The sequence below is a fragment of the Pipistrellus hanaki genome (genome assembly GCF_964339955.1).
Source record: "Pipistrellus hanaki genome assembly, chromosome: X".
NCBI classification, from domain to species: domain Eukaryota; kingdom Metazoa; phylum Chordata; class Mammalia; order Chiroptera; family Vespertilionidae; genus Pipistrellus; species Pipistrellus hanaki.
The window spans coordinates 23,174,676-23,318,854 of NC_140524.1; the positions used below are offsets into that span (position 1 = coordinate 23,174,676).

Sequence of the window (144,179 nt, forward strand, 5' to 3'; positions counted from 1 at the left end):
GAGTGGAGACCTGAAGCCCTAGAGTCAAGCAGATCAGGATACATACACATGGAAGGGGAACACTCAATGGCTCTGTGACCTTGTGCATATCAGACTCTAAGTTTGTATGTTCTCTCAGTAAAATGAGGTTATTAGTAGGATCCTTGTAAGTAGCAAAGGACAAGATATACAGATGTATATCTATGTATATGTGTGTTATGTATGTATATGTTGTTGAACAATATTTAACTGAGTAAATTTGGATATCTAATTGCCTTTATTAATTCATGAATCTCCTTCCACCACCATTTATCCCCCATTTACCCTCTTCTACCTCCCCCCACCCCCTTCCCTCTGGTAGTTTTTGTGTGTGTTTGGTTTCTTTGTTTAATCCGTTTACTTTTTTCACCCAGCCCCACTGCTCACTCCCCTCTGATAGCTGTCAGTCGTTTCTCTGTATCTATGAGTCTGTCTATTTTGTTTTTTTATTTTGTTTCTTTATTTTTGTTCACAGATTGGTGCACTGATGGGGGTGTGGCCTGCGGGATTTGCCACTATGACAGCACACTGACCACCAGGGGAAGCCCCTATGTTGAGCGTCTGCCCCTGGTGGTCAGTGCTCGTCATAGTGACTAGTGACTGGTTGTTCCGGTCATTCCACCATTCAGTCACTGAACTTTATATATATATAAATTATATATATATAAAATATATATATTACAGATGATGTACCCCTGAAACCTACATAATTTTAGTAACCAATCACAAATAACCCCAATAAATTCAATTATAAAGCAAAGAATCAAAAATGGAACTCCCACTTGACCCAGTGACCCCACTTCTAGGCATATATCCCAAGAAACTAGAAATACCAATGAGAAAGACATATGCACCCCTATATTCATAGCAGCATAGTTATGAGAACTGTAAAAATCATTTATGTAAAGCACCTAGCATAGCACTTGCCACATAGTAGATGCTCCAGAAATAGTAGCAGTTATTAATTTTAGCATATATGAATGTGCTATTTAGTTTCTACTTCCTTAGTTTCTCTACCTTCCCTATGTATCATCAAGAAGCAACAACTCATAATGGAAATGTTACATTTGGGCTTTAAACTGAGATCTGAGTTCATCACTAACTAGAGTTATGACTTTGGACAATATCCTTAACCTCGGTGTGTCTCAGTTTCCTCATATGTCAAATGCAGATAATATCTCCATCACAGGTGAGGCTTGAATGAAAGAATGCAAAAGTGCCTAGCATGGTGCTTGCTTCAATAAATGATAATACCATTGTTATGCGTTCCACATTTTGGCCTTAAACAATTCTTTACTCTATCTTTCTGGCCTCTAAGACTTCTTACCCATTCCCTTATTGATGGATATATGGGCAGTTTCTAGGTTTGGGTTATTAGAAATATTGCTACTATAAACATGTTTTACATATCTTTCAGTGAACATATGAATGCATTTATATTTGGAATAGACTTTGAAGTTCATATCAGCACTTTTTTATTATCCTTTTAAGAAACATGTGTTTCACTGGGAAGTTGATTCAGAGAACTTCCGGTTATACATTCAGCCTGTGACACATGCAGACTCAGCTACCCACATTTGTTACTAAATTAGGCACCCAGCACTTCAAAACCTTGCTTCTAGCTTGCAGTTTTTTTCTGTTAACCCCTGTGGGACCACATATTTCTGTATTTTTTAAAATGTATTTTATTGATTTTTTACAGAGCGGAAGGGAGAGGGATAGTTAGAAACATTGATGAGAGAGAAACATAGATCAGCTGCCTCCTACACACCTCCTACTGGGCCCGCGCTCCCTGTATTTCATATGTCTTTTCCCCCATTGACCTCTGCCCAGCCATCCCCAACACCCATAACCAAAGTACATGCCCTTGAACGGAATCAAACCTGGGACCTTTCAGTCCGCAGGCTGACGCTCTATCCATTGAGCCAAACCAGTTAGGGCTATTTGAAATAAAGAGTGATAGTCCCGTGACTGTAAAGACACAGTACTATTTTCAATCTTGTCACATTGTATGACAACTTGGGGCTTTAAAAAAAAAACAACAAAAAAAAAAACTATATATTTTATTGATTTTTTACAGAGAGGAAGAGAGAGGGATAGAGAGCTAGAAACATCAATGAGATAGAAACATCGACCAGCCGCCTCCTGCATACCCCCTATCGGGGATGTGCCCGCAACCAATGTACATGCCCTTGACCGGAATCGAACCTGGGACCCTTCCGTCTGCAGGCCGACGCTCTATCCACTGAGCCAAACCGGTTTCGGCTAACTTGGGGCTTTTACTTGTTGTCTAAAATTTAAAACAGCAAAGAGAGTGCAACCTGCAAGACATAGTACTTTTTTCTTATTGTTAATCTTCACCCAAGGATAATTTTTCATTGACTTTTAGAAAGAGTGAAGGGGAGGGGGAAAGAAAGAGACTGAGAAACATCAATGTGAGAGAGGCACATCAGTTGGTTGCCTCCCACAGGCAGCCAGACCAGGGCCAGGATCGAACCTACAACCCAGGTACAGGCCCTTGACTAGGAATCAAACCTAAGACACTTCAGTGCATGGCTAATGCTCTAACCACTGAAAACCACTGGCCAGGGCAAGATATAATACCTTTGTTTGGTAAGTAAAAATGTGGTTCATATATGAAAAAATTTTTTTTTTTAAATAAATTTTTATTGTTCATATTATTACAAGTGTTCCTTTTCCGCCCCCTTCCCACCCCACCCTCTGCCCTTTCCCCAACCCCCATTGTCCTCATCCATAGGTGCACAGTTTATGTTCATTCTCTTCCCACATTCCCCTGTCCCCTTTTCCCCAAGAATCATCAGTTCACTCCCCTTCCATACCTCTGATTCTATTATATTCAACAGTTAATATTGTTCATCAGATTTTTTTTTTTAATTTCCTTGGTTTTTAGATTCACTTGTTGATAGTTACGTATTTGTTGTTCATATTTTTATCTTTATTTACTTTCTCTTCTGAAAGAACCCCCTTCAGCAATTCATATAATTCTGGTTTGGTGGTGATGAACTCCTTTAGCTTTTTTTTATTAGTGAAGCTCTTTATCTGACCTTCGATTCTGAGTGATAGCTTTGCTGGGTAGAGTATTTTTGGCTGTAGGTTCTTGCTATTCATCACCTTGAATATTTCTTGCCATTCCCGTCTGGCCTGCATGGTTTCTGTTGAGAAATCAGCTGACAATCGTATAGGTGCTCCTTTATAGGTAACCACCTGCTTAGCTCTTGCTGCTTTTAATATTCTCTCTTTGTCCTTTGCTCTTGGAATCTTAATTATGATTTGTCTTGGTGTGGTCCTCTTTGGATTCCTCTTATTTGGAGTTCTGTGTGCTTCCTGGACTTGTAAGTCCAATTCTTTCCCCAGGTGGGGGAAGTTTTCTGTCACTATTTCTTTCAGTATGTTTTCGATATCTTGCTCTCTCTCATCTTCTGGGACCCCCATGATTCTGATGTTGGATCGTTTGAAGTTGTCCCAGAGGTTTCTTACATTATCTTCAATTTTCTGGATTCTCTTGCCTTCTAGCTTCTGTGGAGGAGTGTCTTCTGGCTCTTTATGTTCCAAATCTTTGACTTGATTCTTGCGATCTTCCCTTCTGTTTTTAGGACTCTGTAGAATATTTTTTATTTCAGACAATGTATTCTTTATTTCTTGTTGATCCCTTAGCATTCCTTGTTGATCCCTTTTCATATCCTCATAGGTCTCATTTATTTTATCGGCCTTTTCTAGGAGTCTCTTGAAAAACCCTATAAGTGTGGTTTTGAACTCTATATCCAGTCGCTTTTTGTCCTCCATTTCTTTCCTTTGTGATCTATTTGGTTTAGGCATTTTCGCAGGCAGCTTTCCTGATGGGGCGGCGTTTCAGGGTGGAGCCTACAGCCTCGGCTTCCGTCAGCCCCGCCCTATGCGACTCCTGAGACTCAGGGTCCTTCAGTACTTGTTGCAAGCGCCTCTGAGAGAAAGGTGCCCTCGATTTTCGCCTGCTACCAAACAGTGTAAGCTCTCCCGCAATGGGCCCGAAACTGGGGTTCAGTTCAGTTGGAAGTGGAGTTGGAGGTGGCGTTCACAGCAGTCTGGAGCCCCAGTCTCCTTCCCGTCCGGGCAATCCCGCGGCACAGCCGACCGTCCCTTCTCTGGGGGCAGTGAGTGCGCCTCCGGGACCTCCTTTCTCCGCTACCCCGGGGTTCCGACTTACAGCCCAGCTCCCTATGGCTGAGCCTGAGTCCCCGGGGTCTGGCCCAGAACTGGGGTTCAGAGCAGTCGGGGGCCCAGCACAGTCGGAGTTTTATCTCCTTTCCGCTAGGGAACGCCCGCCAGGCACTCGGCCTCCCTCCTCTCCGGCTCCGTCCTCTCCGCGTGCGCCGCGTGTCTCCGTACCTTAGGCTTTTACAGCTCCTCCGTGCTTCCTTCTGGTTTTCTCCTTGCTTCTTGTTGTAGGATTTCCAGTCAGTCGACTTTCCTGTAGTTCTGGGTAATGTCCATTTTATATTTTAGTTGTATTTATTAAAATTGTTGTGTGCGGCTGCGGCTAGTTGCCTACCCGAGCAGCCATCTTGGATTCTCCCCCATATATGAAATATTTTATTAATATTTAGAGTCCTGGTGCACGACATTCATACATTGGGAGATGGCGAGGGGGGACAAATGCTAAATTGGCCAAGATGCTAGGAAAACAGACATAAATTTGGACTGGCCTGAGCCAAGTGGAATGGAATGTATAACCCCATACAATGGTATAGGACCAGGTGGAGTGTTTTCCACTGCTGCTGATGGCAGTTCTTAAACTGTGGTATCCCAATCTCTGATCACAATTTTCCTCATCTCCAGTTCTCTTTGTCCACCCTGCCTAAGATAATCATGCTTCAGACTTATGAGAAACCTCCAATTCTCCAGTCTACAACCCTGCTCCCGGCTTTCCTTACTTCCTAGTTCAGTTTGTATCCCACTCTAACAACTCTCTCACCAATTTGGGAAGACCTTTGGACCCATCTAATCGTGCTCAGCCACTCTGGCTCATATCCATAGCTTGTTTTTTATCCCTACCAGGCTACAGAGTACTGCTGGAGAAAAGTGCCACAGCTATGGAGATTGGTTCCTCTGTAGACTCACAGACCTAAAATACACCTCTATAATCCTTTACAAGTCCTTGGTAAATTTCTCCTTATTCCCTTCAGGAATGTTCTGAATATCTGTCCCCATTCAACTCCATCCTTCTCACTCTAGAAAGACTCAAGTCACTAACCTATGAAGAGGTGGAAGGAATTAGGCATGAACCACATCAATATCATTCTGTCCACATCTAAAGTATCTCCAGGCCCAGATACTTGCTGTATCCATTTTATCACTCCAGTTTTCTCCTCAACAAACTCACTGCAGCCTATCTTCTGTACCCATCATTATACCAAACAGCTCTAACAAAGAACACCATTGTTTGGTATATTGGCAAATCCAATGGACACTGTTTATGGCCTTACACAACTGTTCTTTGTATTGCATTTGGTACTAATTATCACTTTGTTCTCAAATGTATTTCTTTGGCTTCTGGACACCAGTCTCCTAATTCTTCTACTTCCATATTTCTTCTTGCTTTCTCTCTCAAAGTTTACAGTTACCCTTCTCTGGTATAAAAATTCAATAAAACCACATCCAATATAATGATCAAAGTCAGGAAATTAACACTGATGTAACAGTATTAAATAATATAGGACCCTTATTTAAATCTCACCAATAATCTCATTAATGTTATTTCCCTGGACCAGGATCAAATCCAGGAGTACATGTTGCATTCCCTTACATCTCCTTCATTCTGGAACACTTTCTCAGTCTTTGTCTGTCATGACCTTGATATTTTTGAAGGGCACTGCCAGTTTGTTCTGTAGAATTTTCCTAAATTTTTGTGTCTTGAGTCATATTTCAGGCATTCCATCTTGGGCCATAAATACAACAGTAGTAATGGGGTGTCCTTCACAGAGCTTAATATCAGGAGACACATGCTATTGATTTGCCTCACTATTGATATTAATTTGGATTAATTAAGGCAGTGTCTGCCATGCTTCTTCACACAAAGATAAGATTTTTCCCTTTGTAATTAGTAAGGAAAATGAGGAATGATACTTTGAGACTATGTAAATATTTTATCCATCAAAATTTAGCATCCATTGATGATTCTTCATTGAAATAACTTTTACTGGATGTTTGTCTAATATCAGTTTTCCATTATCATCAATCCTTCTTAATTTGTTAATTGAAAAGTCACTGTAATAAAGAGCTTTCCCTTCTTCCTTTTCAGTTTTATTAAATTATTTACATGGACTCAGGGATTCCAATGTTATCATAGGTAATGAACCATTAGTAGCAGTTATTGCTTTGCTGCTCAAATTGCCCAAGATTTGACTATTGGGAGTCCCTCTATGTTGGCTCTTATGTCTTTTTTTTATCTCTCCCCATCATTCTTTGAACACTTCCTTAATTTCTGGCACCACAAGATACTCTAGGCTCATCTTTTTTGTTGTTTTTATAGGTTATGTTTCTTTTTATTTTAAATCTTTATTGCTGAGAGTATTACAGATGCTCCCAGTGTCCCACTACACCCAGTTGCTGCCCTGCCCCAGGTCTTCACCACCTTATTGTCTGTGTCCATAAGTAATGCATCTCCTATATAATATAAGGCTAATATGCAAATTGTCCCTATGGGCAGGAGTTTGACTGGGAGTTAGATGTGTGATGATCACCAGAAGGCAGCACAGAACATGGCAGACATCGGTGACACTGTGCTCGCAGCAGGTGGCAGTGGAGGTGCTATCAGCCCTGATGGGCCCTAATAAGAGCTGGACTGCAGCAGGATGGTGGAGCAGGTGAGAGGGTGGTGCAAGGCCAAGGCAGGTGCAAGTGGGGGCCCACAATCATCCCACCGGTCGCCCCACAGACAGTGACTAGTGACAACGGTGTGAGTGAGGCCGGCAAGCAGGTGGCACCAGGCCAAGGTGGGTGTAAGCAGAGACCCCAATCACCCCACAGATCAGCCCTGATTGCCAGCAGGCCTAGGGACCCTACCCATGCACACATTGTGCACTGGACCTCTAGTATGCATATAAGATTTCTGGTTAATCTCTTCCCAACCCCCTCCTTCCCTCTGAGATTTGTCAGTCTCTTCCATGTTTTAATACCTCCAATTCTATTTTATTCATTTATTTTGATTCTTAAAGAATACTCTTCAATATTTCATGTAATACTGGTAGATTTACCTATTCTGGACATTCCATATGAATGGAATCATACAATATGTAGTCTTTTATAACTGGCTTCTTTCACTTAGGATAATGTTTTCAAGCTTCATCAATGCTGTAGTGCATATCAGTACTTCATTCCTTTTTTCTGGCAAAATAATATTCCATTGTGTGAATATGTCATATTTTACTTATGGTTTGGTGGTGATGAATTCCTTTAGATTTTTCTTATCTATAAAGTTCATCTCACTTTCAATTCTTTTTAAAAATACATATTTTTATTAATTTTAGACAGGAGGGGAGAGTGAGACAGAGATAGAAACATCAATATTGAGAGAGAACCATTGATAGACTGCCTTCTACATGCCTCCTACTTGGGATTGAGTCTGCAACCTGGGAATGTGTCTTGACCATGAATTGAACCATGGTTCACAGGTTAATGCTCAACCACTGAGTCACACCCAGACTGAATGACCTTCAATTCTAAATGATAGCTTTGCTGGGTAGAGTGATCTTACTTGTAGGTCCTTGCTATTAATCCCTCAATATTTTAAAATATATATATATTTTATTGATTTTTCACAGAGAGGAAGGGAGAGGGATAGATAGCAAGAAACATTGATGAGAGACAATCATCGACCAGCTGCCTCCTGCACACCCTTTACCGGGGATGTGCCTGCAACCAATGTACGTGCCCTTGACCGGAATTGAACCTGGGACCCTTCTGTCCAAAGACCGACGCTCTATCCATTGAGCCAAACTGGTTTCAGCTTCATCCCTCAATATTTCTTGCCACTCCCTTCTGGTTTGCAAAGTTTCTGTTGAGAAACCAGCTGACAATTGTATAAGTATTCCCTTGTAGGTAATTAACTGATTTTCTCTTGCTGCTTTTAAAATTCTCTCTTTGGCTGAAACCGGTTTGGCTCAGTGGAAAGGTCCCAGGTTTGATTCCGGTCAAGGGCATGTACCTTGGTTGTGGGCACATCCCCAGTAGGGGGTGTGCAGGAGGCAGCTGATTGATGTTTCTCTCTCATCAATGTTTCTAACTATCTCTCTCCCTCTCTGTAAAAAATCAAAAAAATATAAAAAAAAAAATCTCTCTTTGTCTTTAACCCTTGACATTTTAATTGTGATGTGTCTTGGCATGGGACTCTTTGGGTTCCTCTTGTTTGGGACTATCTTTGCTTCCTGGATGTTTAAGTCTATTTCTTTCACCAGATAGGGGAAATTTTTGTCATTATTTATTCAAATAGGTTTTCTTTTTCTTTTTTTTTTTTTTTAAATAAATCTTTATTGTTCATATTATTACAAATGTTCCTCATTTTTTTTCTCCCTCCATTGCTCCCCTCCACCAGGTTCCCACCCCACCCTCTGCCCTTTCCCCATCCCTCATTGTCCTCATCCATAGGTGCAGTTTGGGTTCAGTCTCTTCCCACACCCCCTACTCTCCTTTTCCCCAAGAATCGTCAGTTCACTCGCCTTCCATACCTCTAATTCTATTATATTCACCAGTTAATATTGTTCATCAGATTTTTTAAATTCCCTTGGTTTTTAGATTCACTTGTTGATAGTTACATATTTGTTGTTCATAATTTTTATCTTTATTTTCTTTCTCTTCTGAAAGAACCGCCTTCAGCAATTCATATAATTCTGGTTTGGTGGTGATGAACTCCTTACCTTTTTTTTTTATTAGTAAAGCTCTTTATATGTCCTTCGATTCTGAGTGATATCTTTGTTGGGTAGATTATTTTTGGCTGTAGATTCTTGCTATTCATCACTTTGAATATTTCTTGCCATTCCCGTCTGGCCTGCATGGTTTCTGTTGAGAAATCAGCTGACAATCATATGGGTGCTCCTTTATAGGTAACTACCTGTTTCTCTCTTGCTGCTTTTAATATTCTCTCTTTGTCTTTTGCTCTTGGAATTTTAATTATGATGTGTCTTGGTGTGGTCCTCTTTGGATTCCTTTTTTTTTTGGGGGGGGGGGGGGTTCTGTGAGCTTCCTGGACTTGTAGGTCTAATTCTTTCATGAGGTGGGGGAAGTTTTCTGTCACTATTTCTTTCAGTATGTTTTTGGTATCTTGCTCTCTCTCTTCTTCTGGGACCCCCATAATTCTGATGTTGGTTCACTTGAAGTTGTCCCAGAGGTTTCTTACATTATCTTCAACTTTCTGGATTCTCTTGTCTTCTTGCTTCTGCAGAGGAGTATCTTCTGGCTCTTTATGTTCCAAGTCTTTGATTCTTGTGATCTTCCGTTCTGTTTTTAGGACTCTGTATAACATTTTTTATTTCAGACAATGTATTCTTTATTTCTTGTTGATCCCTTATTATTTCTTGTTGATCCCTTATTATTTCTAGTTGATCCCTTTTCATATCCTCATAGGTCTCGTTTATTTTATCGGCCTTTTCTAGGAAATTCTTGAAAAACCTTATAAGCATGGTTTTGAACTCTATATCCAGTTGCTTTTTGTCCTCCATTTCTTTCATTTGTGACCTGTTTCCTTGTCTCAGCATTTTTGTAGCTTCCCTGAGTTGGTAGCCTTAAAAGTCTCTGTGTTCAGCTTGGATGGGGCAGAGTTTCAGGGTGGAGCCTACAGCCTTGGCTTCCGTCAGCCACGCCCTATGAGGCTCCTGAGTCTCAGTATTCCTCAGGGTCCTTCAGTACTCCTTGCAAGCACCTCTGAGAGTAAGGTGCCCTCGAGTTTTGCGCGCTACCAAACAGTCTAGGCTCTCTCCCAATGAGCCCAGAACTGGGGTTCAGTTCAGTTGGAAGTGGGGTTGGAAGTAGGGTTCAGAGCAGTCTGGAGCTTTTGTCTCCTTCCAGCTAGGGCAATCCAGTGGCACAGTCAACCGTCTATTCTCTGCGCACAATGTGCGCGCCTCTGGGACTTCCTTTCGCCGCTCCCCTGGGTTTCTGCCTTACAGCGCAGGCTCCCTCTGTATGAGCCTGGGTCCCCAGGGTCTGGCCTAGAACTGGGGTTCAGTGCAGTTGGAACTGGGGCTCATCACAGTCCAGAGCTTTTGTCTCCTTCCTGCTTGGGCAATCTAGCAGTAGAGTCAACAGTTCGTCCTCTAGGCGCAATGTGCGCGCCTCCGGGGACTCTGCCTTTCACTGCTCCCCTGAGATTCTGCCTAACAGCCCAGGCTCCCTCTGTATAAGCCTGGGTCCTCAGGGTCTGGCCTAGAACTGGGGTTCAGTGCTGTTGGAGCTGGGGTTCAGCACAGTCCAAAGCTTTTATCTCCTTCCCGCTAGGGAATGCCAGCCAGGCACTCAGCCTCCCCCTCCTCTCCAGCTCCATTCTCTCTGCGCGCACAATGTGTCTCCGTACCTTAGCCTTTTACAGCTCCTCTGATTTTCCTTCTGGTTTTCTCTTTCCTTCTTGTAGAATTTCCAGTCAGTCGACTTTCCTGTAGTTCTGGGTAATGTCCATTTTGTATTTTATTGAAATTGTTGTGTGAGGCTGCAGTTAGGTGTTACCTATGCTGCCATCTTGGATTCTCACTCTCAAATAGGTTTTCAATATCTTGCTCTCTCTCTCTTTCCTCCTTCTGGCACCCTCATATTGTTAATGTTGGTACACTTGAAGTTTTTCCAGAGGCTCCTTACACTATCATCATATTTTTGGATTCTTTTTTCTTTTTGCTCTTCTGATTGGGTGTTTTTTGCTTCCTCATAGTCCAAATCAATGAATTCATTCTCTGAATCCTCTATTCTACTGTTGAATCCCTGTAAATTATTCTTTTTTAAAACTGAATTCAGAGAGGAAGGGAAAGGGAGATAGAAACATCAATTATGAGAGAGAATCATTCATCAGCTGCCTCCTGCAAAACCCCACACTGGGAATTGAGTCCACAACCCAGGCATGTGCCCTAACCAGGAACTGAATTGTGACCTCCTGGTACATAGGTAGATGCTCAACCACTGAGCCACTCCAGCCAAGCATGTAAATTATTCTTTATTTCAGTTAGCATATGCTTAATTTGACTGGTCCTTTTTCATTCCTTTGACATTCTCACTAAGATCATTGAAAGTCTCATAAAGTCCCTTGAAACTCTCATTTAGATTGTTTTGAACTCTGTATCCAGTAGTTTGCTTGTTTCCATTTCTTTCATTTGTGATGTTTCTTTGTTTCTGCTCTATGTATTAGATAGAGCTGCTATGTCTCCTGGAATTGGTAGAGTGGCTTTGTGTAGTATGTGTCCTGAAGGGTCCAGTTGTTCAGCCTTCCCAGTCTCCTGAGCTGGGCACTCCAGGTGTACCCCTGTGTGGGCTGTGTGCCCATTCTTGTTTTGTTGAGCCTTGATTTCTATTGATGTCACTGAGAGGAATTGATCTCCAAGCCAATTGGCTGTGAGAACCAGATGCAACTACAATAAAAGAGCTGCTGTGCAGGAGACACCATATGGAGCAGGACTTGCTTCAGTGGGGCTTTGGTGCTCACTGAGTCTGCCCCTTGAGTGTGTTGCTTGTGGATATGTAGAGTTGTAATCTGGTATTGTGTAAAGATGTCCATGGGGTACACTGGCTCTGGGGCCTCCTGGGAGGTGCAAAGTCAGCCACTGTCTGGGGTCACCTGGCACAAGCTACAGAGAGATCTGCAGATGGCTGCTACTTGTATAGAGCTTAGAAGTGCCCAGGCAAGGCTGAGCAGTGAATCAAGGCAGGTTGGTGCTAATGCTAGGTCTTGGGCCTTTTTTATTGATAGGTTTGGGGCACACTGATGCCAGCTGCTGCTTGTTTGAGAGATTTTAGGAAATTCTGAGCCATGACAGGCCATTCAGATGGAAAAGCCACTTCAAATAGCTCGGGTAGGATTGTCAATTGGAAGGGGCAGGATCTTAAAGAATCACCAAGGCAGAGTGAACAGTGTGGGCCAAGCTTATGGAAACTCAGATATGGCTTCCAGTCAGCTTTGTGATGGGGGCGGTCCCAGCACAGGAATAATGACCCCTTTATTCCTGTGAGCAACTTTATCTGTGAGCAACTTTATCTGTGAGAAAGTTTCCCTTGTATTCCTGCCTCAATGCCAGACAATCCAGTTCCTCCCCATATTTCCCAGATCTCCCAAAGCCACCTCCCAGCACTGGAGCTCAAAGAAAGCTGAACCATGTAAGTTTGTGCACTAGTCCTTTAATAAGAACTGCCTGGGTCTCCAACAGCCACTGTACCACTCAGCCACAATCCCTGCTGATTTTTGCAGCCTGAAGTTATACAAACTTCTCTTCCCAGTTCTGGAACCCTGAGCTGGTGGTCTGGTATGGGGCTGGAACCCATTGCTTCTTATAGGAGTTCTCTGCAGCCAAGATATCACTCCCACTTTAAAAAAAAAAAATGCCACACGTGGGTATTGGACCAGCCTGTTTTTTGCCTCCCCCCCTCCTCCCAATCTCAGTGTGCTCTATTCTTTATTTCTCTAGTTGTAGGACTTCCATTCAGCCAGATTTCAGGTGGTTCTGAATGATGGTTGCTCTATATTTTAGTTAATTTTGATGTGGGTGCAGGAGATGGAGAGTACCAGCATTAACCTACACTGTCATGTTGGCTCTCTCTTTAGGCTCATCTTGTACTTTCACTGCCCTAGCCTTGGAATCTTCAATTTTCCTAAATAGCCCTAGTTCCTTTAATTGGTAACTGGTATTAGTAACCAAGCTCTGGGCACTAGGTTATAACATTTAGTTCATAATGGTAAAAATCAAGTGTCTTATAAGCTTTTAAAGAGTACTTATGGAGATGGAGTCTGAGCACTGTGGCAGCCACCCTCTTCTTAAAAGGAGCTCCCTGAGGGAGCATCTGGCTTGATTCTAGTCCTTCTGTAGAGGAACCTAGAGTCACCAGGATGTGCTGAGCTGCTGTTTCACCCAGATGGGGCTTGCCCTACTATGGGAGTCACTTCCGGTTGGGCAAATCCTGGCAGCTTTCTCAGAGTGGGGAATGGAGGATGGCTCTCAACCCTGGAGGAGACTGGGGCTCATTATGAGGCAAAGGTCAGCTTTTCCCTCCATTGCTTCCTATATTTTCAATAAGCTCAACAGTAAACTATCTTACAGTTCAGTCTCACAATATTGGGAAAGTTGTAATTAAACACAAGGAGCTCAAGTTCCTTTAGATTAATTTTGTAAATCAAGTATGACTCAATCAGGATAGTGACATATTCATGTTCCTGTGTAGGGGCTAACAATGTGACTGTTAACAAAATGACTTCTAAAGATTTTACCCTGAGGTCATGGTTCGATTCCTAGTCAGGATACATACCCGGGGTTTCAGGATTGATCTCCAGTAGGTGGGGTGCAGGAGGTAGCCAATCAATGATTCTCTCTCATCATTTATATTTCTGTCTCTCTCCCTTCCTATCTGAAACAATAAAAATATATTTAAAATATTTCATTATTGAGTTTAATATAGCTCTGTTGCTTGATAACTATAGCACACACTACAGATTTTAACATCCTGATGATTTAGCAAGACCTTCTCTGTTCATAATATGTTATTGCCTCAGGATTATCATACACCAAGTAGTTACAGGTAGGTCCATATATTTGTGTACCATTTACTAATAAGGTGCTTCACTTACCTTCATTCTGATACTTTTGGTTACTATAGTAAATGAAACAGAACCATTTGGTCTTTCAACAGGTTGTCTCTGCTCTCCATTCACGTTTGTCTAAAGGTCCTTGTTATAAATTAGATATCGAGTTGTGTTGTCCAATATACTAGCAAATGACTTCATGAAAGTGAACTGCTACTCATAGTGGAAAATACAATAGGACTGAGTAAATCTAGTTGCAGTTTTAACCTTAAGATGATTTCAAACAAAACCTCAGGAACATGTGTTTGCTTCTATCTCCTGCTTTCAAATCTGTGGAAATTTAAGTAGGAATAGCAAACACTTAAATTGCATTTTTTGAAGATTGAAGGTTTGTGGCAACCCTTTGTTGAACAAGTCTATTGGCAATTATTGCAATATTTCAAATGTTTTAATTATTATCATATTTGTTATGGTGATCAATCAGCAGCCATCAATATCAAGGCAAGACCCTACACCAGAAAAAGAATTATGAGTCACTAAAGTCTCAGATGATGGTTTGCATTTTTAGCAATAATGTATTTTTAAGTTAAGGTATGTACATTGTCTTTTTGGACATAATACTTTTGCACACTTAATAAACTACAATATAGTATAAACATATTCAATGGGAAACAAAAACTTCATGTCACTTGCTTTATTGTGATATTTACTTTATTGTAGTGGTCTGTAACCAAACCCTCAATATCTCTGTGGTATACCTGTATTGTGATTGTATTTTTAAAACATATATATGAAATGATATGGTGTTTTAGATTTGCTTCAAAATATCCCATAATGTGTGGGGAAGGTATAGGTAGAGAAGATTTCTTGATAATTCTTAAAGCTGATTGATGTATTCATAGTAAGAACATTCTTCAAGGAGAATTATTGGACTTTTAAGAAATGTGCACAAAACTTTGACTCGTGAATTTTTGTTTATTTATCATGAAATAATCAGACAAGGGCAGAAAGCTATATGTATAAGAATGTTCATCTTAGCATTATTTCTTTTTAGACATTTATCACCCATGCATTCTGTAAGAAAATCAATGTTACTTTAACAAAATGAAATAGGAATCTCAGATGGATAAGAACATGAGATACAAACAAAATAAAATGGTGGCAGCTGAAGGGTGAAAACAGCTCAAAGGCCACTTTCCTATTTGTGGTGCACTTCAGTGGAATAGTTTTTGAATGAGAAATGAGAGAGTTCTAACGAGGCCACCTGATCCAAATATAGTTTATACTCTTCTCCAGATGTGATACCTTAGTGAAATATCCTGATTACTCCCTAATATTTACTCCTGTTCCCTGAGTTGAACATTTTTTGGTCTTCTTTAGTAAAAGCTGCTGTTTCTGATGTTGTGTTTACTTTAAAAAATAATTCAACATTATAAAAAAGTTGCAAGGATCCTACAAAAGACTTGTATTCCTTCACCAAAATTCACCAACTTGTCACATTTTGCCTCATTGTAGCTACACACTTTTTCTGAACCAGTTAAAATGCAGACATAACACTTTGTATTTTCTAAGAACAAAGACATTCTCTATATACCAGTAACTACAATGATAAAAAATGGTAATTAACATTGACACAATAGTATCATCTAATATGCAAACCAAATTTAAATTTGGTTAGTAGTCTTCCATATGTCCTTCATAGCAAGAATACTTTATTTTTCTGAACCAGTATCCAATTCAAGATGGATATGGTTCAGAAAAAGTGTGTAGCTTTTGTCCATTATTTTTAGTTGTCATGTCTCTTTAGTTACCTTTAGTCTGAAACAGTTCTTTAGCCTTTCTTTGTGTTTTAAGATACAGACTTTTTTGAATGTTACAGGCCAGTTGTTTTGTGGCATAGTCTTTAATCTGGGGTTCTCTGCGTTTCTTCATGATTAGATAACAGCTGTTTGCAATAGCAAAATAATAGCAAAAACAAACCCTGCAAACAGCTTAACTGTCTAGTGATAGGAAAATGGTTGAAGAAACTATAGTACAACCACAAAATGGACCATTATGCAACCAATAAGAATGAATACAATTTAGTTGTATGAGACATTTAATGTAATTTACATATATGCATAGAAATCTTTGAAGAGTTTACAAAAAATATGATGGCCTACAGTTAAGATTAAGGGATACCTTAATCAATAAAGAAATTTAAAAAAATAAAATTAAGGGAGATTTAAAATCTTTACTAATATGGATTTTGTAATTTTGGTATATGAGTGTCAATTCCGTGAATAATCCTATATAATAAAGAGGCAATATGCAAACTGACCCTCACAAGATGGCTGCCTACGACAAGGCCGGCAGAGGGGTTAGTGAGGGATGACTAAATGACTGAATAAGCAGGCTGTGTGTGGTGACCAGACCAGCAGGGGGGTTAGTGAGGCGTGACCAGGCCAGCAGGGGGGGCAGTTGGGGGCAACCAGGCCGGCAGGGGGGGCAGTTGGGGGCAACCAGGCTGGCAGGGGGGTTAGTGAGGGGTGACCAGGCTGGCAGGGGGGGCAGTTGGGGACAACCAGGCTGGCAGGGAGGGGCATTGAGGGCAACCAGGCCGGCAGAGGGGGCAGTAGGGGTGACCAGGCTGGCAGAGGGGGACAGCTGGGGGCAACCAGTCAGTAGTGGGGGCAGTAAGAGGCAACCAGGCTGGTGGGGGTGCAGTTAGGGGCAACCAGGCCAGCGGGGCGGGGGGGAAGTTGGGGGTAATTAGTTTGGCAGGGGGGCACTAAAGGGCAACTAGGTCTGCAGAGGGGGGCAGTTAGGGGTAACCAGGCCAGCAGGGGGGACAGTAAGGTGTGACCAGGCAGGCAGGCAGGTGAGTGATTAGAAGCCAGCGGTCCAGGATTGTGAGAGGGATGTCCAATTGCTGGTTTAGGCCCGATTCTGACAGTCAGACATCTCCCAAGGGGTCCTGGATTGGAGAGACCCCAGAGTAGGCTGGGCTGAGGGGACTCCCCCCCACCCCGACCCCCAGTGCATGAATTTCATGCAGCACGCCTTTAGTGAAAATATAAAAAACTTTTAATAGTGACAGGATAGTTTTGTTTTTATATGTGAAGGAACACTGTGTGGGAAAGGAAATGTTTATTACTTTCCTGTTTTAAAAAGGAATAAAAAGCAGTTATCTACCACAAATCAGATAATTTCACTTAAATCACTTTATCTCATTTGTCCTTTAAGAAAATCCAGTGGGCCCTAACCAGTTTGACTCAGTGGATAGAGCATCAGCCTGTGGACTGAAGGGTCCCAGGTTCGATTTTGGTTAAGGGCATGTACCTTGGTTGTGGGCACATCCCCAGTAGGGAGTGTGCAGGAGGCAGCTGATTGATGTTTCTCTCTCATCAATGTTTCTTTTTTTATACAATTTTTTTTAACATTTCTTTATTGATTTCAGAGAGGAAGGGAGAGGGATAGAGAGATAGAAACATCAATGATGAGAGAGAATCATTGATCGGCTGCATTCTGCACGGGGCCCCCTACTGGGGATCAAGCCCACAACCCAGGCATGTGCCCTTGGCCAGAATCAAACCTGGGACCTTTCAGTCTGCAGACGGATGCTCTATCCACTGAGCCAAACCAGCCAGGGTTCTCATCAATGTTTCTAACTCTCGATGCCTCTCCCCTCCTCTCTGTAAAAAACAAAAAATAAAATGTATTTTTAAAAAAGAAAACCCAGTGGTTTAAGAGATATTATCCTCATTTTGACAGATGGTGTTGGTGCTGAGGCTGAGATTTGGAAAGTATCGTGCTTAGTTACTGCTTACTAGTGGCAAAACTAGGCTTCAAACCCAGATCTTAGACCACAAATCCTTACTTTCCACATCTCACATTGCTCCTATGTGGCCCCTTTTCAGCTATCTTCTGCCCGACTCCATGTGGATATGGGGCTTGGAATTTTGACTACAATTTCCCAGCTTTTGGTCTCACCATCTTACCTCTGATTATTATACATTTTATAAGTAGGCAAATGCCTTATTTTTTTCTACTAAAGAATAATTATACGTGCGTGTGTGTGTGTGTGTATATATATATATATCGATATATATATAATCAAAATGTGTGTGTGTGTGTGTGTGTGTGTGAAAATGTGTTACACACACATACACATTTTGCTTTCTGATGTACTAGTACTTAAAAGCTTTGAGTTGTATTTTTCACAAGCAAGTTGGTTAATCAACTTTATTACCTCCTGACACCATGGCCTCAACTTCCTACTTCTCCCCTCTCCCTACCAGCCTTTTAGCTTCCTGGTGCATACAGTTCAGCCCCCCTAATACCTGAGGGTCTTTGCCAAGGAAAGACCAGATTTTGCACGAATTCCTATTAAGTCTTTGCTAGTGGGTTGGGGTTAGGTAGAATGTTTGTGTAGGGTCCCAGTTGATTGAAAGACTTTTCAATCTTGGTCCTGTCATCTGATGTGCTTCTTATATTCTTGGGTCATTTGCAAAAGCAGATTAACAGAGGACTATGTGATGGTGCCTGGACTGTCGGGGACCTTAGAGTCTAGAAGTCAAATAAGATAAGAACTAAAAAGAAACCACTGGTTTTAGCAATAATCACTGGTGATCATTGCTGTAGGGGTTTTAGTGTACTTGAGTGAAGTAGAACAGTATAGATAGAAGTGATTCGACTTTTAAGGAAATTATGAAACAGAATAAAACTATAAGAGAACACAGGAACAAGGTACAGTGTATCAGGGGATAAATATGTTTCCTCTTTTAATCCTTAAAAGTCTATGTGTGGAGTACTACAATACTTTAACCTGCATTTTAAAGATGAGATAATGAAAGTGGAAAGATTCAGTAACTTAGTCAAGGTTACATGTAATCCGAACCAAGGCCATCAAAATCTAGAATCTATATGTTTACATATTTTTCCTATTTATATCTTTAAATTTATCTTTATTGTTGAAAGTATTACAGATGTCCTTTGTCCCCCCTTCCCCCATTGACCCTCTCCACCCCACCCCTGCCCCATATGCTTATGTTTTAATAGTTTCTCAGTATATTGGGAAGGACAAGTAAAAAGGATTGAAGATTGATGTGGAGAACTTGAGACTAAACACCAATGTGTGTAGCAGCATCAGTCTGCACTGTTGTGGTTTCCTTTAGCAGGTCATCTTCCCCACATGTAAGTGTGGGGTGAACTCTGGGCACAGGGGAGGTAAGAGGGTGGAAGAATTAACAGAAGTGGGAAGTTGAGGCCAGTTCTATCAAGAGGTAATGGAGGTGATTAGTCATCTTATCCAAACTGAATCATTAAGGAAGTGAGTCCAAGCCCTGGCTGGTGTGACTCAGTTGGTTGAATGTTATCCCATGTACAGAAGGGTGGCTGATTCTATTCCTGGGCACATATCCAGGTTGCAGGCTCGACCCCTGGTCAGGGTGCTGAGATCTATGTTTCTCTCTCACATTGCTGTCTTTCTCCTTTCTCTCTCTCTCTAAAATAAATAAAAACATATTTAAAAAAGAGAAAGCGAGGCCAAGAACTGCTCAATAAATAAAATGAAGGGACTAAGAGTCTGATAAACATGGGTACAGAGTGAAAGAAGTTAGGAATCTGGGCAAAAGTTAAAAAGTCAGAGAAAGATAAATATCACATGGTCACACTCATTTGTGGATTATAATGAACAACATAAACCAATGAACAAAAACAGATCCAGAGACAGAGAAGCATTGATCAGATGCTCAAACCTCAGAGGGAAGATAGGGGAGGGTGGGGATAAGGGGGAGAGATCAACCAAAGGACTTGTATGCCTGCATATAAGCATAAGAAATGGATGCAGACAACAGGGGATGAAGGTGAGGGCAGGATGGGGGTGTGTGTGGAAGAACAAGGGGCAAGGATACATTTGTAATACCTTAATAAATAAAGGGGGGAAAAAAGAAAGAAAATCAAACAGTAGAATCTAAACTAGCTTATCAGTAATAATAGAGAATGGATCCAAAAGACAGAATAATAGATGCTGAGGAACTCAGCAAGTAAATGCAGATATCAAAGCAGACCAATTGTAGAACTACCGACTGATGGTGTCATCAACAAATAGACAAAATTCAGGATAAAATTCAGGTCAGGACAATTTAGTTTGAGATACAGGCTTGGATAGCCAGCAGTTTGGATAAAAATGTCTAGGAAACTTAGCATGGAGCTTCAGTGGGAAGAGCAGACTGTGGATAGGGTTTGGAGCTCTCCTAGGACACACATGAGACAGCTGTGGCAGATCATTGTAACAAGTGAGAAAAATACAAGGTGGCAAAGACCAGAACACTGTGGAATACTTCTATCAGGGTAAGGATAAGAGTCAGGAAAGGAGTGTTCTTGAAAGAGTGGTACAGATAAGGGAAAATAAGGCAAGAGAGTTTGGCGGGGGGTGAGGGGGAATGAAAGGGAAAAAAAATATATCTAACTGTTTCAAGCTTTTTGTCAATCTTTTAAGGAAGTGGCCTACAAACAGCTGGCTGCATTTCCAAGTTTCATGGAATGGAGTGATCCCAGTTACTAAATGCTATAAAGGCTGCTAAATCTTCTCTCTCCTACCCGGCCTTTTCCCAAGGGAAAGAGTATCTGCTAAGGCTTTTTCCTAAGCAGCATGTTTTCCTTGAACCCTTTCCCTGCCCTCAGCCTCCAACCCCAGCATATTGGATAGCCTCCCTAAGCTGTTTGGGGACACAGGATAGGCTGAAATGCTTAAGAACAACTCTTCTAAGGGAGGTCCGAAGAGACAGTTGTATTTAAAGATAATGCCAAAATTCCAGCTCTCTGATTTGCAAACTTTCAAGAAATTGTTTATCTTGTGTGTTTGCTCTCTATCCAAGAACATGAGATGAAGACTCAGAGAATTATTGCTTCCTGGTAATACTAAATCAATACTAAATATAGAACATTAGCCTATTAGGCTTAAGGATCAGGACTATTTGTAAATAAGCCTGTGTTAAATGGTCTGGCTAACCATTGAAATGAAAATACCAGCAGACTCCAGGACCCCTACTGTTTGAAATTACAAAAAGAACTCTAATGAAGTCATCCTGTTTTGTTGCTCCTCCTTAAAGATCTAATTATTTCATAAGTATATGAAAAAAGAATGGAAGAAAACATGATTAAAGATTGAGTTACTGGTATAACATTAAAGATTGTTATTTTTTTTAAATATATATATATTATTGATTTTTTACAGAGAGGAAGAGAGAGGGGTAGAGAGCTAGAAACATCGATGAGAGAGAAACATCGACCAGCTGCCTCCTGCACACCTCCTACCGGGGATGTGCCCGCAACCAATGTACATGCCCTTGACCGGAATTGAACCTGGGACCTTTCAGTCTGCAGACCGACGCTCTATCCACTGAGCCAAACTGGTTTTGGCTAAAGATTATTTTTGTAATGTTATACATCTGACAACTTTTCAAAAAAAAAATAGTTGTTTGCCTAATGTTATAAACACCTAATTAGCACCAAATGTGATTTTGAGAATTAGAAAAAAACTAATTTCCATGTGGCATCAATTCACCCTTGACTACATTCAATTTATTCTTTAAAAATATTTTTATTTATTTCAGAAAGGAAGAGAAAGGGAGAGTGAGATGGAAACATCAATAATGAGAATCATTGACTGGCTGTCTCCTGCATACCCCCTACTGGGGATCCAGCAAAGGGGGTATGTGCCCTGACCAGGAATCAAACCATGATCTCCTTGTTCATAGGTCAACACTCAACCACTGAGCCATACCCAGCCAAGCAGTTTATTCTTTATTTAGAAACTTATGTTGATTGACCAGTATAATTGACTATTAGTCACTTTGTCAACAATTTATGCATTCATTGGTTGCTTCTTTGTTTAAAAAAAAAATATATATATATATATAAAATTGATTTTTTACAGAGAGGAAGAGAAAGGGATAGAGAGTTAGAAACATCGATGAGAGAGAATCATAGACCAGCTGCCTCCTGCACACCCCCCATTGGGGATGTGCCCGCAACCAAAGTATATGCTCTTGACCAGAATCGAACCTGGGACCTTTCAGTCCACAGGCTAACGCTCTATTCACTGAGCCAAACCAGTTTTGGCACAAATATATTTTTAAAAAAAGATGTAGCTGTGTTTGAGTGTTGACCTATAAAACTGGAGGTCACCATTTGATTCCTGGTCAGGGCACATGCCCAGGTTATGGGCTCAATCCCCTGTGTGGGGCATGCAGAAGGCAGCTGATAAATGATTCTCTCTCATCACTGATGTTTCTATCTCTGTCTCCATATCCCTCTCAATTTTAAAAATGTAATAAAATAAAATAAAATAATTTTTGAAAAAATATGGATTTGGGTTTTCTCTTACAAAGACAAACTGGCCATTTGCTGGCCATAGAATTCTCCAAGAAATTCTACCAGATTTATGCTTTTGAATGTCCTCAGCAATTGCTGATGACTGCAGCTGAAAACCAAAACAAAGCAAACCACCAAACAAAGAAACAAACACAACAACCCAGTTGTCAATAGTTTCAATCAGCTAAAGAAAACCACATACATCGCTTCTCCATAATTTTATAGTGGTAATTAAAATGAAACTAAATAATGGATTTTACACACACACACACACACACACACACACACACGCATGTGTGTGCAAAGTGCTATCAGGTAACATTTTCAGAAAAGCACACCATCAAATAGTTCCATCATTAATCAGAACACATTGCTTGATATTCCCCTCCCCCCCTTTGAGTAGGAAGGCAGGTTGGGAATTGTGTGTATGGAATGAGCATATTCCACTAATTAAAACTTTTGATTTCTGACCTGGATATAATCAACTCAATATATGAGCACTGTACTAGAAGCAAGCTGTCTATGGTAAAGGGAGTAAATTTAAATCTATAAAGTGAAATCCCTACATGACAAAGATATTAATCCTGTACCCTTATTAACAATCTGATTAACTATATTAGGAATTTTGGTTTATTTTCAAAATCACTTTTTAACTAAGTTGTAGAGGATGTGATTTAGGTCATGGTATCTGAATCATATAATAAAAAGAGAACTAAAATGTAATGCAGTTCTATTGTACTTGAAAGATTGCTGTCTCTCCATGATAAAACCTTTTATGTTGTGAAACTTTGAACTAAACTCAAATTTAATAAAGCAAGACTAAAAGGAACACAATACTATTGCTATTACAAATAAGGTTCATTATACCATTTCACAAAAAAGACATACATACAAACTTGAAAGTCATAACTCATTTATTGAATGAATAGTATATGCAATACCAATAAAAGGAAGCTAGTTCTACAAACTACAATTTTGAAAATAAAGCCAATATAATAGGAACAAAATATACATAACAAGCGAGGAATGTTTGATTTTGACCCCTAATGCATTCCTTATCTTTACAACTAACCTAAATGTCTGTTAGAACAAAACTATATACCTTGGTCTAACTTGAGCGCTTTTTTTTTTTTTAAAAAAAGCAACATTCTGGAAGAACACTTTTCTTTTGCTTTGAGATATTTAAGATTCACACATTTGTTCAAGTACATAGATTCTGATTCAACAGTAGATCTATATAGCTTGTTATTCTCTTAATATCTTGAGTAGCATGTACTCCTGAGCAAGTACTATCTGAAATTCTAAAATTGCTGACTTTTGAAATAAAATGTATCAGTTGTGGGTTTTTAATAAATTGAGATGAAAGTAAAATTCACTCCCCCCCTCATCCCAGGAACAAAGAGCTCTTATTAAAGTATAGAAACTCAGGTCTATCTTTCTACTCTAAAGAACATTTCTTACTAACATTTCTGGTAAGGCAATAAATGCTCCAGAATAATCTTCAATATACGCTTGCAAAGATTACACTGTTTAATATCAATAACAAAAACAAAACAAAAATAGGGGGGGGAAAAGAGAAAAGGAAAAAAGAAAAGTTGCTTTAAAATTTCAAGCTAAAATATGCGTAAAAACACAGTCATGGCAGTATTTTCTGAAACGATGTAAATGTTATATACTTATCAAATAATGTCATGCTTATTAAAAGTACAGTTAAGGACTTAAGAGATGAACAGTAAATACAATGCTGAGGTCCATTTTTCTAAATATTCATACCACAATGTACTACCCAGAAGATGATGATGCTACTTGGGAACATAAGTACTGTACAATTTTTACATTGTAAGGCACTTTTACTCAGCATGTGACAAATATGGATAGAAAATAAAAATATCGGAGGTTTACAATCAAAGTTGATTTTTTCATGTGACTTCAATTTACATTTCAACTTTTAATGAAAGACTATTTAGCCAATCACACCACAGTGAGAAAAATAGGTAGCCAGCCACTTACCTAGCCAACCAAAAGGTAAAGTGCTATTCTGGTTGCTAGTGGCAGAGAAAGGGTTGAACAAACCCATACAAAGTCATACACTGGATTACATAACAAATCCATCAACTAACAACTATAGTATTTGAAGTCCATTACATGATTATTGACTGGCCATTATTACCCCTGGCACCTTCCATTTTTCCTAAAAACATCATTACAGTAGTTGTCCAAAAATGAAGGTGCTCTATTGTCTCACGGGTAAATCGATGGCATACAATGTAAAAAGGATCTAGACACAGTGATTCAAAGATTTAAAATAATGGGTTTCAAGCTGCTGTAAGGAAATAAAGTACAGATCCCTTTGGGAAAAGTCACATAGCTTGGTAAACAAACATCTTGATCTGTCGTTGCACTTCAAGTCATGGTGAATTTTGTAAATTCATCACATACATACAAAAAATCCAATGGCATATTTAGAGCAAGAAGAGCAAAACATATAGGGAGAGCAACCCACTACTAAAGCTAGTTTCCTTCTAAAAATAATAAAAAATGGTTAAAATAAAGCAATCATCGAGTCCCTTGATTTAAGTAAATGTGTGAATACACACTTGACAAATGTGTCTTTAAGGGACTAGCAGTTAAAAAAATCAGTCATTAAGCACAGTGTAATTTTCCACCTGTTATATCTTAAAAATGGTTTCCCATAAGATACAAAAATCTTGATGCACAGTCATGTTAACATGATTTCTTCTTGTTTGCTAATTTGCTTTAATGTGGTAGGTTGACTAATCATTCAGAAATCCCTACCCTTGATAATGAGGTGTTATGGTAATATTAGGCAGATCACAACTAAAGTTTTTGGTTTTGCCATAAAGAAATATATAAATGTGCTTCAGAAGATAAATGGAAGAAAGTATCACTAGCTAGAAATGCCAGTGTGAAAATCCTTTCTAAAAGGCTGGATTCTTAGGCTTTGAGAAACAATCCTGATGATCCATAAAACAACACCGAGCCCTACTAAGAGGAAAAGTAGGGCACAAAAGCCAATTTAATAGATAAGCAAAGCACTGAATGAAAACATTAAAAAATATTAAATAAAGTTTCTAACATAGTGGTCACAAAATTAAAAAAATAAATACTGTTTTATGCAAAGACTGTTTTTTACTCCTAGAGCACATGAGACCTCCTTACATACTTTGGGCCAATATATGAAGTGTTCCACACAACACGGCACTTGAGAGGAATGGGTTTCAGACATGGTGGCTAAAAGTCCTTAGTGAGTGGTAACCCTTTAAATCTTAAAGAGGTTTAATTTGTTGTTGCCAAATGTTAGTTTAAACTTGAAAGGATCCAATAATTTTGCTAGAAGCTCTTTATATAACATGATAAAAGAAGAGGTTTACTGTCAAGAGGATTTTGGCATAAGCACTGGAGCTCATAGCTTATAATCACCAGTTGCTTGAGTCCATGCTGGTCAGTGAGAACAACTTTACAGGAACCAAATGAAATGCTTTAGCACACTTCTTGGAAGAAATATTTAGTAGTTGCTGTCAAAGCCAAGAGAAAAAGAAAGTTCTCTTCATTTCTAGCCTTCATTACTTGAGTGTGAAAAAAAATTCACAAATTCCCATGTGTTGCGACCAGAGGCGTGTTTGCACTGTAAGGTGAAATTTGCTTATGCTTACCCTTGAGTATGAATCCACTAAACAAACTCAGACTTCTAAACAGAACTTTGTTCAGTACAGAAATATAGCTTACTTCATTGCAATATCTGCTTTAACTGTTGACACTATACACAGGGTTAATAGTGTTTCAATTGCTTCCCAGAAACTGCAAACTACAGCTATGTAATATCGACATGTCAAACTCTGCCATCTAATGAAGGCGGCTCATAAAACAAACAAGACATTTTTAGACAGTTCAATGAAGGATCTAAGAGTTGGGCAGTAAAAAGTTACAAACCCTTTTTGATTTTAGAAAACAGTGAAAAGAGAATAGTAGTTATGGATGTCTTATTCATTCCCAGTTTTCTAACTCTGTCCCATGAACCTGTTTAAAAGATGATAAAAAAATGTAAAATATGATGCTTGAGGGGAACACAATAAATATAATGTTATTGAGGAGGGAGGATATTTTACTGATTTGACATTACAATTACATTTATTGATAAAGCAGATAGCTTGTTTTTACTGTTACAAAATCCGCTAGTTTAAAAAACTATGCAAGCTCACACAGTCCTCAGCATTCTAGTGACATGCTCAATTAAACATAATAGCATTAAAAAAATCATACCGCACACCATTATTTCAACATGTTTTTATCAATGTGTATTGTATTCTGACAATAGATCCGATATAATTAACTTTCATACCTAGTTTCCATTAAGTTGCTGCTGAGTTAGTCGTTGCTGATCAATTTCTAATCTTCCCCGGCTTTTACTCTCTCGTTCCTCATCTTCTTCATCTCTTTCATCATTTCCACTATGATTTTTACAATATAGTCTACAATGATGAAAAAAAAAAAAAAAATCTAAATGTTTTGCTTCTGTTCATGAGAATATATTTATTTCATTAGTGGATGAGGTTGGTGCCCATTTAAAATACGGGTTTCCTCATTCACCCTTAAAAACACTTCACAATTAGTTACATACAGGTCCATTTCTATCTAAAGCAGTGGTTCTCAACTTTTTTTTTTTTATAATATTGCTTAAATATATATATATATATATATATATATATATATATATATATATATATATATAAAATTGATTTTTTACAGAGAGGAAGGGAAAGATATAGAGCTAGAAACGTTGATGAGAGAGAAACATCGACCAGCTGCCTCTTGCACACCCCCCACCGGGGATGCACCCGCAACCAAGGTACATGCCCTTGACCGGAATTGAACCCGGGACCTTTCAGTCCGCAGGCTGACACTCTACCACTGAGCCAAACCGGTTTCGGCTGTTCTCAACCTTTTTAATGCTTTAATACAGTTCCTCACATTGTGGTGACCCCCAACCATAAAATTATTTTCGTTGCTACTTCCTAACTATAATTTTGCTAGTGTTATGAATTGTAATGTAAATATCTGTTTTCTGATGGTCTTAGGTGACCCTGCTAGCGGTTCTGAACCTGTGGGTCGTGACCTACAGGTTGAGAGCCGCTGCTGCAGAGCCTGCAGCGGTTCCTTGATGGGGGCCAATGGGGGCCGGGCCGGTTGGCTGGCTGAGGTAAGGGGCTGTGGGAGGCTGAGGGCGGGCAACTGGGGTCCCCAATGGGCTGGCTGGCCGCTGCAGTGTATGTTCATAGTGACTGGCCATTCTGAGTGTTCCACTGTTCCGGCTGCTTGGCTTTTATATATATATAGATTGCTTTCTGTTCAAGATCTCATGTGACAATTTTATTCAAACTCTTCAAATGCCTTTTCATTAGTGTCCTGGTCTTCATTAGAATAACTTTATGAATCACCAGACAGTTTTCCAGGAACTGCATTTGGTTATGTCTCTCTTAATCTAGACTGGTTCCTCAAAAAAATTTCCCCCATGCTACTCTTTTGAGAAGCGTTAGACACCTTGTCAGCTATACTACATTCTGGATTTGTCTGATCGTGGTACTGTTATTTGGTATTCCTTCACACCATATTTCCTATCAATTGGAAATAAAGCCCAAGGGCTTGGTTAGCTTTAGGTTCAATTTTTTTGTATGCAACCCTACATACTTCAGGAGGCATGTAATTTCAGAATGTTCCATTTTAGTGATGCTATTTAATAATTTGGTTAAGGTGTTGGTGACAGCCAGAGTGATCCATTGTAAAGATAGGTTTTCCCCTTTAAAATTAGTAAATAATCTCTGGAGTGATACTTTGACATCATGTAGTTTCAACAATCTTTTATTTGGACTCAGAAGACACAGTATAATTGAAATTCATTGTGTGTGTTTTTTATGAAGATAGCAATGCAGGCGATTTTGGACCAGGGTTTAGCCACTTTAATATATATGTACCAATATATTTATTTATAGCTAACCAACCCTACTATAATCAAAGGACGGGCTGATCTGAGTTCAGTTTTAGATAAATTATAATATGTGCTGCATAACAATGCTTAGGTCTATGACAGACCACATATAGGAAGGTGCTTCCATAAGATTATAATGTAGCTGAAAAATTCCTATTGCCTAGTGATATCATAGCCACCATAACATCATAATGCAACACGTTCTTCACGTTTGTGGCGATAATAGTGTAAACAAATTTACTGTACTGCCAATTGCATAAAGATCTATATTATAAAAACCCAGTGGCCCTAATGCCATAACAACCAAAGATTGGTGCGGGTGGGTGGTGCTGCAAGCGTGGCGGGGAGAATGTAGGTGGGTGAGGCCACGCAATTTCACGCGCTGGGCTTCTAGTATAGCACATAATTATGTACAGTACTTAACAACTGATAATAATAAAGGACTATGTTACTGGTTTTTGTATTTACTATACTGTACTTTTTATTGTTAAGTTAGAGTGTACTCTTTCCACTTATTAAAAGAAAGTTTGCTGTAAAATAGTATGTTGTATTATGCAGGCAGCAGCCTCATACATCTCATGTTTACAGTGTCTTTTGATTGCATCCTTTTCTCTTGTGCTTGTTTTAATCTTGTGTTGTTTTATAGAGTAACATGCTGTACATGCTTGTAGCCTAGGAGCAACATGCCATAACATACAACCCAGGTGTGTAGTACACTATACCATCTAGGTTTGTATAAATGAAGTCTATAATTTTTGTACAAGATGAAATTGCCTAGTCACCCATTTTTCAGAACACATTCACATCCTTAGGTTGCGCATAACTGTACACAAGATGAGAAGATAGAATAATTCTTAAAAAATGTTCAGTGGATGCCCTCTTGTGGTCAGCAATGGATAAAAGATGATCATTTAGGAATTCATCAGCAACAAATGATCTAGAACTGAGTTTAACATGAGAAGTTTCTAACGTGTACATAGAATAAAAGGTTGTGGGGGAACAACAATAACAACTGGCTTCTGTCCTAGTTTTGCTCATTACTCTTTTATTTTCAAAACTAGAGGTCCATGCATGAATGGGGTGTGGGAGGAAGGTCTCTCAGCCTGGCCAGCACCTTCTCCAATCTAGGATCCCTCAGGGGATGTCCGACTCCTGGCAGTTGGATATCCCTCTTGCAATCCAGGACCACTCGCTTGCCTGCCTGCCTGATCACCCCTAACCATCTTTATGTGCCGGCCTGATGCCCCTAATTGCTCCCTTGCTAGCCTGATTACCACTAAATTCTCCCCTGCCAGCCTGATTGCCCCCTAACTGCTCCCCTACCAGCCTGATGTCCCTTAACTGCTCCCCTACCGGCTTGATGCCCCTAATTGCTCCCTTGCTAGCTTGATCACCCACTACATTCTCCCGTTAGCCTGACTGCCCCATAATTGCCTCTGCCTGCCAGCCTGATCGCTCCATAACTGCTACCCTGCTGGCCTGATCCCCCTAACTGAGCTCCCCTGCTGGCCTGATCACCCCTAACTGCCTCTGTCTGCCAGCCTGATCGCCCCCTAACTGCTCCTCTGCCAGCCTGATCGCCCCCTAACTGCTCCCTTGCCAGCCTGATCACCCATAAACGCCTATGCCTTAGCCCCTAACACCATGGCTTTGTCTGGAAGGAGGTCTAAAAGATGTCTGGTCTAATTAGCATATTAAACTGTTATTAGTATAGACTTTTTCAAAGAACCATGGAAAATTTATACTCTTCAAACACTGAACATTGGGACTCATGAGTTCAAATATCAAGAGTGAGATTCCTACATACTGCAGCTATGAAGTATCTTCCCCAAAATATAACCCGAATATAATTAAACCTCTGAACCAACTTACAGTTTATGGGAAATATGGAGGGGAAGAGAAATGAGGTACAGTGGTGCCTCGCATAACGAACGCCCCGCACAGCGAACTTTGGACAGGTTTTTCATGAAACCATCGGCCAAAAAGCAGAAAATGGATGAAGATGTGCAAGATTCGGTAGACTCTACTTAGTCTGTCTTAAAATTTAAAAAATGTGTTTTTTTTTAAAAAAAATTGTTTTTAGATGTATCTAAATAAAAATATGTCATCTTAGCATATTTTTTTATGTCATCTTAGCATATTTTATGCTACAGAACGAATTATTTTTTTTAACATGTATTGTTATGGGAAAACGCGTTTCACATAACGAACTTTTCGCATAACAAGCTTACTCCTGGAACGAATTAAGTTCATTGTGTGAGGCACCACTGTAATGGCCTCATTAAAAAAGCAAATAGAGCCCAACTGCCCATGGTTCAATGGCTGAGCATTGACCTATGAACTAGGAAGTCACAGGTTAATTCCCGGTAAGGGCACATGCCCGGGTTACGGGTTTGATCCCCAGTGTGGGTTGTACAGGAGGCAGCCAATCAATGATATTCCCTCTTCATTGATATTTCTCTCCCTCCCACTTCCTCTCTGAAATCAATAAAAAATATATATATATTTTTAAAAAGCAAACAGAAAAATCTAGAATGTAAGACTTTTAGAGGACAACTTATTGAGGTTCTTCAACAAGTAGGGGCAAAAATTGACATGAAGCAGAGATTTCTCTAAATTGAGAGACTCAAGAGACACATCCATCAAATGCAATGTATGTATTGAGATTTGAGCAAAGCAAATCTAAAAAGATACTTTTATGACAATTGGAGAAATGTGATCTGAATATATGATATGATGCGAAGAACTTATTTTAAAAAGTATGACAATGGCATAGTGATTAAGTAAGGAACACCCATATTTTAAAGAGATGCATATTGAAGTATGTAGGGATAAAATGATAAACTCTGGGATTCTGCTTTAATATACCCCATATCAGCTGTTGCCAACCTTTCGGACCTCATGGACCACCTGTGGTTCGTGGGCTACTGGTTGGCAACTGCTGACCTACATAATATGTTTTAATCTGGGTATATTAAAGCACAGATGAAATAATTATGATAACAACTTAGTGCCCCTGAGATAGAGAATTATATAGTATAAAATATTCAGAAGTATACAAAATAAAGTATACTTTTGAATATTTTTATAATAGAGTTTTATCTAAAAGGATAAGCCCTTTGTTATTAAAACAAAGTTTAATCTTTTTGTGCGATTACTTTTTCACTCAAGTACTATTTTCCATGGGCCCATTACATGTCCTTCACCGGTCTAGATATCAAGGCCACAGCTGTCGATTGGTCAAACAAGATAACTGCTGTTACAGAACTTACTTTTTTACGGTGGGAGATTGACATTTAAAAAAATACATATTTAAATAGTTAAGAATAAAGATAATAAAATAGGATTAAAAACAATCATTACTTGTGAGGAAGCATGGGACTTGGTTGGCAAGTTTGTAAAGAGGAATCTTCGAAAGGTCGGAGGCCCCTAGGGGAACCTGGCCAAAAGTGGCAGACCCTGCCTTGACTTTTCCAAACAAGCCTGAGCCTCTGGTGTTTTACTGGAATCTTTATGTTTAGACTCCAGACGTTCTTGCTTAAAGGACACTGCAGATGTATGTGTTTTCTCAAAGATATTTACCCTGCTAATAGCATCTAGAAGTTAATTTTAGTTCAAGCTGTTGCTACAGTAAAAGCCTAAGGAGGCAGGTGAACGGGGATGTCTGTTTCTTTAACCAGGCTGTCCCTTAGCCCTCCATTTCACAGAAATGTGTGTCAGAGTAATTATTCATCCGTCACTCAGGGTCTGCTGGTTAGCCCCGGCAACTATATTATTTTCCCTTGCCTTTTAAATATGAATATATTCAGGATCCAGAAAAGGCTGGTTAAAACAAGCTACATAGAATGAAGACACTTCATTCAGAAATATTCCTCCTTGTATTTCCCATTTTCCTACGCTTCTTTCCCTAAAGTACTATATACATATGGACTATCATTTGAACTCAATGGTCTCTATGATAAAATAATCTGGAATCCACATTATAAGCAGATTTTAGAAATAAATTTAAATATAAAAAAATAAAAAAGAGCCATTCAAATCATCATGGATCCTAATGCAAATATTTTTGTTTAGAGATGGTCTCTGCAACATGGTTTTCTAATAGTTAAAAAGTAAAAACTACATAAATGTCTATAAGAAAAGAGTTGATTAAACAATCTGATATATCAATGCAATGGAATATCATGCAACCATTAAAATAGTGATGTAAAACTAATGTCACAGAAAAAAATGTCATGGAGATAGTAAGTGAAAAAGAGATTTTATAAAACAGTATAATAAAATCTTTTTTTAAAATAAATATACACATATTTATGATCACACAAATGTCTGAAGAAAGTATTCCAAGATTTAAAATTGTTATTTCTGGTGATAGAATTAAAGTTGACATTAAATGTTTCTCCTTACCTATATTTTTCATTTCTTCCCCAAAACAAAAACAGATAACTCTTATAATAAAAAATGCCTAAATAAAATTAAAATTTAAACATACAAATTCTCCATATATTGGATTTTAGATGCTTAAATGGGTCTGTTATTTTAAAATATTAAAGGCTACTTTAAATAATTATGTATTACTCATAAAACTATTCAAATACCACAGTATAAAAGAGAATATAAAATTGCCTCTTCACCTCCATCCCTCTGCAATGAATGAGAGGTAACAAATTTGTTTACTGAATAAACAAATTTTTCTATGTATATGAAAATATACACATATATTGTACACACCTACAACTTATTTCCCCCCTTACTCTATCACAGAAATACCTCTTCACAATTCTATGCATAGAGCTACTTCATTTCTTAACTGCTGCACAGTATTCCACTAAATGCATGAACTAAAATTTATTAAGTCTCCTAATGAACATTCTGGTTTATTTAGCTATTGAGGATAAAAGATTAACAAAAAATCTTTTCCCATTCTGCATGAAAATTTCACCTTTGGTTAACTCTCTGCCTCTGTTCCACTGGCAACTTTAAAGAAATGGATGGGTGTCAATTATTTTACTAAGCTATGTTACCCTCAAATTGGTAGACTCTATCTTCATTGGAAGAATTATAAATATTCTGATAAGAAGCTATCTTTGGTTCTCTTTATGATATAACCTGAAAATTACCTATGCCTATATAACTTATAAGAGGCACTGGCTATGATGGGGTATGAAGCTTTTAAGCCAAGGTGGTGGATCCCATGCCCACTCCCTGTGGATCAGGTCTTTTTTTTTTTTTTTTTTTAAATAGCTGCCATTATTATTTTTTTAAAATATATTTTATTGATTTTTCACAGAAAGGAAGAGAGTCAGAAACACTGATGAAAGAAAATCACCAATCAGCTGCCTCTTGCACACCCCCTCATGGGGATGTGACCACAACCAAGGTACATGCCCTTGACCGGAATAGAACCTGGGACCTTTCAGGCTGATGCTCTATCCACTGAGCCAAACCGGTTTTGGCTGGATCAGGTTTTATTAGTCCTGAGCTGTACTGCTATTCTGACTACTGCAAGGACTCCCACAGAAGTGGAATATTTGATGCTACCCTGCTGGTATGCTACAGTTCCTGTCTTGAGTAGATTGACGCCACCTATGGTAACCTGGTCAGTCCTTAATATAGCTGATTCTAAAATGCTCTAGTGGATATGGCAGTAATCATTAACAATAATACAATGACACTCTTGCACATTTATCTTTGTACTATATTGTCTGTTCATTTCCCTGAGAAAAATCCCTACAAATAGTCTAGTAGCAAATGCATTATTTCAAGGTTTGGTCTCCAATGATAAACTGCTCTCCTAAAAAGTTGTATCAATTTACTTTCTACCTGAACACCCCTTGAGAATGCCTGGGTCTCTAGAACCTAGCTAACATTAGCTAATATGAATTCTACTAATCTTTGCCCATCTGATAAGCAAAAATTGCTAAGACCTTGTTTTAATTTGCATTACCTTAATTACTAATAAGGTGAACAGTTTTTCACACGCTTATAACCAACTCATGGCTATTTCTTTTACATTTCTAACTAGTTATTATTGCAATTGTTTTTAAAAATTTGCCTCATTTGCATTAGCCTTACTGAGGAATTAAGTTTAATAAATTCAGAATTGATTCCTTTGTATTTTCTTGTAGATAATGGCATCAAAAACACCGACAGCTTTTCTCCTTCACAATATTTATTATACATTTTCCTTCCTATTGCTATATTGGCTTAACCCTCCAGAAGAACACTGAAAACAACGTTGGGAGTTGGCACCTTGTCTTATTCCTGATCTGAATGAAAGTATGATAGTATAGTGGTTCTCAATTAGAGATGAACATGAAAATCACATGGGGAGTCATAAAAATACATAGTTTGGGTCTCTGCCTACTGAATTTAAGTCTTTGAGGATGGGGTCCAGGCAAATAACATTTCTAAAGAGGGCCCTATCCTCCCCCAGGTGATTCTGAGGCTCAACCATGAATAAGGACCATTGTCCCTTTAACACTAAATAAGCTAGTTGCTGTTGTTTTCTCATAAACACTCTATTAAGATTCCTAGCTTATCAAGAGCACTCTTGTTAACTTTAAAATTTATGGACATTAAATGGTAGCAAATGTCCTTTCACTATCTATAAGGAGGTGATAAGATTTTTCTTTATTAATTATAATGGACCACATTAATATACTGCCTAATTTTGAACAGTCTTTAAATTGTGAGAATACAGCACTTGATTTTATAATATTTTACTTAGGATTTTGGTATATATATTTATAAAATTAGACGGGTCTATAGTTTCTGTTTTGTTTTAAATGTTATTTTTGTCAATTTTGGTGCCACAATTATGCAAGTTTCACAGAATGAACCAAGAGGTTTTCCATCTTTTGCTCTGTGCCAGGTGGACCTCTTTAAATAATACTGGAATTACTTGTTCCATAAAGGCTTTATAAAACTCACTTGAAAATCATCTGTGTCTTTATTATTAAACAAGGTTTTGCAAATTTTATAATACAGCATTGGCACCTCATGCAGAAACTCAAATGACACGGTGATTGCTTATGTAAATTGTTTTGTACACAGAAGAGTAGGCCCCGAGTCACTGGTTCATTGCATACTGAGAATGTGAGAGTAAGGAAATGCTTTATAATTTGCACAGGCAAATAAAATTCAGGGATCCCTACCAACTTATTCCCCATTCAATTAAATACATGGAACCATTATAGATGCACATTGATAACACTAGCCCCGTGGCAGGCAAACTGCGGCTAGCGAGCCACATGCGGCTCTTTGGCCCCTTGAGTGTGGCTCTTCCACAAAATACCATGGCCTGGGCAAGTCTATAAGAAGTGGCATTAGAAGAAGTTTAAGTTTAAAAAATTTGGCTCTCAAAAGAAATTTCAATCGTCGTACTGTTGATATTTTGGCTCTGTTGACTAATGAGTTTGCCGACCACTGCACTAGCCCAATGCAGCACATGGAAGACCCATAAAAAAGAGGGTAGCTTATAATCTCAAACTGCCGAAGTTTACTCTTCCATCATTCTTTTATGAGTATCTTTTGATTTGTATCTTCATAACCCTATCCTATTCTAAGCTCCCAACAATTGTCACCTGGACCCTCAGCAGTAGCCTCCTAACTCACCTCCCCATTTGTATTCTTGCTTCTGTATCACTCTCTGCCTACAACACTTTCCCAACACCTCCATATTCATTTTCACCCTTCATATCTCAGCTCAAGCACTGTGTCTTAAGGAAATTCCTAAACACTCTACCACTATGAGCTAGGTTAGGTCCTCTTTGTTATGTGTTCTCATAGTGCTTGGTAATGTACCCTTTAAAGTACTTATGTAGTTTGTAATTGTATACTTAGCATGTAGCCACTGAATTAATATGTCTCTCTCACTAGACTGTAAGCTTCATGAAGGCACAATCCATATCTATTTTGATCACTTTTGTAAGCTCAAATCCTGGTACAATGGCTGGCACATAGTAATCATAATAAAAACAAGTTGAATGAATGCTAATTCAGGGATGTATAGTTAGAGGAAAATGCTATTTGCAGTACTCATTTCTTATATAGAGTCCTCAGTATTCTATACTTTGCTAAATACCACGTAAAATAGTGATTAGGCCGAAACTGGTTTGGCTCAGTGGATAGAGCATTGGCCTGTGGACTGAAAGGTCCCGGGTTTGAGTCTGGTGAAGGGCATGTATCTTGCTTGCGGGCACATCCCCAGTAGGGGGTGTGCAGGAGGCAGCTGATTGATGTTTCTCTCTCATCGATGTTTCTAACTCTCTATCCTTCTCCCTTCCTCTCTGTAAAAAACCAATAAAATATATTTAAAAAAAATAAAAATAAAAATAAAATAATGATTAAGTAAACTAAATGCCATCTGTTTAAGGGCAGTTACTTACTGACAATGGAAAATGAACAATTGTTCTCTTACTTGTAAATTCCTCGTGACATATTTTCAATGTATTTAGCTTTGTCTTGTACTCCACAGTGGTAATGGTAAGTCTTAACACAGGCTTTTATTTCACATCCAATAGTAGCACCGGGCTGACTGCAAAGTGTACATTTCTGTTTAAGGGAAGAGAAAGAATAATCATAAGCAGTATTTCCAAGTCTATGCAATCTCATTTTTTTTCTATTTTAGCCATATTTCAGCCAAACATTCCAGCTAACAAAGAAATCAGCCAATTTTCTATTAAAAAGTAATGCACTGAACTTATTATATAGCAATATATCAAATAATGCAGTAATTTCAACCATACTTTGATAGACTTTCTAATATTAAGTCATCCCGTTAGAGATATGACATACAAACATAAATTAGACACTTCTTAATACTGCCAAACACAAAAAGAATGGTATTCTATATTTTAGTGGTCGGCTCCTTTTCTTCCCTGAGATCAGCTCCTTTCCTATTATGGAATGAGAAGACAGGGAAGCAATTCCCCCAGAAAGGAATTGCTAACAAGTAGGCAAAAGCGCAGAGACTGGAGACTGAAGGGGCTGAAATCTTTTCAAGACCTCGATCTGGCCTAGATCACATTTGCCTCAAGAATGTTAGAGATTAGGGGACTCTTTCCCTCTCCACACGTGGGAGTCTATACTTGTTCTTCAATAAATTTCCACCTTTGCTATATATATAAAAAAAAGAATGTTAGAGATTAAAAGGTGACTAATGGCAAAAGGATGTCACAGTCAAAGAAATTTGAGAAATGTTAGTTTTAAACAGATTGTTTCTGGAAGGACTTCTCACAATGTTTTCTCCAGGAAGGAGGGTATAGTAAACAGTTCACAAGTTTACTGAACTCCAGATACTCTCTTATTTTTGGAGGGCTAGGGAAGCATCTTGATGGGCTAATTTCCATTGGAGCACACTTGGTGAAATGCTAGGTTATTGCTTGCACTAATATTCAACAGTGCAGAGGTAAATAAGGTGATCAAAAGAACTGAATTGTTATCCCAGTCACCTATTTAGACTTTAGCTATATGACACAACAACACTGCTATGCATGATATGATTAAATGATTCCCCCTTTTTTAGCCTATACATTCTGTTTTAAAGGAGTTTCATTTTTAAAAGTGTAATTGAAGTATAAACTGAAATGGATTTAAATGGAAGAGAGAACATCAACAGTCTTCACACCTTCAAAAGTGTGGATTAAACTTCAAAAGTGTAATTCCCCAAACAAATGGTCATTCCTAATGGATTTAGACAAAGATCATCAATGTTTGAAACCACTAGGTGAAAGACTGAAAAGGAATTTCAAAACGGAGGGATCAGACTCACTGCCTGAATCCAAAGATCAGACATTATGAGTTGTCTGATATGATAAAATATGGACGATATAGTACCACCTGTAAAGTATTCTTATCCCCCAAAATGCTGAAACTGAGTCTAATCAAGACTTTACATCTAACTTCATTTTAAAAGAAAATCTGGCGAATAGAGACACAAGTTAAATGGCATCATGAAAAAGCAAACAGACAAATAAAAGCATGTGGGATAATCTACAAGACAATCAATTAAGTTTCTTCAACAAGTCAATGGCATACAACAAAACCAAACCAGAAACAACAAAGACAGGGAGGAGGGTGTGCCCTGGATCACTGAAGGAATATATAAAAACCACATGTAATGTATGAGACTCCTTTGGGTTCTCATTAACACAAATGAACTTTAAAAAGATTTTTTGAGACAACTAGGTATTAAATGACACTGAGGACTCATTGTTAATTTATAAAGAATAATGACATTGTGGTTAGGTAAGAAAATGTCCAACTTTTAAGAGATACATACTGAAATATGTAGAGGTGAAATGATATCAAGTCTCAGCTCTGCTTTGAAATACTTCAAGCAACAAGATTAAAAGGCATAGATGAAACGAGTGCCGCAAATTCTTGATAACTGATGAGTCAAGGTGATGGACAGACGTGTGTTACTAATCTTTCTAATTTTGATATGTTTGAAAATTTTCACAATTAAAAATATTTCAAAAATTAAAGTCATTTCTAGAGGTAATTGCTGTCTTAAAGAAGAGATTTTTGCATTCCATTGATATTTTATAATATTCATAAACTGTAAAGTAATGATGAATAAAGATGCCGATATTTCCTAATGTTATTTATTAGTAATTCAGTATGCTTAAAAACATGAGACTTAGGCACATTTTAAAGAAAACTTTAAAGCTTTGATAAACATTTTAAGAAACATACTATGTACGTGAACTTTAACTTAAACAGAAGGCTCTGAAAAAACTCTTTTCCTTTTATAAAAAAAAGGAAGAATAACAACATGAGGCGGTTCTCAATGCTCTATTGGGGTTTTGGAATTTTTCTTTAGGCAAGCTTAAACAATATTAACATTTTAAACTTAATAAGTAGCATTACATTCACCTCATTTTTTTTATTAAGACTCTCAAATACCCTGAAATATAAATCTCATAATTCTATTAAGTAATGAAGTTACATAGAAAAAGGAATAAGATTCAGTAACATCAGCATCCTTTATTATATTACAAATAAGTCAAATAGATACTGTGCTTTAACATATGGACTACTTTATATTAATTTTTTTATGGCTGGATAAATTTGGAAGTGTTCTAAATTTAAAGCAGAGCATCAGAAGAGAAAGGTTGCATAGAATATAAAACCACAGACCATTCTCTTTCCTCGCTTAATCTCCTGTAGAACAGTTTTAATATCAAAATCTCCAAATTCTGCTCTTGATGTTGTTGTGAGCTGGACTGTGCCAGAAGAAAATAACTAGAAGAAAAAATGCAAGAACATTTAATATTCAAAATAAAAAAAATTCAAAATCCTTTTTAGAAAAAGATTAAACATAATAAGAAATAGATGTGTTACATTACTTCAATGTCCTGAGAAAGAGAGTTTTCCTTAATAATCAATTATTGATTCAAATATTTTTAATAAATTACTGTCTGCTTGAAATATAACCAAAAATAAAAAGAATGAAATAAAACCAATGTTGCCAGTATGGAGCCAAGTTCAAATACTTCATTAAACAATGTAGATTTCAACAGTGTCACGCTGTCATCTCAACTGTTACATTTCCACAAAGTTTTAAGAAATAGTTTAAATTGGCAAATTTCATCTATAGATGCATATCAGTATTACCTGGGGATCTCTTTCCCCCAAACATGTTTGGGATCTACTCCAGAGATACATATTTTGGAATAAACTCCCTAGGTAAATTTAATATGCATGTCAAGTTAAGAACATCTGGTATAAATAATACATATTTTAGAACCTAATCATAAATGGGATAAATAATTCAACACAATCTATCTAAATAATAAACATTTATGTATATTTATATTTCAGACCTATAACTAAGGATGCAACGATAAGATACAGTTCTTATGCACAAAGAATTTAAGTGTCTATAGCTGCAATATAGTGTATAAAATACAATAAGAGGCATTTACTTGGTTATAGTGGAGACTGAACATATCTTTTATAACAAGTTTATAAAGTTGAAAGCTTGAGTTTTTAGTCAATTATAGATTATCTAGAATATGGTAAGTATAATCAGAATTGATTTAAATCCTACTAAATTATAGAAGCTACATATTTTTTAAAATCTGAGTTATGAAGATGTGGGACTCTAGGATATCCTATAAAATAAAACCCTAATATGCAAATTGACCAAACGGCAGAATGACCAGTCGCTATGATGCACACTGACCACCAAGGGGCAGACGCTCAATGCAGGAGCTGCTCCCTGGTGGTCAGTGTGCTCCCATAGGGGGAGCGTTGCTCAGCCAGAAGTCGGGCTCGCTGCTCTTTAGCTCAGCGGCGATGGCAGGGAAAGGGCCTAAATCGGCAGGTGGACATCTCCCGAGGGGTCCCAAACTGTGAGAGGGTGCAGGCTGAGTTGAGTGACCCCCCATCTAGTACTATTAATAATTATAAAATACTAATGCTGGGGGGAAAGTACCATAGTTGGTTACTAGCTAAATGCTTTTCAAAAAACTTGGGTTTAAAAGCATATAAAATGAACTATGCTTACCATACACTTATAATGTGCTGCTGCCTTCTTGGCATTAAATATATGCAGCTTTCCTCTTGCTTCATTTTCTTCCTCCCCTACATGACAAAATCCACATTTAGGCCTGGTGTCACTAGGGCTGCTTCTGTGTGGAGACCTATCTCTCTGCAAATATAAAAGAAAAAGAAACATTTTTTAAAATCCACAAAAGTATGCTATTAGTAACCTCAAGCTTAGTTAACATTGCAAATAATGATTTTTTTTCTATAAACACAATTTAAATGAAATATTCATAGTGCAACAAAAAGTAAGAATAAAGCATTTTTCTACTTACATAGGAACTACTTTCCATTTCATCCGTTCCATGAGAGCTTGTGGACCTGGTATCTTCAGACAGCCCTTTAAAATTAGTTTTTCGTGGCCTTCCTTTGCGACTTTTCTTTTTACTTTTAGGTGATGAGGGCTCCAGTTCATGTTCATTAAAACTTTCTTCTAAATCAGCTATTTAAAAATGAACAAAAACTTTACATGGACCAACATTAAAATGAGCATTAGTTCATGAGCATTAGATCATAGGTTTCGCCTTAGAATAAAACTGCCTTTGGAAATAAGGAGAAATGATTTGTGATATGTTAATACAGCAACTTAAAGTTTCATATAAATGTAAAAAATCAAACAAAAATACTTTTATTACAATTGAAAATTATTTAATTGAACATAATTCTATAAAAATTGGTTTTGTGATCTTTTCTACATAATTCAGTAAACATCTATAAACTCTAATAAATTAATTTTTAGAATTAGCTCATTTTCTTGACCATAGGTTTCAGAGTCTTACCTTACACTGTTGGTGAAATCAGAACACTTTACCTAGAAAATAAACTTAGAACAATTTGGAAAACTAAATGAACATAAAGTAGGTATATCTGTGCTGTATAATATAGTAACTGCTAGCAACATGAGACTTTTTAAAATTTAAGTCGTTTATAATTAAGAAGAATTTAACCTTCAGTTTCTCAACTGCCTTGATGACATTTCAAGTGTGTACTAGTCACATGCGGCAAGGTGTGTCTCTAATGGACATTACAGACAATGTTTCTATCAGACAATGTTTCTATCACAGAAAAGTCTACTGAACAGTACTGCTCTAGACAGCTAGTTCTGTAAACTATCATGAAAATGAAATGATCAAATTTAACAAGGAAGTCATCTACAAATGAACTAACTTATCAAGTAATTAAACAAATATTAATATTAAGTATAAAAGGAATTTCTAACATAAGCAATAGAAAAGCTATGCTACTGCTGAAACCGGTTTGGCTCAATGGATAGAGTGTCGGCTTGGGGACTGAAAGGTCCCGGGTTCGATTCTGGTCAAGGGCATGTACCTTGGTTGCAGGCATATCCCCAGTAGAGGGTGTGCAAGAGGCAGCTGATCGATGACTCTCATTGATGTTTCTAACTCTCTATCTCTCTCCCTTCCTCTCTGTACAAAATCAATAAAATATACTTTAAAAAAAAGAAAAAAGAAAAGCTATGCTAGAGAAACCAAGATGGTGGCATAGATAAACAACTAAACTACCACCTCGCATAACAATTTCAAAACTACAACTAAAAGAAAAAACGTCTATCACCCAGAACTACAGGAAAGCTGGCTGAGTGGAAGTTCTACAACTAGAAGAAAAGATAAAAGAGCACAAGCATTGTAAAGCTGAGGTACGAAGGCACGCAAATCGGGCTGGTGGCGGGCGACTGGGCACACTGCTTTTTTCCAACCTGAAGGGAGACAAGCTCCCGATTACTCTGAAATCCAGTTTCTGGGGAGACCCGGGGGACCCAGACACCTACGGGGAAAAGTTGGACTGTTGGCCATCAGGTCGGAAAGTGAGAGTGACTTTCTTCCAGAGGTGCGCCCAGCAATCATTGTTTACTGCACTGGAGCACGGGATGTGGAGACTAGGAAACAGGGAAAGGCAGAGATGGCTGACTGGCAGTCATTGCTTTTTGCCACGCCCTAGCCTAGTGACTCCCTGAGACCCCGCCCCATACAATCTACAAACCCATCCAAGTTCCACATAGCGGCATTTGCATATAAATGGCCTTCCCTATCACAGCTTAACCAAACAATCTGCAGCTCTAGTCTGAGCTCTAAAACCTCCAAACCCCAAGCAAAGAAGAGAAAACTGTAGTTCTTGCTGTAGCTCCTGTTGGGTGGCCTCAGACAGTAGCTGACCTGCACCCCATTGGAGATCCAGAAAGTAGTGTATCTAGTGGTTTGTGTGAGATGACACCAGATTTCAACTACTCTCATAAGGGACACATTCAAGAGGCAGACTCAGTGAGCACCAAAGCCCCACTGGAACAAGTCCTGCCCCATAAACATGTCTCCAGCACAGAAATTCCTCCATTATAGACACAGCGGGTCCTTACAGCCAATTGCCCTGGAGGTCAATTCCTCCCAGTGACACCAACAACAATCAAGACTTAATTGCAACAAGGGTGAACACACAGTCCACAAAGGGGTGCACCAAGAGTGTCCATATCAGGAAACTGGGAGGCTGACCTATTGAACCATATAGGACACCCATGCCCACAAAGCTACCCTACCAACTCAGGGAAGCATCGAAAATGCCGAGAAAAGGAAAAAGAACTCAAACAAAAGAAATAGAGGAGAACAAAAGACTGGATATAGAGTTCAAAACCACAGTTATAAGGTTTTTCAAGAATTTCCTAGAAAAGGCTGATAAATTTAACGAGACCTTTGAGGATATGAAAAAGGACCAACTAGAAATTAAACATACACTGTCTGAAATAAAAAATATTATACACAGACCCAACAGCAGACTAGAAGAATGGAAGAATCAAGTCAAAGATTTGGAATACAAAGAGGCAAAGGACACTCTTCCGGAAAAGCAAGAAGAGAAGAGAATCCAGAAAGTTGAAGATAGTGTAAGAAGCCTCTGGGACAACTTCAAACGTACCAACATCAGAATTATGGGGGTGCCAGAAGAAGAGAGAGAGCAAGATACTGAAAACCTATTTGAAGAAATAATGGCAGAAAACTTCCCCACCTGGTGAAAGAAATAGACTTACAAGTCCAGGAAGTGCACAGAACCCCAAACAAAAGGAATCCAAAGAGGACCACACCAAGACACATCATAATTAAAATGCCAAGGGCAAAAGTCAAAGAGAGAATCTTACAAGCAGCAAGATAAAAACAGTTACCTACAAGGGAGCACCCGTATGATTATGAGCTGATTTCTCAACAGAAACTATGCAGGCCAGAGGGGAGAGGCAAGAAATATTTAAAGTGATAAATAACAAGAACCTACAACCAAGATTACTCTACCCAGCAAAGTTATCATTCAGAATTGAAGGTCAGATAAAAAGCTTCCCAGATCAGAAAAAGCTAAAGGAGTACATCACCACCAAACCAATGTTACATAAAATGCTAAAAGGTGCTCTTTAAAAAGGGGGGGGGGGGGGAAGAAAAAAGTAAAGATAAAAATTATGAACAACAAATACATATCTACCAACAAGTGAATCTAAAATTCAAGTGAATTCAAAATCTGAGGAACAGAATAAACTGGTGAATATAATAGAATCAGGGGCATAAAATGGGAGGGGATTGCTAATTCTCAGGGGGAAAGGTGTGTTTGTGTGGGGGGTATGGGAAGAGACTAGACAAAAATCATATACCTATGAATGAGGATTGGGGGGGGGAGGTAAGGGCAGAGGGTGGGGTGGGGACTGGGTGGAGGGGAACTATGGGTGGGGGGGAGAAGAAACAATTGTAATAATCTGAACAATAAAGATTTATTAAAAAAAAAAAAAAAGTTAAAAGAAGTCCTGCAGGCAGAAATAAAATTTTCCCAGATACAAATAATGAACTATGCCAAGAAATGGAAAACACCAAAGATAGTAAATGCATAGGAAAAAATATAATAGAAGTTTCTTATTATTTAAATACTAGAGGCCCGGTACATGAAATTCGTGCATGGGGTTGTATGTTCCTTATCCCAGCCTGCACCCGCTCCTATCTGCCGATATACCACTGTACCTAATTTTTGGTACTTTGCCTAGACCTATTTTCTACAATGTCTCCAAAGTCCCATCTTATTCTAACCCCTTGTTTGCATGTAATTAACATTTTTCTATATCATGTTGATTTTTTTCTCTTTAATGCTCAGGAGCCCAGGTATAGGGACAGTTAGGTTCAGGACCTCAAGTCTGGTAAGTTTAAAGTCCTATATAATAAAAAGCTAATATGCAAATCGTTATCACACCCTCATGTCATCACACCATAACTGCTCAGACACTCAGGCTGGGGAGAGTGGAATGGGGACCAGCAAGGCTCCAGCCCAGGAGAGGGACAACCCACCTACTCTAGGGTACCAGGTGCCAGCAGCTGGGTTTGTGGCCCAGGAGAGGAACAAGCTGCCTGGCCTGTGGTCCTAGGCGCCAGCAGCTGCACCTTTGCCTGTGGCCCAGGAGAGGGACAAGCCGCACACTCTGTGGTCCCAGGTGCCTGTGACTGGCCAGAGGGAGGGAAGTCCAGGTCCCAGGTGTGGGGTGAGGCAGAGGCAGTTAGGGGCGATCAGGCAGGCAGGCAGGCAGAGGTGGTTAGGGGTGATCAGGCAAGCAGCAGGCAGAGGAGTTAAGGGCAATCAGACAAGGAGGCAGAGGGTTAAGGGTGATCAGTCAAGCAGGCAGGCCAGTGAGTGGTTAGGAGCCAGTGGTCCCAGATTGCGAGAGGGTGCAGGCTGGGCTGAGGGAACACCCACCCACCCCCCGCCCCGTACATGAATTTCATGCACCGGGCCACTGGTAGGAATATAATCTAGCACAATCTTTCTAGAAAGCAGTATGGGAACTTAAAAAGATTGAATCCTTTGACCCAGTGATTTTACTTTTGGGAACTTATCCTTAAAAATATATATTATTGAAAATGCAAGTACAAAGCTAGTCGCAGAACCTTTGTTTAAAATTTTCACGGTTACTTACTGGTTTTCATTATAAAAGATCTGCCTAAAAGTAAAAAAATCTTCCTTTCCACCTTCCAATTCCACCTGTTCTGCACTTCCAACTGACACCGTAGCTTTCTTGCTTCCCTTTTTTCCTTACAAACTCCCTGCCTCCCTCTTAAGGTAACAGTTAACTGCTTCCTTTCTCAGTCTCAAGGGTTGAGAGCCTGGTATTGAATCCTGTATCTATTATAGACTGTGTGTCCTTAAATGTGAAATCTACCTCAGAAGATTCCTGAATTAAATTAGTAGTTCATGTAAAGTACTTAATTCAGAACAGTGTCTGGTATATAGAATGCTATAAATAAATGTCAGCTACTATTTTATCTGTGTGTGCAAATAAATTTTAAAAGGATGTACAGCCCTAGCTGGTTTGGTTCAGAGGATAGAGCGATGGACTACAGACTGAAGGGTCCCGGATTCAATTCCTGGTCAGGGCACATGTCCGGGTTTTGGGGCTTGGTCCCCAGTAGGAGGCGTGCAGGAGGCAGCCGATCAATGATTCTCTCATCATTGCTATTTCTACCTCTTTCTTTCTCTCTGAAATCAATAAAAATCTAGTTTAAAAAATTTTAAAAAGGATGTACAGACAAATGGCATTCTAAGAATATTGTTCTGTATCTTGCCTTTTTCCACCTCAAATATGAATTAGAATACATCAGTTATGCTATGCATTATGCATGCTTTATCTCATTTGAGCCTCACAACAACCCCATGAGGTTGTATCAGTCACCACATCCATCCCCTACTTTATAGATAAGGAAATAAATTCAGAGAAGTTAAATAATTTTGCCCAAGGTCACAAAGCTAAGGAATAGCAGAGTGGGGACAAATATGTATTATTGAGTTACTAGATGCTGTTAAAGTGGTAATACCCATTGCCATGGAAATACACATTTCAAGTTAGAAAAAGAATAGTTACATATGCTTAGGTATGCACAGAATTGCTCTAAAAGGATATTATAAGAATCTGATAGTAGTGGCTGATTTTAACAAAGGAATTTGGAATCTGAGATGCAAGGGCAAGGATGGGGGAAATACTTATAGTGTATACTCTTGTACTGCTGATTTTTGCACACTGTTCCTATACCCATTCAAACGAATTAATTTGATAAAAAATAAAACCTTACCTTGCATTCACAGCTGCAAACTCTAAAAATCCAGGTTGATAAGGAAGGTGACAAAATATTGTCCTCCTTCTATGTCACACCAATCGCTCCCAATCTTTATGAGCACAGCCCCTAGATGTCTGTCACTTCAGAATAGCCAGGTTAGCCTTCTGATTGCCCGTATGAGGCACAGGAGTGACCAATTTACCAGGAAACCAACTCTCCTCCTAGTATTATAAAATCCCATCTGTCCCTTTACCAATTCATTTCTCCTTCCTAATCAGTATTTTGCCCATCTTCTACCTTCCTGGTTTAAGCTGTATATCCCTCTCTATCCTAAATTCTCACATCAGTTAAGAGTATGAAGTAGAAAGAACCCTTGGACAGAAAGTTTGAAAACTGCCACTTATTGTATCTTAACTTGGTAAAGTTACTTTACATTCTCAGGGCAAAGACTTGCAGTATATCAAATGGCAATAATTATTAACACCTTCCTGAAAAGGCTGCTTTAAGACAATGTTTGTGAAAAAAATGCTTTGTAAACTATAAAATTCTATTCAACTGTTAATTATTATTCTTGGTATATGTCGAGTAGATTGTAAGCTCTTTGTCCACAGGGACTACTTTTCTAAATTCCCCAATGTGCCCACACCTAGCAGGCACTAAATAAATGTTTGTTGGATTTTTTTTTTAATAGAAAACATTGCCAAACATTAAGGGTGGGGTAAGGATCACCACCTCTGCTTTGAATCTTCAGGGTTCCTACAAAAGGAAGACTGAGGTCACTTGCCCTGTCTTCTCCAGTGGAAATGTGATGTGCATTTGCTCTGCATTCTCTATGTCACCAGTAAACTCTGAATTCTGCTTTTTCAGTAAAGATATCACATAAATCATATACTCTCCTGGGATTCATTCCGTCAGAAGTGGGATGGTTTACATGTTTAGATATAAAAGATGTCCTTTTCTGTCTTCAGCTGGCACCCTCCAGTCAGCCCGTTTGCCTTCCTGTGGGAAAACCCCACCACAGGGGCTAAGGAGCAGTTCACCTGGATCAGACTGCCAAAAGGGTTCAAGAACTCTCCAAGATTTTTTAGTGGAGCACTTGCAGCAGATTTGTCCAAATTTCCAGGATAGGACATGGGGTGCATTCTACTCCAACATATAGCCTACTCCATGCGAGCTCAGTGTTGGGAAGGAACACAAACCCTTCTAAGACTCTTAACTGAAACAGGTTACTGAGTGTCCAAAACAAAGGCTCAAATCTGTCAGAGGGAAGTCAAATACATAGGTTTCCAAATTACCCAAGGGAAATGAAGACTAGGGACTAAAAGAAAACAGGCAGTATGTGCCATACCAGTTCCCAGGACCCAGTGACAGATTCGGGAATTCCTAGGGGCAGCAGGGTTCTGTTGAAGTTGGATCACAGGATTCTCAGATCTATTGTAGCTAAGCCCCTCTATGAAGCTTTAAAAGGAGAGGAAAAGGTACCCATTAACTGGAGTTTGAACAGGAAAAGCCTTCGCCACCATAAAGACAAAGCTCATTGAGGTGCCAGCCCTAGGGCTCCCAGATCTGATATGGGACTTGAACCTTTTCATTCACGAGAACAACAGGGTAGCCCCAGGAGTTCTGACTCAGGAGTTGGGACCGTGGCAAAGGCCAGTAGCCTACCTCTCCAAACAGATTGACCTGGTTGCCTTCGGGTGGCCCCCATGCCTCAGGACCCTTGCAGCCATGACCTTATTAGTCAAAGAGGCAGACAAACTCACTCTGGGAACATAACTTAGATGCTAAAGTGTCTCATGCTGTTGTCACCTTAACATTGGCTGACTCATGTTCAGATGACTCAATATCAAGGGCTCCTATGTGAAAATCCATGAATAAGATTAGAGACAGTAAGAACTCTTAATCCTGCCACTTTCCTACCCATCGCAGAGGGAACCCCTGAGCATGACTGTCTAGAAGTCCTAAAGGAGGTTTACTCCAACCAGCCAGATCTAACAGATAGGCCTCTATAGAATCCAGACTTAGTATTGTTCAAGGACAGCAGTAGCTTCCTAGAAGGAAAAAGACGAGCCAAGTATGCAGTGGTATCAAACTTTGAGATAATAGAGGCACAGGCCCTGCCTGAAAGATGGTCAGCACAGAGGGCAGGACTTTGGGCCCTAGTCAGAGTCTTAAATCTCAGTAAGGATAAGGGCACCAACATCTACACTGACTTGCACTATGCCTTCGCTACCCTGCATATCCAAGGGGCCATATACAAGGAAAGGGGCCTCCTGGTGGCTGGAGGAAAAGGAATAAAAAATCAGAATGAGATCTTGACGTTACTAGACGCAGTCTGGGAGCCCAAGGAAGTAGTAGTCATCCATTGTAGAGGACACCCAAAAGGAAAAGACTCCGTGTCAGAAGGGAACCATCCCGCAGACACAGCGGCAAGGCTAGCTGCTAAGGTGCCATCTTGGATCATGCTGGTTCCTGAATTACCTGAATCTCCAAAATATACCTCTCAAGAAGAATGGGCCGAAACCGGTTTGGCTCAGTGGAAAGGTCCCAGGTTCGATTCTGGTCAAGGGCATGTACATTGGTTGCGGGCACATCCCCAGTAGGGGGTGTGCAAGAGGCAGCTGGTCGATGTTTCTCTCTCATTGACGTTTCTAGCTCTCTATCTCTCTCCCTTCCTCTCTGTAAAAAATCAATAAAATATATATTAAAAAAAAAAAAAAGAAGAAGAATGGGCTCAATGAGAAGGGGGTAAAAGGATGAAGGAAGGTTGGTGGATATTCCTAGATCATAGGGCCTATGTTCCAGAACAGTTAGCTCATAGAGTAGTCCTCCAAAAGCATGAACTTACCTATTTAGGGAAGAGGGCTCTAGAAGCCTCGTTAAGGAGATACTATCTAACTGCCGTCTCCCCTCCTTATGCACCTCAGTCTCTCAGCACTGCCTCCTCTGTGCACAGAACAATGCAAGTCAGGGTCCTGTAGGACCAATAGGAATTTAGCGCTTTGGGCACGCTCCCTTTGAAGATCTAGAGGTAGACTTTACAGAAATAGGGCCTAGTAGAGGAAATAAATATATTTTAGTTTTTGCCTGCACCTTTTCAGGCTGGGTTGAGGCATTACCCTCACGGAGAAGGCGAGAGATGTCACTGAGGAGTTACTGAAGGACATAATTCCGTGATATGGAACGCCATTAACCACAGAGTCAGCTAATGGCTCAGCTTTTATAGCTGAGGTGGTATAGCAGGTAGCTAAGGCTTTAGGAATTAAGTGGAAGTTACATACATCCTACAGGCCCCAGAGTTCAGTGAAAATAGAACGCATGAACCAGACTCTGAAGCAGGCTATGGGTAAGCTAAGCCCGGAGATGAATTTACCCTAGACAGATATCTTACCACATGTGCTCCTGTGAGTGTGCTGGGCCCCGAGAACCAGGGTAGGGTTTTATCCATTTGAAATTCTATATGGCAGACCCCCTTCCTTAATTCGGCCAAAGGGAACTTAGAAATTCAGAAAGAGCTACAAGGACTTGGGAAAACTATCCTTGAAGTCCACAGATGGGTTACTGATCGATTGCCCATCTTTCTAGGAACAGCTGTGCACCCTCACAAGCCTGGGGACCAGGTTTGGGTAACAGATTGGAAAAAGGAACCCCCTAAAGCCAACTTGGAAGGGACCCTATCCAGTCATACTAACCACCCCCTCAGCTCTCAAAGTCACAGGACTGAACACCTGGATCCACCACTACCGGGTTAAAGCAGCCCACCAGCTGGACAATCAGCATCCAGAGTGGAAGATATCCTCTGACCTGAACTAACCCCTGCAGAGCATCTTCAAGAAGACGGTGGATCCAGCTGACCAACCTGAATCTCCTTATGCCCTTCTATCTGAATACTGTTTTTGTGTTTTGTTGTTTTTTTTCCCAAACAGTTTTATTCTTTCTTCATACAAGTGTCGCCAGAACCCCAGACTGGTATTGGGAGAACCTCTCTGCCCTTGTTACTCTGATGACCCCCTTGGGGAAGATGGGGAAGACTCGGGATACTGAACCCCCTTTTTCGTTGCGCCCCCCCCCCCTTCAGCAGTACGTAGTTAGAGTGGTCGTCAACCTTATCCCCAATTTCTAAGTTTTTTTTGTAATCCCCAACACTAAGAATAGCTTGTGTAACAAGAAGGGGGAATGAAAAGGAAAATGGGGGGGGGGGGGCGGACTTGCAATTAGTTCAGTATCTCATTAAAACTGTAGTCTTACTTCCCCATTCTGACTTGGGCGGAGCTGCAGAGCCTAACCCCAGGGCCCCGCCACAGCTGACTTGGGAAGAGCTGCGGGGACCCTCAGAGGCCTGCTACAGGAGAAAATACATAGGTCAGAGCCTCCCAGAAGTTCAATTCAGGCTTTGGATCCGGAATTCCCCTGGACTAGCAGATCTGTGAAATAAAAGTTTCACTTTCTTCCCTCAGAGTGCTGGCTAATCGTTCTCCCATGCATTCTGCCACAACAAATAATCACCTGAGGATATTTTTCCATTGATTTTTAGAGGTAGTGGAAGGTAGGGGGAGAGACACAGAGAGAGAAACATCCATGTGAGAGAGATACATTGATTGGTTGCCTACTATAGGAGCCCTGACTGGGACCAGGGATTGAGCCTGCAACTGAAGTACGTGCTCTTGACCAGAAGGAAAACCGAGACCCTTAAGTCTGCAAGCCAATGCTCTATCCACTGAGTGAAGCTGGCTAGGGTTGTAATATTTCTAAATTGTAAAATTATGCTTCAAGTTCTACAATTTAAGTATAAACACAATGTGTATAAAAGTACACAAAACTCAAAATTCGAATCAATTGTATCACAAATTCGAATTGTAGTAATCCTGCCAGTTACATTAAAAGAAAATTCATTTTGAAAAGTATGAATTTAGATAGTTCTCATTAATATGTTTCTCAAAGCAAAAAGTGGTCAAAATTATTCAACTTTACATAGCCTGCAGTGACTTTTCTCCACCACTAGATGGTATTATCAGCTTCAGAAATCTAAAGAATAAAAGGGGAGATGTCTAAATCATTGCTGCCATCCTCAAATTTCCTGCCTCAATATGCTCATATACTTGTATCCATCAGGTCATAAGTCTCAATCCTTGGCTTGCCATATATGGTCACTACAATCTTAAATAGAATAAAATAAATACACTGTTAAAATCTGAAGTAGAAGGTGGGAAAGCTTACTCTTAACTTTTCACAAAAGGTTTTAAATTCAATTATAGAACTAAGTAAGAAAGAAAACTGAAGAAAAACACTATAAAGGTTGCTCTCGCCGGTTTGGCTCAGTGGATAGGAAGGACATCAGCCTGTGGACTGAAGGGTCCTGGATTTGATTCCGATCAAGGGCATGTGCCCCGGTTGCAGGCTCCATCCCCAGTAGGCGAAGTGCAGGAGGCAGCCAATCAATGATTCTCTCTCATCATTGATGTTTCTATTTCTCTTCCTCTCCCTTCTCTCTGAAATCAATAAAAATATATTTAAAACAAAACACTATAAAGGTTTATCAGTTGCACTTTAGCACTTCAAAAAGTTTACTATTACTTTTCTAATCTGTTTATCTTAAAAAACAAGTTTTTGCTAATGACTGTATTTTTAACCAGCACTTTTACTTTTAAAAAAATATTTTATTGATTTCAGAGAAGGGAGAGAAAGAGAAACATCAATGATGAGACAATCATTGACCAGCTGCCTCCTGCACGCCCCCTATTGGGGATCTAGCCTGCAACCCAAGCATGTGCCCTTGACCAGAATTGAACCCGGGACCCTTAAGTCCACAGGCCAATGCTCTATCCACAGAGCCAAACCGGGGAGGGCTAGCCAGTACTTTTAAAGTATTTGGACTAATCTGGAGTCCAGAGTAGAAGCAATACTATTGTAGTTTGTATTATGAAATCACGTTCTAAGAGATCAAAAAAGACCACAAATTTTAATATCCTAATACTGATAATTAGGTAATTATTTTCTTTAAAAAATATATTTTTATTGATTTCAGAAAGGAAGGGAGAGGGAGGGAGAGAGAGAGAGAAACATCAATGATAAGAGAGAATCATTTGTCGGCTGTCTCCTGGTCACCTCACACAGGGGATCAAGCCTGCAACCCAGACATATTCCCTGACCAGGAACCCAACCCGTGACCTCTTGGTGCGTATGCTCAACCACTGAGCCACGCCAGCTGGGCTAGGTAATTCTTTATAAAAGAAACAACTTCCTAAAACAACAGGCTCAAACCATTCTAATTCTAAGCAACACATTCTAGGAAGCTTAAAAAAAACTTTAAAGATCATTAATCTAAATTGAAGGATAGAACAATATCAGATGAAATCTGAGCCTTTTTATATTACACATAAAAGTGTCAAAACCACCTGTTTGAAAAAGTTTAAAACAAGTGAGGATTCGATTTGAGAACTTTCCCATACCTTTTAAAAACTTTACATAAAAATGATTAACCTAGTTTTGTATAAATTTAAATGAAAGTACAACTTGGCTAACTTTACATAAAAATGATTAACCTGGCTTTGTATAAATTTAAATGAAAAGAAACTATAAAATAATTTTAGGTTTACATTTAAAACTTGATTAGTTCTTATGAACATGTCTGCATTAAAATAAACAAGTACTACAATGTAAATAAAAAATTAACAGACAGCCTGGTGATGACAAATGTACTAGTATCCCAAGTTCACATTTCTGTATTAGACAGCAGGCCAATTATTAACTCTATAATCCACTAAAACATTTATATAAACACAGAAATCCTGAACCATTAGCAACATTTGATTAACTCTTTAAAAACCTTAAAGATAGTTTTTTTTTTAATTCAGATCTTTTTCACTATTGTACATTAATTTTCTTAATTCTGCAAAATGTATTCAATATTGAGGTACATCCAACGGTAAAAGTTAAGATAGGATAATTTACTCATTATTTCACTCAAATTTCTTCTTGAAATTGATAATTGACTGAATGACGTACCTTCAGAGTTATGTGCAGTTTTCTTGTGTTTCCTGCAATAAACCCTATAAAAATGAAGATATTAAAAATTGTCAAGTAAACAAACTAAACTCATTTTTCAAATCTAAAAAGTGAGGGACACACTTTACCCCAATTACAAGCTAGATTCCAAAAATCTTATTATTAAACTTTCTATGCCATTTCGCTAAGCATTAAATTATTTACCAAAAACACTCTTTACAATTAAATTATTTGAAATGGGAAATTGTTTTTACAAAAGCCTAAAGAAAGTATGACTGTTAAAAAAATTTAAAGAGAAGTTGAATAATTACATGTAAATTCCTTGTGAAGGTTTTTCTCGTATTTGAGCTTTATCATGCAATGCACAGTGGTAGTGGTATGTCCTGTGGCAAGTTTTCACATCACAACCAATTGTTGCTCCAGGACAATGGCACAAAGAACACATCTACAGGAAAACAATAAAATATTAGTGTGTGACTTTGCTAAGGCAATGATATCAGGTTAGAGGCATATTAATCTCTGTCAAGGAAAACAAATTGGTTAATGAAAAGTTGTGTAATTTAATGCTATTTTTTTGGGGTTCGTGCCAAGAAGTAATTCGAATACAATTCTACTGGGGATGCTTTTTCCCCCCATGTTAAACAATAACAAAATTAATGGAATATTATTAATGTCTATTGTTTCACTGTGGTAAAGAGAAATTTTGAAATGTTACAAATAAGGTATGTAAACTGTATAGAATTAAGAACTTTTCACAGTCCAGATCTTCCTAGAAATGTATAACTGGTGAAAATGCCTCATACCAGAAAAATTTTTCCTTTATATTTCCACATAATCAATGAGAATCTCCAGGAAAAAACAACCATCACATACTATTTGGGAATCTGGTAGAATAAATTTTAAGTGAGGGAAGGAAGGAAGATAAAAAGAACTAGGTAGATTCTAAATACCTTAAATTCTAAAAACATTTTGTGATGTAACCTGTTACTTACCTCTTGCATTATGAATTCAGACAAATAGATAAAAGAACAGACTCTATCAACATATTTTACTATAACTTACCTTATGATTTTATTGAATAATTCATATTGTTTAACTAGCTCATGATGTAAAATTAGGAAAAATTATTTTTAAAAAGTAGCATAACAACTACATAACAATGATTGTTAGTGGTTTAACATATCACAATGTATTGTGCAGAATGGTCTTTTAATGAGGCTATCTTCTAAGCCATAAATGCCATGCTAAAATAAACTCATAATAAGATAAATCTTAAAAATTGCTCATTTGTTTTTAAATGGCTAGACACCTCATTCAAAACTGTTCTTATTCCTCTTTATTCATTTTAACATAAAGAACATTTACCATCCTAATTTTAGATTACTTGGCCCTAAAGCAATTTTACTTACCAAGAGGCTAATATAGATTCCAATAAATTTTCTTATATTGCTCTAAGCAAGTCAAACACTCAAATTCTTTTTCAAGCTATCATTCAAAAAACACTCAGAAACATTCTCAATACAGGTACTTCCAAGAAAACATGAGGGCCAATGTCAATTATTAATACTAGTGAAATACTCCACTTCCTTAAATAAATATAGAAACGTCAAAGTATTAATGTAAAAAGAAATACTATGCCAAATTACCAAACAGGAAATGTTGTTAAATACTTTTAGATGGCTTATAAATTCTTGAGAAGGTAGAATATTTGTACTGAAGCTTAATTATAAGGTTCTATTATTTTAGTAAGTTACATTTCCTTTTTTAAAATATATTTTTATTGATCTCAGAGAGGAAAGGAGAGGGAGAGATAGATAGGAACATCAATGATGAGAGAGAATCATTGATGGGCTGCCTCCTGCATGTCCCCTACTGGGGATCAAGCCTGCAACCCAGGCATGTTCCCTGACCAGGAATCAAACTGTGACCTCCTGATTTATAGATCAGTGCTCAAACATCGAGGCATGCTAGTGGGGCAAGTAAATTACATTGCTAATCAAAACACACAGACTTATTATAGAAATTTTGGAAAACACACAAAAAATTAAAAATCACTCATACTCACCAATCAGAGATGCTATTTAAGTGTTGAATGCTTATGTGAAAGTATTTTCCATGTAATTTTGTATGTACCATTTTGCGACCTGTTTTTTTTCTTTTTTTGCAACCTGTCTTTTTAACTTAATAAATCGAACATTACCCCATTTCATTCAAAACTCTACTGCAAATAATTCATCTTAAAATTATATCTAAAATGGGTTTGCATAAGTACATTTTGAAAATATTTATTAAATTCAATTAGCAGGTAAAAATGAAAGGAGAGATATTAAAAACTAGAGGCCCCATGCACAAAAATAGTGCAAGGGGCTTGGCCCCCAACATTGTAGCAGCTGCCTGGGCCTCGGCCCCCACTGCTGCGGCTTTGTCCAGAAGGTCATCCAGAAGGACATCAGTTCTAATTAGCATATTACACTTTTATAGCAAATATTATACTGGGATCTGGATTAAAAATGGCGACAGAGTAGAAGGATGCTGCACAGACATGCTCCCAGGAACAAGCTGGAATTGCAACTGAAATATGGAAAGGCTTTTTGAATAATCAATGGAAAACTCACAGGAGAGCCCTGATACCCAAGGACTGAAGGTGGAGACACAAAAGGGCTGGCCCGGCACCCACAAATGGCAACTGAAGTCCCAGAGAGATATCTCAGATATGGGGATTGCACTGAGAACTCTGGGATCTAATCCCAAAGCTGGGTTCCTCAGCAGAGAACACCAAACTGAGGAGGGTACCCACATAACATCTAGCTGTGAAAAGCAGTAGGGTGCTGTCTGCCAGAGAGTGGCAGCTGAAAGTTCAGGCACCCTCTTACGGTGCCAACACACAAAAATTCCCAGTGTAGCCACCCACCTTGTGCTCTTTCAGAGGGAGGGTGAAGTGGACGATAGCTGTGAGAGCAGACCCCAAGACTAGGACTTGGGGGATAGCACTCAGAAGGCAGACACCCTAAGTTTCTTGGGCTGAGTCATTCCCTCACACAACACAGGACATCTTTCCCATGCAGACATTTGCCTTGCCTGGGGGGAAGGCAGTCAACACACCCTATTGGAAAACACCTTGCCCAGAGACCACTTAAGAGATTAAAAGTTAACAATTAGCCTCCAGGCAGAAGCAACTGCCCCACCTTGTTGAAAAAACTCTCATCACACCTGAGGACGATTGCCTGGGGGCAATTCAAGTTGGAATCCTATTAGTCTGTAGGCAGAGGTGGTCTCTGGAGGCTTTGAGTCTTAGCCTGATCCAATTAGTCAGAAACGGCCTTTAACACTGTTCTGCACTAGAGATTGAGAGGTGTAGAGGATCTAGCTAAAACATAGTCACAAACCCAAAGGAGACAGCCAAAATGAGGAAACAAAGAAACAACCCCCAAATGAAAGAAGTAGAGAATAATCCAGAAGAGATAAATGAAGCAGAGATAAGAAATTTATCTGAAACAGAGTTCAGAGTAATAATGTTAAAAATGCTCAACAGTATGAAAAAAGATATAGTAACTATGAATAAAGAACAGTCTGAGATAAAGAATGACATAACACAAATAAAGAACACATTGTAAGGAATACACAGCAGATTAGGGGAAGCTGAGGATTGAATCAGTGAATTAGAAGACAGAGTTGAAAATATCACTCAATTAGAGAACCAAAAAGAAAAAAACAATTAGAAAACAGGAGGACAGCTTAAGGGATCTGTGGGACAATGTGAAATATAACAATATTAGAATAGTAGGTATACCAGAAGAGGCAGAAATGGAGAAAGGAATAGAGAAGGTGAAAAAATAATGGCAGAAAACTTCCCTGACCTAGTAAAGGAAATAGTCACCTGAGTTCAGAGGCACAGAGAACCCCAAACAAGAAGAACCCAAACAGACCCATGACCAGAGATATCATAATTAAAATGACAAAAATTAAAGACAGAGAGAATATTAAAGGCAGCAAGAGCGAAGAAAACTGTTACCTACAAAGGAATTTCCAAAGGCTGACACCTGATTTCTCATCAGAAAATCTACAGGCCAGAAGGGAATGGCATGATATATTCAAGGTAATGGAAAGCAAGGATCTGAGACCAAGATTACTATATCCAGAAAGGCTATCATTCAAAATAGACGGTCAAATAAAGAGCTTCCCAGTTAAAGAAAAAAAAAAAAAAAAGGCTAATGAAGTTCCTCTGCCCAAAGTATAACCAGTGAACTACAGCAACTTAAGACTGATCTTTTTTTTTTTTTTTTGACTGAGAAAAAGATTGCCGCTTTTGTCAATTTCTCTCAAAGAAGAAAAGAGGAAAACATATCAATAAAAATGTTTTCAGGGAGTGAAAATTCTTTTCAAGTTTAGGAGCAGGAATTTTCCTCAATTAGAATTTATAGGATCTATTTTATACAACACTCATAAATAAACAAATACCTTCTTGCATATGAAATTCTGACAAGGTACTAACAATATAGCAAAAAGTATCCACAAAAAAACTAAATGTAAACTTTAAATCTGCTTGTGTACCCATGAATACAAAATGGGAACATAATTATTACCCATTAGTCTACTATGTTATATTCCAACATCTGAAATAATTTCCCCCCTGAACTCCTATAGGACTTAAGATACAGTATTCATTTTGGCTCTTATACTTTACTTCCACAGATAGCTTATTATCTTTATAAGTATATAGATTTCATCCATTAATTATATCTAGACCAATTTTTTAGAAGACTAATAACCTTATAAAATAGTTAATTTTAAGCTTACTCTGTTATTGAAGGTTTTAATATCTTCAGGCAAATTTTTTCTCATTCATGTTTCTAACACCTGCAGATTTGGCAAAATTATCTTTAGGTATGCCTACAAATATTTAAACAGTCTAATTTAGGATTTGGAGAAGAACCATCAGTTGAAGGGGCAGAGAATAAGTAGAGGCAAGAATATTTGTGGGGAAAGATTAGCTCTGTTAATAAACAAGGGAGATAAAGATGTTGAGAAACCAGACATGTGGAACATTATAGAAAATACAGAAAAAGGACTTCATTTGGAAAATAGGAAAATGGGACCCCCACCACAGCAAGGCACCAGTTGGTGGAACCTGAGTAATATTATCCTGTATTCCACTTTACAGAAAACATTTGCCCTCCAATTTGATATAGTCCCTGCCAAGCCCTCAGCAGAATGATTGTTGGTTGCCATTTAATGTCATGCTTGCACTTTACTCAATGCTCTCTCCAATGTTGGAAAAGGAAAGTTAACCTGACAGAAACATGTTTTTCAAGAACAATGGTGGACTCCTTCCTTCCTGAGAAAAGGTCTGACCCATATACCTAATATTTGCTGAGGGCTAATTTCCTGTCTCCAATATAGGTATTTCAATTCTTAGCTTACTCTGCTTGTATCCTTTTAAATTCTTAATTTAAATAGAGGTAAAAATTTATTTGTTGAATATTTTTGTTTCACTTTTACTCCTCTATTCATTCAGTTTGCTATCTAGTATACCTAGTAAACCTCAGTAATCAATTACCTCTTCCAAAATGGGGAGAATGTAAGAAAAGGTCCCTTTCTATTTCAGATGTTTAAATGTCATCTTTATATTATGGTTAGAAGCAATACTATCTTTATTTTAAAATAAAATTATATATATTTAAATTATGCAATATGATGGTTAATCTTCACCTGAGGATATTTTCCCATTGATTTTTAAAGAGAGTGGAAGGGAGGGGGAGAGACACACAGAGAGAAGCATAGATGCGAGAGAGACACATCAATTGGTTGCCTCCCACATGTGCCTGGAACCAGAGCAGGGTTTGAGCCTACAACCAAGGTATGTGCTCTTGACCGAAATCAAACCCGGGACTCTTTAGTCCAAGGGCTGACACTCTCTCCACTGATCCAAACTGGCTAGGGCACAACATGATGTTTTAATATACATATACAGAGTTGAAATGATTACTACAGTCAAGCTAATTAATATTCGTTTCTTTATATAGCTACCATTTTTTGGTGCATGTAGTGAAAGCACCAGAAAATCTACTCTCAGCAAATTTCTAGTATATAATATAGTATTATTAACTATTGTCATCATGCTCTACATGAAAACTCTAGACTTATTCATCTTCCATAATAGCAACTTTATGGCTCTTGACCAACATCTCCCTATGTTCCTTATCTTCCCGCCCCTGGTAAACACTGTTCTGTTGTCTGAGAAGCTACACTATGTTAAGACTAAAGGCCCAATGCACAAAGTTCATGCAAGAATGGACCTTCCTCCCCCTGACTGCTGGCACCGCCTTCACTCCGGCCGGAGTCGCCATTTTGCTCAGGCCCAGAGCCGCCTTTCCACTTTCCCATGCTGCCCAGAGGCCTGGAGCAACTGGGGCGGTGTGGAACGCCTGCATCGTTGCCATGATGACAACACAAATGTCCCACCCTGCCCCTGGCCACCTGCATATGTAAATTAACCCACCATCTTTGTTGGTTTAATTTGCATACTCACTCCTGATTGGCTGGTAGGCATCACAAAGGTATAGTCAATTTGCATCTTACTCTTTTATTAGTGTAGATTAGGTTGTGGCACATAAGGAGAGTCTCAAGAAGCTGAAATACTCATGAAAGAGGAACTAAGTCACGCATGAGAAGAGATAACAGAAACTGAAAGGACCATGACTTAGCTAAAGTCCCACAGGGGCCAGAGACTGGGACATACCTGCTCCTCAGTCAATTGAACCAGGCCAGGATTGAAAGTCAGTTTGCAAAAGGAAGAAGTCTTAAGGAATTAAAGGAAAAATACGGCTTTCTCAGTAGCTACGGAAAACCCAACTAAGACCATAGATAGATATAAATAAAGTCAAATTAAAATAAGATTTATTCTAGAATAGGGAAAAAGGCTCTTGGGGAATAGCTGAAATCTGATGGCTAGAGTCAAGGGAGAGAGGGCTCTCTAAGACTTAGCTTTGCCCTGTTTAATTGCTATCTATGACATACATCAGTAACTGACTACATTGTATAATATAGTCATAATATAGATATAAATTCTCACAGCTAAGTAATTACTACTCTCAAGACACTTGTTCCAAGAAAGTGGCTACAAATGTTCAGAGAATGTTCTTGAATCTGAAGGCTAAGAAAAAATACCCAAAAGTGCTTGGAGTTGGAAAGAGGGTATATAGGATATTTTTATAGGAAATGAGACAAAAAGTGAGAGCAGTTAACCTTACACTGGTGTTTGTTTTAATAAAAGAGGCACAGTGTAGTTGGGGCAAGTTTTCAGAGCTGCCTAAAAAATGCTCTTAACTCCAGGTTTATTGCTTTATTTATAGTAATACCTCACATATCCAACACAGAAAACAGAGTAAGTTCTGAATTATCTAGTTAACTGACAGGTATCCCATTTATTTGTTAAAATTTTCTAAAAGTAATACCATTTCATGAGAGGGTAGACCATGATCTTATAACCATTTCTGGTTTATCATTATAGCTATAATATATAACAATTAAGTCTAAATATAAAGCTAGAAAGCAAAAATAAAATCTGAAAGCTATCAAAGTCATTGGAAAGTGACAAACCTGATAGATTAGGACCTTAAATTCCAAGTGCTTCTAAAATAGAGAACTTCTAAAAATTACTTATTTTATTAGAGTAACAGACTAAATCCAAGCAGTTACTGAAAAAATAATTTCAAAAGTCTTTTGGAAATTGGAGGGCAATGAACTAAGTCTATCAAGTTCTTTCTTAAACTAGTCTCCTGACCTTGCTCTGAATATCACTACTCCTACTCCATCCATATTTATGAATCATCATTGACGAGAAGTATAAATTCCCTTATTGGAACTTTCCAAGTTTCTTTTTTCATCTGAAAGATTCAGACAGACTTTTTCTGAGCTCAGATCATTAGGTTTAGGTTCTTCTAAAGTGTTTAAGTCTTTCATGCTAAAATGTATGCTAAACTGTCATGCTATTGCTATACATCACTTGTGAAGAACCCCAAATATACATTCATGCTTGATTAAGAACCAAGTTACCCCCTAAAACCAGACATGGACTATTTTTTATTATTGGTTTGCATTCTCCTCCATTAGCATAAATAAATTAGAATTTTATAGTGAAATAAATTGACAGTATTCCAAATTACAAAGAAGTATTAAATGAAGGCAAAGAAAAACATATTTCAATTTTTAAAAAAATGTAACTGATTCAGTAATAGTCAAAGACCTGATTTTCTCCATCATTGGACTTGAAGTTTCTCTTTGGCCTTACATTCATTCTACTTAATTACTTCCAAAGTAAAGCAAAGTTGAGTTTAATATAAATGATGTAAAATAAGAGCTTTTTAAAAAAATTCATATTTATATGAATACATTCGTGATTCATGTACACTTAGTTACAAAGAAAATTTCCCCTGCAAAATATCTTAAGGTGGAGTTATGCAAACCCGATCCAGACCACCACCTGTTTTTATTAAGTTTTATCAGAACACAGACATGCTCATTTTTTGTGTGTATTGTCTGTGCCTGTGACGGAGACCATATGGCTGGCAAAGCCTTAAATATTTATCTGATCCTTTACACAAAGTTTGCCAACCCCTGTCCCAAGGCAATGGTCCATGCCCAAGAGTGTTCATTAAAAGTCACTTGGAACCTTTTGCAAAAGATACCTGCCGGTAATCCCCAATCTCCCCTTTCTGATTTCATAGTTGGCTAGGTACTACTTTTGGTTAGTTACACTATTAGTCACCTTCTGCTCCTTTGTATGCAGTCAGCAGTGTTAGCATTTTTATACTGTGGGTGCTCCATTTTGTCTTTCATTAATGCTGAATGAGCCACACACTGTAAATAGCATTGCCATTCAATACTTACTTAATACTTTAACCACTTCCTCCTCCTTAAAACTCTTTCTCCCTTTGACTTCTACAGCATCACTTTCCCAGTGGAATACATTTCAAATGTCACTTTCTATGAAGCCTCTGCCTTCTCAGGGAGAATTAATAATGGCCCTCTGTCCCAACTCTTCTGTGGCATTCTTCAGATACTTCTAAAGCTAAACTATATTCATTCATGGTTGCAACCAAAGTGTTTCCATTTGTGCATGATACAAAGTAGACACTCGATTAAGTATCTAACAAATGAACAGCTACATGAATTTTAGACTCTAGATTAGTGGTGTCAAACTCAGAGAAGGGGCCAAAATCTAAAATCCAGCCTAAATCGCGGGCCGAATGGTTTACTGAACAGTCATAAACTGACAATGTCATAAACTGACAGCGGAGTGCAGTGATGACAGCGCGGTGCGGGCCAAATTGCAAGGCCTGGCGGGATGGATTTGGCCCGCGGGCCTTGTGTTTGACACATGTGCTCTAGATGCAGGTCTTGACAAATAATATAATGCCTATGTAAACAAAAATAAGACCATACTGGGTGAGTGAAAGTTTTAGAAACAAACAAACAAACAAACAACTCCTGTTTGAAGCATAGACAGCTCTCTACCATCCTGAACAAATAAACAACCTGATTTTCCCCTCTAGATTTCTCTCCTTCCTTTTCAAACTGCTGGAGCTGCAAACAACACTAAAACAGATTAACCAAAACAGGAATTTTAGGCTATACCCTTACTTCCCTGGTCAATTTACACCTAGCTCATTATTAAGGCTTCACACTATTATCCAATTGAAGCTCTCTCTTTCAAATTCAACCAACAATTAATAAGTGGCCATTATTTTTTAGAACACTATTGAGAACAACTGAGGCATCAAGCACTGTGCTAAGTGTTCCATGCATTATCCTCACTTAATCCTATGCTAAGCAAGCAGAATAGTCTCTACTCCCCCAGAGTTCACGTAAGAGTGGGGAAGAAAGGCTTGAGAACATGTAACAGATACAGTGCAGTGTTAAACTTTATGACAGAGGTAAAGGCTCAGTAGGACTCAAAAACAGATAAAACTGATCTAGAAGACTAGTAAGATCAGCACATACACAGCAGTAGAGACAAGCAGAGGATGATTGGGAAACTGAGAGGAGAGGGAATGAGTTAAGGAATGGAAAAGGTGAGTTAGGTATGACTTCTGAAGAGTCAGGCCTCTGGATACTGTTTTCTATGTAGTAAGGAATTGGGAAGATATTTACTGAGAGTGACATTAGGTTTTTAAAGTAGAGATCAAATAGCTGAAACTGGTTTGGCTTAGTGGATAGAGCATTGGCCTGCGGACTGAAAGGTCCCAGGTTCGATTTCGGTCAAGGGCATGTACCTTGTTGCGGGCATATCCCCAGTAGGGGGTATGCAAGAGGCAGCTGATGACTCTCTCTCATCGATGTTTCTGACTCTCTGTCCCTCTCTCTTCCTCTCTGTAAAAAATCAATAAAATATATATATTTTTTAAAAAGATCCACAGTTAAAGTAGAGATCAAATATTACCAATAGTATGTTGGAAGGATGAGAAGAGGAAGACTGCATTTAGGAGGCGATTAAAAAAGAAAACAGAGACAACCCAGAAATAGAACCAAGTGACTGACGTGGAAGTATAAAGAGTTGAAGGTAAAGAATTCAGAAAGAGAATCAGGTTTCAGTGTGGGGAGTTAAATGAATATTGGTTTAAACAGGTTGAGTTTAAGATGCTTGCATTATAACTATGTACACAAGACAAATATGCGGCCATTATATTTCATTCTCCACAGTGACTACTATATATCACTTATCTCTTGAAAAATAATGCATTATCTTTCCCCATCCCCTCCAAACCAGCTGAAATGCATTTTTAATATTTAAAGACCCTGCCCTGGCCAGTTTGGCTCAGTGGATAGAGCGACTGTGGATTGAAGGGTCCCAGGTTTGATTCCAGTCAAGGGCACATATCTTGGTTTCAGGCTCCTCCCGGGCCCTGGCCCTGGTCGGTGCTGGTGCAGGAGGCAACCAATTGATGTGCTTGCTTCTCTCACATTGATGTTTCTCTCTGCCTTTGCCTCTCTCTTTCACTCTCTCTAAAAATCAATGGAAAAATATCCTCAGGTGAGGATTAAAAAAAAAAAAGTTAAAGACCTTGCAATCATCCCACATTACTCAATTCCAATCCACTACTGCCAGTCTCAGTGACCCATTCTAATATACCTAATCTGTTTCCTGGACTCATCCCTTTTTCTTAACCTTGCTATCTCTAGGAAGCAGTCTTAACTACCTAAATAGGTAAGAATCCTCACCCACAGAAAAATTTAAAAAGTGTATACTATAAATTGTCATATATGCAGATTCATGACATGTCCAATATCTAGATTATAAACTCTTGAAAATCATACTTTTTCCCTGGGGTGCAAAGCACTCCATTGGTACTGAGTAAATAACAAAGTAGTGAGATGCAGGAGGCAACTGATCTATGTTTCTCTCTCATCAATGTTTCTATCTCTCTGTCTTTTTATTTTCAGGGGCTACAAAAAATATCTTGAGGATAACACAGAATCAGAATATTCTTATACAGTATATATATACAGGATTTTTGTCCTAAAAACAGCAAGTTAATGCTAATAACAGAATATATTAACATGAATCTGATTATGTCCTAAATGAGGTACTATGTCCATCTCTGTTAGAAAAGCTCTAATCATTTTAATTTATTTTTTAAAATATATTTTATTGATTTTTTTACAGAGAGGAAGGGATAGGGATGGAGAGCTAGAAACATCAATGAGAGAAAATCATCGACCAGCTGCCTCCTGCACACCTCCTACCAGGGATGTTCCCACAACCAAGGTACATGCCCTTGACCGGAATCGAACCTGAGACCTTTCAGTTGACAGGCCAACGCTCTATCCACTGAGCCAAACCGGTTTTGGCTAATCATGACATTTTTAAATGTGATTTTTTGTTAGGTAGCTTAAGATGCAGTCTAGTATAATCTAATGATTAAGATAACTGGCCCTGGATTCAAATTCCAGCTCTGCCATTTACTAGCTATATAACCACTGTCAGGTTACTTAATTTCTTGAAGCCTCAGTTTCCTCACCTGTAAAGTGAGAATAAATACCTTCCTGTCTCACAGTATGATTATGAGATTAAGTGGGATCATGTATTTAAAGTATTTATCCCAGTCCCTAACACATATTTAGTGTTCAATAAATGTTAGCTGTTTCTACTACTGAAAAAAAAACAACAGGAAAATATTCAGAGGATTTCTTAATACATGTGAGTAAAATTTAGTTTGAAAAGGAGAAAGTTTAGGAGTGACCTGAGGATAGTCATGAGATACATGAGGAATTTTTCATTTAAAAACAAAATGTTTTTATTGATTTTTTAGAGAGACAGAGAGGGAAGGAGGGGGAGAGAAACATTGATGAGAGAGAACATAGATCAATTGCCTCCTGCACTCCCACTACTGGGCATGGAACCTGCAACCTAGGCATGTTCCCTGACCAGGAATCAATCCAGTAACCTCTTGGTACATGGGACAACATTCAACCAACTGAGTCACACTGACCGGGTGAGAATTTTTTATTTTTAATAAAAAACAAATAGTTACTTGAATGGAAAAAGACCTAGCATCAATGGCTTTATATTAAGCAAGATAGTTCAGCTGAAGTGGCTCAGTGGTTGAGCACTGACCTATGACCAGGAAGTTAGTTTAATTCCAGTCAGGGCACATGCCTGGGTTGAGGGCTTGATCCCCAATGGTGGGCCTGCAGAAGGCAGCTGATCAATGATTCTCTCACATTATTGTCTCTCTCTCTCTCTCTCTCTCTCTCTCTCTCTCTCTCTCTCTCTCTCTCTCTCTTTCTCTCCTTTAATCTCTAAAATCAATAAAAATATTTTTTAAACAATTAAGCAAGATATTTGAGTTATACAGAAGGATGAATTTCTCGACTCTGAAATGTTATATAATACTGCTCCTGTTTCAGATTCCTTGGGTAGAATTACAATTTCTTGATATATTTAAGAATAGGACAGACAAAAATCTTATGTTGGATGGCTTCTAGTAGTCTTGCCTAGGAGTAAGGAAGGAGAATGAAATGGCCTTTTGAACTCCTTTTGTTCCTAGAGTCTGTGACATATCTGACCAAGGTACCAATTAGAACAGTAACTATCTGATGTAGATACTCTTAATGATTTCACCACCAACTTTATCCAGAAAGAGTATATTCTTCAAATATACTGCTTTCAAGTGTCTCCTTACACAAAATGAAAATAGTGGTAACTCATAATTTTACTTGGAAATTTGCATTTCTTGGCTAGATGGTTGGAGAATAAGAGTAGGTGGTACAGATGTGGTGTCTCCATAAGGCTTCAACAGGAACTGGAAACCATTCTGGAAAAATGTAGTTAAAGGTGATGTAAAAAGAGATGAATACATTCTTGTGGAACGGTTTTTCCTCCCCTGATCTTGTGGCAAACATGAAAACCTTGGAAATTTGCCTTTGGCAGCATGAACATAGAAACCACATACCCATACCTCCCGCTCTACTGCAACCTCCCATCCTCTAAAGACTGACCCATCTGACCACCTAGATACACTTTCACAGCAAACCCAAACCTCTTCTTTCCATACATTTCTTTGGGGCAAGTGAGCATCTCTGGAGCCAACACCAAATATAGACTAGAACCTTCTTGAAAGCACTCAGGGACCAGCACTCCTGTTTTCAATTATTTTCAATGAGTATTCATGACCTACTTTTCACCTAGAAATCTAGATAAACAGGAGCCAGGACAAACATGCTCACAGGATAAAATGCTTTAAAAACTCAATTAGGGATGCTGATTATCTAGTTTATATGTAGCTTATCTACCTATACGAAGCTCTTCACTTTTCTCTCCCTTCCTATTTGATTTATGGCCCTTTTATTACTTAGACAAATCTACAAAGGACAAAGTAAAGAAAAAACCTAAAATGTGATGTTTTGGTTACTCAATAATACTTCATATAAAATGATATAATGGAAGGAGCAAAACTAAAGGCTAAAAGATTTCAAAATAAATTCAATGTTAAACATATAAATGCTACTCTAGTCCTATCCCCTACGTAAGTTATTTAAATTTTGACATTTTGGGAGGAAGGAAGGAAAGGAGCAAAATTACATACTCGGGCTCCAAAGTTCCCGCCTTCTGCCATTTTTCTTCAATGCCAGATGCCCACAGCCTCAACATGGCTTCAAAACACCTTTGCTGCCGAAACCGGTTTGGCTCAGTGGATAAAGTGTTGGCCTGCGGACTAAAAGGTCCCAGGTTCGATTCTGGTCAAGGGCACCCTCAGTAGGGGGTGTGCAAGGGGCAGCTGATCAATGTTTCTCTCTCATCGATGTTTCTAACTCTATCCCTCTCCCTTCCTCTCCGTGAAAAATCAATAAAATATATATTTTTTTAAAAAACACCTTTGCAAAGGTAACTGTATATTTAATAGCATTTTTTGTTATGCAACATCACTGTTTAGTAAGCAGTGATACAGTATTATCTGTTTACCACAGGTGAAAAGACAAATAATTTAATGACTTATCTAAAGTTACATAATGTATCAGCAGATTTATTTAAAAACTAGACTCTATGACTTCCCAGCCCAGCATGCTTTTCATTAGCCTATGATAATATTAGCAGGATCGTATTATTTAAAATTAATAGCTAGAATAGTGGCTACTATTTATCAAGCCCTAACCATATGCTTAGTCCTATATAGTCTCTCTCTTAATTCTCACATTATCCCTGTGAAAAAAGTACAAGTACTGTGTTATCTTCTTTTGGCAGGTGCTGAAAACATGGTGTAGAGAAGTAAATAATTTGCCCAGGGTCAATCAGCTAATATGTGACAAAGCTGAGATTCAAATCCAAAACTTTTACTATAGTTTGTGGTCTTTATCTCCAATATTGTTCCACTCCCTAGACCAAGGAATATGTTATATATAACTCACTACACTTGAGGAGGGGGGAATCAACTCCATACACTATACTCGCGAGCCACATGCAGCTCTTTATCCCCTTGAGTGTGGCTCTTCCACAAAATACCAAGGCCTGGGAAAGTCTACTTTGAAGAAGTGTCATTAGAAAAAGTTTAAGTTTAAAAAATTTGGCTCTCAAAAGAAATTTCAATTGTACTATTGATATTTGGCTCTGTTGACTAATGAATTTGCCAACCACTGCACTATACCATTAAAAATTAATCAAGCCCTAACCAGTTTGGCTCAGTAGATAGAGCGTTGGCCTGTGGACTAAAGGGTCCTAGGTTCTATTCCAGTTAAGGGCATGTACCTTGGCTGCAGGCACATCCTCAGTAGGAGGTGTGCAGGAGGTAACTGATCGATGTTTATCTTTCATCGATGTTTCTAAGTCTCTTTCCCCCTCCCTTCCTCTCTATAAAAAAATCAATAAAATATTTAAAAAATTAATCAAAACAACTTATAATAGTGAAACCTGTATAAAGTTCTGATGCTTTCCTTACACACAGTCCAAATAGATTAAATCTCCATTGAATTTACCAATACTGCCATATGTATGCTGCTGCTTCATGTAAAACTAGGCATTGCATCTATATATATAAAAGCCTAAGCGACTGTTATGACCAGATGACCAGCCGGTAGCTATGACATGCACTGATCACCAGGAGGTAGAAGCTCAACATGGGAGCTGCCCCCTGGTGGTCAGTGTGCTCCCACAGCCAACTTCCCGTGGCCAGCCAACCTCCTGTGGTCCCTCCCTCTGGCTGGCCAACCCTGATCGCCAGCCAGGCTGAGGGACCCCACATATGCACAAATTCATGCAACGGGCTTCTAGTTTGTTAATATTGTAACAGTAGCCAAAACCAGTTTGACTCAGTGGATAGAGTGTCGGCCTGCAGACTGGAAGGTCCCGGGTTCCATTCCGATCAAGGGCATGTACCTTAGTTGTGGGCACATCCCTGGTAGGGGGTGTGCAGGAGGCAGCTGGTCGATGTTTCTCTCTCATTGACGTTTCTAGCTCTCTATCCCTCTCCCTTCCTCTCTATAAAAAACCAATAAAAAATATATTTTAAAAAAAATATTGTAACAGTAGGGACCAAAACTGCTCCTACTCTAACTAGAGCATAGCATGTCACGTGACAAAAAAATTATAACAAGTCCGTATGTGGAAGCATTTTCCAGGCATTTCGTAGTGCCAAGGAATAAATAATGAGCTGATAAGGCTTACAGTATACCCATGATCAAGTAAATAGTATTCTTTCTTTGTATCTGAATTTGATTTTGAGGATGAGGAAATAAAAACATGCTATTCTGGTACTCAAGTCAGTAAGCCACAGTAACATGAAATCTAAAGCCACATTTAAAAAAATAAAAATCACATTAAAATGGAGCATTCTATTGGTATCTACAGTTTTGGGGATGAGGAAGATAAACATTTTCAGTTAAGATCTCATTACAAGAAAAACAAACTTCTAAATTTCCATCTATGCCAGTACTGATTCTAGGGTTTGAGACTATCTTAAAGCAAATCTCAAATGTTGTCCTTGAACTTCTTCATATTGTATTTCCTAATACTACAAGATTGACTACTTTTCAAAACAAATTATTCCTGATCATCAAAATGATAGCCTCTACTTCCCATCAGATTCTTTTTTTTTTTTTTTAATATATTTTATTGATTTTTTTTTACAGAGAGGAAGGGAGAGGGACAGAGAGCTAGAAATATTAATGAGAGAGAGAAACATCAACCAGCTGCCTCTTGCACACCCCCTACTGGGGATGTGCCTGCAACCAACGTACATGCCCTTGACTGGAATCGAACCTGGGACCCTTCAGTCCGCAGACCGACGCTCTATCCGCTGAGCCAAACCAGTTTCGACTCCCATCAGATTCTTTGTGAAATGAGATTACTTAGTTCCTAAGAGCACAGATATATGTTCTGTCAAACCCATCCTATCTAATAAAGAGGGAATATGCTAATTTACCCTCACACCATTGCAAAGATGGCAGTGCCCACAGCCAATAAGGAGTAAATATGCTAATTGTCTGCCCTGCCCTAAAATATGGCAGCACCCACAGCCAATAAGGAGGGAATATGATAATTTGACTGCCCCATCCTCAAAGATGGTAGTGCCCACAGTCACAAGATGGCAGCACCCAGTCCCCTCAGCCCCACCAGGGCAGCAGGCATGAGGTTACCTCCAGAGTCCCCCAGTCCCCTCAGCCTTCTAGTTGCCCAGGGCTGGCCAGAGGTTGCAGGCAAGCCTCGATGTTGGCTGCCCAGCTGCCCAGGGCCACCCAAGGCTCAGGTAACCAGGGCTGGCCAAGGCTTGCGCTGCTGGCAGTGGCAGCAGCAGAGGTGTGATGGAGGCGTTGCCTTCCCCTGATAGCTGGGTCGCCTCCTGTCCCTGAGGGCTCCCAAACTGTGAGAAGGGGCAGACGGGGTTGAGGGACACCACCCCCCCACTGCCAGTTCTAGTGCACATGCACTGGGTCTCTAGTCTTTAAAATAATGAAACACTTCATAGTGAAGCTACTAGAGGTGCATTTACAGATGCAATTTCAATAAGGAGCTCACATGAGAAAAAAAATCAAATGAAAAGAAACTATTTTAATGCAAACCGTAATGTATCATAAATGTATCAACTGAAATGACACTACTTTTCCAATAGAATAATACAGTATCTTGCCAATCTGGTTACTGGTAGTGAAGAGTTATAGGAATATTATTCTATCATAGCTTCAGAAAAACTGTAAAACTCACCAAAAGTGATCCAGAGTCATAAATATTGGGTTATATACCTGAATCACAGTTCAATACTTTGTTCAGAAACTGCTAACATTTTTCTGTTGAAAGAATACTATCATCTTCATTTGTAATTATAATTACTTTATGAAAGGTGAAAACACATCAAAATTTAATTGTGAAAATACACTCAAATGAAAACTTTAACACACGATACATTCAAATTAAGCAAACTGCTTGTTTTCTAAGTCAATACAGTCTCCAAGAAGATTTTAATTATTTTTAAAAGAAAAAATGAGCCCAAGCCTGTTTTGCTCAGTGGATAGAATGCCTGTATGTGGGCTGAAAGGTCCCAGGTTCGATTCTGGTCAAGGGCACATGCCCAGGTTTCAGGCTCGATCCCCAGTAGGGGGCATGCAGGAGGCAGCTGATCAATGATCCTCACTCATCATTGATGTTTCTTTCTCTCTCCCTTCCTCTCTGAAATCAACAAAAATACATTAAAAAAAGAAAAAATGAATATTGATTCACTCCTTTTTTTACATTTGCTATTTTTAATTAAATTTATTAGGTGACAGTGTTTAATAACATTATATAATTTCAAGTGATCCACTCCCTTTTTTTGTTAATTGGTAAGTAAGTTAAACCCAGTCTTGAAATTTGCTGGTTTGGGGAGAAAAAAAGACTGCAATTTAAAATTATATTCAGTTAATAAGGTAATGCACTTTAAAATAAGCAATTTCTTTCCTAATGAGCTTAAAATAAATTTTATTCTCAAGAAGCAGAAATACCAACTTACCAGCTTTGTGCCTCTTTTAATTTCCTTTTGGACATCTTCAATAGAAAATCCACCAAGACTCTCATTATCAGAGTGTGATGATACCAAAGCAGATGAAAAGAGCTATAAATTACATTAAAAAAAATTAAGGTTCATACATAAAGAAATTACAGTGAAACAGTGAATAAGATGTTAAACTTAAAAGGAAATATTCTTAAAAATTTAACTGAGTTTTTCTTCTTTCTTTTTTTAGAATTCAGGACTATTCATTAATATTCTTATGGTTTCAAGTCTCTCAGTTGCTGCTGGTATACTTACCATGCACTTATGGTGTGCTGCCACCTTCTGGTTTTCAGATATTAGTAACTGTCCACATTCCTTGTCTCTATTTGACTTACAAAAGCCACATTTGCGCTGTCTTGTAGGCCCCTTTTTCTGTTCAACTGAGCTTGACATGATTTTTAAGTTGCCTTTAGAATGCCACTTTATAAGCCCCAAGAAATGCTAGAGAATAAGAAGGGCAACAAAATGGTTAATTTCATTTAAAATCAGTGTACACATAGTCAGGTAAGTTGTTTAATGTCTTAATTAAGTTCTAATATATGCATTTTAAATGGCTTTTTAGTGATTTTAGACAAATCACTATTAAAACTTAAGATGCCTCCATAATGAACAAATATGTAATTATGTATAGCCTAATGAAGTAATTCAAAAAAATCAAACTGCTCCCAAATTAGGGGATATGTGAATTAGAACTATTTCTGCATGGATAAGTAAAAAAATGTACAATGTGTGATATTAAATTCATCATCTGCTGACATAATTAATGCAACATATTTTTCATGTATAGGCAGGTGCTCCTTCAAGGAAACAAAAAATTATATATCTAAGAGAAGAGCAAAAACTACAACTACACAATGCCCAGAATGAACAGAATTCTATAACTGTATAATTCCTTAAAGTTTACATATTGGTAAACAAAAAAAGAAATAAATGTAATTAATGATGATTTTGGAACACTTATTTTAACTTGAATTACATTCAAGTTAAAAAATCATGTATGTGTCTGTAATAAGTTAATTTTTGCTATTGTATTCCATTTTTAAGTAAAGAAAAAAAATAGGCTTATAGCAGTATATTCAAAAATATAAACTTTAGGAATTAGTTATTTATAAAAATAATTGTATTATCTAACTCAGATTTACTCCAAAAGTCTGCTTATTAAAGTTACAAACTAAAAGTAGCATTCTAAATACAATAAATTTCACATTTACTTAGTAATATTGTATAGTTAGGAAAATATTTCTGAATGAGTCTTAAACTCAGTCAAACTATAATTATAGGTAGGATAGTCAAACAAAAAAGGGAAGAAAAGCTCTAACATATAAGTTTCAGATTTAGATCATCAAGCTCAACACATATTCTTCAGAATGTAAATGTAAAATCAGTTACTTGATTTGTATAGTTTTTCCAAATCAGCAGAACTAAGCAGTTCAGGAACCAGGTTGCCACAAAATAAATCACAATGAATAAAATCTCAAATTTTGGTCTTAAAATTTACTATATTTTTCAAATTTTGACATATTTTAATATTTTCATAATATCGTACTATGTTGAAAAATAGACTCATTAACTCAACATTGTAGCTTTCTGAGATGCACTTATTCACCAAGAACAGTAACACTGGATGTCAGCAAGGTAGTAGCTACAAACCATTTAGCACTTGACAATATAAAAATGCAGATACTTGGTCAAAATTTCAAGTGAACCCACAAAGAAAGAGTTCTTATCAATTTATATCTAGATTTTTCTTTTTAACAAAACTTCAAAGGCCCTGAAGGTCTCTGTGTTGATGAGTTTAACAAACTTTTAATGCCAATTTTAAATACCTTGGTCTTCTAAATGGCATAGAATGGTACTGTATTCACAGCACTGGTTATAAACTGTGAAACTGTTTGAAAATAGGCAGCAAATACTTTTAAGATTAAAGGGGGGAAAAGAACATAACAAAGAAACAAAAGAAACAAAAGGGGAAGTGTGTTTGCATTTGATCAGGCAAATATGTGTTCAGTTGCTTTATCAAGAATATAGCTGCCAAAATCTTTAGAATTAACTATGTAAAACACCAAATTAATAAATAGCATCAAAATTTGCTATTTCTGTTCTAAAATAGTTTTTTTTCCCTACTATGCAATAGCAGGCACTATGAAACCACTGTAATATATTCAGCGTTTCTCCCGCTCATCCTTGGCCATTTGAAAGGATGGCACATTGTGAATCTAATTTGTACAGACATCATTAATGTGTAATTTCTGTACAAAGCTAGCTAGCATAGGATATAAAATCGGCTTAAGATAAAGAAAATTCCTAACGTAGAAAATCACTTTTTATTCTTGAAATTAATTCTGAAAATGGTACCCTCAAAATTTTATCCATATTGCATTCTGCCTCTTTCAATTTATAAACAGGTAAATTTCTCATCCTAATTTTGAGAACCTGCTTTTCTGGCTATCAAAAACCCCCAAATCCAAGAGAAGATATGTAGTACATTTTATTTTGCATTCAAAGATATTTTAGTGTATTTTTTCTGTAATCGGTATAAATATAATTTGTAAAATGAACAGAAACACACAAAAGTCACAAAACCAATAAAAACTTTCCCCAATGTACAATGACTGAATGGATTTTTCCACTAAAATTCAAATAATGCATCTGTGCACATCTTGCTAATTTTTTTCAGCCTCCTTATAAAACATGAAGTGGAGATCATCATGGAAACAATGAGTCCTAGCAAAAAATATCTTTATCATAAAAATGCAGATTTTTACCTAATGCTGTCACATTTGTGGTCTTCCAGTTAAGGAGAATAAGGGCATTCCAAGGACCAATATTAAGGGGTTCATAATAATCCACACGGCTATATGGCATTTTAATTTTAGTTTAAAATGTTTTTCAGGGCATGCAAAGATCAAAGTTTGATGCCTTCACCCAACAATGAAACCTTTTCCATTAAAGAAACATAACATTATAGGCAATGTTACAAAGCAGAAATAAAGAAGCAATGATAATAGCGGTGAAAAACAATTTAAATGTCTGAAAAACATAAAAGCACGATTAGTTAAGCTGAAACAACCGATGCATTTCTGATTTTCCAAGATGCTGTGAAACACCAAGGTAGAAATAAACTGAAACATCAAGGAGAGCATTCAAGAGCTTACTGGAGAGCACATTCAATGACTGGTATCTGGAAAGACCATTTTCACAGAAAAACAAACAAACAAAAACTGCAGTACCAGAAGATCAAACAATTCTACATGCAAGCCGGTTGAAATATACAGATCAAAATACATAAATGCGATCCCCACAAAAGCAGCATTTATGTCAGGAAAGTTACAGTGAAGAGAAATAAACGAATAAGAAATGAACCGGAAGGGCACCTGAATTTGGTTGCACGATATTACATGCTTCGCACTGCTTCTTGCGGTTATTCAAAAGGAAACTGAAGGAATTTTCCAGTTGTTTCAAACCCAAGGGTAGAGAAAGAATGTGATCTGTATGAATAAGACCTGATATTAAGTCCATAAGCCGATGAAAAGGAAGGGTTTTTCAATTACTAAAGGATTTTTCAACTTCCACACAGAATATCGAAACGACCACATTTCAAAAGAACGCCGTGCTGTTTGTGCATATAATAAAGGATAATACCCATAACGTACCGGATCCTCTCCGTTATTTATTCAATACACACTAGACTCCGAGATCTCCCTCGAATCTAGCGCTAGATAAACTCGCAAAACTATCTTCCTCTAAAGCACTTGAGCAGGTTCCTTTCTGTCGTCAAGTCGGGGTCCCCTAACTGTCCTTTTCCAATCCATCCGAATCCGGGAAAATATCATCCCACCACTTTCCTTAACCCTCCTCCCCTAGGAGTTCGCCCTCTAAGTCTTGCTTTCACATCTGTTTCACCCCTAATCCCCCCCCCCACCCCGGAGTTTTTCCTCTTTCTGCTAAGGCTAACCTTCTGGTCATCCTAACAATTCTTCCTCTTACTCTTCCCAAACTGGGAGTCTCCCTCCTTCCCAAATATGTACTAAGCAAAAGGCAAAGACTAGAAATACCCAGTATTTTTCCTCCCGAAATGTTGCGCTCCCTCCCCCGAAGTCTAGGCTGAAGCCTCACCTCTCCCTTAGCTTCTCTAAATTACTTTTCTCGGCAGCCTCCGAGCCCAGCGCCTTCAATGAGCGGCGCTTCTGGGGTCCCCGACAATAAAGCGAGACCACCAAGAGTCCCCCTTAACAACGGGCAGGGGCGGCGGCCTGGCTACCGCCATCCTCCTTGTCTTCTCCCGCCAGGCGTAGAATGGGGGGCCCCGGGGTGCTGTGGGGACTCACCGGCGGGGCCCAGAGGCGAACGGCGGGGGAGAAGCGCCAATGAGGGGGAAGAGAAAGAAGTCGGTCTCGGTTCTCCAGCAGCGCCTCAGAGCGGGGCTCTGTCGCCGGAGGTTGTTTCCTTTCATTCGAGGAGACCAGCTCGCAGAGTGCCCTTACGTCGCTCCCCCCGGCACGCAACGACTCAAAGGGCGTTAGACGCCCGAACGCGCCGCGGCTTCTGATTGGCTGGAGTGAAGGGACAACTGAAGCCGCAGGACCACGGCGCATGTGCAGACACCGCCCCCAGTGAGGAGCTGGGCAACAGGCCCCGCCTCCTGCTCGCGCGCGCGTACCTTCTATTCTCCGGTCCATCGCTCAGCCAAGTGTTTGGGGGCAGGAGCCGACGAGACAGAGAAAGAGATTCAAAGCCGTAACTGTGGGTTTGGGGGAAAAGAAGCAGGGTTAGGACCAGAAACCATTGGGCAGGGACCCTCGGTAACCAGTTTTCAACGGTGATTCATCTGGGTAGGCCTTATCCCTTGCACTTGTTCGCCGAGGCCTTTTCACATCCATTCTTTCATTGTACTCTCATGGCATCACTTTGAGGTCCTTCGTCCTCTCGTTTTACTGCCAGGAAAGACTGAGAAGCTGGTAGCGGAGTCTGCCTCAATTTCAATCCTTGGGTGAATCGTTTTAATCTCTGGACCTTAATTTTCTGTCTTTAAAATGGGGATAAAGAATACTATCTAACGGGTTTATTGTGAGGAAGAAATGAAATAATGCAAGTGTGCATGAACGTCCCTGGCATATAATAGGCCCTCTATAAATGCTGACATTATCATAATCAGAAAAGATAAGTGATTTTTTCTCTTATAACTCACACGGGTAAATCAGGCATTTAAACGAACACTTACCTCTTTGATGTATGAAGAAAGGATGCTTGGGTTTGAATCCCAGCTCCCCCACTCTAGCTCTAGGACCTCGATCGGGGTGCATTTCTTCTCTCTCCCTCAATTTCACCAAGTCTAAATCTCCTAGGGTTGTAATGAGAAATTAGAGAAATGAGTTAATATATGTAAATTGCATAGAATAATACTTGGGCATACAGTATGCTCTATATATGGGTCAGCTTATATTATTTTCTACTTGGCTCACTAGTGCAAGCCGGCGGTTTAAGCGGGGTGGGGTTGCAGGGGAGATGGCCTAACAAACAAATGAAACTTTAAAGATGCTTTTAAGTAGCTACTTTTCCTTACAGGAGGGGAGGAAGTGGCTTTCCACTGCTTTGATACAATGTTGTTTCATTCTTCATATTTTCCCCTGCAATGTCAGCCTTAAGGAAACAATAAACACATTGGAGTAACATTGTATCCCATACAAGCAAGTAACCATATTAGCAGTCATTTAACTGCATGGTACCCTTACCCCCTTCACTCAGGCCCTGTACCATGAAAGGGGGTGGCTTGAAATTTACCAAGACTCAGAATGTGTATCCAAACATCTACAATATGTATATTTGAAAACAGGTCCTTGAGTATAATTTTCCACCAGCTTTATATACTTAACTGATGTCAAAATGAGACTGATGATTGTGTCAGTAACAAAATGCAGTGCCTATCCACTATGTGTTTTTTTTTAGATTTTTCCCAAGACTCCCACATTTTGCTATCTTTTATTCATTCCATCATCCATGCATTCATTTCAACAAAATTTGATTCAATAAACATCTGCAAAACTAATTTCCAAACACAAGAGAGACATAGATTGACTCCTGACCTTGAGCTCATGGTCTATAAAGGCAGACAGAAAAACAAATACACAGTATGATGTGATAAATGTTATATTAGGGGTATGTGCCTGGTATAGACACATCCTCAGCCTATTATGTACAAAGCACTATGCTAAGGTACACCACAACAGTGAATAAGTCACAGCCTTTGTCCTCTCCTCTTTACAGCCTAACAAGGAAAAGACAAATAGCTGTCATAGGAGATGGACTGTGGTAAGTGCCTTAAAAGTTGGAAACCCCAACTTTTTTTAGTTTCAGGCCCCAAGTCTGGTAGCCAGTTCCAATTAGCACAACTGATAAATGCAGCCTGTTATTTCAAGGGCTACAGAAAGGAGTCAGATTGTGATAAGAGGCTCTTAACAGTGCCTGAGGATATAGCATAGGATCTCCTAATCTCTTATTGATCTACCACTACGCTCCCACCAACACTCTTCCTGCCTTTTCTTCAAGCTCTAGATACCATTTACTGTACCTCATTCTCAGCAAAGGCCTAACTTCCTGACTGAGTAGGGCCTTCTGAGCTAAGCAATATCTTCTACACCCATCCTTTTTTTGCTTCCTTCAAGACTCACAGAAAGAATTGTCCTTTTGATTTTTAAAGCTAAAGCTGTGGTTTTAATCACATCTCTTCTGTGCTCTGGAAGAACTGATTTCCTACTTATTCCTTGCTCCAGCAGCATCAATTGCCTGGGTCTCATTTGCTTTTAAACACATAGGATTCCTCTACCTTCACTGCCAGACTGTGTTTTTTGCTTTTAATTGCTCTCTGATCACTCATTCAGCGGGCATTTGCAGATATTTTTTTTGTATGCCAGGTATTATGCCAGACATTGGGGATTTGGAAAGGAATAAGACAGTTCCTGCCTTCAAGGAAATCTCAGTCTGAGGAAGAGAATCAGGTATTTCTAAGGAGGAAGAAAACAGAATTTCAGAACAATAGGTAAAATGCTATAATAGAATTATGTACCACAAAGATTGATGAATTTGTCCAGAAGAGGAGGAGATACATCCCTAGAGAGGAAATGCTTTGAGTTGGGTCTTGCAGGACAGGCCCAGGCCCCACAAAATCTAGATTTCATCTCTACCTTTGCACAACATTTCTCTACCTTCATTCTTTTTCCCCCTTTCTTTTCTGCCTTCATTCTTGACATCTCTGTTGCACTTTTTAGCTATATCCTTCTTAAACTTTCACCTACCTCAGTTCCCAAGGACTCTAACCTGGCTCTCAGGTTGCTATTTTAGTCTCTTGTAGGTTTACCTTCTCACTTTATAATACTGGCTTTGCCCTAGAAGAGTCTTAGACCTTCGGGTGGTCTATTGTTATTCCACCCCAGGGGTTCTTAAACTGTGAAAGTGAGAATTACTTGAGGAGCTTGTTAAACATACAGATTTTTGCAGTCCCCTCCCCCAGTTTGAAGGTCTAGATATAGGAATCTGTCTTCTCAAACTGCCTAGCTATTCTGATTCAGACTGTTGAGGGCCACACATTAAGAAGCTGCTCTCGGTTTGGCTCAGTGGATAGAGTGTCAGTCTGCGGACTGAAAAGTCCCAGGTTTGATCCCTGTCAAGGGCATGTACCTTGGTTGTGGGCACATCCCTGGTAGGGGATGTGCAGGAGGCAGCTGGTCAATGTTTCTCTCTCTATCCCTCTCTCTTCCTCTCTATAAAAAATCAATAAAATATATTTTTTTAAAAAAGAAAAAGAAACTGCTCTCAAGCACTAACCAGTTTGGCTCGGTGGATAGTCAGCCTGTGGACTGAAGGATTCTGGGTTCGCTTCTGGTCAAGGGCACATGGTCGGGTTGTGGGAGGAAGCTGATCAATGATTCTCTCTCATCATTGATATTTCTAACTCTCCTTCTCCCCTCCTCTCTGAAGCCAATTAAAAAAAAAAAAAAAACATTAAAAAAAGGAACTGCCCTTCCATTTTTTCTGTAGAGATTTATCAAGTATATAATCTCTTGACTTCACTATAACCTGTATACAACTGCTTAGCAACTGCATCTGCTCTGCTTAGATCAGCCTGTCCTTGAGCTTAAATCACTAAGACCAGTACAAGCAAGTTCATTCTCTCCAGCAACTAAAAAGTAATTCCTTTCCCATCTTCAGTGTATCCATGTTAAATGCTGCTAGAATTTCTGCTTCTGCTCAAAGCAAAGGCTAAACCCACCCACATGCCTATGACTTCCCTTCTGGCTGTAATCAACAGCAGTGGATCCTTCATTCATTCATCAAGTACATTTTGATCACTTATTATGATAGATAAAATTGGATATGGTCCAACTTGATGTAGCAGCAGAGACAGACCTTAATCAAGTAATCACATAAACAAATATAAAATTACAATGGTGACTAGTGCAAAAACAAATACTATAAATGGCATTTAAATAGAACGAAGGTTTATTTGCATTTTATACTCTGGGCACATTAAAAACAAAGAATAAGAAATATTAAATGTGGATGGATTAAGCATTTTAAATGTTTCTGTGAAAAATAAAATAATATTGCCTTAGCTGGTTTGACTCAGTGTGTGGACCGAAGGGTCCTGGGTTTGATTCCAGTCAAGAGTATATGCCCAGGTTGCAGGCTCAATCCTCAATAGGGGTCATGCAGGAGGCAGCAAATCAACGATTCTCTCTCATCATCGATGCTTCTCTCACTCCCCCCTCTCAAATCAATAAAAATAACCTATTGAATAAAAGAGTAATGAGCGAATGAACCATCACTCTGATATACCCATAAGCCATGCCCACCAGCCAATCAGGAGCGAGTATGCAAATTAACCCAAACCAAGATGGCTGTGGCCAAGGAGTGAGCAGGAGGCTTGGGTTTCCCTGGCATTGGAGGAAGCCAAGTTTTCCACACACTCTGGCCGGCCCAGGCCTCCACTCCAGGCTACAAAGCTTCAATTATAGAAGATAAATAAATCCCAAGAAAAATGGCTGCGGCCATGGAGCAAGCAGGAGGCTTAGCTTCGCTCCAGGCTACAAAGTTTCAATTATAGAAAATAAATAAATCCCAGATACTAGGGCCTTCACTTGGGTTGCCAGGGGGCATGGCCAGCCTGCAAATCACCACAGGCCCCTGGCCCAAGCCGCCCCATGCCCCAAGGGAACCCCCACCTTGATCCGGGACACCCTTCAGGGCAAACCAGCTGGTCCCCACCCATTTACCAGGCCTCTAGCCTATGTAATAAAAGAGTAATATGCAAATTCACCACCACTCCAACACACTAGATGGCTGCCCCTATGTGGTCAAAGATCCTGCCCCCATGTGAACACAAGATGGCCAACAAAAGATGGCCAGCAGGAGAGGGCAGTTGTGGGTGATCAGGCCAGCAGGGGAGGGCAGTTGGGAGGGATCAGGTCTGCAAGGAAGGGCAGTTGGGGGCAATCAAACCTGCAGGGGAGGGCAGTTAGGGGTGACCAGGCTGGCCGAGGAGGGAAGTTGAGGGCAACTGGGCCTGCAGGAAAGGGCAGTTGGGGGACCCAGGCCTGCAAAGGAGAGCAGTTGGAGGGGACCAGGCCTGCAGGGGAGGGCAGTTAGGGGCAAAGAGGCTGGTAGGGGAGCAGTTAGGCATCAATCAGGCTGGCAGGGTAGTGGTTAGGGGGTGATCAGGCTGGCAGGCAGAAGCAGTTAGGGGCAATCAGGAAGGCAGGCAGGCGAGCAGTTGGGAGCCAGTAGTCCTGGATTGTGAGAGGGATGTCCAACTGCCCATTTAGGCCTGATCCTATTGGACAGTTGGACATTCTTCAAGGGGTCCCAGATTGTAGAAGGTGCAGGCTCAGCTGAGGGACACCCCCTCCCCTGTGTACGAATTCCATGCACTGGGCCTCTAGTATTAAAATAAATAATAAAATAAAATAAAATAAAATTCTATCTATTAGTGAGAGATGCTGCATAAGAGTCTGAAGAACTGGGCTTGTCCTTCCACCAAGTAGCAGAGTGAACTTGGGCTATTCATTTGAATTCTTTGAGCCTTCATTTACATATCAGTCAAATGAGATTAATATTCCTAACAAATTTGTTTTGGGGCACAAGAACAGAGAATGACATATGTGAATGTTCTTGCCCCAATAACTAGGAAGAACAGATTATTTTTGCATATCTCTTATAGATTTACCTCATAATGTTGGCTGTTGGTCCCTATGCTCTTGTACTTAGTTCATGGTTGTTTTTTCTTTCTTTTTTTTTTTTTTAATATATTTTATTGATTTTTTTTACAGAGAGGAAGGGAAAGAGACAGAGAGCTAGAAACGTTGATGAGAAAGAAACATCAACCAGCTGCCTCTTACACACCCCCTACTGGGGATGTGCCCGCAACTAATGTACATGCCCTTGACCGGAATCGAACCTGGGACCTTTCAGTCCGCAGACCGACGCTCTACCGCTGAGCCAAACCGGTTTCGGCTGTTTTTTATTTCTTAAGTTCCACTTATTGTGTTGGTGAGGTTTCATAAAATTCTTAACTCTGTCCAGACTATAGAGCTACTCGGATACCTAATTGAGGAGCTGGGAGCCTTGGTGGACTTTGTTGTTGATGTCTCTTCCTTGTTCAGCAATTTGAAGCTAGGTATTAGGAACTTCCCAGCAAACACAACGGTGGTAAGGGAAATGCCTTAGAAAACACAAGAACATCTCTAAAATGCTGTTTGTTGAATGTTGAATAAACAAAGAAACTAAACTCAATATCGATGGCAATATTGGCAAAATGATTAAACTTTACAATGCTGATGCTTGCAAAATAATAAGAGTTAACTGACTTTGGACAATGTACCAGGAACCTTGCTAAGTACATTATGTACATTATCTTATTCAATCTGTACAACAGCCCTGAGCAGGGAATATTATTAGTACAGTGTTTACAGACTCTTGAACAATTAACTAACTTGCCCTAGGTCACACAGCTAGGAAGAAGAAGAACCTTGTGTCAAATCTACATTTTTTTGGACTCCATTAATCAAGCTCTTTATCTCTGTCACCCTTATTCATTTGTCTATGTGCTTATTATCTCTCTTTATCAGGGCAGGGGCTTTGTTTTGTCATTTTCACTGCTGTATACCCAGCCCACAGAACTCTGTACTTGGCCTATAGTTGGTACTCAATAAATATTAAAAGGCCTTGTAGAATGAGGAAGAGAATGTAATGAATAGGAGAAGTGGGATTAGAATGGAATGAAATATCTCATGAATTTGTTAATAATACAGTAACCCAAGCCCTACCACAGTAATTCTGGCATACATATGAAATGGGGCCCAGCAACTGTATTTTTAATAAGCTCCCCAGGTAAGACTATGACATACAAAAAATGTTTGAGAACCACTAATCTGCAGCCATCAAGTTGAAAACAAGAAAAAAAAAACTTATCACTTGTGCATTTTATAAGTTATATCTGAGTGCTTGAGAGACTTTATTTTGGTCAATGCCATTCTTTGTTTATTTAAAAAAAATCTTTATTGTTCATATTATTACAAATCTTCCTCATTTTTTCCCCCTCCACCAGGTTCCCACCCCACCCTCTGCCCTTTCCCCACCTCCATTGTCCTCATCCATAGGTGCACAGTTTATGTTCAGTCTCTTTCCGCACCCCCCACTCCTCTTTTCCCCGAGAATCATCAGTCCACTCCCCTTCCATATCTCTGATTCTATTATATTCACCACTTAATATTGTTCATCAGGTTTTTTAATTCCATTGGTTTTTAGATTCACTTGTTGATAGTTATGTATTTGTTGTTCGTAATTTTTATCTTTATTTTCTTCCTCTTCCTAAAGAACCCCCTTCAGCAATTCATATAATTCTGGTTTGGCAGTGATAAACTCCGTTAGCTTTTTTTTTATTTGTGAAGCTCTTTATCTGGCCTTCGATTCTGAGTGATAGCTTTGCTGGGTAGAGTACTTTTGGCTGTAGATTCTTGTTATTCAACACCTTGAATATTTCTTGCCATTCCCGTCTGGCCTGCATGGTTTCTGTTGAGAAATCAGCACCCACAATCATATGGGTGCTCCTTTATAGGTAACTACCTGCTTTTCTCTTGCTGCTTTTAATATTCTCTCTTTGTCTTTTGCTCTTGGAATTTTAATTATGATGTGTCTTGGTGTGGTCCTCTTTGGGTTCCTTTTGTTTGGGGTTCTGTGCACTTCCTGGACTTGTAAGTCTATTTCTTTCCCCAGGTGGGGGAAGTTTTCTTTCACTATTTCTTTCAATGTGTTTTTGGTATCTTGCTCTCTCTCATCTTCTGGGACCCCATAATTCTGATGTTGGTTCGCTTGAAGTTGTCCCAAAGGTTTCTTACACTATCATCAACTTTCTGGATTCTCTTATCTTCTTGCTTCTGCGGAGGAGTGTCCTCTGGCTCTTTATGTTCCAAGTCTTTGACTTGATTCTTGCAATCTTCCATTCTGTTTTTAGGACTCTGTATAATATTTTTTATTTCAGACAATGTATTCTTTATTTCTAGTTGATCCCTTTTCATATCCTCATAGGTCTCATTTATTTTATCAGCCTTTTCTAGGAAATTCTTGAAAAACCTTATAACCGTGGTTTTGAACTCTATATCCAGTCACTTTTTGTCATCCATGTCTTTCGTTTGTGATTTGTTTTGTTTTCTCGGCATTTTTGCTGCTTCCCTGAGTTGGTAGGGTGTCTTTGTGTGTTAAGGTGTCCTATATGGTTCAGTGGGTCAACCTCCCAGTTATCTTGGTGCACCCCTTTGAGGACTGTGTGTACAGTCTTTTGTAGTTAAGTCTTAATTGTTGTTGGTATCACTGGGAGGAATTGACCTCCAGGCCAATTGGCTGTGAGGATCAGCTGTGTCTATGCTGGGAGACAGCCTTATTCAAGAGCCTCTGTGCTCAGCTTGGATGGGGCGGAGTTTCAGAGTGGACCCTACAGCCTTGGCTTTCTGTCAGCCCCGCCCTATGAGGTTCCTGAGTCTCAGTGTTCCTCAGTATCCTTTGGTACTCACTGCTTTGGTACTCACTGCAAGCACCTCTGAGAGAAAGGTGCCCTCAAGTTTCGCCCACTACCAGACAATCTAGTCTCTCCCCCAATGAGCCCGGAACTGGGGTTCAGTGCAGTCAGAACTGGGGCTCAGCACAGTTTGGAGCTTTTGTCTCCTTCCTGCTAGGGCAATCCAGCGCCACAATCAACAGTCCGTCCTCTACGCACAATGTGCGGGACTCCGGGGCTCTGCTTTTCGCCACTCCCCTGAGTTTCCGCCTTACAGCTTAGAATCCCTCTGTATGAGCCTGGGTCCCCAGGGTCTTGCCCAGAACTGGGGTTCAGTGCAGTCGGAACTGGGGCTCAGCTCAGTCCGGAACTTTTATCTCCTTCCCTCTAGGGAACGCCAACCAGGCACTCGGCTGCCTCTCCTCTCCGGCTCCGTCCTCTTCCCATGTGTGCACCGTGTCTCCGTACCTTAGGCTTTTACAGCTCCTCTGATTTTCCTTCTGGTTTTCTCTTTCCTTCTAGTTGTAGAATTTCCAGTCAGTCAACTTTCTTGTAGTTCTGGATGATGTCCACTTTATATTTTAGTTATATTTTTTGAAATTTTTGTGTGAGGCTGCAGTTAGGCGTTTACCTATGCTGCCATCTTGGTTTCTCTCTAGACGTGTATTTTAATGAAGGCATTTGCTTATAACTGGCTTTGCCATCAGGTAATCTTGATCATCTTTGTTCTTTTTGGCTGTTAGTTAAATAACTGTAGACAGATTTACACTAATCATAAATGTTATGATAATAAGTCTAAAAACTAGATGAGTTAAATATAGATTTGTTGGGTGCAAATATTCACAATGAGATATAATCTACACTGGAAGGCAAAAACCAAATGGTCTAGATATAAATCTTGGTTTCAAGTTAATTTCTCAATGCTTTATTGCCCTAGTTGTTTTGGCTCAGTGGATAAAGCAAGCCTCGGCCTGTGGACTGAAGGGTCCCAGGTTCCATTCCAGTCAAGGGCACATGCGTGGGTTGTGGGATCAATCTCCAGTAGGGGGCATGCAGGAGTCAGCTGATCAATGATTCTCTCATCATTGATGTTTCTATCTCTCTTTCCCTCTCTCTTCCTCTCTGAAACCAATAATTTAAAAAAGTAGCTATTAATTGTTTCCAGTTTTTCTAAAAAGTGAGGTAGGGACATAAGGCCTTTGTTTCTTTATTCATGTTGTTCTTATTTCCTAAAACTCCTTTTACAACTCTATAGCTAGGATATAGTGGCCTTCAAGATGTCAAATCTTAGAGGCAAGGTAGGGGAGGGTGGAGGAAAGAGGGAGAGAGCAACCAAAGGACTTGTGTGCATGCATATAAGCCTAACCAGTGGTCACAGACAACAGGGGGGTGGAGACATGCGTGCGGAGGGGTTTGGGATGGGAATGGGGGGGGGGGGATGAGGACAAATATGTGATACCTTAATCAATAAAGAAAATTTTTAAAAATTAAAAATTTTAAAAAAAGATTAAGTTCAGGTGTCAGCCTTATTCTCATAAGCTTTACTTATCCTTTCTTTCCTTTTTTAAAATCCTCACCTGAAGATATGTTTTGAGAGAGAGAGAGAGAGAGAGAGAGAGAGAGAGAGAGAGAGAGAGAGAGAGAGTTGTCTTCTATATGTGCCCAACTGCCGATTGAGCCTGCCACCCATGTATGTGCCCCAACTGGGAATTGAACCCACAACCTTTTGGTGAATGGGATAATGCTCCAACCAACTGAGCCACACAGCCAGGGCTTAATTGCCCTTTCATTGGGTGAAGCTCCCCTCTGCTTTCATACACTCTGGCCAGACCTCTCTCACCATTTAGCACCATTATTTGAAATTATATGCACTTCTGTCTCTTCAGTGGACAGTGATTTTCGGGGAGAAGAGACCGTGTTTTATTATTTTTATACCCCAGGCACCTAGCACAGTGCCTACCCAATAAATTTTGCTGAACTTACTCAGAGGAACATGTCAAGGAGCCAATGGTTACTACTATGGGAAGACATTTTCCTCTCGTTATTCTGGGCCTTGCTTGGCTCCTGTACCTCTCTGTTGCTCTTAGTCACACAATGCAAGTTAGCACTTAATTATACACTGTATATTATTTGCTAATTGCTTCACATGTTAGTCTACCTTTTATTTCCTCTTCCCTCAGGCACAAAGAGAAGAAATTGAAAGTGGATGGTCCAGATGTAAGCCACACCCAGTTGTCAGTCAACTCTGCTTATTGAATGCTGCGAGGATTGTGAATCTATTACTATTACTCTCCAGAGGCAACTGCAGATAAAAAGTTGTAAGATTTATCATGAATGACTAGAACATTACCTTCACATAGTAGGCCCTCAGTTAAAATTTGTTGAATGAATGACTGACTTAGTGAAAAAATAATGTGGCTAGAAATCAGGAGCTCTGGCTTCTAAAATGAGATCTCTATCTCATTTTAAACTTAAAAAGTCACTTTATCATCCTGGGACATACTTTTATGTTCTGAAAAATATGATGGAATCAGATTAGGTGATCTTCCAATTTTAATGTTCATTTATTCCTCCCAATATTTTGAAATTTTCACAAGAGTAAGCACAGTAAATATCTTTTATCTTCTCCACAGCACCTAGCACAGTACTCAGTATGCAGGAGGACTTGATAAATAATTTAAAAATCAGAACCATGACCCTCCATAGTCACTCTAAACCAATTGTTTTAAAGCACAATCAATGGACACAAATCTCTGCCTTGAGACATGCCTTATCTCTAAAAACGGGACATGAAAGAAAAGTAGGAGAAAACCTGAAAATCTTTTTGAATTATTTCATTTCAAAATCTTCGAAACATATTATTTGAAATCCTAGTCTCCAGTTGACAATCAAATAATTTAATTATTTGAATAAAAACTTGAGGGCATTCAGAGTACAATTGCAGCTCTAGCTTAGGTCTTGTTCTCTCTCTTCCTTGATAATCATCACCTATTGGGATTTATAACACTAATTTTGGTCTCAAACCAGCATATCTCCTCTGAATTCTAGGACCACATATCCAACTGCCTATTTGAAATTGCTTAGTCATCTCAAAGAAATCTCAAACTTACTATGTCTTTATTTATTTTTTAACTTTCTTTATTATTTTTAATATACACTGAGTGGCCAGATTATTATGATATCTGAATGCATAATAATCTGGCCACTCAGTGTATATACTATATAATAAAAGGATAATATGCAAAATTGTCCCCTTGACCAGGAGTTTGACCAGCAGGCCAGCTGACCAGCCACCCATGTCCTTCCCCCTGGCCAGGCTGGCCGGACCCCCACCCATGCACAAATTAATGCACCAGGCCTCTAGTGTATATATATATATATATATATATATATATATATAGAGAGAGAGAGAGAGAGAGAGAGAGAGAGAGAGAGAGAGAGGGAGGGAGAGAGAGAGGGGGGGGCAAGATTATTGTGTGTTCAGAGATCATAATAATCTGGCCACTCAGTGTATATTTTTATTGATTTCAGTGAGGGAGAGAGAGAATCACTGATTGGCTGCCTCCTACATACCCTTTACTGGGGATTCAGTCAGCAAACCATGCATGTGCCCTTGACTAGAATCAAACTTGGATGCTTCAGTCCCTGGGACACTCTATCCACTGAACCAAAATGGTTAGGGCAAACTTACTCTGTCTTAAACAGAACTCAGGATCTTCTCCTTATACACTTGGCACTGGTCCATTGTTTTCTAACTCACTGAATGGCACCTCTAACCACCCAGTTCTGCAAGCCAGAGATCAAGGAGTCTTCCCTGACACAATCCTCTATTTCACTTTCCCAGTCATCTTTACTCTACCATTAATTGTGGCAAGTTTGCCATCTAATTATTTCTAAAATCAGTCCACTTTTATTATTTTCACCGTCTCTATCATCTCTAATCTGGATCCTCTACTAGTTTACTGATTTGCCTATATGATTAAATTTTTCCCTCCTTCAATCTAGTCTCTAAACTCCTGCAAATGTCATCAATTCATAAAAAATATTTATTGAGTGCCTATGATGTGCCAAACAGAGGATACAACAGCGAACAAAACAAACAAAAACCCCTATTTCATGAAGTTTACAGTTTAGTAAGGGAAACACATTAAAAATAATATGTAAAATAATGGTATGGGAGATTTACTTCCAGCATGATGAATTAAGGAGGTTAACAAATCTTCTCCCCCAGAAGCAGCTGTAAAACTGGACAAAATTGTCAAAAACAAACCTTCCAGCACTCTGGAAAGTTACCATAGACATGAGAGTGACCAATTATCCTTATTTCCTTGGTACTGTCCCAGTGTTATTACTGGAAACTCTGTATCTCAGAAAACTCCTTTCATGTTTGTGGAGGGGAGGGAGTACAAAACCCATAATGTGGCTCCAAAAATAGGAGCTGAATACAATGCTGTTTTTAGTGCCCAATGGATATAACATTATCCATTGCTGTTAATCCTGATCACTGATGTTGGAAACCATGATTTGCAATTCACAATAATAGATTACCTATTGTTGCATCACGTGGTGGGGGGCTACTTTAAGTTTGTAGCTTAAGTGCATTGCAATCATGATTTGTAATATTCTATCTCTAACTTTGCCTATGAGATTGTATGGAGATAGTGCTACATTAATTTTTAGCATTATGAATATTGTGTGTATGTGTTCTAAGTGTTCAGATAAAGAAAATGAAAACGATTATAACACCAACCATAGCCTGACCCAGAAATTACACACAAAAAAGAAAGCTAAATGACCTTGTTATTTTGATGACAGATGGAAGGACACATATAACTGGATTAGGCAAGTAAGCAATCAAAACAGAACATACTGACCAATAAACTGAAAAGAATTTGGAATTGGGCCTGGCAGAGAAGGGGATGTGAAAGCACATATGGAGACTGACTTTCACAAGGCCAGGATGAGAAAGATAAGTGCTTGTAAATGAATAAAAAGCTTTTGGTCTTCCAAAAGACACTAATATTCACATGGATTTGGTGGCCACTCATTTAGCCTTGACATATCACACACACAAGCATGCATTATTGTATGATTCTCTTGAATGCCCTTTGAAAAAGTTGCATTTCCTGATTCAAACTTTGCAACTGAACTGTTCTGTTGGTGAACAAAAGGGGAAATTTTGTTAGAAGACGTGTTGGTCTTTACAGTGTAGAGCTGATTTTAACAGATCTTACCAAGGGTTATGCTTTCTACAGTATATTAAGTGATATGTCAAATCACAGAAACTGAAAAATGGTTCCCCTAGCTTTTAAGTACTTTGATTTGAAAAGTAGGATTTCAAATCATCTTCTTCATTTCAATGAAGATTATAATGAAACTGTAAAAAATATAGAAGTTTGTTGCAATGCAGTCTAACTTTGCTATCTGCATATTCAGCAGACAGTACCAATGCAAATTTTGGAAATCAGACAGTTTTAGAACTGAAAATAAAATATCACCAGAAAAGGCAGTTAATTAAATATGACTTTCTCAAATTCTTATAAAGACTCTAACTTATTTGGAATCCAATTTTGATTTTACAATTTCAAGTTACCTCTGTGCTTGACCCATTTTTCCTGAGAAAAAAGAGGGTTAACATGATGGCATCCAATATACTTCAGGATGTTTAAAAATGATGGACATTTTATGTGTGCACTAGAGGCCCAGTGCATGAAAATTCATGCACTGGAAGGTGGGGGGGAGGGGCCCTTAGCCCGGCCTGCCCCCTCTCATAGTCTGGGAGCCCTCAGGGGCAGGAGGTGACCCAGAAATCAGGGGAAGGCAACTCCCCATCACAACTCTGCTGCTGCCACCTGAGCTTTCCTGTGCTTCCGGTCAGCCCTGGGCAGCTGGGAGACTGAGGGGACTGGGGGACTCCAGAGACAGGCATGCACCTGCAGTCCGGGCAGGGCTAAGGGGACTGGGTGCTGCCATCTTGTGGATGTGGGCGTTGCTATCTTTGAGGGCATGGCACTCACTTAGTATGTTCCCTCCTTATTGGCTGTGGGCACCACCACCTTTGAGGGCGGGGCAGTCAATTAGCGTATTCCCTCTTTATTAGATAGGATGTATGTATATACATACGTATTTATGTGTTTGTTTATTTATTTATTTTAATTCTCAACCAAGGACATGTTCATTGATTTTATTTTTTTTAGAGAGAGGGGGAAGGACAGAAGAAAGAGAAAGAGATATTTGAGAGAAAAACACTGATTAGTTGTCTCCGGTACTCACCACAACCGAGGGATTGAACCCCCAACCTAGGTATGTACTCTGACCAGGAATCTAACCTGTGACCTTTTGGTATATGGGATGATGCTCCTACCAATTGAGACACAATAGCCAGGGAAAATTATGGACATTTTAGACATGGATAAGCCAATATGATGAATTTATAGGTGCAAACGACCTGATTAGTAAACAGCTCATTTCCCAAAAGTAGCTTGATGTACATTTTTGGAGAGCTAGAAACTAATTTCGACAACTCTGAAAAACAGGTATTCTATGCCCAACACTTTTGTTGAGAGGATTATTTTAGATCTCAGATTTAAGTTTTGGTCAATTTTTGGCTAATTTTTGTTTATGGTGGAAGGTAGGATTTCAAATTCTCTCTTTTGCATATGGATATCTATGTCCCAACAGCATTTGTTGAAAACACAATTCTTTCCCCATTTTTGGTGCTCTTGTTGAAAATCAATTGATTGTAAATATGAGATATTATTTCTGGACTCTCTATACTCTTCCACTGATCAGTATGTTTATCATTATGTCAATACCACACTTTTGATTATTATTGCTTTGTAGTAAGTTTTGAAATTAGCAAATGTGAATCTTTAAAGTTTGTTCTTCTTTTTTATATATTTTATTGATTTTTTACAGAGAGGAAAGGAGAGGGATAGAGAGTTACAAACATCGATGAGAGAGAATCATCGATCAGCTGTCTCTTGCACACCTCCTACTGGGGATGTGCCCGCAACCCAAGTACATGCCCTTGACCGGAATCGAACCCGGGACCTTTCAGTCCGCAGGCTGATGCTCTATCCACTGAGCCAAACCGGTTTTGGCAAAGTTTGTTCTTTTGCAAGGTTGTTTTGGCTATTCTGGGTCCTTTGAATTTACAGATAAATCTTAGGATCAGTTTGTCAAATTTGGCAACAAAGCCAGCAGAAAGTTTGATAAAGGATTGTATTGAATCTGTAGATCAATTTGGGGAGTATTGTCATCTTAACAATATTAATTCTTCTGATCTATAAATAGGAGATGATTTTTAATATTTTAGGTCTTTAATTTTTCAACAATATTCTGCAGTTTTCAGTGTACAAGCCAGCATTTCTTTTGTTAAATTTATTTCTAAGTGTTTTATTTTCCTTGATGCTATTATTAATGGAATAATTTTATTTTTGACTTGCTCATTGCTAGTATGTAGAAATACAAGTAATTTTTATATATTGGTCCTGTGTCTACAACTGTACTGAACTCATTTATTAATTCTAGTAGATTATCAGTGTGTTCCTTAGGATTTTCCATATACAAGATCATGCTAACTGCAAATAGAGATAGTTTAATTTACTTCTTCATTTCCAATTTGAAAATTCCCTCCACCCCTTTTTTTCTTGTCAAAGTCCTGGTTAGAACTAACAGTACAATGTTGAATAGAAGAGATATGGTTTGAAGACAGAAACTTGCAACTAGTAGATAAATAAGTTCTAGAGCTCTAATGCAGAGTAAAGTGAATGCAGACAGTAATGTTGTATCATAATTGTCTAACTTGCTAAGAGACTAAAACTTAATTATTCCCACCACAAAAAATGACAATTATGTGATGTGATAGAAGTGCTAACTATTGCTTACAATGGCAATCATATTACAATATATAAATGTATCAAATCAACATGTTGCACACCTTAAGTTTACACAATGTTATAAGTTAATATATTTCAGTTTTTAAAAATGTTGAGTTGAAGTGATAAGAACAGACATCCACGTTACATTCCTGACCTTAGGGGTAAAGCTTTTAATCTTTCACCATTAAATATGTTGTTAATTATGGGTTTTGCACAGATTTCCCTTCATCAGGTTGAGAAAGCTTCCTTCAATTGTTAGTTTGTTTAATGTTTTTATCTTTAAGGGATGAGTGAATTTTGTAAAAAATTTCTTTGTATCTAATGAGATCATCATGTGAGTTTTATCCTTTACTGATAGAGTATATTATATTAATTGATTCAGGGATGTTAAAACAATCTTGTGATTCTGGGATGAATTCCCCTTGGTTGTGGAATATAATCCTTTTTATATGTTGTTGGATTTGGTTTGTCAGTATTTGGTTGGGAATTTTCCTTTGTTTACATAAGAGACATTGGTCTTTAGTTTTCTTTACTTGCTATGTTTTTGTCTGATTTTGGTGTCACAGTAATACTGGCCTCATATAATGACTTAGAAAGTGTTCCTTTCTCTTTTATTTTTTGGAAGAGTTTGTGAAAAATTGTAATTAACTCTTTTTAAAATATTTGATAGAATCTACCAGTGAAGCCTTTTGGTCCTGAGTTTTTCTTTGTGTGTTGTTTTAACATTATTATTTTAGTATCTTTCCTTATCATAGGTCTATTCCTGTGAGAGGTATAGAAAATGTAACTAAGTCCTTGTCTATACAAAAATAAATTGGCAACCAGTTTGAAATGGAATTGCCATGGCCTAGAGCAAAGAATATCCTTACATGATATTATTCTACAATGTCAGGATTTTTCTATTTTTCTCTTCTGTCAGGTATGGTTGTTTTTGTCTTTTTAGTAATTTGTCCATTTTATCTAAGTTACCTAATTGGTTGGTATATAGTTGTTCACTGTATACACTTGTAATATTTTTTAAAAAATATATTTTATTGATTTATTACAGAGAGGAATAGAGAGTTAGAAACATCGATGAGAAAGAATCATCGATCAGCTGCCTCTTGCACACACCCCCACCGGGGATGTGCCGCAACCAAGGTACATGCCCTTGACCGGAATCGAACCTGGGACCTTTCAGTGCACAGATCAACGCTCTATCCACTGAGCCAAACCGGTTTTGGCCACTTGTAATCTTTTTTATTTCTTCAAAGTTTGTAGTAATTCCTCTCTTTCATTCTTGTTTTTAGTAAATTGAGCCTTCTCTCTCTTTTTCTTGGTCAGTCTAGTTAAATGTTTTTCAATTTTCTTGATCTTTACAAAGAGCCACCTTAAAAAAATATAAAGACAAATTTAAAAAGAGAAAGAAAACAATAACTTTGGTTTCATTGATTTTTCTCTATTTTTTTATTTCTCCACTACATTAATTTCAATTCTAATTTTCATTTTTTCATCTTTTCTAGTTTCTAAAGGTGAAAGTTTAGGTTATTTACTTGAATCTTTTTTAATGTAGGTATTTACAGTTATAAATTTTCCTCTAAACACTACTTTATCTGCATCCCATCCATTTTGATATGCTATGTCTACATTTTCATGTATCTCAAAATATTCTGTAGTTCCCTTTGGCCCATTGTTTATTTAGGGAGATGGGGCTTACTTTCAATATATTTGTGAATTTACCAATTTCTTTGTGTTATTAATTTCTAATTTCACTTCATTGTGATCATAGAACATAATTTGTGTGGTTTCAATTCTCTTAAATGTGTTGAATTTGTTTTATTGCCTATCATATGGTCTATCCTAGAGAGCATTCCATGTGCACTTGAGAAGAATATATATTCTGCTTTTGCTTTGTGGCGTGTCCTTCCTCCCTTCCCTTCCTTCCATCATCTATCTATCTCCTTTTGATCTTCTGCATAGTTTTTATTCATTATCAAAAGTGAGACATTGAAGTCTTCAACTATTATTGTTGAGTTGTCTCATTTCTCCCTTCACTTATGTCAGTTTTTGCTTCATGCATTTTGGGGCTCTGTTGTAGATGTGTATATTTTTTTTAAAATATATTTTATTGATTTTGTACAGAGAGGAAGGGAGAGAGAGAGAGAGAGTTAGAAACATCGATGAGAGAGAGTCATCGATCAGTTGCCTCTTGCACACCCCCACTGGGGATATGCCCGCAACCAAGGTACATGCCCTTGACCGGAATCGAACCCGGGTCCCTTCAGTCCCCAAGCCGACGCTCCATCCATTGAGCTAAACCGGTCCCGGCGAGATGTGTATATCTTTATAATTGGTATTTGTCTTGGTGGATTGACTCTTGTCAATATATAATGTTCTTCCTTGTGTCTATAATTATTTTTCTCTTCATGTTTTTATTATTGTAACTATTCCCTTGATGTAGATTTTTTCCATCTTTTGGATTTTAAACTATTTGTGTCTTTGAATCTAAAGTGTGACTTCTCCAGTAGAGAGAATATACAATAGTCTCCCACTTTGTTTCACTTCCACAGTTTCAGTTACCCTTGGTCAACTATGGTCCAAAAAATATGAAATGGAAAATTATAGAGATGAAACATTCATAAGTTTTAAATTGCATGCCATTCTGAATAGGGTTCTAGCATGGACATGAATTATTTCATTGACCAATGTATTCACACTGTATATACTACCTATCCTTTAGTCATTTGACAGCTACCTTGGTTATCAGATACACTTGTGGTATTGAAATTATTGCTCAAGCCAGTTTTGCTCAGTGGATAGAGCGTGGGCCTGTGGACCAAAGAGTCCTGGGTTTGATTCCGGTCAAGGGCTTGGTTGGGCACATCCAGGAGGCAACCAATCGATGTGTTTCTCTCACATTGATATTTCTCTCTGTCTTTCTCTCTCTCTTCCACTCTTTCTAAAAATCACTTGGGTGAGGATTCAAATAACAAAAAACTTAAGAAATTGGATAGTAATGAAATTTTCTCAGACCAGATCATAACATAATTAAAATAAAAATCATTTCCAGAAAGATAACAACAAAACTGTCACAGCTCTTACAAATTCAGCAACAGATTTTCATATAATCCATTGGTCAAAACAGAAACCAGAAAAAAAAATTAGAAAATATTTTGAATACGTTAAAATGAAAATATATCAAAATCTGAGATGTAGCTAAAGCAGTGGTAAAAGGGGAAAATGCCTATTTAAGTCTTTCTCCCATTTTTCTATAGTTATATGTCTTTTTCTTAATTATTTGTAGGAATTCTGCATACATTTTGGATAAAAGCAGGCCTTTTGTCAGTTATATTATACACAAATATCATTTCCCACTGTGCCTTGCTTTTTACTTTCTTAATAGTGTTTCCTAACAGACAGAATTTCTTAAATGTAGTGCAGTCCAGTTTGTCAACTTCTGTTTTCATGGTTAGGGCCCTTTGATCTTTTAAAAGAAATCATTGCCTTTGCCAAGGTCAGAAATATATTTAATCATTTGCTTCCTTATGGAAGTTTTGTTGATCTACTAATCTCATTTAGATCCGTAATATGTCTCGGTTATTTATGACTCTACGTTTTCATATAAATGTTGTAATCAGTGTGTCAAATTCTTTTTTGTTTTATTTTGTTAATTCTCACCAGAGGATATTTTCCCATTGATTTTTAGAGAAAGTGGAAGGAATGGAGAGAAAAATATCAATTGGTTTTAGAGAAAGTGGAAGGAATGGAGAGAGAAATATCAATTAGTTGCCTCTGGCACACGCTCTGACCTGAGACTGAGGATTGAGCCTACAACTGAGGTATGTGCCCTTGACTGGAATTCAACCTGGGACTCTTTGGTCCCTGGGCCAATGTTCTATCCACTGAGCCAAATCAGCTAGGGCAATGTGCCTAATTTTTAATGTAATAAAACAATTTATTGGGATTTTGATTGCTACTGCATTGACTCTACGGGCCACTTTGGGGAGAATAGACATTGTTACCATATTAAGTATAATAATCCTCAAACATGGTATATCCTATTTCTATGAATTTTAATTTTTTTGCAATATTTTCTAGTTTTTAGTATAAAATTCTTGGGCATCTTTTGATAGATTTAATTCAAATTATTTGATATTATTTAAAACTATTGCAAATGGTATCTTTAAATTTTTCATTTCATATTTATTTGATACTGGTTTATAGATAGATGTACAATTGATTTTTTAAATAAAAACTTTCTGGCAGTTTTACTAAGTTTGCTTATTAATTCTAATACATTTTCTGTAGATTTTTTTGGTATAAATTCACACTGCTGTAAATAATGCCAGTTTTATTTCTTCCTCTCCTACCATATATTTTTTAAAAATATACTTTATTGATTTTAGAGAGGAAGGAAGAAGGAGATAGAGATAAACATCAATGATGATAATTATTCATTGGCTGCTTTCTACATGCCCCCTACTGGGGATTAAGCACACTACCCAGGCATGTGGAATTGAACCCAGGAGCCTTCAGTCCACAGGTCAACACTGAGCAAAACCAGGTAGGGCCTACCATATACTCTTCATTGCTTTTTTCTGTGCTATTATATTAAATTCCATGTGTGATGTTGACTAGAAGTGATGAAAACAGACTTCTAAATGTCAGAGAATGAAATTTTAAAAAATATATTGATTTGAGAGGGAGAGACAAAGAAAGAGAAACATTGATTTGTTTTTCCACCTATTTGTGCATTCATTGGTTGTCTCTTGTATATGCCCTGACAGGGGATCAAAACCACAACCTTGGCAAATGGGGATGACACTCCACCCAACTGAGCTATCTGGCCAGAGAAGGGGGAAACCTTTTCAATAATTAATCATTAAGCTTGATGTTTGATGTGCTTTTTAAAAATATATATATTTTATTGATTTTTTACAGAGAGGAAGGGAGAGGGATAGAGAGCTAGAAACATCAATGAGAGAGAAACATCGACCAGCTGCCTCCTGCACACCCCCAACCAGGGATGTTCCCACAACCAATGTACATGCCCTTGACTGGAATCTAACCTGGGACCCCTCAGTCCACAGACCAATGCTCTATCCACTGAGCCAAACCGGTTTGGGCTGATGTGCTTTTTTATTTTTAAATATATTTTACTACAGAGAGGAGGGAAGGATAGAGAGTTAGAAACATCCATGAGAGAGAAACATCGATCAGCTGCCTCCTGCACACTCCCTACTGGGGATGTGCCCACAACCAAGGTACATGCCCTTGACCGGAATCGAACCTGGGACCCTTCCGTCTGCAGGCTGACACTCTATCCACTGAGCCAAACCAGTTCGGACTGATGCGCTTTTTCAAATTGATTTTTTAGAGAGAGAGGAAGGTAGAGGGAGAAACATCAATGTGAGAGAAACATTGGTTGGCTGCTCCCTGCACACCCCCCTTCTGAGGATGGAGTCCAAAACATGGGCATGTGCCCTGACCTAAAATTGAACCAGTGACCTCTTGGTGCATGGGACAATGATCAACCAACTGAGCCATACTGGCCAGGGCTGATGAGGGCTTTTTTTTTTTTTTTTTTTGTAAATACAGTTTATAAAGTTAAGAGAGATTATTTTTATTAGTAACCAGAGGCCCGGTACACAAAATTTGTGCGGGGGGGGCGGGGGTTGTCCCCCAGCCTGGCCTGTGTCCTGTCACAGTGCAGGAGCCCCACAATCAATCACTCAAAAGAGGTAGGCCCCGCCCATCCATCCAGGGCTCCTCAATGGATTGCCCCAAAGAGGTAGGCTGGAGCCAGGGGTCCCGCCTCTGTGCTGCGTGGAGCTGGGAGGCGGGACCCCCCAGGACACCCAGGCAGGCCTCACTGAGTGGAGCTGGGAGGAGGTAGGACTCCCAGGCAGGCTCCATGCCACACACACAGTGTCAAGCCCAGCCCCACCCACCTACACGTGCCCGCTGTTCGTCAAGCCATCTTGTGATGGCGTGACAACCACTTAGGCTTTTATTAGTAAGGATTTGCTAAAAATACGTTTTTAATCATGAATAAATATTTTTAAATTACTTTTATTTTTTCAATTACAGTTTATATTTGATATTATTTTGTACTAACTTCAGGTATAAAAGGCAAAAGATTTATGCAATCTGAAAAGAAACCCATTCCCCCAACTCTCCCCTCCCCTCTGGCAACAATCAGTCTGTTCTATGTATCAATGAGTCTGTTTCTGTTTTGTTTGCTTATACTATTCTTTAAATCATATGGTATTTATTTTTCTCTGACTTATTTCACTTAGGATAATATGCTCTAGGTTTATTCATGCTGTGGCAAATTATAAGATTTCATTCTTTTCTTTAAACTCAATTAATTAATTAATTTTAATTTTTTAAATTCTCACTTAAGAATATTTTTTCTTTGATTTTCTTTTAGAGATAATGGAGGGGAGGAAGGAGGGAGAAAAGAAAGAGAGAAACATTGATGTGAGAGAGACACATCAATTGGTTGCCTTCCACACACACCCAGATTGGGGAGGGGAATTGAGTCTCCCACTGAGGTACGTGCCCTTAACCAGGGATCGAACCCACGACCCTTCTGTCTACAGGTGGAGGCTCTAACCACTGTAGCAAAACTGCTACTGCTAAACTCTATTTTTATTGTTGACCCTATTACAGATGTCCTTACTCCTCCCACAAACTTTTCCCATCTCCACTCAGCCTGTGCCCCTCCTTTCTCTGAATATCACCACACTGTTGTGTCCATGGGTTATGCAGATTTATTCTCTGGCTATTCCCTTCACTTTTTTTCATCCTCTCCCAATACCCCTTCACTCTGATAGCTTTTAGTCTGTTCTATGTATCCATGCCTCTATCTGGTATTTCTATTTTGTTTGTCAGTTTATTTTGCTCATTAATGTCCACATATAAAGGAAATCATGTAGTATTTGTCTTTCTTATGGCCAAGTGATATTCCATTGTATATAAGTACCATAGATTCCTTATTTTCTTATCTATTGACAAATGTTATATTTTTATTTTTTAAATATTATATTTTTAAAGATTTTTCTGCATCCATCAAGATGATGGTCATAAGATTTTTCTTTAATTCCTACTTATAAGGTGACTATATTTATTGATTATAAAATGTAGACTTTTACATTCCTAGGAAAAAAGTCACTTTGTTTCCGATGTATTATCTTTGGTATATTCCTCTTAATCCATTGATAAATAGTATTCTTGGGAATTTTTCATTTTGCTCATGAGAGAGATTTTTCTGTAATTTCTCTTTATTATCAATCCTTGTCAGGTTTTGACAAGAAGGTTATTTTGGCCACATAAAAAGAATTTGGATGTGTTCACTCTTTTTCTATTCTCTGGAAGTATTTATGAAGATTTGTTTTTTATTTTTTGTTCCTTAGATGTCTAGAGGCATTCACTGGTACAGCCATCTCCTGGGGTGTTCTTTGAGAAGGTGCTTAATAAGGTGCTTCAATTTCTATAACACACTTTATTTAGATAACATATGTGCTATTTACTCTTTTGTTACCTTTGGTAATTTTTGTCTATTGAGCAATTTATTGTTTCAGACATGTTGTCAAATTTAATGGCCTAAAATTTTATTTATAATATTCTGATATTGTTTTTTCAAATTTAAATGATATACAGTGATATGGGCTTTTCATTCCCATATTGATGGTTGGTGTTTTTCCTCTTTTTTTCCTTGGTTAATCTTGCTAGAGGTATATGTATCTTATTATTCTTTTTACAAAACCAACTTCTTTCTTAACTGAATTTTTTCTACTGTATGTTAGATTTTTATTTAACCAGTTCTTATTATCTTTATTATTTCTACATTCTTTGGTACTTATTTGCAGTTCTTCTAGCTTCTTGAGATGGAAGTCCAGATTATTGGTTTTTGTCTTATTCTTTTCAATGTATGCATTTAAGGCTATAAATATATTTTAAAGTATTGCTTGACTGTATGAAATATTGCATGCTCATTACCATTTAATTAAAATACTGTCTAGCCGAGACCGGTTTGGCTCAGTGGATAGAGCGTCGGCTTGGGGACTGAAGGGACCCAGGTTCGATTCTGGTCAAGGGCATGTACCTTGGTTGCGGGCATGTCCCCGGTAGGGGGTGTGCAGGAGGCAGCTGATCGATGACTCTCATCGATGTTTCTAGCTCTCTATCTCTCTCCCTTCCTCTCTGTACAAAAATCAATAGAATATATTTTTAAAATAAATAAATAAATAAATAAATAAATAAATAAATAAATAAATAAAATACTGTCTAATTTCTACTATGGTATACTAACTGACCCATTAGTTATTTCAAAATACGTTGCTTACTTCCTAAGCAATTGAGAATTTCAGCCATCTTTTTGTTATGGATTTCTAGCTTTATGACTCAATATATGTTCAATTTTGTTAAAGGTTACATTTACATTTTAGAAGAATACACACTTGAGGGGTGTTCTTCCTTCCATGAGCATGCCCATGGCCTTTCTTCCCTTTCTACTTCCCTCTTCCCTCTCAAGCATGTGTCTCCCAAACTCTATAGGATCCCACAAGACTGGCAACCAGCGGAGCAAAGGAATGTGGCAGCTTGTCCCAGGCAAACCCCCTGAACCTGTCTTCAAGGTCCCTTTTCTCTGACTTCCCAGGGAGCTGACAGCAGCCCCACCTTAGCTCACTTCTTTCCTATAATGTTTCTAGGCAGCCAAAGCCCCCTGCGTCTTGTCTCTCTCCTGTTGCTTTTTGAACTAGGCCCTTCCTTGTTTCACTGTCCCCAGCTTTAATAAGCATACCCGCATAGTCACCTGGACTCTGGTTTTGAACTCTTCCTTAAAAAATGTTAAATGAAAAGAATACATACTCGAAATACCAGAGAGAAGATGGCGGCTGATTAGGTATACCTTTCTTGCACCTCCTCCCAGGGCCAGACTGGAAATACAACTAAATTGGGGAATATTCATCCAAAATTCCCAATTGATGTTTATGTAAAGAGAAGACATATCAAGGAAGGACAGAAAACACCTAGATACTGGTAGAAAGGGCCAGGTCTCCAGAGGGGCTGACCCAGGTTCCTAGCTCCGGAAGGCTCTTTTCCCTGAGAAAATAGAGGCCCAGAACCCAGGTGGGGCTCCCCAGACCAGAGGACCAGAGCCCAGAACAATGAGCCACATCACATCCAGCCACGAAATGCCACAGAGCTTCTGGCTGCCCAGTAGACAAGCTGATCAGAGAAAAAGCCTCAGTTTGTCTTAAACCAAACAAACAAACAAACAAACAAACAAATAAGCAAGCAAAAACAGAGCACAGGAGTTTCATTTAAAGATACTCACCCGAGACTTTGCTGGAAGAAGGGCATTGCGGACTCAAGGTGCCTGAGAAGAGGTTGGAGTGAGAAGAATTGGGGAGAGACATGGAAAAAATGCAGTCGGGTAGCCAGCAATCGGTCATAACCTCCCAAACCCAAACGGCCATTTTTCCTGAGTGGCTTTAGCCCCTCCCAGAAGCCAAGAATCAGGAAAAGGAGAAAAGAAAAAACAAAAAAAAAAAAACTGCCCTAGGTGATACAGCCTGCCCTGCCCTCATGAGCCCTGCCTGCCACAACCTGCTTCTTGACCTTTGCAGAGAAGGCCAGCAGCTGAGGCCAGGCCTAAGGGCTTAAACAGCCTCAGAGACTGGATTGGGGGTGGGGCCGTCCACTCCACTATCAGGGAACCTGACCGGTGCTTCCTCCTCACTGGAAAGCTGATAGAAACTCCTGGTATCCAGCTGATCCCACTGGACTGCATATGAGGGCAGAGTAATATTCTGGGACACTCTCAGAGGAGCAGCTCTGGGATGGAGAAACACACGCAGCACTTTCCCTGAAATTTGAACAGCACCTCCCGCTCAGGGGAGACCCAGAGAGCTATATTCCCAATGCACCTAAAGCCCTTTTCGAAAAAGACATTTAAGTTATTAAGATTCACAGCTGGCTGGCAGGCAAAGGTGGGCAGTTGAGGAGCCTGGGGAACCTGGGAAATTTTGCTGACCATCCCTGGGCCCATGCTGCTATCAAACTGGCCTTAGACTACAGATTGGCCCCTCCCACTCGCAGCCAAGTCCTGTGGAGGCAAACACAGACTGGATTGCTTGGAGCTTTAAACAGGTTGCTGAGAGCAAAAGGAGGACAGTTTCTGACAGTGGTTAGCACCTAACTAGCTCCCAGGAAGTTCAAAATTACCAGACAGAACAGTCAGCTGCAGTCATCAGAAGAGTAGGAACCAAAGGGAGCTCCCAGGAGGCACTAAACTCTGCTGCGACGAATGTCACTTCACTTTTTTCTCTTTCTTTTCTCTCCATTTTTATTTATCACCTTTATCTATCTGCTTTATTAATTTGTTATCATTTTAGTCTATATTGTTTCTTTCACATATCAAATTTTGCATTTCCCTTTTCTTGTTTCTTTTTTTTTTTTTCTTGAGTCCGGATAATATATATATATATATATATATATATATATATATATATATATATATATATATATATATATATATATTAATTTTATTGATTATAGTATCACATAATTGTCCTCATCCCCCCATTCCCATCCCAAACCCCTCCCTACATATGTCCCCATCCCCCTGTTGTCCATGGCCACTGGCTAGGCCCATATGCATGCACACAAGTCCTTTGGTTGATCTCTTCCCCTTACCTCTATGCTTCCTGGACTTCTCAGTCTATTTCTTTCACCAGGTAGAGGAAGTTTTCTGTCATTATTTCTTCAAATAGGTTTTCAATATCTTGTTTTCTCTCTTCTCCTTCTGGCATCCCCATAATGTGAATGTTGGTACATTTGAATTTGTCCCAAAGGTTCCTTACACTATTTTTATATTTTTGGATTATTTTTGCTCTTCTGATTGGGTGTTTTTTTGTTTTTGTTTTTGCTTCCTCATATTTCAAATGATTGATTTGATTCTTGGAATTCTCTACTCTAATATTAAATCCCAGTAAATTATTCTTTATTTCAGTTAGTGTATGATTAATTTCTGACTGGTCCTTTTCCATGTGTTTGAAAGTCTCACAAAGTTCCTTAAAGGTCTCATGAAGATCCCTGAATAACCTTAAAACAGTGGTTTTGAACTCAGTATCCAATAGTTTGATTGCTTTCATTTCTTTCAGTTGTGGCAGGTTTTTTTGTTTCCACATTTTGGCAGCTTCCCAGCATTTGTTTCTATGTATTAGGTAGAGCTGCTATGTCTCCTGGAGTTGGTAGAGTGACCTTGTATAGTTGGTATCTTGTAGGGCCCAGTGGCTCAGACTCCCCAGTCATCTGAGCTGGGCACTCTAGGTGTGTCTCTGTGTGGGTTGTGTGCACAGTCTTGTTGTAATTGAGACTTGATTGCTGTTAGTGTCACTGGGAAGAATTGATGTTCAGATCAATTGGCTGTGAGGACAGTTGGAGAGCTGCTGTGCAAGAAACATTCCTATGGAGCAGGACTTGCTTCAGTAGGCCTATTGTGCTTTCTGAGTCTGCCCCTTGAATGTGTCAATTGTGCATGTGTAGAGTTTTAATTTGGTATGGTTTGAAGCTGTTCACCCAGTGCACTGGCTCTTGGGTCTCCAGGGAGGTACAAAGTCAACCACTGCCTATGGCCATCTAGCAGGAACTACAGAAAGGCCAGAAGCTTCCTCCTATTTATATCGAGTTTGGAAGTGCTCATGTGAGGCCCAGCTGTGAAGTAAGGAAGGCTGGTACTGGTGCCGGGTCTTAGGCCTTTTATTGATAGGTTTGGGGCATGCTGACACCAGCTGCAGCTTGTTTGAGAGGTTTTAGCAAAGTCTGAAGCCTGAGTTAGGACAGGCCCTTCACATGGAAAAGCTACGCAAACAGCTTGGGTGGGGCTGCAAATTGAATGGGGTGTGGTCTCAGGGAATCACCAGAGTGGAGCAAACAGTGTGCTGTAGGTTCATGGGGACTCAGATATGGTTGTCAGTCAGCCATGGGATAGAGGAGTCTAGGCATAGGAACAATGACCCCAAAGAGTACCTGTGTCTGGTAGAAAGCTGCCCCCAAATTTGTGCCCAAATGCGAGACAATCCAGTTTCTCTATATATGTATTTAGTTCCCCCAATGCCTCCTGGTGCTGGTGCTTAGAGCAGTGTTTCCCAACCTTCTCTCATGATGAGAATCACCTGGTGGAGTTGTTAAAACACAGATTCCTGAATCCCAACTAAGAAGTGCTAAACTAGAATTTTTGGGAACATATAGGTAAAATTGTATACTTAACTAGTGCTCTAAGACAGATTTTATATACAGAGCACTAAGTTAGGTATGCAATTTTACCTATATGTTCTCAAAAATTCTAGTTTAGCACTTCTTAGTTGGGATTCAGGAATCTGTTTTAACAACTCCACCAGGTGATTCTCATCATGAGAGAAGGTTGGGAAACACTGGCTTAGAGGAATTGGGACCTTGTAAGTTTGTGAGCTGGCCTTTTAAGAAGAGCACCTGGTATTCCAGCAGCCTCCATGTCCTTTAGCCACAATCCCCACTGGTTTTTATACCTAGATTTATGGGGACTTCTCTTCCCAGCTCTGGGACCCCGGGCTGGGGTTCTGGTGAGGGGCTGGGGCCCCTTGCAGAGATGATATCCCTTTGGATTAAGAAAACAGCCCACATGGGTGTTGGACCAGCCTCTACTCCTCCCAATCTCAATATGCTTTCTTGTTCTCTAACAGTAGGATTTCCATTCAGCCAGCTTTCAAGGTTCTGAATGATGGTTATTTTGTATTTTAGTTGTAATTTTGATGTGGTTGTGGGAGGCAGCAAGTACAGGTGTTTATCTACACTGTCATCTTGGTTCCCCTCCCCGTGGCATACCTGAAACTTTCTCATCTTAAAAGAAGATGTAGAGTGCCTTTCTCCGAAATCCTATATCATAATAGGTACTATGCTAAAAGTATTTCTCATGTAATTGCCACACTAACCCCATGAGAGGGATATTGTCTGCATTTTACAGATGAGAAACATCAAAGAGGTTTAAAGAGGTTAACCAACTTGCCCAAAGTCACACAGTATTTTAGAGTCAGGACCCTGTTTTTTTAACCATACCATGTTGTCTCCCACTGAGTATGGACCTCATTTTGGAGAAGTGTCAATAATACTGAAAGTTATTGGGTTGAGAGTTAGTTGGAATTGTAACAAAAAAATATATCCTTGATTGTAGGGGAGTAGGTTTCAAAATGTTCTGGGTGGTATGCAGAAGTAATTTTTAAGACTTATTTTGCTTTTTTTGAAGGTAGTGATTTGTCTTTTTTTTCTGGCTGGTTTTAAAATGTTTTCTTTGATCTTCAGTAATTTTACTAGGATGTGCCTGAAAGTAGTGTGTGTGTGTGTGTGTGTGTGTGTGTGTGTGTGTGTTTAGTCTGTTCGTAGAATTTCTTGGATTTGCTTGTTATCATTTTTACTTAGTTTTGGAAAATGCTCATCCATAATCTTTTCAAATATTATGCCTGCCCTATTTGTTCTCTTTCTTCATGTTCTGGTACTAAAATTTCAAGTGTCCCAAATGTCTGTTTGTTCTTTTCTCTATTTTTAAAATTCTTTCTTTCTCTCTGTACTACTACTAGGTTTAGGTGTTATGAATTTATTTATTTTTATTTTTAAAAAATATTATTTATTGATTTTGTACAGCGAGGAAGGGAGAGAGATAGAGAGTTAGAAACATCGATGAGAGAGAGTCATCAATCAGCTGCCTCTTGCACACCCCCTACTGGGGGTATGCCCACAACCAAGGTACATGCCCTTGACCAGAATCGAACCTGGGACCTTTCAGTCCCCAAGCCGACGCTCTATCCATTGAGCCAAACCGGTTTCAGCTGTTATGAATTTATTAATTCACTAATTGTGTATTGTATATCAAGTCTATTTTGTTGTCAAACACTTAACATTAGTTATTAATATTAGTTTTCATAGAATTTCCACTTGATTTCCCCCCAACTTTATTGAGATATAATTGACAAAATATTTTCTACGTTTAACGCATACAATGTGATGATTTGATAGACATATATATTGCAAAATGTTTACCATAACAAGGTTAGTTAACACATCAATCATCTCACATAATTACCATTTTTTATTGCTGTAGTTATGGTGAGAAAATTAAGATTTCCTCTTTTAAAAAATATATTTTATTGATTTTTTACAGAGAGGAAGGGAGAGGAAGAGAGAGTTAGAAACATCGATGAGAGAGAAACATCCATCACCTGCCTCCTGCACACACACACACACACACCCCATTGGGGATGTACCCACAACCAAGGTACATGTCCTTGACCAGAATCAAACCTGGAACCCTTCAGTCCGCATCCAACGCTCTATCCACTGAACCAAAATAGGGCAGATTTCCTCTTTTTTAATTTTTATTTTTTATATATTTATTTTAAAATATATTTTATTGATTTTTTTTTTTTTTACAGAGAGGAAGGGAGAGGAACAGAGAGCTAGAAACATTGATGAGAAACATCGAACAGCTGCCTCCTGCACACCCCCTACTGGGGATGTGCCCACAACCAATGTACATGCCCTTGACAGGAATTGAACCTGGGACCTTTCAGTCTGCAGACCGACGCTCTATCCATTGAGCCAAACCGGTTTCAGCAGATTTCCTCTTTTTTTAAAAAAAAAATTATATTTTTATTAATTTCAGAGAATAACGGAGGAGGGAGAGAGAGAGATAGAAAAAGCCATGATGAGAGAGAATCATCAATTGGCTGGCCCCTGCACGTCTCCTGCTGGGGATCAAGCCCGCAACCTGGGCATGTGCCCTTGACCAGAATCGAACCCGGGACTCCTTGGTCCAAGGTCGATGCTCTATCCACTGAGGCTAGGGCTTAAGATTTACTCTTATAGCAACTTTCAAGTGCACCATATAGTATTGTTAATGATAAATACTACACTGTGTACTAGATCCCTGGAACTTATTCATCTTATAACTGAAAATTTGGACCTTTCAGCAATATCTCTCATGTCCGCAACTCTCTAAACCTGTGGTTGGCAAACTCATTAGTCAACAGAGCTAAATATCAACATTACAACTATTGAAATTTTTGAGAGCCAAATTTTTTAAACTTAAACTTCTTCTAACTCCACTTCTTCAAAATAGACTCTCCCAGGCTATAGTATTTTGTGAGCACAGAGCTCAAGGGGCCAAAGAGCCGCATATAACTCGTGAGCCGCAGTTTGCCGACCACTGCTCTAAACCCTTGGTAACCATCAGTCTGCTCTGTTTCTATGACTTTGACATTTTTAGATTCCACATATACAGTATTTGTCTCTCTCCATGTGACTTATTTTACTTAACATAATGTCCATGTTGTCGCAAATGGCAGGATTTTCTTTTTATTTATTTATTATTTATTTCAATATATTTTATTGATTTTTTTACAGAGAAGAAGGGAGAGAGAAATATCGATCAGCTGCCTCCTGCACACCCCCTACTGGGAATGTGCCCACAACCAAGGTACATGCCGTTGACTGGAATCAAACCCGGGACCTTTCAGTCCACAGGCCGATACTCTATCCACTGAGCCAAACCAGTTAGGGCTTTCTTTTTCTTTTTAAAAGAAATGAGAATATGTTTTTATTATTGTAATTTTAGAGAGAGAGGAAGAGCAAGAGCGAGAGAATGGTGTGTGTAGGGGGTAAACATCAATGTGAGAGAGAAATACCCACCGATTGATTGCCTTGCATATGCTCCCCAACTGTTGATTGAACCTGCCACCTTTTGGTGTACAGGATGATGCTCCAACCAACTGAGCCACCGGCCAGGGAGGATTTTCTTTATTTTAAAGTCTGAATAATAAATATTGCATATATATGTATATAATTTTATTTATCCTTTCATCCATTGATTAACACTTAGGTTGTTTCCATGTCTCAGTTACTGTGAATAATGCTGCAATGAACATGGAAGTGCAGATATTGGGTCGGCAGCTAAATAATTGCGGATTTTTTAAAGAAAATCAAAGACAATTTTTTCATGGAACTAAATAACTTTATTCTTTAATGTATTGCCCATTTTGATCAATGACCTTTTGCCATCTTTCAGGCAGCATCATAATCCCACGTTCAAAAAACTTCTGTTTTTTATTAGCAAAAAACTGAATCAGGTACGATTTGACATCATCATCATTATTGAAATTTTTACCATTGAAGGAGTTTTGTAAAGATCGAAACAAAAAATAATCAGATGGTGCAAGGTCAGGACTATATGGTGGATGTGGCAAAACATCCCAACCAAGCTCCATTAATTTTTGCCGAGTGACCAAAGATGTGTGTGGCCTTGCATTGTCATGATGGAATACAACACCTTTTCGATTTGTCAATTCGGGCCACTTTTCTTCAACTGCATTGTTTAATTTCATTAGTTGTTCAATGTAGACATCAGAATTGATCGTTCGGTTGGGTGGTAAGAGTTCAAAGTAGACAATTCCTTTGTAATCCCACCAAACTGATAACAAAACCTTCTTTTGATGAATATCAGCTTTTGATGTTGTTTGAGTTGGTTCACCTGGCCTGCTCCATGATCTTTTCCACTTGATATTGCTGTAAACAACCCATTTTTCATTGCCAGTTATCAGTTGTTTTAAAAATGGATCATTTTCATTGCGTTTCTTTAGCAAATCGCAGCTGCTAATGCGTTGCGTTAACTGTGATTCTTTCAGTTCGTGAGGAATCCATGTATCGAGTTTTTGAACATAGCCAAGTTGTTTTAAGTGATTTTCAATGCATGTATGTGATACATGAAGCTTCTCTGCAATCTCACGTGTTGTATTGTGACAGTCCGAATTGATTATTGCTTTGATTAGGGCGTCATCAACTTCAACTGGACGACCAGAGCGTCTTTCATCTTTGAGTGAAAAATCACCAGAACGAAATTTGGCAAACCAATTTTGACACTGCCGTTCTTTTAAGGCTTCGTCACCATAAACAGCACATAACTTTTTATGAGCTTGTGATGCGTTTTTCCCTTGCGGAAATAAAAAAGCAAAATATGACGAAAATGTTCCTTTTGATTTTCCATTTTTCAACGAATGCCAAACAAAAACTACAAAACAGATCAAAAAACTTTTTTTACTGATTAACAGCTGAATAGCCAACTATCAAATACAAAATGTGTTTTACATTTGTACTACGTCTGCAAACCTAAAAATTTAACTGAAGCCATATATGTGTGAAACCCGCAATTACTTAGTTGCCGACCCAATATTTTTAGAGGTACTAATTTTATTACTTGCCATTATACCCAGAAGGGGGATTATTGGATCATATGGTAGTTCTATGTTTAATTTTTTGAGGAACCACCATACCGTTTTTCTCCACAGTGGGTAGACAGGATCTCACCAAGGTGCCCTCATGGCCTTGGAGGCCAGTGTTGGGAGTAGGGCCAAGGGCATGCAGGTGCACAACTGGAGGGGTTAGCTTCAAGTTTAAACACAGATGCAGGGGTCTCAGTTGGAGTCCTACACTCACATATAGCAGAAGCCAGGGCTGCCTGCTGGGATCTGGAACTCTAGTAGGGGGTTAGAGGGAGTAGAGGGAGACTCAAGTGGCTGGCATCTGTAAACACAAAAACCTGTGGTCAAAAAGCCTTCAGGGGGTCCTCAATGGCTGTGTTGGCCATTGGTTTTCAGTGGTGAAGCCAACTGGGTTTCTGGGCAGAGCAGATCACAGGGAACCTCTACAGCTCCTGCTGTGTGGCTGATATTGGTACCCACTCCTCCTCCTCCTCCTCCTCCTCCTCCTCCTCCTCCTCCTCCTCCTCCTCTTCTTCTTCTTCTTCTTCTCTTTAAAAATATATTATTTTATTGATTTTTTTTTTACAAAGAGGAAGAGAGAGGAATAGAGAGAAACATCGATGAGAGAGAATCATCGACCAGCTGCCTCTTGCACACCCCCTACTGGGGATGTGCCCACAACCAAGGTACATGCCCTTGACTGGAATCGAACCTGGGACCTTTCAGTCTGTAGGCTGATGCTCTATCCACTGAGCCAAACCAGTTTCGGCCCCACTGCTCTTCTTTATTGTTTCCAGCTATTGCTATACATCTCAGCTTTGATGGTGTCTGGTTGGGATGAAAACAAAATGGGTCCTTCGTGCAGTGCCCTGAAAAGCTAGAGAAGCTGGTCCTTTACCTTGCTGTCCCTTTCTTGGTGAGGAGAACTCTTTCTAGATGAGGAGTTTCCTTCTGGCACTGAACAAGATGGAATAATGTGGGCAAAATGAAGTGTTTCTTCCTTCCCTTTTTGTGTGATTATTCTGCTGTTGTTTTTTTGTTCCATCCTGTTGTTGAAGCTTCTTAAGTGGATTCCAGAGTTTCCCAGAACTGTTTTTGTTTGTGGAAGCTAATTATTGATCTTTGTGGGTGGATGGAACTTGGATTCATGTACTTCTCTATCTTGGTGATATCACACACACACACCCCATTCTTTATTATAAATTCCAAGTCTCTGGTGAAATTCTTTATGTTATCATCTATCTTCTCCAACGAATCAATCAACATTATTTTAATGTCCTCATCTGTTAACTCAAATTTGTGAATCTTCTGTGGGTCTGTTTCTACAGTCTTTTTTTTTTTTTTTCCTCTCATGGCATACTCAGTAATTTTTAGTTAAATGCTGGACATCGTATATCAAAAATTACAGAGAATCTGACTCCTGTTGATGTTCTTTTCCTTCAGAAAGTGTCTATCCTTTTCTCTGCTAGGCAGATACATTGGGTGATCAATCATTTTAACCAATCAGAGGCTGAGCTGATTAAGACTGGTTTGCAGTTTGGCAATTATTAGGCTGCTTTGTTTTTTCCTTGTTGCTAGAGCATAATCTTCTAGGGCCTGTAACAATTACCAGTACGTGGGTCCTCCCCACGGAGAGTCATTAATACTGATCTTTGCCTCTGTAGAACCAGGAGACTCTGATTCTGACAGGTTTTGCTCTCAAGTTTTAAACTTCTCACCTCACTCAGTATCTTTTTTGACTTCACTGGTCTTCAGATTTCCATTCTTTGTTTTCCCACCCAATTTATTTTCCACCTGCTTCCAGATTGATTGCAAAATAAACAAACACTTATGTCATCATGCAAATCCCCTTCTTGAAAACAATCAAATACTCCCTATTGCCTTCAGGATAAAGCCCAATCACCTTAGAATGATTTACAAAGTCCTTCATAGTTGTGATACAGATTATTTTCCACCTGAATGGTTTCTTCCTATAGTCCAGCCATACCACATTATTTGTATTTCCTAAAGTAATCCAGCTCTCTTTTATTTTCTGGACTTTGAACATGCTAATCTCTCTGCAGTGAATTCCTTTTCCTGCCCTTTTCAACAGGCTTACTACTCATCCTTTAGAATTTAGTTGGTATGTCATTTCCTAGAATATTTCCATAGCCATGCCATCTCTCCCTCTGCTTTCCACACTGTCATCCTCAATTGGGTTAAGGTTGGGTTTCTCTCCTCAGAGCGTTCACAAACTCGGTGCTTTAACATTATCGTAGTACTTTTCACATTATTGTGTAAATGCCTTTTCAACTGTCTATCTCATCCTAATATATAAAAAGCCAGGTGCTGTCATGACTGAAACAACTGGATGGATGACTGAACAGCAGGCTGTGTGGGGCAACCAGGCTGGCAAGGGGCTTAGTGAGGGACAACCAAATGACTGAACAGCAGGCTACGTGGGGCGACCAGGCTGACAGGGAGGCCGGTTGGGGGCGACCAGGCTGGCAGGGGGGAAAGTTAGTGGCAACGAGGCCAGCAGGGGGGCAATAAAGGGCAACCAATCTGAAAGGCAGAGGCGGTTAGGGGTGATCAGGCTGGAAGAGGGGATCAGTTAGAGATGATCAGGCAGGCAGTCAGGTGAGCAGTCAGGAGCCAGTGGTCCTGGATTGTGAGAGTTATGTCCAACTGCCAGTTTAGGCCCAATCCCCGGAATTGGGCCTAAACCAGCAGTCAGACATCCCCTAAGGAGTCCCGGATTGCAGAGGGTCCAGGCTGGGATGAGGAGGACCTCCCCACCCCCCTTACATGAGTTTCATGCACAGGGCCTCTAGTTAGATTATAAACTACATGAGAACAAGAACCATGTCCATTATATTTACCACCATCCTCTCAGTGCTTAATCCATATGGTACTCAGTTAATGTTCACTGATTGATTGAATGAATAAAAATACAAACACAAGGAAAACACATAAAAGACTATCATAACTAATTATGAATAATGACAAGGAGCTCTAAATAACCTGACATTTGCAACAAATGCTGAAAAAAAACAAACATAAAACTCTTTAGAGTTTATATACAGAAAAGAAGGAGAAGGAAAATTAAGAAGGTTATATACCTGGTTCTTAGGGTTGATGATATAATTAGAGGGATGGCATACTAGATGAATAACTCTTCATCTATTATTGTACTTCTTTTTACTCCAATTAAGGAATTGTTTGAAAAAAAAGATGTTCTTCAGGAGTAGAAGTAGGCAAAACAGCTTGGAGGAATAAAGGCAGACACTAGAACTAGACAACCTTGTGGTAAATTCTGGCTCTGACACTTACTACCCAGTAGCCTTGGTTAGGCCACATAAATAATTCTCAGAGCCTCAGCTTTCCTATGTGTAAAATAAAGATATAGCTAGTATTCAAGGTAAGGATTTGGATAATAAATATTATGTGTGTGGTGCTTACTATACTATAGAGTTTTCCCTCAAAAGAGAAGGTAGCTCCCTTAAAAATAACTTGATATTAATACAATGATTAATTCTAGCAAGGATTATTAAAGGAAAATGTTTTTTTGAATATTTGGAAAATAGAACCAAGAAATATATGTTTATTGATATACTACAGGGCCAGTGCATGGATTCATGCACAGGTGGGATCCCTTGGCCTGGCCTGTGAGAATCAGGTCGAAACCGGCTGTACAATATCCCCTGAGAGGTCCCAAATTGCAAGAGGGTGCAGGCCAGGCCCAGGGATCCTGCCAGTGCATGATCAGGACAGAGAGGGACCACAGGAGGGCTCCAGGGTGTGTCTGGCCTGTCTTACCCTGTCCTAATAGGCCGGACCCCAGCAGCAAGCTAATCTACCGGTCAGAGCATCTGCCCCCTGGTGGTCAGTGCATGTTATAGTGACTGGTTGAACAGTCAAGCGGTAAAACACTTAGCACATTGGGCTTTTATTATATAGGATAGATATATAGACATCAAACTAACTTCACTTCTTTCTTTGATAAAGTACTTTAGGCAGGTTGGATTAGATTACAAAACTGGTTCATGACAAAATGTAGACAAAGGGCTCCCAGACTTCAGCAAATCTTTTGAAAAGGACTCCTTGACAAGTGGGGAGATAGGGATTGTTGCTTTAAAAAAAATTTTTTGCGGCAAAGTATACTGTGATCTGATTTATAATGATATTCTTATATATGATATATATAAATCTATATTATATTCTTATATAGATGTTAATGGATGTGCTGGAGCCAGAAAAAATGTATATGCTGATATAGCTAAACTCATTTTTATTTGTAAGTAAATTGCTTTCTAACTGGTCAACAAAAGTCTTAGTAGATTTTGTTTGGGGATGTTTTTCACAGTAATTATTTTCTTACCAAAAGATAATTCATTTTTCAACAGGCTTCTCAGGGAAAGGTTAAACAAAGGACACATACCATAGTAGGTGGCAAAAGCACTCTACATTTCATGAACTAAATTGATACCTCATAATCTATTTTTTAATATCTACTGAAAATTCTAATGGCATGAAGTGAGAAACAGAATCATAGCTTATAAAACCAAGACAAAGTACAATAAAACCATTTTCCCCTGTTTTCTTTGAGGTTTGTGCCACAAAATATGTAATAACTTGTGATATACTTGTGTAACACCTCACTATTTACAAAACTGTTCACACCCCTTCTCAGTGGATCCTGATAACAATCCTATGAATAGACAATATTATCCAGATCTTACAGATGACCAAAATGATATTTAAAGTATTTCAATGATTTGCTCAAGGTATTATAATGAGAAAAGGCAGTTAGTTCTAGGACTCTAACACAAGATGCTGATTCTAGGACATTTACTGTCTCAGAGCTGTCATCCTTTATTTCCTGAAGGAGATATTCAGCCTAGTGACAATCTGTTGTCCATTAGTAACAAAACCATTCTGAGTAGAAGTCCAAAATATTGTACAAAAAAAAATTCTTATGTTGAATTCTTCTTCAATAGAGTTATAGTATTATAATTTTGAAATACTTGATATTTTAGTTATGACTCCCCAGAATATGTATCAATGTGTAACATGAGAACAGAAAAGTTTTGGGATTGTCTTATATGGGTACCTAAATTAGTCACTAAGTCCTATTTATTTTCTTACATGTGAAAGGAGTAATACATCATAAATATATTACTGTGCACTCAAAAATAATTGCATACAATAACAACAAATTTGATATTGAGCATCTGAAGTATATGGGGCACACTATGTACATTTCCTCAAGGAATTCTCTGTGAGGTATATAAATATCTATCCCTCTGAGTGCTATAACTTATATTAATTTTACAGACCAGGTATGCAAGATTCATAGAGGTTAAATAATAAAACTAAGACCACAAAGCTAATAAAGGGAAAAGCTGGAATTTAAACACAAACTATCTGACTTCAAAACTCATTCTATCAATCAACATGCTACACTGCTTCTAATATAAAATGAGTATGGAACCATACATGATTACAAAATGAAAAAAGATTTTTAAAATTTAAAAAAAGAATAAAAGCAAGAGTACTTAGTCAACTTGCTGGTTATTTTGGGGGAAAAAATCTTTTTACTTTATTATTTTTTAAATATATTTTTATTATTCAGATTATTACAATTGTTCCTCTTTTTTCCTCCCATAGCTCCCCTCCACCCAGTTCCCACCCCACCCTCTGCCCTTACCCCCACCACACAGTCCTCATCCATAGGTGTATGATTTTTGTCCAGTCTCTCCCCTCAGATCATAATAATCTGGCCACTCAGTGTATATGTATTTAATATTTTCTAGTCACCATACCAGTTTTTCCTTTAATTTGGGGGAAATTGTGTGCACACTGATACTCTAATTCCAATCCAACATTACAAGGTACTTCCTGCTTTTACCCATTTTATAAATTTATCTCCCTACTTGCAGCAAGAAGCCTAGTTTCAAACATTAATTCACTTAGTTCATATACATAAAACAGTTTCAGAATTGCTGCACTCATACTATTATGTAAAACAAACCTATTTAAAAGGATTGAAGGTTTGTATGCAGTTTTTACCCTTAATCTGAGGATCTATAGATCAAGTGCTGTGTTCAAAAGTGACTTGGATTAGTTCTTTTCAATACGATTGTTATTCATTTGAAATGCAGTTGGGTTTATCTGTTTCTATTTGCTTTCAGTTTTAGGTTTCTCCCCCATCCTGTTGTTTCAATTTTATCTTTGAAAATGTAGAACATTGGCATGATTTTAGAGGTCAAAACTCTGCAAAAATGTATCTTCAGAGAAGTGTGACTTCCTCTCCTATCTCTTCCAACATGTTCCCTCCTCTCTGAAAAAGAAACTTAGACAGTACAATGGTTGTGGCCTTCCAAAATTCAACCCTACCTGATAAATTCTTATTCCTTAGTATTTAATTGGGGGATAATTTTAAAAATGTCTAAAAAGTCTTCTTGGGAGGAAATTGTGGGGGGGAAAAAAGTCCAGAAATACTGCACTAATCTGTTCTCCATCTTTATAATTTTGAAAATGTTAAATACATTGAATCATACCATATATAATCTTTTGAAATTGGATTTTTTCACTTAACATAATGTCCTTGAGATTCATTCAAGCTGTGGATATGACAATTTCTTACTTTTATATTGCTGAGTAGTATTCCATGGTATGAATATAACAAATTGCTTAAACACTCATCCATGGAAGATCTTCTGAGTTATTTCCAGTTTTTAGAGATTATTAATAAAGCCCCTATACATACTTTCATTCAAGTTTTTGTGTGAACATAAATTCTCATTTTCTTTGTAATAAATGCTAGGAGTAAAATTGCTGAGTTATATGGTAAGTGTATGTTTAATTTGATAAGAAACTGACTATTTTCCGGAATGTCTGTACCACTTTAAATTCACAACAGCAATGTATGAGAGATCCAGTTTCTCTACATCCTCACCAGCATTTTATATCATCAGTATTTTCATTTTAGTCATACTCATAGGTGTGTAATAATATCTCATTGTGGTTCCAATTGCATTTCTCTAATGGCTAATGTTTTCATATGCTTATTTATAGTTTTTTTGACACAGATTTTATAATTCTTTGTTAGAATTATACCTACTTATTTCATTTTATTTGATGGTTGTAAATAGTATTGTGTTTGTAATTTTTGTTTCCATTTGCTAGTTGCTAGTATATAAAAATACAGTTAATATTTCTGTGTTTGTCTTGTGCTGGTGGCCATTGACCTCGCTGGATTCACTTATTACTTCTCAGTGTTTTCTGGTAGATTCCATGGGATTTTATGCTTGGACAACATGCCATTTGAAAATAGGAACAGTTTTATTTCCTTCTTTCTAATCTTTTTTATTTCTTTTTCTTGCCTTTTTGTATTGTCTAGGACTTCCAATACTTTGATACAAAGAAAGGTAAGAGTCAACATCCTTGCCTTGTTCTTGTTCTTGAGGAAAAACATCAAGTATTTCACCATTAAGTGTTATGTTAGCTATAGCTTTCTTTTGTAGATAATCTTTATCGAGTTGAAGAAGTTCCCCTCTCTTCTTAGTTGGGTGAGAGTTTTTATCATGAGTGTTATGGACTGAATGTTTGTGTCTCTCAAAATTTATAAGTTGAGGTCCTAATTCCCAATGTCATGGTCTTTGCAAGTGAGGTTTTGGGGAAATAATTAGAGTTAGAATAAGTGATGAGAGTAGGGTCCTCATGATGGAATTAATTCCTTTACAAAATAAGAAGAGACATGAGATCTCTCTCTACCATGTAAGGATACAGAGAAAAGACAGCCACCTGCAAGCCAGAAAAAAAAAATGTTCCCCAACAGGAACCTAATTAGCTGGCACCTTGGTCTGAAACTTTTTAGCCTCATGAACCTTGAGAAACAAAATTCTGTTGTTTAAGTTTAATGGTGTTTTGTTATAGCAGCCTGAGCTGAGACAATGAATGAGTTTAGAATTTTGTCAAATACTTTCTCTGAATCAGTTGACATGGTGATTTTTTCTTCTGCCTGTTGTTTAACTAACTTTCTAGGCTCAAAATGGAACTACTTCTGCCAGGGGTTCCATGTCAGCAAATAAAAACTTAGATAACTTTTGTGTCCCTGTAAATGTTCCACTTGATCAGAAACACAGTGTATTCAGTCAGCCAACTCTCAGGTGAGTTGTGTACTATTTCTAAGGACTAGTTAACCCCGAGAAGGGCAGTCCCTCCAGTTTCAGTAAGGCTCCAGATGTCAAAGCATGAAAATACAGAAAATATGAAGATATGGTAAATACTGGTATTTATACAAGGATAGCCAAATAGACTGATGGAAGAAAACAGAGAATCCAGAAACAGACCTGTATATACTAAATCACCTGGTTTTTGACAAATATGCTATTTTAATTGAAGGTGTGTGTGTGTGTGGGGATGATCTTTTCAATAAATAGTACCTTATTTGGAATCCATATGGAAATATATAAATTTGGATCCTTACTTCACACAACACACAAATATGTATTCCAAATTGATTGTATAACTAAACTGTAACAGGTAAAATAAAATTTCTAGTAGGCAAAATAGAAAACTATCTTCATTAACTTGGGGTGGTAAAAGATATCTTAAACAGGGAATAAAAAGCAATAACCAAAATAATAATATTAATACATTGGTCTTCATTAAAATAAAATAAAAATGTCGGTATACCAAAAGACACCATTTAAAAAGTGGAAAGACAAGTCATAGAGAGACAATATTTGAAATACATTTGTCTGACAAAAGATTTCTAGTATGACTATACAAAGAATTCCTACATATCAATGAGATAAAGAAAAGCAGTTCATTTTTTTAAATTTTTTCAATTACAGTTTGCATTCAACATTATTTTGTATTAGATTAAGAGGTACAGCATAGCAGTTAGAGGCAGTTCATTTTTTAATGAATAAAAAACTTGAACAGATAGTTCAAAAATTAGGATCTACAGATGGCCAATTACAGGTGCTTAACATATTCTTTCTCAAATTAAAAGCACAATTTGGCAAAATAACAAAACTATCAGAAAGTCTAAAATTTAAAAGCCTGGTAATAGCAAGTGTTGGCAAGTTGTGGAGTAACACTTTATACTCTGCTTATTTTTGTAAAAATTGGTACATCCACTTTTAAAAACTATTTAGCATTATCTACCAAGCTCAACACATGTGTATCTTATGACCTAGCAACACCAGTTCTAAATATATATCTAAGAGAACTAAGGACATATATCCACCAAAAAACACCAAAAGAATGTTCCTGGCAGCATTATTCAGAACAGCTCCAAACTGGAAACCACCCAAATGTCCATCAACTGTTAGATACATAAATATATTTATACAAAAGAATTTTACATACACACACATATTTATATATGTATATATATTTTTTAAGTTATGCTGCAAGCAACAATGTGGATTTGTTTCACAGATATAATGTTGAAACAAAGAAGGCCCACACAAAGGAGTACTCTCTCTGGTTCCATTTATATAAACAAGCAAATTGATCAATAATAATGGAAGTCACAACCATAATTATTGATAGTAGTGACTGGAAGTGGACACGAGGTAGGCTTCTGGGATGTTGGTCATGTTCTTTATTTTGATTTGAGTGGTGATTAAATGGGTATGTTACTTTGTGAAAATTCATTGAGCTGTGCATGTAAGATTTGAGCATTTTACATAGTACGTAGGTTTTTTACTTCAAAAGATAATTTGTGGAAAAGTTGTCTTTGAGAATTTTAATAGAGATAGGTGGAATCAAAGAGAGAATAGGGAAAGAAGTGAAGCCATGATTTATTATTTTCTGTGATTTGGATTAGTCTAAAAATGCATTTTTCTATAAATACTACATGGATATAGTTTTAGGTGGGACATGTTTTCTCTGTCTTTATAGTTGAAGTTGAGAGTTGATCACAGGAACGATAGTAAAAGTAAATACAATGTGTATTCTAAGGGTCAAATTACTTAATTTTCCACATATCCAGTTCACCTCTTTCTGATTACAGTACCAAGATCCATGATTTTCTAACAGGAATGAGGCAGTGTTAAAGGAACACAGGCCCTGGAGACAGTGTGTATGTATGTATGTGCGTGCGTGTGTGCATGTGTGTGTGCATGCATGTATGTCTAAGCAACCATTATGACCAAACATCTGGAACAATCAGTCTACCAATCGCTATGATGCACATTGACCACTAAGGGGCTGACACTCAATGCAAAAGCTGCCCCCTGGTGGAGAGTATGCTCCCACAGCCAACCTCCTGCAGCCAGCCAACCTCCCATGGTCCCTCCCCAGGCCAGTCCCTCCCCCAGGCCGGCCAGTCTACCTTCTGCAGTCTCTTCCCCATCCCTCCCCCTGGCTGGCAGGCCCCAATCAGGACTGGGTGAGATGGCCTTTATTAGTCCTGATCTCCGACCAGGCCTAGGGACCTCATCCATGCATGAATTCGTGCACCAGGGGTCTAGAATATGTATATTGATTTTAGAGAGGAAGGGAGAGGGAGAGAGAGATAGAAACATCAATGATGAAAGAGCATCATTGATCAGCTGCTTACTGTATGCCTCCCACTAGGGATTGAGCTGCAACCCTGGTGTGTGCCCTTAACTATTGTAGAATAAAACCTGGAACCCTTCAGTCCACAGGCCGATGCGCTATCCACTGAGTTGGAGACAGTTTAAAAAAGTATTTTTTGGTAATCTTCACCAAGGACATTTTTTCCATTGATTTTCAAACATAGAGGAGAGAGAGAGAGAGAGAAAGAGAGAGAGAGAGAGAGAGAGAGAGAGAGAGAGAGAGAGAGAGAGAGAGAGAGAGATGAGAAATACACATTCGATTGGTTGCCTTGTGCATGTTCCCCAATTGGGCCAAACCTGCAACCCAGGTACATACCCTTGACCGGGCATGTACTCCTGGGCCTGTGCTGTACAGGCGGATGCTCTTAAGTATTTAGCAACACTGGCCAGGGCCAGAACTAGTTTTGAATCCTCATGCTGCCACAAGCTCGCTGTGTGATCCTGCACAAGTACGTATTGTATTCTCTTGAGCTTCATACCCTTCAATATTAACGGCAGACTAATAATACCTACCTCATAGGTTGTTTGTCAAGTGCCTAGCCCCTAATGCCCATTCAATAAATGGTAACCATTGTTATTTTTATCATTACTGTTCGGTGAAGTGGCTTCACTAGTTGGAAGTATGGGGACAACTGTTCTATAGAGACAGGGAGGAAAGATGTTGGGACTATGTCTACATCCCCTAATCCCTACCTTTCTTGAAAAATTTCTATATTAATAGTTGTATTCCAGCCAGCATGGAAATGATGTGACCCCAATGCTTAGAACCCACTTTTGGCAGAAACAAACAAACAAAAAGGCTTTATGGGAAGTAGACCTAGAAGTGGACTAAAACTAAAAGATAAAGATCAGTTACATCTGAACTTGGTAGTGGTAGAGGTCTGGGAACAAATTGTACTTTGGAGTAAATGATAAAAATTCATGCATGGTCCCAAATTCAGGTGAGAAATTTAGACACCAGGAAGACTCTGCAGCAAGAAAGGAATTTAAATTTGCCACAAACACTGGTTACCTCAGTAATTTCCTGAATAATTACCAGCAGCAGAAACTGTTGTCCAAATGGGAGTGGTGTTCAGGTTAGAGTTACAGACTTTTCAGTATACTCCCAAAGAAGGGAAGAAAAATAGGGCTGACAAATTGTCTAGGAAACAAAGCAAGACAAAGTAGTCAGGGCAAGGACCCCAGTGGGCTGAGCACTATCATCTGCGAACAAGCAAACAAAACAACTTCCAAAAGTTTAACATAGATCTTGCTCTTATTTATTGTGTGTTACAGTTGCTAAGATTCTTCAATTTCTGATTATTTTATCTTCCATAATAAAGCTGTTTCTTCTATCAGTTTATCAGATGCATGCTGTATTTCCTCTGTGCATCCACAAGGGGCAACAGAATGCAATAAATTTTAGCTTAGCCTCAACAAACCCAATCTTTGAGGGATCTTTAAGAAACTACACTCCATGCCAGTATGAAGACTTCATTTGGCAATTAAAGTTAAGGGAGGTCAATTGTTTGGAGGAGGAAGTAAAGAGAATGAGCCAGAAAGACCCCTTCTCTTATGGCCTAACCCTCACTCTTTATATATCAATATATATATTGAACAAAAATTATTTATTTTTTCATTTTTTAAAATATATTTTATTGATTTTTTTACAGAGAGGAAGAGAGAGGGATAGAGAGTTAGAAACATCGATGAGAGAGAATCATCGATCAGCTGCCTCCTGCACACCCCCCACTGGGGATGTACCCACAACCAAGGTATTATACATGCCCTTGACCAGAATCGAACCTGGGACCTTTCAGTCCACAGGCCGACGCTCTATCCACTGAGCCAAACCGGTTTTGGTTCATTTTTTCATTTTTTATTATGGTATTATATGTGTACATATCTTACCATTACCCCTCTCCCCCACCTAACTCTTACTCTTGCCTGTCTTTTTTCTGGACTTCTAGGTACCATGCTCTTGGTTGAGAACAAAGATAATCCATGTTCTTAAATGATACCATCATACAAATGTCTATCTGCTTCCTGTCATCTGATTTCTCATTTAACTGATGGTGAACCTAATTTCTTAGTGTCTGAATCACAATATGAAGTATTGATTTATGATTCTGTACCCTTCATGAAAATAAACAAGAAAAGAACATCAGTCATTTATTTATTCATTACACATTTTTCAGAATCTACTTTTGCATAATTCTCTCAGATGACAATGTGGGGTAATTATTACTGAATTGGCAGGAAGCCCTGCAGCATTAAAAATAAGCTAACTGGTTGGCAAAATCATTATACATAGACCTAAGTATTTATATTCTCCCATTTGAGTGTAAAAACAAATACCATAATCACAAACCCATGGGATTTAAATTACAAATCAGAGCATGCTACTTCATGACACAGCATTAATTCTGTTTCATAGACCAGAAACCTATGTGGGATTCAGCTTCTCATCATCATTCAGCTGATGATGACTATAGCCCAGCTGAAGAGGAAAACTTTCTAGAACAACCTACACATCTAACTTTTTGATAAAGCATGGAACAAAAAACACCATTATGCTTTTAACAGAAATTGTTGGAGAAAGCAAAACATACTGTACACATTTCTGGAGAAATTATAAGAGGAGTGTGTCATTAAAATTTGTCCTGCAGGGTCCTGGAGCACAGCCATTTCCAATTAGATGCTGGCTTTATCAGGAGCCTACTCCTTCTCCTTCATAGAGAAAATAATTGGCACCTTAGGAGAATCTGTGACAATATCAGCAATTCCATTTATCATACTTGGTAGTGGTACTTTAATACCCCTTCTACTTTTCTTCTTTTTTCTTTCTAACACATACAATTCACATGCCACATATAATTTTATTTTTAAATTTTAAATATTTTTTATTGATTTCAGAGAGGGAGGGAGAGGGAGAGAAAGATAGAAACATCAATGAGGTGAGAGAATCATTGATCGGCTGCCTCCTGCACGTCCCACACTGGAGATAGAGACCACAATTGCTTTCCTGACCGGGAATCGAACCATGACCTCCTGGTCCATAGGCCAATGCTCAACCACTGAGCCATGCCAGTCAGGCCCACATACCATTTTAAAGTGAAAAATTTAGTGCATTTTTAGTATTTCACAAGGTTATGCGGCCATGACGTCTAATTTACTTTTTAAAAATTTCTTTATTGATTAAGGTATTACATATGTGTCCTTATTCCCCCATTACCCTCCACCCCTCATTCATGTCCCCACCCCCCTGTTGTCTTTGTCCATTGATTAGGCTTATATGCATGCATATAATCCTTAAGTTGCTCTTTCCCCTTTACCCCCACAGTACCCTACTGAAATATTCTCCTTTGGATATGTACTAAGCTATGTCTATAAGTAAACTGCTGAGAGCAAAGGGCTCCAGTTCCCATGTTTGTTCCAGGGCAGAATGGTGTACTAGAAAAACTGAGATATGGAGTTTGCCCAGTTGGGTTCACTGGTAGAAGATATTGAGATGGAGTTTGGGGTACAAGAAGTTTGTTAGGGACCAACACCTCTGAAGGAAAAGGAGAGGAAGTAGGATTGAGCAAAGAGAGAAGCCAAGTTGCTATTCAAACCTGACAAAGCCTTGTCAACTGGGCAAGGAGCTCCAGAGTACTATCAGTGACCCACATTGGGTGGAAATTGCTGGGTCTTTATACCCCTGCCTTACTCAATCACCAGATGTGGGTTGCCTATGGGAGGGTATAATCCGAGACAGATAAGGCAGACCCTTAAAGAACTGATAGTTGGAGACTCTGCTGACCTTACTTTTTTCTGAAAACCTTACTTCCTTAAGGGAGACCTGGGTGATGCATCTTTTTGTGTCTACCACTGTCCATCCCTTGAACCTCTCCGTCTGGATTCCTTCAGGCCTTTATTCCAGAGAAGAAACTTAGAAGAGTGTTGTTTGTGGGACTCCCTACAGTCCCTTCCTCTGCAGCTGGTCTTGGGCTGCAATTGACAGAACCTCCTTCCTTCACTATCCATTCTAGGTCATTCTCACCATTTGCTACTGCCCTCTGGTGGCCTCAGTAGCTTACTGGATGGCCTGACCTGTACCTTCATCTCTGAGCTCCTGATCATAATGCCCTTCTCAGGCTGGGGTTGCTGTACCTGTCCCCGTATAGTCACCATTAGACAAAGGAGTACTAACATATGCCCAAGTGGCAACATATTTACACACATGTTTTTTCTTACCCCATTGTGTAACAGAGTATTGCTTATTTGCTTCCTCCTGATAATCAGAGTAAATTACTCCTGCCAAGTCATCAATCCCTCTTCTGGCCTGTTAGTCCCTAGATGCAAGGAGCCCAAAGTTTCCCGGCAGCAGCTGTAGCAAAGAATTCAATTGGATTTTTGCTGTGTCCCCAAGAAAATATGCCCCCTTTGGAGACCAGATCCTCTAATTCTATAGTTATAGGGATGGTAAACACAAAGTTCCTTTGAGCATTTTAAAGATGTGGCCTCACTGTTTTCTCATGTGCAATGTTCCTTTACACATAATGTTTTCTTAGCTGTTGTTACTGGTTTTAAGTAATTTGATTCAGTCAGGATTCAATCAGAGAAGCAGAACCATTAAGATATTTTATTTTTATATTATCTACAGCTATCTATAATCTATCAATTGATCAACATAGACATCGGAGATTTCACCTTATCTGTGGGAGCTGGTTAAACAGTCTCTGTTATCTTTACATCTAATTCTGGAGCTTAAAGTCTGTAGGATAGAGACTTTACATCTACTACTGGAAAGGGGCAGTAGATGTAAAGTTGGGGGAAACAAGGACAAACTAGAAATCAGAAGCATGATTTGGAGTCTGTATCAATCTCTCATCTCCAACGTTGATGATGTGGCTGTCCTACAGGAGAAGCTGGTGTTCTTTGCCTATAAGTACATCCACCTGGCCCTAATCTAGGAATTTTAGAAGCTGAAGCAGTGTTAAAAGGAAGGTGTAGCAGCAGCCACAGATCCAGTTGTTGTCCCACACTAATGAGGTAAGACAGTAGATAAGTGACAATATACACTGAGTGGCCAGATTTTTATGATCTCTGAACACATAATAATCTGGCCACTCAGTGTTTGAGAGTTGCAACTACACCTGGTGCCCTTGCTCTGAATTTCCAATGTAGGAACCATACATTATACTCCTGCTTCATTAAGGCCTGTCCAATCTGTAAAACATCTCACAGGCAAAGAAATTCTGGGAAATGTAGTTCATGCTGGGCACACTGTCACATTACAAACCTACCGCAGTCCCTCATGAGTTCTTGAGAGTGATGGTAATGGGAACCACTCTTGCTTCCACCTTTTTATTCCCATACTATGTATTCTTCCAACTGATTCCAAAGAATTGTTTGTATTCCAGTGCTGTACACAATTCTTTGATTCGGTGCATATACTTCATCTTGGAAGATAGCACTCCATTCTCCCAGAGTATTGCCTATTTGTCTCAATTTTTGAATGATATTTTTGATGGTTAAAGAATTTGTGCTTGATTTCCACCCTTTGAACATTTTAAAGATATGGCTTCAGTTTTCTCATGTGCAATGTTCCTTTACATATAATGTTTTTCCGAGTTGTTGTTACTACTTTTAAGTAATTTGATTATGATGTGCCTTGATGTAGTTTTCTTCATGTTCCTTGTATTTGGAGTTCATTGATCTTCTTGGATCTGTGTGGGTCTTACAGTCCTATTTCTTGATTATATTTATATCTTTAAATATTTTTTCTCTCACTCATCTCTCTCTCTCTCTGAAGCTGTGCTTTCAGCTGCCTATCATAATGTTCTATCAGACCAACAATTTCTGGATGATGTGGATCCCATGGTCCTGGGCCCTCTCTTGCAACACCTTGTTGTAAAAGTTGGTCTTCCTGGTATGACACAATGTTATATGGGAGCTCATTCTAGAGGATCAAATACTCCCTAAGTCCTGAAAAAGGTACTGGCTGAGGTCTTGCAGGTAAAAAAGCCAAACCCATACTTTAAATATGTGTCTATTCCTATAAGAATTAACCATTGGCCCATAAAAGAGGCATAATGTTGTGAACTTGCCATCAAGTTGCTAATTGGTTTCTTTGAGTAATGGTGCCATATCATGGGCTCTGTGTTGATCTCTGTACTTGTTGGGTTGAATGTTCTGAAGAACAATAGCTAGACTGGCCTTGGTAAGTGGCAGTACATCTTGTTGGGTCCATGCATAGTATTGATCTCTGCCACTATGCCCATTATGTCATCATTGGGGTGGTCAATGACAAAGACTGGTCAATGTCAATTGTCCAAGTCATTTTGCCTACTTAGTTGTTCAGCGCCTACTTTGACCTTTAGGCTCTATGGTGTGTGTTAACATGTGATGAAAATATCTTCATGCTTAAAGACCACTTTCAGCCCTAGCTGGCTTGGCCCAGTGAATAGAGTGTTGGCCTGCAGACTGAAGGGTCCCAGGTTCAATTCCAGTCAAGGGCATGTACCTCAGTTGCAGGTTACTCCCTGGCTCAGGGACAGGTCAAGGCTTGTGCAGGAGACAACCAATCGATGTGTTCCTCTCACATCCAAATTTTTCTCTGTCTTTTCCTTTCTCTTCTACTCTATATAAAAATCAATGGGAAAATATCCTCAGGTGAGAGGTTATTTTTTTAAAAGACCACTTTCACATGTCCATTCACATGCCTCAGATCATCCAGTCTTTTTTTGTTCCACGCTCCTAATAAGCTAGTCAGGCCATTCACCACTGACCATAAATTCATAAATATTTTAACCATGGACCACTTCTCTTTCCATCCAAGTGCATCACCCAAAGTTCTGTTTATTGGGAGAATTTTCACTTGGCACCATCTTTCAAGTTCCCCATTTCCTAAGCGAGGCTATAATTCAGCCACTGTCCATTTGACTTGCACCCTCACATTGACCCAATCTATTCATAAACCAAGCATTTCCCTATTGCTTCTGGTCTGATATGGTCCCCAAAGAGCTGTAGACATGAACTGAGGGAGGTGCCCTTATACAACAATGGTGCATGCTGTGGGCATCTGAGCTACCAGATTTTGAAATTTTCTTGTACCCTTTAGTCATGTTCATAACCACTTCTGGATACTCTACATTTCATCTTTTGATAGATTGTCACTGGGTCCCCATGACCTTATGATTTAACTATAGTCCAGTGCACAAAATTCGTTCACTGGGAGGGGGTTGTCCTGAACCCTCTCCAATCTGGGACCCATAGGGGGATGTCTGACTGCTGGTTTAGGCTTGATCTCACAATCCTCTCCAATCTGGGACCCCTTGGGGGATGTCTGACTGCTGGTTTAGGCCTGAACCCTCTCCAATTTGGGACCCCTCGGGGGATGTCTGACTGCTGGTTTAGGCCTGATTTCACAATCCGGGACTGCTGGTTCTCAACTGCTCACCTGCCTGCCAGCCTGATCACCCCCTAACCACTCCCCTGTCAGCCTGATCGATGCCTAACTGCTACCCTGCTGGCTAAATTGCCCCCAACTGCCCTCCCCTGCTGGTCTGGTCACCCCTAACTTCCCTCCCCTACCAGCCCAGTTGTCTCCAACTGCCCTCCCCTGCAGGCCTGGTCCCCCTCAACTTCCCTCCCTCCCCTGAAGGCCTAGTCACCCCTAACTGCCCTCCCCTGCCAGCCTGGTAACCCTTAACTGCCCTCCCCTGCTGGCCTGATTGCCCACAACTACCCTCCCCTGCTGACCATCTTGTGGTGGCCATCTTTGACCACATGGGGGCAGCCATCTTGTGTGAGGATGTGAGGGTCAATTTTCACATTGCCTCTTTATTATATAAGATGGGTCTGATGGGAAGTTCTAGTTGCATGGTTACTTGATTTCCCATGGTCACCATGGCCCAGTAGCTTACACAAGTTGTTTTTCAAAAGGCATATGATTCTCTTCTGCATATGGCATGGCCTTGCTCTACTTTCATGAGCCTGCATTGTGATTCTGCCACAGGATTTTGCCACTGATTCCAAACTGCATATTTCCCCACCACTGACACCTCCATTATGTATGATCTGTCATATTGTATGTGCCAGGCCATAAGGCAGCTTGTGTGACAGTGTGAACCTATTGAAGAGATTTTTTTCTTCTTTGGGCCCCAGTCATAGCTGGCAGCCTTCCCTGTTGCCTGGTATTAGGGATGATGTAGAGTCCCTCAGTGTGGGATATACTCCCTTTAGAAACCAACAAAGCCCGCTAGATGTTGTGATTCCTTCTTTTAGCAAGAAGTGCAAGGTACAAGTTGTCTTTTATTTTAAAGGAAATTTCCCAGCGTACTCTTGATCATTGGACCTCTAAAAATTTTATGAATCTGGTAAGCCTCTTAATCTTTGTGGGGTTTTTTTTTATCCCCCACCCTCAGCAGTGCATATGTCTTACCAAGAGACTAGCTACCTCTTGCTTTTTTGGTTTGATCAATAAACTGTCATCAAGGTAATTAGCTAATATAATGTTCTGCAGTATGTCCAGATGACCTTATCTCTTCAATTATGACAGAGGGTAGGGAAGCTAATATAGCCCTGGGACAAAACTGTAAATGTATACTATTTCGTATTCCATTTCAATGCCAACTTTTCTGTTTCTCTTTTCTGATTGGGACAGAAAATAAAGTTTTGTCAGATCAAAGACCATAAGCATGTATTTGAGTTTATTAATCTGCTCACATAAAGTTGCTACTTCTAGCAAAGCAGCTGTGATTTGAGCTACTACAGATAGTCATTCCCATCTGTCACAGACTGGTAAATTAAGTTGAGGTATGATAAGAATCATTACCCTGTATCCTTTAGATTCTTAAGGGCAGTACTAATTTCTACCCCTTCACGTGATGATATGCTATCTTGGCCAGGGTGGTGGTAATGGTGGTGTTGATTTTGTATCAGAGGCTTTAACTTGGCCTTCCCTATTGTTTCCTTACTGTGATAACTCTTATCGCACTGGCCAGCGACACAAAGCAGTGGTTGTGTCAAGCATCCAATTGTACACTTGTATTTGGGAGTGATCACAGAGTTCTTGCATCCAGTGAACCTCCTGTGAGCTGGATCTTGGCCAGGACTCCATTAAATTATTTGGTTCTCATATGTTCCCATGCTCATGATGAAGTTTTGCATCTCTAGGTATCAATGTCAACTCAGAATCTATATTCAGTAGTCCTCAAAATAACTGTGTGTACCCCTTCTCCAGTGCACAATTACATAAACAAACCGCCAGAGATCCCTTTGTAGAAGGAAAGAAGGGAATCACTATAGTGTATACTTGTGTAATTACAGTGTCATTTCTCCTAGGGACCCAGCCACTTCTATAACTGAGCTCTGGGTTTGAAAATTGGCTAAGGTCTGGAAACTGGACAGGGCATCGTAAATTTAATTTGTTATTTTTATTTTAAATTTATCTTTATTGTTGAAAGTATAACAGATATCCCTCCTTTTACCCTCAACTAACCCCCTCCACCTCATGCATATCCACTCAGGACTACCACACTAATGTCTGGGTCCATGGAATATGCATATATGCATATAAGTTATTATTTTATTGAATGATTGCCCTCAGTCTCCCAAACATTTTCTGCTATTATAAGCTGAGTAGTACCCTTTTCAGCTGCCCATAAATTTTGCCTCTAGGGAATGCCATGTAATATTAACCATCTCCATAACTCTGTAGATCAAGCTGCTTGGATGCAACGTAAACTTTGTCATAATAATTTCAAGCTTTTGGCTTCTGGAAATTAAGCACCACCACCACCTCGCTTCTGCTGTTTTGGTTATTATGTACAATGCTATCAGTGAGCTAAGTTTATAACAGCTATTTCTATTGTCAGTCCTGGACTGCATAGGAGATTAATGCTGAACTTTTGAGTGATGCTGATGTCCCTCCAACCAGTGCATTCCTGATGTCCTTGTTAAGTGGTGTACCTTCTGCTTCTTCCCATGGAATGCAGTCTTCTAGTGGGTCATGTGGCTGAACATGATAATATCCATTCCAGCATGCCCACCCACTTCCTTTAGCCCTCTAATCCCATCCTCTACTATTTACCACAGCAATTCTGACATTTAAGCTACAGTCAGCATAGTTATCACATTTTCCTACTAGGAACCATCCTAGTAGAACCCTTTCCTGGAGTCTTTAACAGAATGTTAAATACTGCCCCTCAGGAAAGCATTCAATAAACCTCTTATTGAGTGTATCTGTCCCCACCTTTTTAAAAAAATATATATTTTATTGATTTTTTACAGAGAGGAAGAGAGAGGGATAGAGAGTTAGAAACATCAATGAGAATCATCGACCAGCTGCCTCTTGCACACACCCTACTGGGGTTATGCCCGCAACCAAGGTACATGCCTTTGACCGGAATCGAACCTGGGATTTTCCAGTCCACAGGCTGACGCTCTATCCATTGAGTCAAACCGGTTTCGGCTCTGTCCCCACCTTGATCAAGCACACAATCCAGTTTCAACTATATTCTCCTTTCTCCTGGTCCAAGCCAGATACTTCTTGCAGCTTCTTTGGAGTATAATCCATTTTCTTCCTATTGGGCTGAGCATAGGCTGTGATGGAGACCTAGTCGCCTGCAGGGACCATGGATAGAGGCTCATCCTTCCATGTGGGCAGAGGTCGAGGGAGATCCCTCTCCACTCCTAGGCTCATATGACCTGCAGAGTGATGCTGCCCCAGCCTATCAGTTCTTCACAGAGGATGCTGTCACACACCACCTTGCTATTTCAAGGGTTTCAGGAGAAGGGTTGCTGGAGGGAATGTTCCTAGATGGGTTATGCTTAGACTTGCCCTAATTATCAGCCTAACGCCCAGAAAAGGAGGTAGGGTGAGTCCTGAGAGGGAACATAAGTTACCTGTGAAGAGAGGCTGGTCCATGGTCTTCCAGCATGAGGGTGAGAGGGTATTAGTTCTTAATAGGGATGGGGTGGCCCAAGTCTACTAAAGAAGAAAGTTCAGGGAAATCTAGAGAGTCAAGATCTTGGACTCTTTTCTAGAATACTCCATCCACGCATCAGGATGCCAGATTTCCCCAATCAAGGGCCTTGTTTTGACTGGGTGTTGAACCTTGGTTGGTATGCTTCAATTCATTTGGGTGAGTTGAGTTTGTACCTATCTTAGTACATTTAGGATGCTATAACAAAATACCACAGACTATGCTACTTATAACCACTAGTTTAGTTCTCATACTTCAGGAAGCTGGAAGTCCAGATGAAAGAGATGCAAGTGCCATCATGATCACATACTGATGAACACCCCCTTCTAGATTTACCTCTGATCCTAGAGGGTCAGAGGGAACCACACAGTACCAAGTGGCATCCCTGGGGACAGACACAGCTGCTGACTGTGGAAAGAAGGTCCACAGGACTGCTGGATGGCAGGGAATTCTAGATCTGGGTCCACAGTCACGAAAGGCTGAGCCCAGAATCTGGGCAGCCATTTTGTCCTGAAGAGATAGCCCCTCTCTCCAGTCTCCAGGCAACCAATACAGACACACCCAGATTCCACCCTGAATGGTACAAAGGATTTAAAAAAATATGAATAGTCCCTGAGAGTCCACAGGCAAGGACCTAAAAAGAGACCTTCAGTCCCAGCAACAGAAAACTGAGAAATAGTACAGTACGGAAGTTGGGGATGTTAAACCAGCCAAAGGAATGACACTTCACTTTTTCATTTTTATTTTTTATCTCTTTTTTTCCTTTATTCTTTGTTTTCCTGTTTTTGTTTGTTGCTTTATTCTCTATTTCTTTTAGCATTATTTTTCCATCACTTTATTTTATTTTTATTTTCTATTTTTAATTTTATACCATTTTTGAAATCAATTTTTTAGAAATTTATTATTATTATTATTATTATTATTATTATTATTATTATTATTATTTTCTTCTCATTCTCTTTCTTCTTATCCACTCATCTCCTTTATACTTCCTCTATAACTGAGGTCCTCTCCATATTCATCCAAATCTTTTTTTTAAATATATTTTTATTGATTTTGTATAGCGAGGAAGGGAGAGAGATAGAGAGCTAGAAACATTAATGAGAGAGAGTCATCGATCAGCTGCCTCTTGCACACCCCTTACTGGGGATATGCCCGCAACCAAGGTACATGCCCTTGACCGGAATCGAACCCGGGTCCCTTTGGTCCCCAAGCCGACGCTCTATCCATTGAGCCAAACCGGTCTCGGCCCAAATCTTAACCTTATTTTCTGTATAGAAGCTCAGCCTCTATAGATACTGCCCCCATCCTTTTTGCTGAGTGTTTGATGTTTGTAATATTTGTTTGTTTGTTTATCTATTGGTTCTGTGGTGTTTTAACCACATATATATATATTCTCATTTTTCTTTTCTCTCTTATCTTTTTCTCTCCGATATCATTTGTACTCTCTTTTCTCTCCCCTAATTTTCTTTTCTCAGGTGGTCACTTATAGTTGGGGTTATTGGTGTTATGAGTACATTCGTGCCTTGTTCCCTTTGTGTTGTATCTTGTAGAGGTGAATTTTATCCTGTCTGGCCAGGTACTAGAGAAAGAGCCAAATTAACAGACACCTGGCGAGGAAACTCCATCCACGAATGGGTCAATAACACCCAAGACCTAACTACAGAGGCAGGAAGAAGGCAGCAGTGAGGGAGAGAGAGTAAGGGAGGGAGCAAAAGAGGAGTGTGTGGTCATGTGGGGTGTGTGTATGTGTGTGAGTCACAGTTAGATCCAGCAGGACCTTTGGGAGCAGGCTAACCAGGCTCGCCTAACTAGGCAGTCTCTGCTACTACGATTGTAAACAGTACCGGGAGGCCAGCTCATCCTCAGAGTTCTAGCCTTTTTGAAGGGGAGAGCTGCTGTAACTGGGATCCCAGCCTCACCTCCACCCAGGGTGCCCTCAGATAACACCTGGGACTCTACAGCCGCCTCTGTCAACGACCTGCTACCTCCTTGGCTGTGGTACCATAGTCAACAAGTCTTGAGCCACCATAGGCGCAGGCTCCTGTGAGTTCCGAAGCATGGTCTCCTCTGACCAGCCCAATGCTTTAGCCAAGGGCACTGCAACCACGTGAGCAGCAGACACAGGAGCAAACCTCTCCTGTCCAAGGAACAGCAGCCCACCCCAGGCCTAAGAGCAACAGCCTCATGTGGCCTGCCCCTGTCCAAGGAGCAGCAGCTGTGTGAGTGGCCTGCTTCCCCATCTAAGGAGTAGCAAACACACAAGCAGCCTACTCCATCCAAGGAGCAGCAGCCACATAAGCAGACCACCCATGATTGAGGAAGGGAAAATATTGTTTTAAATGTAATAAATAATTTTGAATTATAAAAAAATAAACAGATTCACAAAGCCACAATGAGTGTTGTTCAAAGAATCCTGGGTGCTTATTAACTTGATTCCATCAGTGCTGGAACTTGTTTTAGAGAGTTGTCTATTAGGCTTCATATTTCAATTGTTTTATTTAGGGTGCTTTTATAGTCAAGTTTATTGTTATAGGAAGAGGATGCTGTGTCCTTCACATGGACTTAATGCACCAACAGAAGACATGAACACTTTATGGTCTCTCTAATAATGAGATGAGTCTTCACTGTTCATCTCAGCCATTTAAGAGATCGCTTACTTGAGTTGAGTCCAGATTGCAGTAATAAACCAGTTTGCCTTTGAGAAATTTAAATAACCTTCATGGTGATTGAATATTTGGCACATTAACTTTAGCACAAAAAGTGATCCGATATAATGGAACAAGCATCATATGTGGAATTGGACAGTCTGGGTTTGAATCCCAGATTCACCATTTACTAGCTGTGTGATACTGGATAAGTCATTTAATATCTCTGAGTCTCAGTTTCCTCACCTAAAGAGGAAATACTTGTATTTTTGTGCATATTACATAAAATGTCATACATGGAAGTGTGTGACACACAATAAAGTTTTATAACCAGGCTGAAACCAATAGTCCAAATTCAGGCTAGGATACTAGGGATATAAGGGTTTCAGATATATCTTCTATCACGGTTTGGAATACAGTATATGACAACACCTATTGTGAAGTCAACAGGCATGGGCTGAAAGGCAAAAGAAATGCTTCAAGTATACCTCATAACACACTCTCAGAGAACTATGTATGAATCCATTTCCCTGGGAATTGGCAATTTGAGCCCCTGAAATGTAGCAAATATAAACAAGTTGGGTATGATCAGTAGTGAGAGAGGTGGCAGGGGAGAGACTGTGAAAAGTAGTGGGTCCCCAGCTGCATGGCTCCCTGTACCAAGGGTAAATTGAAAATACTATATATGATAGACTTTTATCTCTATACCTTTTTCTAGATGAGCTTTCCCCCACTGAAGTACTAGAACAGATATTTCTATCCCCTTCTGGTATTCTGCTGGCCAGGACCAGGGGCCAACCTTACACCAATATGATTGGAGGGGGGCTGGGTAGGCTCTGACCCAAGAATTATAGGATTTGACTTGAGGCCAGAAACTCCATATGACAAATTTATTACTTTGGCTTAATGCTTCAAATACTAATAAAATAAAAATATGTTTTATGCAACTTGTTCCATCTTTTCAAACATATCACACATCCCTGAAACACATGAGTGAGTTTAGCATATCCTCTCCAGAGGACACAATTTGAGATACAATGCAGGGTGTGGCAAAAGTAGGTTTATAGTTGTGAGTATGCAAAACAGTTTATTCTTGTATTATTATTATTAATTATTGTATTATTGTCCCTACAAACAAATGTAAAACTACTTTTGCCCTATCCTGTATGTATAGAGTTTAGTAAGAGTAATAGCTGGGAGGAGATAGATGGATTTGGTCTATTTCCTCTTGTCAGTTATGTAATATTAACGATGATGATGATGTTGACAACAATGATGATGTTTATTGACTATATGTGATCACAGCTTATTCTCCCAACAAATACTATTTATTAACTCTATCCTGCAAAATGAGGGAACTGAGCTTCTGGGAATTATGCAACTTGCTCAACATCACATGCTAGTATATAGATAATCAAAGTTTGTGCACTTAATCTATTATACTGTGCTTTCTTGGAAAGAGAAGCAACTGTGGTATTTCTCTTTCATTCATCTTTTTTAAACCAGACTGCTCACAGTGAACTTAGCTGGATATTATGACCAAAATCTCTTAGGTCTTTTCTTTCCAAAATAAAAATGATCGCAGCCAAAGGTATAGTGGCACCAGTAAAAAAAAAAATTTCCTGCATTACGTTATCTGGAACCTGGTCTTTATGTCATTAGAACTTCATTCTCTAATCTACATGCAAATGAGCAAAAAATTGGAGTCACACTAATTTTCAGAATAGAACCTCAAATGGAACTTTAAAAGTCAGCAAAATGTAACATCCCAGTGTTCTAATTCATTGCTGAAGCCAAGTAGACCTTCCACATTCACATTCCAGAAATGCCCCTGCCCCTGCCCCCATGCATGGCCTGGAAAAATCCTTCTTATCCTTCAAGGCTCAGCTCAAATATCACCTCTTTTATGAAGTCCTTTCTAGTCTCACAGGCAGAATTAACTGATCTTCCTCTGTGCTCCCCCAGCACTTTGTATTAGCAATAGTAGTATAGCATTTATCACATTCTTTCAGTTAGTAATTTAAGTAAGGTTATGGAGGTCAGAGACCTGTCTTATTCATAAATCCTTTTATCTGCACGTCCTCAGCCTAGCACATAACATATTTCATTAAATCTAAAATCCCACTGATTTTAAGATAGACTGTTATTTTATGAACCATTAGGAAAGAAAAAAAAATCTGACAATTATACTATGACATGCCAATGATTTCAAGATGTGTCCCAAATTCAAGGATTTAAAAATATTTTTAAGTGTGTCTTAGAAGTTATTAACTGTGGTAATAAATGATCAGCTAATGTTTCTAGAACAGGATTGTAAACTCAAGCAAGGTACAGCAGGTATTTCTATAGCCATGTGACAGCCCATGTTTCCTAGTAAGTAAGGAACTGGTATTTGGTGGGGAATGGTATGCAACTGCATTTCTGATTTCAAGTATTTTACCCAACAGATTAAAGGGATGAGTAGCCTAATGTGCCATTCTTGTTAAAAATAAAAATACCTCCACATCCCCAATTCAATATGCTAAAAGGGCCAGTGACAATATATTCTGATCAAAATTGGGATCCACCTAATGCAACAAGTGAGTGTGATTATGGAGACAATGGGACAGAGTATTAGCATTTGCCTTGATTCTGGTTCTTTAAGCCACCACAACACACTGCTGTTCCCATCTACATAGGACGAGGAACCACCTAGCTTTCTCCAAGCATATTGCAGTCCTGCTTTTAAAAATAAAAGCATCAAAACATATAAACCCCCAGATCCAAACTGTTGGCTCTGTTACCTTGGCTTCAATTTCTCCTTAGCTCTGTGGATTTGATGATTGTCTGTTATCTCCCTGGCTAGTATCTGGACTTAGTTTTCCATAGGATGGGCTTTGCTGGGGCTCAATATCCAAGGCTATCTCAATAAGAATCTATTTTCCAGGGGGAAAACCAAGATAGGTAAGCACCTAAACTGCTACTTCGCACAACAATTTCAAAACTACAAACAAAAGACCTAACATCTATCACCCAGAAATATGGGAAAACTGGCTGAGTGGAAGTTCTACAACTAGAAGGAAAGAGAAAAGAGCATTGAGATGTGCACAAGCGCTGAAAAGCTGAGGTATGGAGGCTCGCAAATCAGGCTGGCGGGGGGGTGGGGGGGACACTGGGTGCCCAGCTTTTTTCAACCCAAAGGGAGATAAGCTCCCGATTACTCTGAACAACAGTTTCTGGGGAAACACTAGGGACCCAAACTCCTATGGGGAGAAGCTGGACTGTCAGCCATCGGGTCAGAAAGTGAGGGTGACTTTCTTGCAGAGGTGCGCACAGCAATCATTGTTTACGGCGCTGAGGCTTGGGACATGGGGACATGGGAACTTGCAAACATGGAGATGCAGAGATGGCTGACTGGAAGCCATTGCTGTTTGCCACGCCTTATCCTAGTGACTCCCTGAGACCCCACCCCGCACAATCTACAAATCCACCCAAGCTCCATGCAGTGGCTTTTGCATATAAATGGCCAGCCCTATTGCAGCTTAACCTAACAAACTGCAGCTCTGGTCAGACAGCTACAAAACCTCCAAACCCCAAGCAAAAAGGAGAAAACTGTAGTTCTCACTGTAGCTCCTGCTGGGTGGCCTCAGACAGTAGCTGACCTGCACCCCATTGGAGATCCAGAAGCTAGAGTATCTAGTGGTCAGTGTGAGATGACACCAGATTTCAACTACTCACATCCATAAGTGACACATTCAAGAGGCAGACTCAGTGAGCACCACAGCCCCACTGAAACAAGCCCTGCCCCATAAGCGTGTCTCCAGCACAGCAGTTCTTCCATTATAGATGCAACGAGTCCTCACAGCCAATTGGCCTGGAGGTCAATTCCTCACAGTGATACCAACAACAATCAGGACAAAACTACAACAAGGCTGTACATACAGTCCACAAAAGGTGTGCACCAAGAGTGTCCACCTCAGGTAACTGGGAGGCTGACCCACTGGGCCATATAGGACACCTACCACACAAAGCCACTCTATCAACTCAGGGAAGCAGTGAAAATGTGGAGACAGAGAAACAGATCACAAATGAAAGAAATGGAGAAAAACAAAAGATTGGTCATAGAGTTCAAAACCACAGTTATAAGGTTTTTCAAGAATTTCCTAGAAAAGGCCAATAAATTTAGCGAGACCCTCAAGGATATGAAAAAGGACCAACTAGAAATCAAACATACACTGACTGAAATAAAAATTATTATACAGAGACCCAATAGTAGACTAGAGGAACACAAGAATCAAGTCAAAGATCTGAAATACAAAGAAGCATAAAACGCTCAACCGGGAAAGCAAAAAAAGAAAAAAGAATCTAAAAATTTTAAGATAGTGTAAGAAGCCTCTAGGACAACTTCAAAAGTACCAACATCAGAATTATGGGGGGTGCCAGAAGAACAGAGAGAGCAAGATACTGAAAACCTATTTGACGAAATAATGACCGAAAACTTTCCTACCTGGTGAAAGAAATAGACTTACAAGTCCAGGAAGTGCACAGAACCCCAAACAAGAAGAATCCAAAGAGGACCACATCAAGATACATCATAATTAAAACGCCAAGAGCAAAAGATAAAGAGAAAATATTAAAAGCAGCAAGAGAAAAACAGTTAATCACCTACAAGGGAGCACCCATATGATTATCTGATTTCTCAACAGAAACTATGCAGGCCAGGCAGGAGTGGCAAGAAATATTCAAAGTGATGAATAGCAAGAACCTACAACCAAGATTACTCTACCCAGAAAAGCTATCATTAAGAATGGAAGGTCAGATAAAGAGCTTCACAGATAAGAAAAAGCTAAAGGAGTTCATCACCACCAAACCAGTATTATATGAAATGCTGAAAGGTATTCTTTAAAAAGAGGAAGAAGAAGAAAAAAGTAAAGATAAAAATTATGAACAACAAATACATATCTATCAACCAGTAAATCTAAAAATCAAGTGAATTCAAAATCTGAGGAACAGAATAAACTGGTGAATATAATAGAATCAGGACCATAGAAATGGAGTGGACTGATAATTCTCAGGGGGAAAAGGGTGTGTGGGTTGCGGGAAGAGACTGGTCAAGAATCATACACCTATGGATGAGGACAGTGGGGGTAGGTATGGGCAGAGGGTGGGGTGGGAACTGGGTGGAGGGAATCTATGGGGGGTAAAAGGAGAAACAATTGTAATAATATGAACAATAAAGATTTATTAAATTAAAAGAAAAAGAGTCTATTTTCCACCTCAGTTGGTTGAGCATCATACTATGAACCAGGAGGTTATGGTTCGATTCCAGGTCTTGGCGCATGCCTGGATTTCACGTTTGATCCCCAGTAGGGGGTATGCAGGATGCAGCTGATTGATGTTTCTTTTTGTAAAAATACATTTTTGTTATTGATTTCAGAGAGGAAGGAAGAGGGGGGAGAGAGAGATAGAAACATCAGTGATGAGAGAGAATCATAGATTGGCTGCCTCTTGCATGCCCCGCAGTGGGGATCAAGCCCACAACCTGGACATATGCCCTGACCGGGAATCAAACCGTTACCTCCTGGTTCATAGGAGCTCAACCACTGAGCCATGCCAGGTGGACACTGATTGATGTTTCTATCTCTCCCTCTCCTTTTTTGCTCTCTGAAATCAATAGATACATATATTTTAAAAAGAATCTATTTTCCAGTTCCTTCCTGGTAATACAACTCCCCTCACCCTGGAACTGGGCCAAGTCATGCATTTATCTTTCCTGGATCTCCCTCCACCACACTTTCCCCACCCCTCAAACACACATTAGCACACATGCACACTCATACAAGATAAACCAAGTTGTCACTTAAGACTTTAGATGGTGGTCAGTTGATAGAAATTCTCCTGGAGAATTTCTGAGCCCAGTAGTTTAATTACTACAATTTGTGCAATATCTTAACATGTAAGCAGCTCTGCACACTAGCAGTCAGAGACTGAGAGTCTCTCTGGGGTAAGGACAAAAAGACAACTTTAAGGGGGTGATGAGAAAGACAGTTGAATAGGTCAAAAGAGTTCCTAGTTTACTTTTGTACCTAGCCCCTTGGTGAGAAGCCAGTGGCCACCAAAAACCTGAAAGTCATCTTTTCCTTTGAGTGGGCTGCCAGTACCTGGGTTAAAAGTACCAAAGACAATCTTCCAATTTAGTCCAGTTTTCCCATGCTAGGCAATCCCTGCTCAGCTTTAAGGTCAATGTAGTTTGTCTCCATTCAGTGCCTTCTCCAACCTTAACAAGTAAAAATGAAACAAGATAAAGGAGAGGCAAGTAGCTCATTTACTCCCTTTCCTAATTTAGTGATGGCACGGTGTTTGGAAATGTTTCTTTGAAAGGGGGTGTCAGAAATGTAGGTCCCCCAAAGTACTAGAACTGAGTGCATTCAATGCCATAGGAGTTTTACTTCCTCACATGTACAGTTACACTTGAGAATAAAATCACAAAACATTAGAAGCAAAAAGAATCTGGATGACAGTACTCCTCCCTCATTTTAAAGATGAGGGCTTTTAGGACTTTAAAATCCCCAGTCTGGGGATTTCTCATATGGGAAGATACCTAAACCCTTAAAATTGTATTCCACTTTCATAGTCTGTAATTACATTGGGTTCATTGGACTTAAAAATTGCATACAAATAGAGCTCCAATTAACAACAACAACAAAAAAATCGTGGTGGTTGATACAAACAAATACCAAGAATCAACTGCCCATTGTTTTCACCAAAGGATTGAGGCAGTACATATTAATTCTCTAAAAGTGTAAAATAAATTATCATTGCTCAGGCCCCTTAGAGGGCTGGATTCCTGTATACATCAAACCAGCTCACTAGCAGCTTACATAGCTAACACTCAGCACCTTTCACCCCAGCTGGTGATGTAAGCTGGGCAGGGAGTTTATAAACCCCCATCTTAACCCGGGTAGAACTTTGGAACAACTGTGTAAACAGCGCCCCTTGGTGGTCAACATAAGAAAATGCAAAAGCCAATGCTGACAAATCAGGGCTCTAGTAAAGGTCACAGCCCTGTCTCTAAGTTGTCTTCTAGTCTATGGGAACCTTTGCTGGGTCAAGGGAGAAAGCATGGGGAAAACAGCAGGGGAGAGAAAAAAGCTGCATTTTTTTCCCTGGAGATGTTTATATGTGCCTTATTAAGGCTAGATTTCAAAGAAAGCAGATTCATTTTTGTATCCCATTGAGTCTGAACAGGCAGCTATAAGAGCCACAGATACATGTTATGCTTATATACATAAACATGATTTTATTGTTAACATCAATGAACACAGATTAAAGAATAGTCACATGCCAAGGACATAATTCTCACAAGATCACAAAAGAGCTACTGATTTGTGTTCATATATGTTCTGGTGGATCATTACAGGTCTGAGTGAAATAATATTAAAAAGATTTTGACGCTTTATTTCCATTTGGACATCTGCAATAACTTCATTAGAAAAAGAAAGCAGATGCTTTGAAGTTGATATATATATACTTTTTTCAGATGTATGGATTCACCAAAAATGAAAATTACATCCCAGTAAATACATTTTAAGAAGTATACAAAGAAAGCACAAGAAACACGGATGTGGCTCAGTGGTTTGCCTAATTAAAGGATTTTTAATTTTTTAAGTTTTAAAAACAATCCCCTGTAAAGCTGTCAAGGGTACTTGATGTTACAGAAGAAAAGTGTTTTCTAAGCAACTCCAGGGCTCTGTTATTCCTCGCTTGCAGGTTCTTCTCAATTCTTAGTTCATTCTTGATGGCATCGAGCTCTCCATGGATCTTTTCCATTTCTAATTCATAATACAATTTTATTTCTTCTTTTAGAAGTTCATTTCCAACTTCAGTCTGATGTTTTAACTTCCTTACAGCTTCTTTTAAATCTCTATTCTCTAGGCTCAACTTGTGGATGACTTCTCTGGCTTGCTGGAGCTCTTCAGTTAAGTTTTTGACATTTGTTGCTTTTTCAGATAGGTCATTTCTTAAAGCTTGAAGTTCCCAGTCTTTCTTCAAAGTTTCTGCCGCTGTTTCTTGAAAATTTAGGGCTTTGGGGGAGACTTCCTTTTTGGCGTTCAAAAGTTCTTTTTCAGCATTTTCAAATTCCTCTTCTATTTTTCTGCATTTCACACTGAGTTCTTCCAGTTCTTCATTCAAGATATTCAGGCTAAAATTTGGAGACTTTCCTTCAGTATATTTCTTCTTGTTGTCTTGTTGCCATAGACTTGGATGTTCCATTGTATTCTGGATGCAGTAGTCTTCTGTGCTATTAAAGCTTTCTTCAGTTGTAACATCCAAATTAGATGATTCACAGGAGACAGAGTTTGTGTCTGCTTCATTCTTTGAAATGTTCATCTTTCTCTCTTTCAAATTTGGTTCTTGTTCTTCTTCATTTGGTTGGGAAATAAATTCTTTCCTCTGAAATTTATTCTCTTCTTGAAACTTTCTACTAGACATGTTGTAAATTCCTTCCATTCTCTTGGCCTTCTCTGAAGTCATTTGTTCAGGAAGAGATTCAGGCTGTAAAACCTCATTTAGAACATCATGAGCACTAAAAGAAGGAGCAAACATATTCTCTTTCCAGTGTTTTCTCCTATCATCCATTTCTTCAAGCACCTCTTCCAATTCCTGGAAAATAATTTTAATCAAAGCACATTATTTACACTGGCAGCTAGTGTAGTGGAAAGAACTAAGCTCATGGTTGAAGGAACCTAAATATTGGAAGACTGGTTCTCCTTATAACTCACGAAGTGGCCTGGGCCTCAGTTCCCTCATTTGTAAACTGAAAGGGCTATATTAGCTAAGTTGTATAGATCCTCCCAGCTTTAAAATTCTCTGATGCTATGAAATATAACCAATAAATCGACACATTTGGCCATTAATTATAGGTAGAGAAAATAATTCTATAAAAGACAACCGTACACATGAAAACAAATTGCTTCAAAAAGAGTAAAAGTGATTAAAAGTTAATAGGCTTAATTTTAAAGTAGGCTAATACCTGTGCTTCCAATTTCCCTGATTTTTCTCCAGTTCTTTAGGGTTGGACTACTGTTTATTCATTCTTTAAAGTTGACTAAAACATCAGGGCTTACTGCAATGTGAGCTGCTTTTGGTAAAGTATATCATTCAGACTTCCTCATGCGTAACTCTGCCAAATGCCCTTCTGCCTTGACCTGTAAATTCCTGCTATTCCAGTCTTGGGCTTTGCTTTTAAGCATGATTGCAAAGTGTACAGAATTCTATCCATTTTGACAGCAATTTCATGATGAGAATCAAATGTCAACAACTGAAAATCTTAATGCCACAAAATGTGTTTTTCTCAAGATATTGACTCCAAGTATAGTTTTTAGGTGAAACCTTAGCATGCTAAATCATAATAAACTTTCTAAATGCATCAAAATTAGAGGATATTTATTTTGTTTCTTTAGTATTCAAAGGGAATCCTTAACATACAACCCTCCTAAAACATGGAAGTATTTA

The 144,179-nt window shown here is 39.0% G+C and overlaps 2 protein-coding genes across 3 annotated transcripts; both read right to left on the bottom strand.

Annotated features, from left to right (window-relative positions):
* Window positions 1-22,977: 22,977 nt before the first annotated feature.
* On the bottom strand, window positions 22,978-76,815 carry PHF6 (PHD finger protein 6). 2 transcript variants are annotated; one of them, XM_084870257.1, is made up of 11 exons: window positions 76,629-76,815; window positions 72,556-72,741; window positions 72,259-72,360; window positions 54,094-54,227; window positions 53,783-53,826; window positions 40,973-41,139; window positions 40,660-40,803; window positions 39,288-39,392; window positions 36,565-36,698; window positions 26,499-26,628; window positions 22,978-26,176 (listed from the first exon to the last, which is right to left on the bottom strand). In XM_084870257.1, the coding sequence occupies exons 2-10, from the start codon at window positions 72,691-72,693 to the stop codon at window positions 26,499-26,501; spliced, it is 1,098 nt and encodes a 365-aa protein (XP_084726383.1). In that variant the 5' UTR covers window positions 72,694-72,741; window positions 76,629-76,815; the 3' UTR covers window positions 22,978-26,176. The 2 variants fall into 2 exon arrangements, with proteins under 2 accessions (XP_084726383.1, XP_084726384.1); XM_084870258.1 differs by adding an exon at window positions 75,675-75,788 and having other exon boundaries at window positions 22,978-26,628; window positions 76,629-76,805.
* A 65,519-nt stretch (window positions 76,816-142,334) lies between these two features.
* Window positions 142,335-143,303, bottom strand: CCDC160 (coiled-coil domain containing 160; the record flags this gene model as incomplete). The annotated part of the gene is made up of 1 exon (XM_084869928.1): window positions 142,335-143,303. One exon carries the CDS (start codon window positions 143,301-143,303, stop codon window positions 142,335-142,337), a length of 969 nt encoding a protein of 322 aa, XP_084726054.1.
* Between the last annotated feature and the right edge of the window lie 876 nt (window positions 143,304-144,179).

Bases quoted from the DNA above. Each gene is read 5' to 3' on its own strand.
- PHF6 (XM_084870257.1), bottom strand. From the start codon at position 72,693: ATGTCAAGCTCAGTTGAACAGAAAAAGGGGCCTACAAGACAGCGCAAA. The intron at 72,361-72,555 runs GTAAGTATACCA...TGTAATTTATAG, and splicing joins CAGCACACCATAAGTGCATG to CTCTTTTCATCTGCTTTGGT. The intron at 41,140-53,782 runs GTACGTCATTCA...ATTTTTAAATAG, and splicing joins AACTGCACATAACTCTGAAG to CTGATTTAGAAGAAAGTTTT.